Raw genomic sequence first — 121,896 nt, 5'->3', positions numbered from 1 at the left:
AGCCAGGCTTTTGGACAAGACTTAGTTTCTGTTCTGAATTAAATAATTTTTCAAATTGATGTGTTTGTATTATATCCAAGTTTACTTGTCAATGCTGAGGGTTCAGTTCAGTTCAGTCGCTCAGTCGTGTCTGACTCTTTGCGACCCCCTGAATCGCAGCAGGCCAGGCCTCCCTGTCCATCACCATCTCCCGGAATTCACTCAGACTCGCGTCCATCGAGTCAGTGATGCCATCCAGCCATCTCATCCTCGGTCGTCCTCTTCTTCTGCCCCCAATCCCTCCCAGCATCAGAGTCTTTTCCAATGAGTCAACTCTTCACATGAGGGTAGTGAAAGACAATTCCTGAAAGAAACTACTATTTGCAGAAGTACAAATCATCTTACTTTTATTCTGAGGATGTCTTGAGTCTCTTCATCCTTTAGGTCTCAGGTTAAATGTAACCAAGGGGACTTCCCATCATAACCACCTGAGTGCCTGTCAGTCTCTCTCAGTCCCCAGTTTGCTCGCCTTCCTAAGTACTTTACATATGTACATATTTATTTACTTGTTTCTGGTCTCTGAATCCTATCAGAGTTTAAGTTCCTTGAGAACAGGTACTTGGTCCATTTTGTTCACAGCTGTACCCCAGGTGCCTACAATAAAGGCTAGCACATAAAGAGAACCCAAATTTGCTAAATGAATGAAACTCATGACCTTTTTGTGAAAAGCATTTATTTGAAACTTATATTTTCTAATAAGGAAATTTTCCTTTTTTTCCCCTCCAGTTTATTTTATATATAAACCGAGGGATTGATTTTTGAGCCTCATTAATGTTGGGTGACATTTTTATATAAAATTTTCCTTCGTGTTACATGAAAGTCTAATTTTACTGTGTATTAATAAACCCTGAACCAACATATTACGGACCTTTGCCCATGTCCCTTCCACAATTTGGAAACTTTTGGCTTTTTCCCTCACACTGATTAACTTGGGCCTAATGTACAAGCAAGCCACTAAATACATAATTGCAAAAGAAAAGCGCGAGGGTGCCATATTTCAAAACCTAATTCCAAAGATGCAAGTCAGATGAAACTGACCCACATTTCCGTCAAGGGTTTATCCTAAGAGGCGAACTCTGGCCGCTGCAGCCAAGTTGGCCGACTGCCCCTGAAGTACAGGACATAGCCTTCGCTTCCCGATTTTGGGGCGCGCTTACTTTCTAATTGTTCGGCAGGGCTGTGTGCGCGCAAGAAACCGTGGACTCGGAGGTGCGCACTTCGAGGGCGTAGCCGAGCCATTCAAACCAGCGAATCGGCGCTTCCCTAGTCCGGCCACCCCTGCCCCGTCTCAGCAGATGCTCCACGGGTGCGCACGAAACTCCCGGGTCCTGACCTTCCTCCTCCCCTCTCCCGCTACCCGCACAGCTCCGGGCGGCCACTTCTACCCAGGAGGGGGTGAGGATGAAGTTGGCAAAACTGCTCGAGCTCTAGAGCGGAGCGCCGAAACGCCGCCGAGGGACACCCGGGCGCGCGGAGAGGGAGGCAAGTGGCCCCGCGCGAAGGGGGCGGGCCGGCTCCAGCGCTCGCATTTCCTGTGACAGGGGCTGCCCTAGCCGCTCCCTCTCCCGCGGGCGGCGGGACCATTTCCTGAATCGCTGAAGCGGAGGGAGGGCTGGGGCGCGGCCCTACCACGAGCGCAGAGGGCCGGGGGTGGCGGGGAAGGACAGGCGGAGGAACCGGAGGGTGACCGAGAACAGGGGCGTTCTGCCGGGGTCGCGGCTCCCAGGTACTACGCAGAAACCGGACTGATTCGGGCCAGAGCTCCTCCCGCAGGCGGGGCCGGCCGGCTGCCCGTCGGACGCCGGAGCATCCCCCCTCCCCGCGAGCCCGACGTGGTTCGGCCCGAGAGGCCGGCGTCTCTCCCCCAGTTTGCCGTTCACCCGGAGCGCTCGGGACTTGCCCGTAGTGGTGACGGCGGCAACATGTCCGTGGCGTTCGCGGCCCCGAGGCAGCGCGGCAAGGGGGAGATCACTCCCGCCGCGATTCAGAAGGTGAAGCGGCGCGGCGTCGGGGATGCCAGGCCCGGCCCGTGTTGAGGAGGAACCCGGGGGCTGGGCTCGGGCCGGGCTTGTCGGCCGCGCCGGGGGCGGAGGCGGGCCTGCTGGGCGGGCGGGCGGGTGTGGGAACCTGAGCCGCGGGGCTGCGCCCGAGTGGGTGGCGGAAGGGGCGAACTGCTCCCCTCGCGGAGTCCTGCGCGCCCCCTCGGGCTCCTTCCTCCCGGCACAAAAGCCCTAGTAACCGTCGCCCGATTTCTCTGGGGATGGGGCGGCGTTCGCGCGGCGGGGCGCGTGCGCCCGGCGGCGGCGGCCGCGCGGGGTAGGGCTGTTTTCCGAGGCCCGCGCCCCCCGCGGTCCGCGCGTCGCTCCGGAGTTACTTTGGCGTCGCCCCGCCCCGCGCGGTGCGGCGGCCGCTCCGGGTCGACCCCACCGCGGTCCCGGGAGTGGGCCTAGGAGAAGTAGGAACGCTGCGTGTTCTCGGTGCTCGGCTGCAAACTCCAGCCGAGTTGGGGAGCTCTCAGCAGAACTTGGGGGATGCTGCGGGAAACCTCGGCCGAGGCTCCGAGGCGGACGAGCGAGCACCCTCTAGACTTCGGGGTTCTCTCGGAGGCGCTTCTCCCCTCCGGATCCACCCCCGACCTATTTACAGCTGCAGCGCCAAGCGTAGGCGCCGAGGCTGCGGTGGTGAGCATGGTCCCTGCCTGCCTTCAGGGAGCTTAGGGTCGAGCGATGGAGACAGTCTGAGCCTCGTGATCAGTTTCCGAAGAGGTGATACACACGCGGGGAGCTGCGCTGTGGCCGCGGTTACTTGCTAGTTGGGGACACAAAGGTTTCTTTATTGTTGTCTGCCCCTTGTTGCCTTTGAGCACGGCAGCATTCTGAATTTTAGTGAACCAGAGTTTGAAAAGTTACTTGCTAAATTTTGCAGTTTACCCTAAATAGTTCGGTTTTGTTTTATGCACCGGAACAAAGATCAAAACGGAAAAAAAAAAAAAAAAAGTCAACTTTTAGGACCAGTCAAAACACCATCATATGCCTAGTAGTTTATGTTAAATAGGCTTCTGTTGACTCTCAGGCTCTTTACAGTATGGCGTTTGACATTTGCCCAACTGTTGCTTTATTTATGAAGAGACAGGCTTGGCATTGCCTGAAAATGCAAGTGCTTTTTGTATAGCGTGCTGGGTGAAGTCTGCGGCCTGGCAAACAGCTGCGAGTACACGTACACAAAACGTGTTTCTGGAAGGCTTCACTCTTTGGACTGTAGAAAAGTTCTGAGTTTGTATTTCCTATGAAGAATTTTTCTTACCTACATCTTAAGATAATTTATCGTGGGTGACTAACTAAAGAGATGCTGATCAGTTAAAGTGTTCATCCTTAGCTCAGGAGAGAAAAAGGATCCCACATTAAGTGCCTGATTGTATAGCGTGAGGGAATGACGTTAGATACAAGACAAACCCAGACGTTCTAATGGTGAAGATTGTTAAACCGTGGAATCTACTGAGAAGATAGGTTGTGAAATCGTTAGATTGGAGATTGTATTAAAACACATTCTAAAGACAGATTTTTTGGCATCTGATGAGTAGATATAAGAAGAAAACTGCATTTGTTTTTTTTGAAGGGCATGTTAATGTTTTTTTTCCCACCAAGTAAAGATTGATTCATATGCAGAAAAGAAGTCACACTTTTGAATGGATCTTCGTGTTTAATTAAAAGAATTACATTAACTAAATTAATAAGAAAGAGTGGTTATGGTATTAAAGCTTTGAAATCCTGGAAGGGTGGGGGTGGTTGGAAGAGGAACATCTACTCCTGTCCCTTGATAAATCTGAGCCTTTGACATCTTGAGTGGTTTGCTCAGGATAGCTTGACAGTAAAACTGGCCTTTTAATTGCTACATCAGTGCTTTTTCTCCAGCACCACTCTGCTTAGATGCATTATTTAATCCTTAAAGCCAGTTTTGATTTGAATTGTTTTCATAGTATGATAAATATATGCTTTTCAACTTTTGGGACAATTATAAGGTTGGCTCATAGGGTCTGTGGTTAATATTATAGTACTTACCTAGAAATTACTGGAATTAATTATTGCATATTTGGAAAGTCACAAAACTATGCTGCATAAAACTTGGAAAAGACCCTGATGCTGGGAAAGATTGAGGGCAGCAGGAGAAGGAGGCGACAGAGGAAGAGATGGTTGGATGGTATCACGGACTCAATGGGCACAAGTTTGAGCAAGCTCTGGGAGAGGGTGAAGGACAGGGAAGCTTGGTGTGCTGCAGTCCATGGGGTCTCAAAGAGTCAGACATGACTTAGTGACTGAACATCAACATAAAACTTGGAAGCTAGCCAGCTATCTCCTTAAGCCTCCTGTGCTGAAGTTTTCATCAGTTTACTTCGTTCTGGATTAGGACAGATTAGCTTCCACTGCAGAGGGCACAGGTTCAATCCCTGATTGGGAACTAAGATCCCACAAGCTGGGTGGCAGTGGTAAAAAAAAAAAAAAATTAGAATTGTTGATTAAACATAACATCCAAAAGATATAAAATAAGATCTTTTGGGCAGAGCTATATTGTAGGTATAAAAAAGAACTGTGTATTCAGTTCCTGTATAGATAAACTTTTCTAGAAATCTTAATTTTTTATTTTACTTGATGCATGAGATTTACAATAAACTTTTTTTATTTTTATTTCAGATGCTGGATGAAAATAACCATCTTATTCAGTGTATAATGGACTATCAGAATAAAGGAAAGACCTCAGAGTGTTCTCAGTAAGATTGATATGAAAGTTTTTTGGTATTTCTTTTTCTGTGTTGGTTAGTTTTTTTAACTTTCCTTTCTTTTTAAGAATAGCTTTATTGAGATATAACTCACATACCATATAATTCACCTGTTTTAAAGTGTACAATTCAGTGGTTTTTAGTATATTCATAGAGTTGTACTATTATTGCTTTGATCAATTTTAGAACATTTTCAACAGTCTGGAAAGAAACCCTATCATTAGCAGTCACTCCCCATTCTCACCTCCTAATGACACACCCCCTGATAACTACTAATTTGCTTTCTGTCTGTGTAGATTTGCTTATTGTGGACACTTCATACAAATGAATTCATTCAGTATGTGATCTTTTTTGACTGCTTTCTTTTAGCATCGTGTTTTCAGGATTCATCCATGTTGAAGCTTATATCAGTATTTCCTTTCTTTTTATTGCTAAATAATCTTCCATGGCTCTACCACATTTTATTTATCTATCAGTGATGAACATTTGGATTGTGTCCAGTTCTTGACTATAGTGAGTGATGCTGTGCACATTTGTGTGCAATTTTTTGTGTGACTTTTCTTGATTTTTGTGAAAGAAAAATTTGTTACTTGGGCTGGAGGATATATCAGTTTTTTCTGTACACTTCTTATCCTGTGTTATAAATGACTTCAAATTTCTATAGTCTGATTTTTGGAACAGTTAGATCTTCACATTCATAGTTACATGCATATTTTGTTGACTCTTGAACAGGATAGGTTTAAACTACACAAGTGTACTTACATGGATTTTTTTTTTTTTTCAGTGTAGATGTACTGCAGTGCTATATGATCTGCGGTTAGTTGAATACATGGATGTGAAACCATGAGATACTGAGGGCAAGCTGGGGGGTTATACTTGGATTTTCACCTGCAGGTGGCTCAGTGTCTTCATCTCTTTCGTACAAAGGTCAACTGTATGTGGTTGAGAATGTAAAGTTTATATCTAATAAATAGAGAATTGATTATCACTCATAAGAACTAAACTACTTATTTTAAAGTAATGATGTGTCTGAAATAAACAGTACCCTATATCTAGTAGGATCTGATAGAGTGGAACAAATTGAATATTTTATCAAAAAACTGTTCTAAAAACAGTACTGTCAGCAGAAATATATTGCAAGCCTCATAAGTCATTCTACATTTGCTTTTGTGTGTGTGTTAGTCACTCAGTTGTCACTCTTTGTGACCTCATGGAATGTACCCCACAGGCTCTTCTGTCCAAAGGATTCTCCAGGCAAAAATACGGGAGTAGATAGCTATTCCCTTCTCCAGGGGATCTTCCTGACCCAGGAATTAACCTGGGTCTCTTGCATTGCAGGCAGATTCTTTACCATCTCAGCCACCAGTAGGCACATTATACAAGTAAAAAGAAACAGGTGAAATTAATTTTAATAATATCTTAACTCATTTTTTCTAAAATATCACTTCAATATATAACCAGGATAAAAATACTAAACAGTTAATTTATGTTCTTTTGTTTCATGCCAAGTCTTTGAAATCTACTGTGCATCTGATTCTACTAACAACATTTTGTACTAGCCTCAAGTTCAGTGTGTCTAGTGGCTACCGTATTAGACAACTCAGTTCTAAATACTTTTCTCCCACTGTTGTTTTGGTATTCATCTATTTCCTGGAGATCTCACTGGTCTGCTCTCAGGAAGGTGTTTTTCAGCAATCCTGGCTCTGCGTGGCTTTCATGCTGTGCTGATTAACCCTTTTCCTAGGCTTCATGACTTCTCCATGACTCTTTCCCCTTTGCTTAAAATTATTTTTGAATTAAAATCATAAAGCATAAAAGTTTGTAGAGATGAAACTTTGTAAAAAATTTTATTTATTTTAATTGGAAGGTAATTACAGTATTGTGGTGTTTTTTGCCATACATCAATATTGAATCGGCCATAGGCATACACTTCTTAGTTCTCACTCTTTTATCTCTATTCTCCATAGAGGTAACTACTTAGAGTGGTTTAGTTCTGTCTTTCCAAACATTTTTCTGTGCATTTACAAATATGTGCTCATATTTATATAAACACATTCAGACATTTTGTTTTTAATAGGTTAGAGTTTTATAAAAGGAATGGCTGGGTCAAAAACTGTGCTGAATCTCCAAATTACTCAATTGTATTGTATTGGTTTGCCTTCCTCCAACTAGGTTTCAGAGACCTAGTTTTCAACCATGTCTGCCAGCAGTGGGTAGTGGCCATCTTAAAAAAATTTTTTCATAGATTGTTGAAGAGTGGTATCTCTTGCTAAATTTTTTTTTTAATTTTTATTTTTGCTTTATTTTACTTTACAATACTGTATTGGTTTTGCCATCTTCCTAAAATTTTTAAAAATAATTTCACTTTTACAAAAAATGTTTCAAAGATAGTAGAAGAAATTCCTGTGTGTCCTTCCCTGAAATTCCTCAAATGATAATGTATTAGTCACCTTGCTATGTCATTCATTTCTTCCCTACATAGTTTTTCTGAAACATTTGAGAAAAAGTTACAAGCATGATTCTCTCTTACTTTTATAATATCTGTGTGTATTTCATAACATATTTCATGAAAACAGGCACAACTTCTTAAGAGTCTAATTGTTCAAATCAAGATTCAATACTATTGTCTAGTTTCCAACTTTTTAGAAATTTTACCAGTTTTCCTGTTAGTGTATTTGCTCAGGTCCACAGTCTGGTACAGGATCAGATGATATGTTTAGGTTCGTCTCAGAATACTGTCATCCGGACCTGTCCTTCAGTTTATCTGTTCTCTCATGATGTTTACACTGTTGGAGTACAGGCCAGTTGTGTGGTATGTCCCTCATTGTGGAGTTGACTGCTGTTTCTCCTTGAGATCCGTGTTTACGTACTTCTGCTTTCTCGGTGCGTCCGCGGTAGCTGTGTGCCCTGGTTTGTCCCACGATTCATGATAACTTTGGCCACTTTGTTAAGGTGCTGTCATGTCTGCCAAGATTTTTACTAAGTTACTATTTTTCCTTTGTAATTCCTACCTGTGTTTTGGGGAGATACCTTGAGATGCATGTAACACTGTTTCTTAGCCTATTTCTACACGTTCATTGTAACATCCACCAGTGATTCTTGGGGCTTGCCTGATGACTCTGGTAAAGAACCCACCTGCCAGTGCAGGATGTGGGTTCAGTCTCTGGGCTGGGAAGATATCCTGGAGAAGGAAATGGCAACCCACTTCAGTAGTGTCTGAGAAATCCCTGCTTCAGTCCATGGGGTCGCAAAAGAGTCGAACACGACTTAGTGACTAAACAGCAATAGACTTAGTGACTAAACACCAGTAACAACAACGGTTCTTAACTCAAACAGTTACTGCTGTGTTGGTTGCCAAAAGGTGACAGAATCTATCTTTCCTTCCACATTGTAAGGAAGAAATTTCCAAACCCCCGCTCCCATTCGTTCATTGATTGATTTATATCTGAATGGACGTAAGGATTTTTTTTGTATCCTCTGGATTATAATTTGTTAGTCTATATATTTTCTTTTTCAAATTGTCCCAAATGCTGGCCACTGGCAGCCCTTCAAGCAGGCTTCTTGATACAGCTCTTATTATTTTTTGAGCATTTACAGAATTTTATTGCATGACAAAATGTTCCAGGCTTATCTTGTACTTTTTTTTCTGCCCCAGTCTGGAATCGTCCATTTCTCCAGGCCCTCGTTCTTTTTTTGGAAAATAATATTCAGAAATTAAGATCTGAATTCTAGGGTATCTTATTTTCTAATCATTTGTGCATTTTGCATTTTATGTCACCACTGCCATTTCTTTTACGTATATTTTCTTTGATGAATCTTGCCTGTTTATATGTGAAAAATGCTTCTAAGAAATACCAGCAAAGCTACTTCCTTAGCTTAACTGTGGCTGATCATCAGTTGTCAGGAGGTCACTACCTCCAGTCGGCTGTGGAACAGTAACGGCTGTGAGGCACTGATGAGAATAATCGTTTTCACTTGTGGCTTTTTCTTTTCTCTCCCTTCATCCAGCACCTCTGCCGGTCCACGTTCCCACCCTCCCCCAAGCCCCTGGTAACCACGAATCTAATCTCTTTTCTGTGAGTTTGTTTTCGAAGTGTAACTGACCTATAAAACTATGTTAGTTCCTGATGCACAGCATAGTGATTTGATCCTTCTGTATGTTACAAAGTGATCACCACACCTCTGACTTTTTAAAATGCCAGGCAGAGCCGACGGCATAGGGTTGGTTCAGCTTCCTATAGGCCTTGGCAGTAAGTGACGGGGATAAGACGTGTTCAGATCTAGAACCCTCTTTTCCACCTTGTTGGCAAAAGTTCATCCTGTCTTATTCTTTATATTCTCAGCATTTTCGTGTATTTCGTCATTTTCCTCTTTCTCTGCCTATTAGCATAGACCTCATTTGCTCACATAGATGAATCTGCTATAAATGAGGCCTAAATTGATTTAGGTAGAATCTTAAATTCTGCCCTTTCTTTTGTATTTAATTTCATTCTTAGAGTTTTCCAGGTACTCTTTATTTCTCAAGTTGTCAGAATTGGTTTGGGAGTGAAGAGAAAAAAAAAATCTCCTCTCAATGTTAATAAATGTTCTTGTTTCTCACAGGAGGAGAAGCGAAAGGAAAATAGATACGTCAATGACAACCATTTGGGAATTGACAATTCAGTTTTAATTAAACAGTTCCTTAAGATGTGATAACTGCCTCAAGCAGAGTTTTTTATAAATAAAAAATAACTTTATTTTTATGAACACAGTATATACATTATAGAAAATTTGGAAACATGGATATATCAAATTTAGAGAATGAGCACCATATTCTCATCACCTAAAGATTTTTTGCTGATTACATCAACTCCATGGATGGTAGCCCGCTAGGCTCTTCTTCTGCTCATGGAATTTTCCAGGCTGGAATACTGGAGTGAGTTTCCATTTCCTTCTTCAAGGGATCTTCCTGATCCAGGGATCAAACCTGTATCTACTGTGTCTCCTCTTTGGCAAGAGGATCCTTTACCACTAAAGCCACCTGGGAAGCTCTGTGTATATTACTCTTTCCTTGTCTACATACATACATTCATACACACAGTCATATAAGTCAGTGCATCACTGTTGAGCTTGTACATCCAGCTCCTCTTCGCTTTAAATTCTGACAATGTATATGTAAGAATATATTATTGCTCTCTTGTGGTGTTTGGTTTGAGTATTTTCTAAATGATTCCATATATTTGCTTAAATCAGCCCCCCCTTTTTTTTTTCAGGGAGATTGCATCTATTTCAGAATGTGTTATAAACAATTCTCAAGTGAAAAATTTGTGTTCATCATAATATAAATGAATTTTGTTTAACATTTCTAGTTATGAAGATAATTTTATTCTGTACATTGTATTCCTATTAACCTATAAATATATCTTCATAGCTTCTAGGTAAAGATTTCTTTTTCAAAATGAAATCTCATGATTTTTGATTCATTTTATAATTATATCAATAAATTCAGTAGTGGTTATTTAACTTTTTTCAAGGTAATTGATGTAGTGGCTCTTAGTGGAATCTTTGGGAAGTGAACTGCCTCACATTTAATAGGTTAATAATTAAGGGTATTTGGAAATACCTGCCACTATTTATTAGGCAGTTACTATCATCAAATGGGGCTTCCCTGATAGTTCAGAGGTTAAAGTGTCTGCCTGCAATATGGGAGACCCGGGTTCTATCCCTGGGTTGGGAAGATCCCCTGGAGAAGGAAATGGCAACCCACTCCAGTATTCTTGCCTGGAGAATCCCATGGATGGAGGAGCCTGGTGGGCTACAGTCCATGGGGTCGCAAAGAGTCGGACACAACTGAGCGACTTCACTCACTTCACATCATCAAATATAAGATGGTGAATATGTTTTATATCTGCCCTTTGTTTATGTACTGTTGTCTTATGTAAAATATACTGCTTTAGAAATTATAAGCATATACATTAAAAACTGCTTCAGTGATAAATTAGTGGTATTTATAGAATAAAAAAAGTTTCTCAGAAGAATATTTGTAGAAGAATTGAGAATAAGCTTATTTGGTGAGTGCTGTAAGAAGAATGCAGTTTTACCAGAAAGAAAACCTGATGAAGTTACTAACGAAAGACCCATTAAAATTTTGCATTTTTACCTATCCCCTTATATTAGATAAGAAGATTTGGCTGTTGGGACGGTTGTAGCAATTTGATTGTGTTCTGTGGATTTGATTAACATTGTATCAGCATTCATTTCCTCCTTATGATGGTTGTACTGTAGTTACGTAAGGGAATATCCTTGTTTTTGGGAAACTGACAATATAGTATTAAAAGTGATGAGTATCATGTCAGTAACTGACTCTCAGATGGCTTTGGAAAAAAGTGTGTAGTTGCATGCATGTGTCTGTTGATTTGTGTGTTTAGAGGTGGTATGAGACAAATGCAAAATGCTGACAGTTGGGGAGTGTGGGAGAAAGATATTTGGGAGTTCTTCATACTATTCTTGAACTTGGGATTATTTCAAGATTAAAAATTAAGATTTGAAAGTTAGGGAAATGTTTTAAAATATTTGCTAAAAGGTGCTGTATTTGAAGATATTTAGAACTACAAGCACTTTATAGATCCACTCTCACTGCCAGTATTTTATAAATGGGTCCTCAAGAGTATGGCAGATTAAATATTTTAATACTGATTTACTGAGTACCAGTAACCATGACTACAGTTTTTCTTAAAGGGTCATACATAAGTAAGCCGTAGTTCTTAGTAACATTGGCATTTTTATTTTTGATAGGGCAGTCAGCAAATCTCATATCTGAGTACCTGTTATTAGAGCCTTACCAGTACTCAGAAACAGAGGAAAACTTGAAGGAGTAGCCTTTGGAATGCATTATATGTTCTAATTAAAAATGGCTGGTTGGTTTTTTAAAAATGGCAACATTGTGGAACCCTGCACCTTAAATTCCATTTAAGATCCCTGTGGAATAATGAAGTAGTTCCAGCTGGTGGTGCCTGTCAGTGCTGTTTGAAGAATTTCAGTGGCATAATTATGAATTATGAATAACTGCAAAATATTATTTCTTGGTCCTTGTTTGTATAAGGGTCATTGTAACAATATCACGTGTGATTGAGCAGCATAGTGTATAATATATGTGAGGAGGAACGTAAAGAACCTGTAGACTTGTTTTTAAACAACAATAAAAAAAATAGTAACAAAGGGAAACAAGGAAACCTTGGGAAGTGTTAGGTATGTCTTACCTCCACGGTGGTGATATTTTCACAGGTGTTCATATATGTCCAAACATCAAATGGTACATATTAAATATGTGAAGTTCTTTATAAATATCAGTTATAACTCAATAAATCTAAAAAAAACAAGCAAACTACAAAAGCATAATCTTGTTAGTTAAGAAACTTCAAGTTCAGTGAGAAATAAGTTTTGTTCCCCACTAAATAAGAAAAAAGTAATGAAATCAGTTTTTCTAACAGGAAAAAGAGCTTACTAGTTTTTCTAACAGCAAAGAATTTGCTAGGATTCCTTTTATGGTGTCTGTTTTAGAAAATTACTGCATTTGGGATCAGCATTAGAAGGCTTTATTTAGCAGAATAAAGGTGTTTTTTACTTATTTCATAATTTTAATTTATTTACTGTTTATTAGTAAATGAAATTCTAAAAGAACGATATAATGCAGGTTTTAAGTTTGTATTTTGTGTGTTTACCAACACAAGTAATTGAATCACTGCTAATTTCAGTCTGGTTTCATTAGAATTAGTTTTTAAAATTATGAAGAGAAGCTTAGCAAAAATTATTCATAAGTAAATAAAATAGCAATAAACATGTTTGACCACTTCATGCCAATAATGAGAGTTTGCTTTATTTTTTAAAGTTAGTTTGTAATGGTGTTGGTGTCCTGTTCTTTACTCCATCTCAGTGCTTTAGCTTGTAACTTTTTTTTTGTAATTCAGTTCAGTTGCTCAGTCATGTCCGACTCTTTGTGACCCCATGAACCGCAGCACACCAGGCCTCCCTGTTGATCACCAGCTCCCAGAGTTTACCCAAACTCATGTCCGTTGAGTCGGTGATGCCATCCAGCCATCTCATCCTCTGTCGTCCCCTTCTTCTCCTGCCTTCAGTCTTTCCCAGCATCAAGGTCTTTTCAAATGAGTCAGTTCTTCGCATCAGGTGGCCAAAGTATTGGAGTTTCAGCTTCAATGTCAGTCCTTCCAAATGAATATTCAGGATGGATCTCCTTCAGAATGGACTGGTTGGATCTCCTTGCAGTCCAAGGGACTCTCAAGAGTCTTCTCCAACACCACATTTCAAAAGCATCAATTCTTCGGAGCTCAGCTTGCTTTGAAGTGTAACTCTCTACTACTGGAAAAACCATAGCCTTCATGAGACGGACCTTTGTTAGCAAAGTAATGTCTCTGCTTTTTAATTGGAGACACCTATTTATTGTCCTCTCGGAGAAGGCAATGGCACCCCACTCCAGTACTCTTGCCTGGAGAATCCCATGGACAGAGGAGCCTGGTGGGCTGCAGTCCATGGGGTTGCTAAGAGTCGGACATGACTGAGCAACTTCACTTTCACTTTTCACTTTCATGCATTGGAGAAGGAAATGGCAACCCACTCCAGTGTTCTTGCCTGGAGAATCCCAGGGACGGGGGAGCCTGGTGGGCTGCCGTCTATGGGGTTGCACAGAGTCAGACACGACTGAAGTGACTTAGCAGCAGTAGCATTTATTGTCCTCTGTATGCTAGGTCCTGATAGTTGGGCAGCACAGCTACAGCAGGCATAAATTATTGGTCACTGCTATGGGAATGAGGATAAAAAAATGTGTGGTTTCCACCTGCTTTCTGACATTTTAACAGAGTGTGTTGACTGTACTTGACTCTGAGGGTTTTGGCAACACAAAAATGGCAGAGGAAAGGGAATAAGCACATCAGTTTTGTTGACTCCTTCATCCTGGATCTCTTTGTAAGTGCATTGGGTTAGCTGAAAAGTTCGTTTGGATTTTCCCCTAAGGTGTTACATATGATATGAAAAACCCGAACGAACTTTTTGGCCAACCCAGTAGTTTGTGTGGAGCCCTTACCTGTCTTAGTATTCCATTTTCTATGCTGTACAATCTTATACAAGGTATTAACCTTTCTAAACCTCAATTTCTTCATCTGTAAAATGGAGAAAATAAGAATCTTTACCTCCTAGTGTTGGTTTGATACTTAAAGCATGTTTAAGTATCTAGCACATGGTGAGAGCCCTGTGTTTATTTTTGTCTTTGAATGTACTTATTTGCAGTTATTTTGCAGAACTAGGAAAAAATTGAAGTGCTGCTGATGTTCATGTAACAGAAATCTCTTACTAAAAACTTGGGAAATAGGAAGAAAATGATTTTTTAATATTGATGTTTGTTTTGTTTTAATAGGTATCAACAGATGCTGCATACCAACTTGGTCTACCTTGCTACAATAGCAGATTCTAATCAGAACATGCAGTCTCTCTTACCAGCAGTAAGTACCTTTAAAATAGTGGGAAGTGTAGATACTTTTTGTAGAGTTCTATACAGAAGGACCGATTTTTGTTGAGTGATTCTGAGATTTGTTTAGGAAATCCTGCCCTCCTCTGAGAACATGAAGATATTCGTTTACATGATCTATTAGCTTTAATCTTTTGCCTTCATATTTAATTTGAATTAATTCAGCTAGAATTGATTCGCTGCCCAAGGAAGTTACAGCTATCCATCTATTCATTCACCCATCCACCTACCTATTTATTCATTTATTTTGATGTGTAATCACACAAATTATTTAGGAACAGATCTGTAATATTTTAAAGCAGATCCCTATCCATCATGTATGTAATTTAATATGCATCTCTAGCAGATAAGGACTGGTATCCCATGTAACAAACTTAGCCAGAATCTCTTAATGTCTTATAATAATCAGGATGTTTTCAGTTTTCCCCAGTTATATAAAAATAATTTGAATGTTTTGCCGGTTGCTTGCCACAGAATCCAAACAAGGCCCACTCTTTGCTTTGGTTGATCTGTGTCTTAGATCTTGTTTAACCTGTTATCAGTTTTTTTCATTCTCTATTTACTTATTGAAGAAGGAGGGTCACTTATTTTGTAGAATTTCTCACCATCTGGATTTGGCTGTTTGTAGCCTCATGATCCTTTAACATGTTCCTCCATCTCGTTTCTGTTTCCTCTAAATTGGTAATTTATAGATGGGGAGGCTCGGCTGTAATTAGATTTGGTTTCATGTTGACTGTTTCATTGATTGTGCCATGTGAGTGTTGCTGTTGTATCTTGTTAGGAGGAACATATTTTATTGTCCCATTTTTAGTGATGTTAAGATTGATCAGTGCTCACAGTTGTTACCAGTTTCATCATTCCATTATAAAGTTCCTCATCTACCTTTCAGTTAATGGGCTTATCAGTCATTGGTGCTTGTTGGTTGGGTCCGTTGTTTCTTAGGATCTAAGAATGATAAATTTCTCATTTTACAGTTCCTCCTGCATTGTACTTCTTCTAAAAAGGAAAATTTCAGCAAATATTTGGTTATCTTGAAATAGAGTTCCTATAGGAAAGTCGTGATAAAGTCTTGATTCTATTCTTTATCAATTTTTTAATCAGTTTATCAGTTTTCAGAATAACAAGTTGGTCTGTGGCAACTTGAAAGGATGACCAAGGATTTTGTGTTTGTTTTTTATTATTATCTGAACTTACATATTTCTATATTTTTAATGTGGTTAAATCCATTGAGACACTGTGACGTTCAAGTTTTCTCACCTTTGGTCAGTGGGAATCCCTTCCTTTGGCTTCTATGTCCTGCTGGCACGATTCCAGTATTCTTGTAGAGCTTATTTGGCTTTAGAATTTGTGAGAGATCAGACTGACTATATTTCTGCCCCAGAACTATTCTGCCCCAGCTGTTTTTTCAGCTAGCCTTTTTTTCTGTGGGAGTTGATGTTTAGAGACCACAATTTGGATGTTTGGGGCATTTGTTATTACTGAGTTTGGTGGTTGTTCAGTTGCTAAGTTGTACCTGACTCTTTGTGACCCCCTGCAGCCCACCAGGCTTTCTTGTCCTTCACTGTGTCAGAGTTTGCTCAAACTCATGTCCATTGAGTTGGTGGTGCCATCCAATCATCTCATCCTCTGTCACCCCCTCAGTCTTTCCCAGCATCAGGGTCTTTTCCAATGAGTTGGCTCTTTGCATCAGGTGGCCAGAGTATTGGAGCTTCAGCATCAGTCCTTCCAATGAATGCTTGGAGCATTTTCAGTGGACAGAGGTAGTAAACTTTTTTTTTTTTAATGAAATATTAGTGATATTTTTCACCCCAGGGAAGGTTTTTTTTTTTAAAACGTAGCTTTAATTTTGTACATTAGTGTCTCTTCTTTTTCTAAAAATCTTGATATCTTAGCAACTTTATAGTCACTTGTTTACTTTGTACGACTATATATGTAACCTAATTTCAATATAGCAGTATCAGGGTTTCCACTAACAATAATAGGCTTGTCCTTAAGCTATATCTCACTAAGGGTATATAATGAATAAATTTTGTTTTGAATCTGAAATAATGTGATTTGTTTTTACCATAATCTTGATTACCAGCTAGTATGAGGAATAGGTTTGATTTCGTTTGTTTCCAGGTAGATAATTCTCTCGCAGCATTATCTGTTGGGAAAACAAAGCAAAATATCATTTCTCTATTTCTGTCATGACACCTATATCATATATCAAATGCCCATATGCCTGGGGGTCTGTGTCTTATCTCTTCTGTTCCATTGGCCGGTTTTGATGATTTCCTCTGTCCTGTCACACTTGTCATAGTCAAGACTTGTAATAAGTCTTGATGTATATTAGAGAAGTTCTTTACTTCTTCCTGTGTTCCTTTTTTTTTTTTTTAAGACTATCTTGGGTACTGGTCCTTCACATTTCCTTATACACTTGAACTTATCAGTGTGTTCACTATAATCCCACTGTGATTTTCACTGAGATGACTTTGACTGTCAGTCAGTTTGGGGAGAATTGATGTCTCTGCAATACTGAGTCTTTCAAATCATGATTATTGCATATGTTTTGATTTATTTAGTCCTTTACTCCTGTCAATGAAGTTTTGTGATTCTCCTGGAGAGGATTTACACACCTCTCTTTGGATCTATTGCTAAGTAGGTTGTCTTTTTAAGGCAATTTTTAAATGGAATCTTTGTGTTTTTTTGTTTTATTTTGTAATTGTGATTGCTGTTTACATAGAAATGCAATTGGTTTTGAATCCCATAGTCTTATTCAAGTCTTATCTGTAACAATCTTTCTGTGGATACTTTTGTTTTCTCTATTCACCGATGTATCATTTGTGAATAATGAGTTTTGTTCTTTTCTTGCCAGTCCTTAAACCTTTTATTTATTTCTCTTGCCTTATTTTTCTGGCTAGGACCTGAGTAGAAGTGATGACAGAGGACATCTTGATCTTGTTCCTGATCACAAAGGGAAAGCTTTCACTGTTTAACCATTCCCTATGATGTTCCCTGTAGTTTTTGGTAGATACCTTTAATCAGATTAAGGAAGTTCCCTTCTGTTTCTTCTGTGCCAAGAGTTTATATATTGAATGGATGTTAAGTTTTATTAAATACTTTTATTGCATCTAATGAGATGATCATAGTGTTCTGTTTAATCTGCTATTGTGGTGAATTGCATTGATTGACTTCTTATTGTTCAGTCTTGAATTTTTTAGTAATTAGCCTACTTTTTCATGACCTATTGGTCATGGTCTTTTTAAACAAATTTCAGTTTGTTGAATTTTTGATCAAGATTTTTATGTGTGTTCATGAATGTAATTGCCTCTTAGCTTTCCTTTCTTATAATGCCTTTGTCTCTCTTGTTTTGAGGTTATGCTGGCTTTATAAAATGAGCTGCAGAATTTTCCCACTTTTTCTTATCTGGAAGAATTTGCATAATATAGCTATTTCCTAGATGATTGGTATAATTCTTTAGAAAAGCCATCTGGATCTGGAGTTTTCTTTGTGAGAAGACTTTTATTTACCTGCTCAATTTCTTTATGGTTATAGAACAGTTTATGCATTTCTATATTTTATGATATACCTATTTCAGTAAATTGTGCTTTTTAGCATTTTATTTAAAATTTCAAATTTATTGATAATAAAGTTTGTAGAATAATCCTAACATCTGTTAGGGTTAGAATTTTCCTAACGTCTATAGGATCTGTAGTGATAGTTTCTTTTTTTTTAATCCTCATTGTAGTTTATTTGTGCCTTCTTCTTAAAAATCTTTTTTAATCACAGTTGCCAAGTATTTATTGTATTTTTTCTCTTAGTCTTTTTAAAGAATCAGCATTTGTCTTTGATCTTTCCCTGTTGCATCATTTCTCAAACTCTGTTCTCAGAACTCCATTATATGTAAACATTACAGAACACTCTGAGGAGTTTCATATGTTATATATACGATGTATTTATTTTACTTATTATACTACTATTCATTTAAAATGAACAATACTAAACTCATTGCATGTTAATATCATTAAGATTCTAAAAAAAACAACTATACCTTTGAGAACTAATTTAGGAAGTAAATGATACTGTTTATTAATTTTGCAAATTTCTTTTGAATGTCTGGCTTAATAGAAAACATCTATATTTTCATATTTACTTCTGAATTCGATCTAGCATAGTATGTTTTGGTTGAAGTAGAAGAAAACCGAGTCCCACACAAATAGGAAGTTTGTAAAGGGAAAAATATTTTTAGCCTTTTCAGATTGTTGTGAATAATTTGGTAGTATAGCACATCTCAGCAGGTGTTTTTTGTTTTTTTTTTTAAAGGTTAGTTGCAGTATGGAATCTGAAATTTTATCAGTACATTTATCTTATTCTGTCTGGTACCTTAAAGTTCATTGGTCTCTCTTGCACTTTTGGGTGGATCTTTTACTCATGCATGATTTCAGAACATCATGATTTACTCATTTGGAAAATAAGAAATTCACTTAGTTCTGCACATTTTCTAAATACTGATATGTTTCATTGCTGCTGCTGCTGCTGTTGCTAAGTCGCATCAGTCATGTCCGACTCTGGGACCCCATAGACGGCAGCCCACCAGGCTCCTCCGTCCCTGGGATTCTCCAGGCAAGAACACTGGAGTGGGTTGCCATTTCCTTCTCCAATGCACGAAAGTGAAAAGTGAAAGTGAAGTCGCTCAGTCGTGTCCAACTCTTTGCGACCCTATGGACTGTAGCCCACCAGGCTCCTCCGTCCATGAGATATTCTAGGCAAGAGTATGTTTCATTATGTGATACCAAAAACCACATTTGTTGAAATTATCGCCAGTCTTATCAGAAAAGTCTCATATATTGGGATGCTGTCAATTTCAAGGTAAAATATGTTTGCCAGATTCCCATTTCTTCCTTGAAAAGTCAAGGGTCATTGCCAATGTGATCTTTGGCAACAAGTACTGTAGTTGTTTTCCAGGCTCACTGTCTTCAGTTTTGAGGAAACGTCTGCTTGGATAAGTGTGATTTGTCTAGAAATTGTTCTTTGAAGTAAAGTTGGTGTTCCATGAAGGGAAGTGAAAGTGTTAGTCGCTCAGTCGTGTCTGACTCTTTGTGACCCCATGGACTGTAACTGGTCAGGCTCCTCTGTCCATGAATTCTCCAGTCAAGAATACTGGAGTGGGTTGCCATTCCCTTTCCCAGGGGATCTTCCCAACCCAGAAATTGAACCTGGATCTCCTGTGTTGCAGGCAGGTTCTTTACCACGTGAGCCACAGATGTTCCATGAAAAACGAGCCCCAGTATTCCATGAAAACATGCCTAAATCAGCAAGCAGCTCAGTCACAAAGTGTTTTCATTTTACTTTGATTTGTGGCAGATATGTTTATTATTTTCTCATTTTGTCATCACATGGAGTATTTAACTGACATGGGGAATTTAATAAATGAATAATTTTTACTGCTTTATCAAGGACATTCTTAAGTGAAAGTGACGTTCTTTTACTGCCAGTCTGTGATAGTCAATAGTGCAATGATTTACAGTAAGTTTGATGCCTTGATACAAGGCTGCAGCTGCTATCTCCACTTCTGCTGTTGCTCCATGATTTTATAAATACCAACATAGCCTAAAAGGCAAACATCATCTTAGTACTATTACGGAAATAGTCTTGACCTTTTGGATTCCCTAAAAGAATTCTTGAGAACCAGACTTCGTGACATTACTCTTTTGTCTGTTTTTGGCTGTGGCTCGTTTCTGATCTTACTTATTGTTGCATTTTATTTTCTTTCACTGTATCTGCTGTTCTTTTTCTGAGTTTTAAGATGGATGCTGGCTTCCTCAGTTTTAATCCTTCCATACTCATTTATGCATTTGAAGGCATAAATTTCTGTCCAATTAGTTCTTTGGTGTAGTATATTCATATTTATTCAGTTCCACATATTTTATAATTTCCATTGTTATTTCTTCTTTATACATGGGTTGGTAAATATATTTCTTAGTTTGCAAGCAGGGAGATTTTATTGTTTCTTTTTCTTAATGATTTCTGACTTCATTGCATTGTGGGTAGTAAACACTTCATATGATTTCAGTTCTTGGGAATTCTTTGAGATTTGTTTTATAGTCCAACATATCGTCAGTTTTTACACAAGTTCCATGTATTCGCTAGCCCCTGAGAGCAGAGTCCTGTATGTGTTGACTGTTTTAAGTGTGTTAACCTTGTTTGAATCTTCTCTTAATTACTGTTTTTTTTTAACTTCGTGATGTTTCATTTTTGTGTTTGTTCTATCAGCTACTGAGAGGTGTATATTTAAAATGTCCAAGTATAGTTATAGATAGACTGTTTTCCCTTGTAAAGTTTTAAGATTTTATCACACTGAGGCACTGTTAGTGGGTGCTTGTATGTTTAGAAATGTTACAACTTTCTGATTCTCTGTAACATGTGTCGTTATGAAGTATTCCTCCTTGTTGCTAATTATGCTTTTGGTTTTAATATCGACTTGTCTGGTTTTTGTGTAGCTCAGTCCGCTTTCTTTAGCATTTTCGTGTTGTATCTACCTTTCCATTTCTTTGTGCTAGAGATACCTGTTTTAATGAATAATATGTAAACTTAAAAAAAAAAATCCAATCTAACAGTCTTTTTTATTTACTTGAAACATTAAATCCATTTATAGTGAACGTAATTGCTCATATATCTGAGTTTAAACTTACCATCATATAAACCTACCATACAAACACTTTGTGTTTGTCTCATCTGTTTATATTCCTTTTTTCTGTTCTTTCTGTCTGGATAATTTTTTTATATTTCCTTTTTCTTTGTGCTTGTTTTTATATACTTATATGCTTACTATTCTTTTACTATATAGGTTACTATACAATTAATTCAAGAACCCTCAGATACTGTATTTCTATTCATTTTCTCAATGACTTATCTGTTGTTACACATTTTAAATCTGTGACTGTTTACTCACAAGTGATTATTGCTTTTTTTGAAGTTAGTATTTATTAGAATTATCATTGTTGCCATTTTTGATGCTTTTCATTCCTCCCTTCATTTTCAGCCTTTTCTCTCAGATCATTTCTTTTTTTCCTTCCAAAAGAACATATTTCAACATTTCCTTTTAGCACTGGTTTGGTGGTGGCAAATACCTTCAGGTCTTTTTTATTTGTATATGTGATCTGAAATTTTCTTTTTTTTTTAACTATCATTCTTATAAGATGCTTTTGCCAGGGACAGATTTTAGGTTGGCAGATGAGTACATTAAATTAATAATTCTGTTGTTTTCTGACCTTTATCTATTGACAGCTGTGTTGATGTAAACGTTATTATTTTGAAGGCAGTTTGACTATTTGTGTTGAAGAGTTTTGCTTTGTCTAGAGTTTTTTGCAGTTTTACTATGATCTCTCTAGGTGTTTTATTTATCTGTTTTCTTTTTATTTATCCTGCTTGGTGTTTTGTTGAGATTTCTGAAGTCTGTGGATTGAAATCTTTGATCAGTTTTGGGAAATTCTCAACCAGCTTTCTGTCCTGCCTATTGTGCCCACAGCAAATGTAGCCCCAGATTTGGGCCCATGTTTCTGCATTTTTTTTCTTCTGGAGCTTGGCCTATGCATTTTTAATTGCTTTGTCTGTTCTTCTATGTCATGAAAAATATTTTTAAAATATTTTCTACAGCTTTTTTGTTGTTTACTGGGGAGGATTTGAATGACCTCCTCTGCCATCACCCTATGTGATTCCTTTAAGTATTGGAATAAAATTCTGTTTTGCTATCCATAGTATATTAATTATTTTTATGGCTTCTCAGATATGCCTATTTCACTGGCGAGAGAACATATTTGCAGAAGGACTACTAAGTACTGGGTCCTTTGAGTACTGTATTTCATCCTCAGAATTCTTTAAAATATTGGTGTCTCAGGATGATTTGGGTGTCTTGGTAAGTGGTAGCATGACCCTTGAACCCACACCTTTCTGAAAGCAGTTCATGCATTATATCAATCAGTCATGTTACTACTAGGATAGAATGGAAATGAAAGTTTGACCCCTTTGCTCTTAAGTTTGTGTATCAGGGTAGGAGTTGGCTAGATTTTTCTAGAGCTTGAATCTAAATTTTACAACCTGCAGTGACTTGATTGTTCTGTTGTGTTGTTAGGTAAATGAATGCCTTAATCACTTTTGTTTCTATTTTGTCTAGCATTGTTCTTGTCCTTAGGTGTTAAATTTGTAAAGAACACGTTAAATGAATGAGTCTGCTTATAGTTTGGGGACTATACTGTGGATTTAAGATGTAGGCTAAGAATTCCGCTTATTGTCACCATGGTGGCCTATGGTGGTTTTTTTTTCCTCCTGTTCTAGTACACCTGAAAGATAGAACACTTTTCTGATCATGTTCTCATCAAAACAGTAACACATTACAGGATTCTCAAGTCAGGGCTTTGAATGGAGAGGGGACCTTCTCCCCCAGACAGTTAGCAGAATCCCGTGGGTGGCTGGGGAGTGAGCAGTGTGCACAGAGGGCTCAGGTGATCCTGTTACCCCTTCCATATCCCTTCGGCCCAACCAGTGGAGAGTCTCTGTAACTTATGATACTGTGCAGTTCTGAATTTTGTCAGTTTGTCTTGATTTGAAATATTGTCTTCATAGAATATGGAAATATCTTAAAGTCTTCAGTTCAGTTCAGTCGCTCAGTCATGTCCGACTCTTTGCGACCCCATGAACTGCAGCACTCCAGACCTCCCTGTCCATCACCAACTCCCAGAGTTCACTCAGACTCACGTCCATCAAGTCAGTAATGCCATCCAGCCATCTCATCCTCTGTCGTCCCCTTCTCCTGCCCTCAATCCTTACCAGCATCAAAGTCTTTTCCAGTGAGTCAACTCTTCACATGAAGTGGCCAAAGTACTGGAGTTTCAGCTTCAGCATCATTCCTTCCAACAAACACCCAGGACTGATCTCCTTTAGGAAGAACTGGTTGGATCTTCTTGCAGTCCAAGGGACTCTCAAGAGTCTTCTCCAATACCATAGTTCAAAAGCATTCAATTCTTCGGCTCAGCTTTCTTCACAGTCCAACTCTCACATCCATACATGACTACTGGAAAAACCATAGCCTTGACTAGACGGACCTTTGTTGGCAAAGTAATGTGTCTGCTTTTAAATATGCTTTCTAGGTTGGTCATAACTTTTCTTCCAAGGAGTAAGCGTCTTTTAATTTCATGGCTGCAGTCACCATCTACAGTGATTTTGGAGCCCCCCAAAATAAAGTCTGACATTGTTTCCACTGTTTCCTCATCTATTTCCCATGAAGTGATGGGACCAGATGCTATGATCTTGGTTTTCTGAATGTTGAGCTTTAAAGCCAACTTTTTCACTCTCCACTTTCACTTTCAAGGGGCTTTTTAGTTCCTATTCACTTTTTGCCATTACAGTGGTGTCATCTGTATATCTGAGGTTATTGATATTTCTCCCAGCAATCTTGATTCCAGCTTGTGCTTCTTCCAGCCCAGCGTTTCTCATGATGTACTCTGCATAGAAGTTAAGCAGGGTGACAATATACAGCCTTGACATACTCCTTTTCCTATTTGGAACCAGTCTGTTGTTCCATGTCCAGTTCTAACTGTTGCTTCCTAACCTACATATAGGTTTCTCAAGAGGCAGGTCAGGTGGTTTGTATTCCCATCTCTTTCAGAATTTTCCACAGTTTATTGTGATCCACACAAAGACTTTGGCATAGTCAATAAAGCAGAAATAGATGTTTTTCTGGAACTCTCTTGCTTTTCCCATGATCCAGCAGATGTTGGCAATTTGATCTCTGGTTCCTCTGCCTTTTCTAAAACCAGCTTGAACATCTGGTAGTTTACGGTTCACATACTGCTGAAACCTGGCTTGGAGAATTTTGAGCATTACTTTACTAGAGTGTGAGATGAGTGCAGTTGTGCGGTAGTTTGAGCACTCTTTGGCATTGCCTTTCTTTGGGATTAGAATGAAAACTAACCTTTTCCAGTCCTGTGGCCACTGCTGAGTTTTCCAAATTTGCTGGCATATTGAGTGCAGCACTTTCACAGCATCATCTTTCAGGATTTGAAATAGTTCAACTGGAATTCCATTGCCTCCACTAGCTTTATTCTTAGTGATGCTTTCTAAGGCCCACTTGACTTCACATTCCAGGATGTCTGGCTCTAGGTGAGTGATCACACCATTGTGATTATCTGGGTCGTGAAGCTCTTTTTTGTACAGTTCTTCTGTGTATTCTTGCCACCTCTTCTTAATCTCTTCTGCTCCTGTTAGGTCCAGACCATTTCTGTCCTTTATCGAGCCCAGCTTTGTAGAAATGTTCCCTTGGTATCTCTAATTTTCTTGAAGAGATCGCTAGTCTTTCCCATTCTGTTGTTCTCCTCTATTTCTTTGCATTGATCGCTGCGGAAGGATTTCTTATCTCTCCTTGCTATTCTTTGGAACTCTGCATTCAGATGCTTATATATTTCCTTTTCTCCTTTGCTTTTCGCCTCTCTTCTTTTCACAGCTATTTGTAAGGCCTCCTCCGACAGCCATTTTGCTTTTTTGCATTTCTTTTCCATGGGGATAGTCTTGATCCCTGTCTCCTGTACAGTATCACGAACCTCAGTCCATAGTTCATCAGGCACTCTTATCTATCAGATCTAGTCCCTTAAATTTCTCACTTCCACTGTATAATCATAAGGGATTTGACGTCCCTTATTCTCTCTAGCTTTTATGAACCCAATAGTGTTGGTTCATAGCACGCATCTTGAAATTTAGTTACTCATTTCTCTTGCCCATCCTCAGGAAAGTAATAATTATTGAGAAGCCAATGTGGTAAAATGTAGCTTACCATAGAAATTCATTAAGCTACTGCACAATTTTCTGATTCAGAATTTACTAGTCCATTCTCACCTGTTGCTCAGTTATACACTTTACTGAAAATTTTTGAAATTTTTTAAAATAGCATTTATATTTTTCCCTATAGATCAAATAGGACAGTAAAAATTATTATTGTTTGTATTCAAGGCAAATATTATTTTACCATCACCTAGTTAAGAACTATCACATGGGGGAGACACAGATTTCATAACAGAGCTACCATTATTTCAGATTCATATAATGCAGAGGCACCATTTTACATATTTTGCTAAAGAATATAGATACTGCCATTTGTGAACTTTGAAATAAAAATTTTCCCTCTTAATACTGGTCAAAGTTTTATTTGAAGTTTGTAACTAAATTTTCATTTTAAAAAATGAGTATTTTGAAGCTTAATTTGTTTGAAAAGCAACATTAGCAAAGGAGGAAGGGTTTTAGAGAAACTAGAAATAAATTGATCCTCATAGTAAGGGGAGCAACAGAGAGGTGGACCAATAAAGAAAAGCGGGGCTAGAGAGGGGAAAAATCAGCTGCAAGGGAAGCAGTTGGATTAGAAATGAAATAGGAAGAAAGGTGAATTTGGGAAAACTGAAATAGCAGAATACATATCACCAATTGGCAAAAAGGGATAGAATATACTAGTTATTAACTGTAGCGTGAGAAATTTTGACCCTGAAAAAAGACTGTATGTTTTAGGGTGATTTTACTCAAGTTTTCCAGAATGAAGTTTTTCACTTTTTTTAACTGGTTGTAGGAATTGGAAATGTACCCATACTTATATGTAAGCTCAACTCTCAGTTTTTAATATCACCCCCCCCCCCAATCATGCATTGGAGAAGGAAATGGCAACCCACTCCAGTGTTCTTGCCTGAAGAATCCCAGGGACGGGGGAGCTTGGTGGGCTGCCGTCTGTGGGGTCGCACAGAGTCGGACATGACTGAAGTGGCTTAGCAACAGCAAAGAGGAATTACGTGTTTATAGTAATATTTCATGTATCTGAAACTAGGCCAGATCTAGCAATCCTCTTCTGTTTGAATGAAAGTCAAGAATTAAAAGACCAGGAATAAATGGAAAAAGACCTAGAAGGAGAAAGACGACTTATAAAGCCAGTGTACTAACCATTAGGCATTTTACTTCTTAGTCTGGGTCCTGGGTATTCTTTTCTTGTTTCAAATGCATTGTAAGTTTCTAACAAACTATTCTTAATTTTATGTATGTTTTAAGTTTGATTTTTCAGTTTTAAGCCCATAACCAAAAAGCAGCAAATCACAAATCAGAACTCAGAGAATGTAGTCTGTGGACAGGCTTATTTAAAAGTAGTGTGCCTGACATCTGAGGTGACATTGAAAGAGGCCAAATATTTATACAAAGTTGGCATTGTTCAAAGTGCACACTATTCTGCCTCCATTTAGTGTGTGTATATAGGGTCCTGTCTCCCTTATGATGTTGGAGGCATCACTGGAATATTGGTTTTCAGAGTTGGTATTTACTTTCTACAACAACAGTGGGCTTCCCTGGTGTCTCAGATGGTAAAGACTGACTGCAGTGCAGGAGACCTGGGTTCAGTACCTCGGTCAGGAAGTTCCCCTGGAGGAGGGCATGGCAACACACTCCAGTATTCTTCCTTGGAGAATCCCATGGACAGAGGAGCCTGGTGGGCTATATCGTCCATGGGGTTGCAAACAGTTGGACATGGTTGAGCAACTTTCACTTTCAAGTACCATTGATTTAGGAAAGAATTATGAGAGAACAGTTTAAATTTTAAAAAGCTTTTATCTATTTAATTTTTCTTTGGGAAGAACTTGGGGGAGAAAATAGTCTTTTTTATTGTGGCAGTTCATTTTGAAGACATACAATCTGGAAATATTTCTACAGAATTAAAGTTTTAGAGCTAGAAGAAACTTGGATAATCATATAGTCTAGTGTTTCTTTACCTTGGCTGCACATTTTAAAAGCTTTTCAGTTGATTCTATTGTATAACTAGGAATTGAGGATTTTATATTGCTATGTATTTTGAATGGGATATCCAGTGACATTTGAGGATATGTAAAACTTTGGAAAAATGATTCCTTTTTCTGTAGTATCTACCTTCATTTGATGTATACTGTGACCACTTTACAATATGAGAATTTACAATTACTCTATGATTCTATTACATGGAGGACTAAATAAAACAATTTAGGGTGTCCAGTATGTAGGAGGTACTCAGTAAATATTGATGGTGATGAAAATGAAGGTAGTATGCAATTGGAACATACACATGGAAAGAGAATTCAGATTTGGGAGTGTTTGAAAGAAGATTGGCCGGATTCAGTTACTGAATACATATGCAGGATAAGGGAAGGAGTTTGGAGACTTAACTGATATTCATGCCATTCACTGAGTTTGAGTACAATTTTAAAAGAAGGCTGAAAGTGGATTGGAATTGCTTGTCTTGGCTTTTTACTTAATTCATTATGAGCATTAAGTTTTAAAAACAATCTCTAATTTAATCATGTAATGTTAGGTATTAAAGATAATTTTTGTTTAATCTATTTTCTGTACAAAAAAAGAAAAGTCTTAAATTATTACTAAAAATCAGCTTAGAGAAAGTAGCCTTACACTTTATATGTTGTTTTTTTATTTCCTAAATTGCATTTTTGGAGGATGCCACACTTGATAGTCTGAGTTAGTGCTGGGCACTCGATTAGCCTTTCCTTAGACAAGTGTCAGTAAAAACAATCATATATTTGTCTTCAGGTCAGTGACCATGTTGGCAGAGCACTCATTAGTTAAGATGTTTTGCTGACTAAAGTTTGATATTATAGGATTTGCTGTTTACAAAATTAGCTGTTTGTAGATATGATCCAAGTGAAATGAAGGAACACATGGTTAGAGCTGTGGAACATTTTAAAGATTAGCAAGGTCTGTTTCATTTATAAATTTTAGCTTAATTTTTAGTACAGGTAATAATACTTTGATGCTGTTAGAACATTAAGGACTGCAAAAAGCTATACAAAACCCATCTCCAACTTGTCTTCTTGCTGTGTTTTATGCAAATAAAAGCCAATGTACATACATACATTCCCCTTCTTTTCTATGCAAGTAGAACCTTGCTGTACACACTGCCCTATTTTATATTAGTTTTTTTTTTTTAATGAAAGCATTTAAAATTTTATTTAGATTTATGGTACGGACTTTTCTTCAATATTGGCGTCTTTTCAGAGTGTTTCAGAATGTTTTAAGTGTTTGATGAACATGATCATGTTTATTTGGTCAGTGTGATAATGCTGAAGCTTGTGTTCTTAAACTTCTGTGAGTTTTCTTTGTTTTACTTTTCTAGCTACTCAGCTGCCTATCTTTTACCTGCCCGTCAAATACTGATGATCTATCCTTGAACTTTTTTTTTTACTATACACACCCATTCTGGGAGATTTCACTCACATTCCTGGTTTTTTATATTCTTTACTTGAAGTTCTCCCTCCGTATTCTTGGGCTTCCCTTGTGGCTCAGCTGGTAAAGAATCCGCCTGCAATGTGGGAGACCTGGGTTGGATCCCTGGGTTAGGAAGATCCCCTGGAGAGGGGAAAGGCTACCCACTCCAGTATTCTGGCCTGGAGAATTCCTTGGACTATATAGTCCATGGTGTCAAAAAGAGTCAGACACAACTGAGCAACTTTCACTTTCTCCATATTCTTGGCTCCCAAATAGGTATCTTCTTGCCCAGGTGTGCACTGTGAATCTAGCTTCCATTTGGCATACCCAGTGTGAATATTCCTCACCACATGATGTGGGCAAAACTCATCTCTCTCAAGTTTCCTCTGTTCCCTGCTGTTAAAGGCGGGGGGTGGGGTGGGGGTGGGGGTGGGGGTGCACAGCCTGCGTTTTCGTATTTTCTGTCTCAAGTGAGTAGTATAAACACTGTTACTGAGAAACATAGTGATCATCTCAGACTACTCCCTTTTCTTTCACCCGCCACAGCTGTCTTCTTTCTCTTCTACCTTAATAAGTGCTGCAAAATAAAAGGTGTCTAATTAAGACATTTTGGTATTAAAAACAGCAAGACTGCAGGTGAAATGGTCCTTTGAAATGTCTGTCTGTATTTTATATGCCAGAGCATTCTATAAATGAAATTAAAGACAACAGTAATTCTGCAGTATAATTATATGCTATTTTAGAAGTATGTATATTTCAAGTATATTTGAAACATAATAGAAGTGATTAGTTCTTCTGTTGAGGATTAGAGAAGGTTTCATAAAGGAGGTAACTGCATTTCATAGAGAATTAATTTATGGGAACACATTTCTCTACCTTAGAACAGGGAGCATTTTGCCAACATTGTTGCCTGTCTTGTCTTTTCAGACTTCTAGGAAAAATCATGATAGCCATTTGCTGGATAGCATGAATGAGGAATCGAAGAGACCTTCCTAAACTGTTTCAGATGTGTGTAAAACTCATTTTGGGAGACTGGTTTTAGGACTAGGAAGTATGACAAATAATGATATGGATGGGGCTTTTGGATCCAGTCTTGGTTGATTCATCAAGACTCTTGTGTGTGTCTAAGGATCATCTCTATCAGATTTTGGAAGTATTTATATGTGTATATGTATCTATCTGTATATGTAAAATATATGTAGTCTGTTTTGAATAATTTCTTTTTAATCTGTTTCTGAATGTCACTTGATTGCCTTCTTTAGGGAACTATTTTAGTGACAGTTACACTAATGATATTTATACAGGTCAGAGATTATTAAACTAAAATTTGTATTTTTCAGTTTTTTAAAATATTCTAAAGAAATAGTGAAGATATTTTATACTCAGAATTATTTTTAGTTTTATAGTAAATTGTTTAAATTTGATTGCTTCTTCATTTTTTCCCCTAAGTATTAGATGCTTACTGTGTGTTAGGCAATAGTTAATTACTTTACCAAAACACAAATATTCCTGCTCTTTTGGATTTTATGTTGTACCAAGCAAGGCAGGCGTGATAAATAATTAAATCATGTTGCCTGTTAGGAGATAGAAAGAGCTAAGGAAAGGAAAACAAATAGAGGAAGAGGTGTATTGGAAATACTGGAAGCTGGGATGGAGTTTATAATATGAAATAGAGTGGTCAGGGTAGACCTCTTTGAGAAGGTGACGTCTGAGCTAAGACCTGAGAAGGTGTTTTAGGCAGCAGAAACAAGCAGTGAAAAGCTTCTGAAGTGAGATGGTGCCTGGCTTGTTCAAGGGACAATGGGAAGGTTGTTGTGGCTGGAACAGAATAAGGTGAGGAAGATGTGTGAACAGAGCCTATCTTGCAAGCTGTTGTAAGGACTCTGTTTTTCTCTCTGAAACCAGAACTCATGGAGGATTTTGAGCCAGAGAGTGGATTGATGTTTCTGATTACTTTGTGGAGAATTTACTATGGAGGAGCATGGGTCGAAGCAGGGAGTCCTCAAGGAGGCTCTTGCAGTAATCATGAGCATGAGTGGTGATGGTGGCTTGTACTAGGGTGGTAGCAGAGGAGTTGGTAGTAGAAGTCAAATTGTGGGTTTGTTTTGAAGGTAGAGCCCAAAGGATATGTTGAAAGTTGGGTGTAGGAGACAGTATGTAAGAATAGAGGTGTAAAGGATGCCCCTATTGATTTTCAGCAGAGCAACTGGAAGATGAAATTGTCATCAGCTGATAGTGTTGGATAAAGGGATTTGAGGCTGAGGCCGAGATGTTAGGGACTCAGTGTTGTAGATTTTAAGTTTGAGTGTCTAATAGACTTCCAAATGGAGGTGTGGAGTTGAGTAAGCAATTTTGACAATCAAAAATCATGATCCCACCAGGCTCCTCTTTCTCTGGGCATTCTCCAGGTAAGAACACTGGAGTGGATTGCCCTTCCCTCTCCCCCAGCGGGGATCTTCCCAACCCAGGGAGCAAACCCAATTCCCCTGCATTGCAGGTGGATTTTTTACCATCTGAGCCACCAGGGAAGCCCCAGTTTTTCGTAACAATTATTTATTGAGTACCTCTATTTGATAGTTCAGATGGTAAAGAATATGCCCACATTGCCAGAGGCTGAGGTTGGATCTCTGGGTCGGGAAGATCCCCTGGAGAAGGAAATGGCAACCCGCTCCAGTATTCTTGCCTGGAGAATCCCATGGAAAGAGGAGCCTGTCAGGCTACAGTCCATAGGGTTGCAAAGAATCGGACTCGACTGAGCAATTAACACTTCACTTCTATTTGATACTAGATGATTGGGGGCTACAGTGATAAGCAAATATAATTATGGGCTCAGTCCTTACAGAAATTAACATATAGTGTGGTAGACAGATGTTAATTAAGTAATGATGCAAACATTTTAAGCAACAGTTGCAAATGCTATGAAGGAAGGGCATCTAGGACCAAGCCGGCAGACAGTGGGGCCCGCTGACCCTGAGGGGGAGGGAAGGCTTTCTTGAGAAAATGACGGTTGAGCTATAATTTACATAGACTAAAATTCATTCATTTAAATTGTATAGGTGGATGAATTTCGACTAATCCTTGTGACCACTGCTGCAGTCAGGATATAGAATAATGCTACCATTCCAAAAACATTCTCTGATGCCTGTTTTTTGGCCCACTTTGAACTGGGTTGTCTTTTAAATTGATTTGTAGGGGTTCTTCCTATATCCTAGATACAAATCTTTTACTGACTATATATATTGCAAATACTTTCTTCCAGTTTGAAAATTACCTTTTTATTCTCTTTATGGTGTCTTTGGATGAACAGTTTCTAATTTAAATGAAATCCCAGTTTATCAGTCTTTTTCTTTTCTTTTCAGTGTCTTGTTTATAAAATACTTTCTTGTATAAGGGTCAGGAAGATATCCTTGCTTCTGAAAGTTCGTTTATCCATGATTCATTGCAGATTAAATTTGTTTATGATCTGAGCTAGGAGTCAGGGTTCATTTTTGTTCGTATGATGTTCAGTTTCTCCAGTACCATTTATTGGAAAGATCAGTTTTCACCCATTGAATATAAATAATTTTGTTGTAAAGTGGCTGTGAGTGTGGGGCTGTTCCTCAATTCTTTTATTCTGTTGGTCTATCAGTCCTTGCATCAGCCACATACCTGAACACTACATATCAGGTAATGTTGTTGTTCTAGAATCCTGGCTGTTCTAAGTCTTTTGTATTTCCATGTAAATTTTAGAGTTGGTTTGTTAATTTCTACAGAAAGCCTACTTGGATTTTGATTGAGATTACATAAAATCTCTAAGCCGACATTGGAGAAACTGATACATCTCCACAATATTTAGTCTTCCAGTCAATGAGGATGACATATCCCTCTGTTTAGTAACCCTTAATTTCTCTCAACAATGTCGCAGTGTAGAAGTATTGCACATCTCTTGCTAGATTTATCTCCTAGCTAGTCACCGTTTTTTGGATGCTGTTATACATGGTATCATTTTCAAAATTTTAGTTTTCTAGTTGTTTATTGGAAATTATAGAAATTATATATATACACACACATATATAGGGGTGTGTATATATATATACCTTGTCTCTAGTTACTTTAGTGATTCTAACAGTTCGTTAAAGATTCTCTTGCGTTTTCTATGCACTCAATCGTGTTATCTTTGAATAATAATTATATGTCATTACCAATCTTTTATTTCCCTCCCTACTTTATTCTTTTTTTATACTGTTGATTTGTTGGTTTATTTATTTTGTTGAATGTACTGTGTTAATGAATATACTTGTCTTGTTCCTGAATTTTTATTTTCTTCCTGAAAGTCCAGTATTTTCATCAATAAAAGATGATATTGAGTATACATTTTATTTTGTAAACTAGATTTACTAGGTTAAGGATGTTCTCATTCTCAATGTTTTAAAGTCTTCAGTGGATGTTGAATTTTAACAGACAGTTTTCCTTTATTGAGATGATTATATGAATTGTATTTTGGTAATTAGGTGAGTGTTACAGTGGTTAATTTCCAGAAGTTAAATTAGCCTGCTTTCCTGAAATAAACGCGGTTGTTGCTGTGATGCATTGTCTTTTTTATGCAGCCTGAATTTGACTTGCAAAAGTTCAGGGTTCAGGGTCTTTGTGTCTGTTCACGAGAAATATTGGCCTGTAAATTACTGACTTGTGATGTCATTGTCGGGTTTCGGTATCGGAGTTTTGGTGACCCCATTAAGACTTGGAAATTGTTCCCCATTTTTGTGTTCTCTAAAAGACTGTGTATGGTTCCTTGAGTTCTGTACTTGTCTTATTTTATTTCCTTCATTATACTGTTTGGGGTTTGATTGCTGTCTTTTCCTGGCTACTACAGATGGAAGCTTATATCATTAATTTTTCAACCTTTCTTAAAAATGCATTTTAAATATGCATTTTCAAGCTATAAATTTTCATGGTTTAGCTGTATCTCTTATTTTTTTTTTTTTCTGGCTGCTGCTGCTTTTTTTTTTTTTTTTTTAAATAATTATTTATTTGACTGTGCTGGGCCTAGTTGCAGCCTGGGGGATCTAGTTCTCTGACCAGGGATTGAACCTAGGCTGCCTGCTTTAGGAGCTCGGAGTCTTAGCCACTGGGCCACCAGGGAAGTCCTGTCTCACAAATTTTGATGTTGCATTTTCATTACCATTCATTCATTTCAGCATATTTTCTAATTTCCATTGTGATTTCCTCACTAACAGGTTATTAGTTTTCTGTCACTGATTTCGAGTTTAATTCACTGTGCTCAAAACATATAACATGTGATTTCAATCATTTGTTATTTGTTGACTTCCTCTGTGGCCCCGTGTATAGCCTAGTTTGGTCTACATTCCTTGAGTGTTTGAGAAGAATGTGTATTATGCAATTGTATATAGTAAGCTAAGCATGTTAATTACATTGAGTTGTTAATGGTGTTGTCAAATCTTATATTCTAAGGCTCTTTATTGCTATTAGATGTTTTTTTGTCCTGTCAGTTACTAGAAGTATATTAAAATCTCCAACCATTATTATGGATTATTTGCTTTTTCCTTTTGATTCTGTTAACTCTTAGGATATAGATTTTGAAGCTGTGTTATAAGATGTATGCAAATTTATGATTGTTACATTCCTGGTTAATTGGTCCTTTCATTATAGTAAACTGTCCCTTTAGTTTTTCTAGTAGTAATAGTTCTTGATTTGTCAACTGATATATAGTGACATCACCATACATTTAATTAATGTTTATATATTATTCGTTTTCTTTTAACATCTATATGTCCTTAAGTTTAAAGTAAATCTCTTGTAAACAGAATATAGTTGAGTGTTTTAAAAATTCAGTAATATTTGTTATTTTATTGAAATATTGAATATAAATATGAAATTGAATATGGATATGAAATCTGAGAGGTCCATAAATATTTAATGTAGAACATGATATAATAGGTTCTGAGTTTGTCAGCCTGATACTGGTTTTCTATTTGTCTTTTTTTGGTCCTTCTTTGAATTAATCAAGCAATATTTGTTCTTTATATGTGTATAGGCATGTTTAAGTAGTTACCCAATAGATTACATTGTGCAAGCTTGGTTTATTAGATTCCAGTCTAAATTTGTACTTCTAACACTTGCTGAAAAATACAAGAAATTTATAGCAATTTAACTATTTATTCTATTGTCCTTTATGTTAGTCTTGTCATATTTTATACTTCTACATATCTTTAAACTATACTAGTCATTGTTACTGTTATTTTAAATGTTAATGTTTTTATTTGTTTACATATTTACCTTTCCATTCCTTTCTGTTAATTCCTTTAGTTCTGTGCTTCCGTCTGGGGCCATTTTCTTTTAGCTGGATGAATCCTTTTCAGTTGAACAAGTTATCTCAGTTTTTCATCTGAAACTATTATTATTTCATCTTCGTATTTGGAGTATATTTTCTCTTAGTATAGAATTCTAGGTTGGTTGATTTATTATTTTCTTTTTCTGTCTTAGCACCTTAAAGATCTTGGTTTTTTGTATTCTATTTCCATTATTTATGGTACAGAATAGGTTTTTAGTCTGATTGCCATTCCCCTGAAGGTAATGTGACTTATTTTCCCTGGCTGCTTTTAAGGCTTTCACTTTGACTTCGGCTTTTAGGCCTTTGACTCTGATACGTCTAGCTATGTTTGGTTCATATCCTGCTGAGGTTTGTAGAGCTTCATACGTTTGCTAGAGACTCATGTCTTTTGTTAGGTTTGGAAAATTCTTGACCAGCGTTCTTACTGCTTATGTGTCATTTTCTCCACTTTTGTAACTCCAGTTAGATGTGTGTTAGGCCTTTTTAGCATGACATACATGTATTTAACACTTTTGAGTTGTATTTTCTCTCCATTTTTTCTATCTTGATGTGTGATTTTATTTTACACTTTTGTTGTTCCACTTTACTCTTTTAAGAATTGCTAGGCTTTGCTGAAATTCTCCATTTATCCTGTTTGCTTTTTGCCTGGAACATATCAGTCATTATTAAGGTCTCTCATATAACTCTAAAATGTGAATGACCTATGTGTCTTTTTTCCGTTTTCTGTTATTTCTGTTGGTCATCCATCTACTCTCTTCTTTTTTTTTTATGGAGATAAAATTAACATAGTGTGAAGTTCACCATTTTAACCTTCTAAAGTACAGTCACCCTCAGATATTGTGGGTTCCATTCTTGGAGAAGGAAAGGCAACCCACTCCAGTGCTCTTGCCTGGAAAATCCCATGGACGGAGGATCGCGGTAGGCTACGGTCCATGGGGTTGCAGAGAGTTGGACACGGCATTCTAGACCACCACAATGAAGTGAATACTGCAATAAAGCTAGTCACAGAAACTTTTCTGCTTCCCAGAGCATATAGAAGTTGTGTTACACTGCACTGTAGTCTGTGAAGGGCGCATTGGCGCTGTGTCTGAACATCAGTGTACACAGCTTAATTAAAAAATACTTGATTGCTAAAAAAATGCTCACCAGCATCAGAACCGTGAGTTGTAATCTTTTTGCAATAGTAACATTAAAGAGCACTGCTCACAGACCACCGTGACAAATATAATAGTCATGAAATACTGTGAAAATTACCAGAACGTGACATAGAAACTTGAAATGAGCAAATGCTGTTGGAAAAATGGCACCAATATACTTCCTTCACACAGGGTTGCCACACATGTCTAATTTATAAAACATACACACACAGTATCGTTGAAGCACAATAAAGTGTGGAATGCTTGTATACAACTCAGTGGTTTTCAGTGTATTCACAGGGTATACAGCCATTACCATTATCTAATTTCAGGACACTTCCATCACCCCAAGAAGAACAGTCATGACCATTAACCATCAACTCTAGTTGTCACCTCTGCCCATCCCCCTGGCAAAGACTGATCAGTCTACTTTCTGTCTCTCTGGCTTTGCCTCTTCTGGACAGCACATATAAATGGAATCATACTACGTATGGACTTTTGAGTCTGACTTCGTCACTTAGCGTAAGATGTGTCTGTCCTGTGTATCAGTACTTTACTCCATTTTGTGGCTGAAAAACATTCCATTGTGTAGATAATTTATCACATTTTGTTTATTCATTCATTGGTTAAAGAACTCTTAGTTTTTTTCCCTACTGTTTGGCCATTTTATGAATAGTGCTGCTGTGAACATTCATGTATAAATATGGTGTGAATGTATGTCTTTGGTTCTCTTGGATCTATACCTGGAGAGGAATTGCTGGGTCCTTTGATAGCTCTGTGTTTACCTCTTTGAGAATCTGCTCAAGTGTTCGGCACAACAGCTGCACCCTTTTACAGTCTCTTCAGCATGTATGAGAGTTATTTTCTCCACTTTCTTACCAACACTTGTTATTTTCTGTAGTTTAAAGAAAAAAATCATTGCAGCCATCCTGATAAGTGTTGGCTATTTCTTCTTATTTTTTGTAGAATGCCTTTTAATTTTAATTGAGGGTTTTTGGACTTGGTAGGGCTGATCTATTTAAATTGTGATCTTAATCCAAGTAGAGGCTCTTTTGAAATCTTAACAGAGGGATTGGCTTGTTTGAAGGCCCTTCTGATGTGCTGGGGCCTCTACTCCAGTCTTTGTCTCCCTTGAACAGGGCAGAGCTGAAATCTCAGCTCTTTTTTGTCGTAATGGCTGTTTTCTGCTAGTTTTCTTGAATCTCCCCCTTCTTTCTGGTTCTTTCTCTCTGGGACTTTGTTCTTTAGTTTCCGGCTCTCTGGTGGCCAAAAATCTCCGTCTTCTCTCAGTCTAGTGGGACTGCCACCTCTTGCGTGGGCTCCGTTTTCTGTTCCACAGTGAAGTCAGGAAAAGCCAGCGTGGCTGTGGGGTTGTGTTGTTTCCATTTTTCCCTTCTTTTAAGAGTTGTCTCCCCTCTTGTTCCTCTCTGTGTACATTACTCTTCAGTGCCTTCAAATGCTTTTTCCTTTTATCTAGATTTTATTTTTTTAGAGAAACAGTTTTATTTAATTTTATTTTTGCCATTTTCAAAAAGTACAACTAACCAGGTAAAGAAGCACAAATATAAAGTAATGAGTCTTGGAAAACATAGACAGAATACTCCTTGACGTAAACCACAGCAAGATCTTTCTCGATCCACCTCCTGGTTTCAGAACTTGATGAAGCTCAGGTTCTTGATGTCTCATGGCAGAAAGAATTCTGTGAGAACCAAGTGATAGGTAAGAAATGGATTTAGAGAAAAAGACACTCCACAGACAGAGTTTGGGCCATCTCGGAAGGAGAGAGTGGCCTATCTGGATTTTATAGCTTTTATTAGCAAGAGGGTTAGTTTGATACAAGCTACTTTATTTTGATGGGAACTGAGAACACTGATGTTTTATGAGTTGAATCACTTGAATCACAAGAAGATGAGAAACTGATACCTACTGAGAATGAGAGCATAAATTCTTGAACAGAAAATTTGGACAAGATAATAGGAGGAAGGAATTGGATTTTCGAACTAGAGGGTCAAGTCAGCCATATTGAAGGAAGATAAAGGGTGATTTAAAAGTGAGATATGTGACACCGAGTTGATGTTTGGTAATTTTCTTGAAAATGGAGCAAAGTATTTAAAAGAATACAAATTGGATAAAGAATTTAAGATAAGACTTGAAGAGGAGATATTTAATAAGCAGTTATTGGGTTCAGTAGTGGAAGAAACTAAGATTATGAATTTAAGATTTTAAATCTGTTTAATTTTGTAAATGTTAGTGATTATGAGGTGGTAGGAGATTTGAGTGTTTACACGTGATGTCTAAGGAACCATGTATGTCTGGTCAGTGTGCTAGGGAGGACTGTGTTTGCAAAATCTGGGTAGTATAGACACAGTAAACATGTCAGAGGAAGACTGAAGTTGTAGAAATGGACATTCTGTTTAGAACACAGACAAGTAGAGAAAGAAAGCAAAATAAATCTGTAAAGGTAAGATTTCCGTATCCTCTTACAGGCTTAAAAAACTGGGGTTTGGAAAGAAACTATTATGCTTTCTCTACCCAAAAATCCCCAAGAAGGGAGCCAGGTTTACAGACCACCTTATCTTATATCTGTGTTTTTCCTTTTGCCCTTTTGTGAACTCTCAAGGTTAGTCAGTGATTTTCTTCACACTTTCATTAGGAAATTTGCCAAAGGCATCCTTTTGAGGCAGCTGTCTGTGTACCCTTGGAGGCCGTCAGTAATGTTTCCAATCTATAGGAGTAGTCGGCACAAAAATGTTGGGCTGAGCTGCATCTTTGTGGTTTGAAACATTCCCCCTCCAAAGCCACCCCCTCTCCCAACAATATAAAATGTATCACATTTTGACGTTTCTGTACCTTAGTCTTTTGTTACTGTATCTTTTCAAGTGAAATAACCACTAAGAGTAAATATATCCAAATATATCAATAATGAAAGGAGACTTGATTTTTAAAGTATAATTGAAATAGCAATAGTGGGCACCTTAGAAATCTTTATAGATAAACAAGAATTCTTTTTGTATCGAATGTTATGATTTTTAAATTTTCACTGTAAAGTAAAATATACCTGAATTGTGGTTCTTCTTTTGGTCTAAGGTGGTCAGAGGATACATCCATGCTGATGATCCTATGAAGTTTTTGGAGCGTATTAAACACAATGTGAATAAGCCCATAATTAAAATGCAATAGAATAAGTTGAAACGCATGTGTGTTTTTGTTCCTGTTCACTTGAATAATATAGGCAACTGTTACACCATATGCATCTTTAATATATTAGTCTGACTGTTTGTCTTGTTTTACTAAACTGTCTTCTTTCAGCCACCCACACAGAATATGCCTATGGGTCCCGGAGGGATGAGTCCGAGCGGCCCTCCCCCACCTCCGCGCGCTCACAACATGCCTTCAGATGGAATGGTAGGTGGGGGTCCTCCGGCACCACACATGCAGAACCAGATGAACGGCCAGATGCCTGGTAAGTTTCTCTCCTCTAAGACATTAACACCAGAGTTGCTTAGCAACTGAAAAGACATGGGGGCTCAAGGGATACTTAGATTGTTGATGACAAAACTGCTTTGAATGCCCCCGAGTCCAAGCTCTCTTAGAGTTTGTTAGCTACAGAGCTACGTGACCTGTATTCAGTGTTTATCAGGCTGCCCTTGGGCTTTGATGTAGCTGACACACAGCATTCCTCTGATGAACAGAACTGGCTAAATTTAGTCTGTCTGAAACTATGCAATACAGCTGGCTTTAGAAGCTTTTGGTGGGGGGAAAAGGCATGGCATCATGGCTTAAGAATTAAAATGTTTATAAAAATGTATTGTAGCATTTCTCTGAGTTTTGTGTTTACTCGAAATTTTACTGGTCTCAGAAACGGTACTGTTGGAAAAATAACACATGGGGAGATAAAACGAAACACTCTCTAAAGTGCTAATGTATTTAGTATTTCCTCATTGGTCTATTGAAACTGAGCTTGGATTTTTATGAATATATATGTTTATAGCATAATGGAAATGTGGAAATTGAGCAAAATTAAAAGCTGAAAAGTGTCAGCTTTCTTATATAAAACATCATTTGTTGGTTATCCATTTTAAGTTTAAAGCTACTTAAAATATCTTTCAGACCATCAGGTGCTGATTTACACACCTTTTGCTGGGTTGAATTTTTAACCTGAAAAGTATCTTTAAATTATCTTGTTTTTGTAATAGTAGTCACACCCACACCCATAATTTTTGGTGGGGTGTTTTCTACATTTAATATGAGAATATTTTTACTTTCTAAAAAAGATTATTTTCATCAACATAAAGAAAGTATTATACAAATAGCAATAGTGAGAATAAATTAAAATCACAGAGAAGTTTATTTTTTTAATTAGTAGTATTAGCATCTTTAGGATAGTATCAACTGATTGTGTTGGTAGCATTGGTGTTCAGGGTCTTTGGATGCAGAAAGCACAGAGCAAAAGAGGCCAGGTCACCTGGCTTCCTGGAGAGCGATGTGTGATTGATGGGTCATGGAGGAGGCTGGGGTGTTTTGGCTGGGGTGTTTTGGTGGCAACTTTCTCTTTCTTGCCGGGGCTTCCACAGTCACGGCCCACATGGCCCTCACCCCACGTGGAGGCAGGATTAAAGACATAACAGCTTGTTGGTTGTAGTTAGAAGGAAGCTTCCTTCTGGTTGTAGTCAGAAGGAACTGGTTGTAGTCGAAGGAAGCTTCTTGCTCTGACCACACTTAGATCATCAGGACACGTTGTTTTTAAAACTGTCAGAGTAGTGCCAATGCAGGTTAGTAAGTCAGGGGAGTTTTGTGATTTTTTTTTTTTTTAATAGTGGTGCCTTTAATTAGGAATTCAATTCAACTTCTCCAGGTAACATTCACACCAAAGGCTGAGGAAGCAAGTGAGCAGCAGTGTAATTATTGTTAACATGACATTTGGTTTTTGTGTAAGGCCATCTGGAATAAGATATCTCTTTATGAGCCAGGGATTTTCAACAAGTTATGACCTAGGTTGTCTAGAATACTGGAGAACTTCTAAAACAACTCATAGTTAGAAAGTTTACAGTTAGGTGTAGGAGAAATTGGAAGTCCAGTTAGTTATATTGTTTTTATTTAATAGGTTTCTTATGGTAGTTAGCCAACCTTTTTATGCACACAAATTTGTATCTAGGCTTTTGATTTCTGATTTTGGTTGTGTTTTTAATATTTTGTCTTGTAAGTAGTAGTGCTTTTATATGCTGTTTGATCTTGATCACATATCTTCCTTTAAAATAAATTTAGCTGATTAAAAAAAAATTAGATAATATATGCCTGCTGCTGCTGCTGCTGCTGCTAAGTCGCTTCAGTTGTGTCCGACTCTGTGCAACCGCATAGACGGCAGCCCATGAGGCTCCCCCGTCCCTGGGATTCTCCAGGCAAGAACACTGGAGTGGGTTGCCATTTCCTTCCCCAATGCATGAAAGTCAAAGGTGAAAGTGAAGTTGCTCAGTCGTGTCTGACTCTTAGCGACCCCATGGACTGTGGCCCACCAGGCTCCTCCGTCCATGGGATTTTCCAGGCAAGAGTGTTGGAGTGGGGTGCCATTGCCTTCTCCTTCCCACTTCCTTACCTACTGGGAAATCATAAAGTACATTCTGTTGCCAATTTGAAATGTTTTTTAATTATTCACTCCATCCTTTCTCATTGGGTCGCATATCAGGAGTGAGGGGAAGGACTCAAATCAAACTCCTTAGGCTTGACTCTTAAAAACCACTACTTTGCCATTTTTGACAAAATTATAAACCTCTTTAAGCCTCATTTTTATCCTCTGTAAAATGGGGATAATACTAGTTCTGACTTCATAGGGATGTTGTGAATGGTACCAAAATCAAAAGGTGCGAAAAGACACACAGCCCCTCTCTACCCAGACTCGTGTTCCAGATAGTCACTGGTGTCTAGTTACCCCTTAAAACATGTGCTGGTGTACATTCTTTCTTCTTTTTAAAACACAAATGGTAGCATATGTTAGATAGTATTATATTTCATATTTTTACCTCTTAAAGATTTCCCTTAGATACCATAAGTATATAAAGATATATTTTGGAGACCACTCAGTATATAAAGAGCTGCCTCATTGTTTTTGATGACTGTATTACATTCTTTTTATGGATGCCTCGCATTTATTTGGACAGTTTCCTTCTGATAGAAATATAGGTTATTTCTAGTCTTTTGGTATTAAAAATTACACTCTTGTGAAAATGTGAAATATAAATAAGTAAACAAACTTAGAATTTTGTATCCATATACACTCACAAACTTGTATATTTATAGGATAAAGTCCTAGAACTGAAATTGCTAGGTTAAAGGTATATACATTTTATAATATGGTAGTTATTGCCATATTGGTCTACATAAAAATAGTACTTACTTATACATTTATAGTCTTCCAATGAATTATGAAAGTGCTTTTTTCTTCATAATATGTTTGGAACAAAACTTTTGATCTTTGCAAATCTAAAAGTTGAAAAATGGATCTCATGGTTTTAATTTGCTTTTTTACTATATTAAATGAAACAAGGAATTTTCTCATATTATGGCCCTTTTGTAGCTTTTGTGTGGACTGATGTTTCATGTACTTTGCCTGTTTATTGCTGGTGGACTTTTACTTACTTAGTTTATATGTTAAATAATTGGTTTGGTCTGTGATATTTCTTGTAAATAATTTTTCCCAGTTAATCTTTTTATTATTTAATTTTGCTTTGTTTCTCATGTGCAAATGTTTTATTTTTATGTACTCTAGTTTATAAATCTTTCATAGTTCTGAGTTTTCTTGCATACTTAAGAAAGCGCTTCCTTCCATTCTCAGTTTATCTTAGAAATTCTCCAGTTTGAAATACTCTTTTATGGTTTCCTTACTTTTTCTTTCTTCTTTTACATCTGGACTTAGTTTTGCTAGAAAAAACATGGTAGGGATCCAGCCTGTGTTTTTCCAGATGTCTACTCAGTTGTCACAACATCACTTATTGAATTATCTTTCTTTTGCTCACAGATACTTAATATCAGAACCATTGTCATTTACCAGATAGTCCTTTTGGGTCAGTTTTTAGATTGTGCTCTAGGTTCATTGATCTGTTAATTTGTTCATTTATGTGTTAGCACTACACACTTTTAATTCAGCTTTATATATTTTGGTCTCTTATAAAGCAAGTCCTCCTTCATAGTTTTTTTTTTTTTTTTTTTTAATTTTTCTAGAATGTTTCTGGTTTTTCAAAAGCATCAGTTTCTTAATCTGTAAAATGAGAATAGTAGTCCACCTCACAGTATTTGCTATCATTCAAGTAAAGCATTTACTTTTTTTGCTATTGATTAAATACTCAAGTTATCATTTGGTAGCTTTTTAAGGTACTTTTGTATAGATCATCTGTTTAACTTTCATATTTTGGTTCTGATCACTTTTCTTCAAGGGCCCAACCATATCCCTATGCAGGGACCTGGACCCAATCAACTTAATATGACAAACAGTTCCATGAACATGCCTTCAAGTAGCCACGGGTCCATGGGAGGTTACAACCATTCCGTGCCGTCATCCCAGAGCATGCCGGTACAGAACCAGATGACCATGAGTCAAGGGCAGCCCATGGGAAACTACGGCCCCAGACCAAATATGAGTATGCAACCAAACCAAGGTAAGTTAGCTTTCTTTATACCCTTCTCGACTAGAATGCTCCATTAGCTTTTGAAAATCAGTTTTTTCAAAATGTTAGCTGATTTTCAAAATCACAAGTTTGAAGTAAGTCATACTCAGAAAAGGAACATCAAGTTTGAAACCAGCTGAAAATAATTTTTTTCTTTTACATTTAGGAATTAAATTGCTCAGTTTAGCTCTTTAAGCTTATTTATTTTTATATTTTTGGGACAGTTTATTTGAGACAGTATTTTTTGATTTTGAAGCTAATTGGTGAATAACAGAACATTTGGTTAGACCTAGAGAATTGAGAAAATAGAATTTTATTAAGTACACTCCTTAAAAAGCATCTGCTCTGTGGTTCATTTTACTTGTGAAGAATATATTAATTTTCTTTGAATCTTGCTTGATTTAATGTTTTCTGATGCTGTGTTTCAGCATTAAAGGTAATTTTAAGATAATTTGTTGTTAGAATGTTCAGTGGAGGTGCTGCTGTATTCTTGTATTACTAGAGTGGTGTGAAGTCTATTAAAGTTTATTACCAATCTCAGAGAATGAAATTGTTATCATGTTTCTCTTTTAAGTATTCTTATGAATAATAACTAAAAACCAGTAAGTGGCGCTCTGTTCTGCTAATTGCCTGTTAAAACATCTGGCCTGTTGCCAGCTTAAAGCTATTTCAATTATGAAATGTGATGAGGTTAAGAGTCTCAGATAGAATTAAATGTATTTGCAATAAAATTGTCTAGATTTTGCTTATGAAAAACAAATCACCAAAATACACCCAGATAAAGGAAGTTAATGTTAATCTGTTGATTATTATTTTTGATGAAATAATATATTTTGATTTAAAAATCTACAGATATTTTCTATAATTTTGGTAAAATACACCAGAAACAAAGGCAGATAAATGGAACAAACTGTCAATGAACATAGCTTCACAGAACTGGCACTTATTCCATTCTTTTCCCCTGAAAGTTGTTGAGTGCCCATTATGGAATATTTCCTTTTTCAAGTTATATCAAATAAAGGTTCAAAACCACAGCAAGATCCAGTCAGTGCTAGATTAGGAGGGGTTCGGATGTTTCCTATACAGTTTGATTACCAGGAAAGAGAGCAAAAAAATAGCGATAGTGATTCTTTACAGCAACCACCGTAATGGTGGCACATTTCTTAGAAAATACGTGTGTGAAAATGGATGTTGCTGCAGTGGGGATTGATATGGCATCTTAAGATTTGAAGGGGCGTCCCAGGTGTCTCAGTGGTAAAGAATCCTCCTGCAGTGCAGGAGACCTGGGTTTGACCTGGGTCAGGAAGATCCCCTGGAGAAGGAAATGGCAACCCACTCCAGTATTCTTGCCTGGGAAATCCCACGGACGGAGGAGCCTGGCAGGTTACAGCCCATAGGTTCGCAAGAGTCAGACACAACTGAGCAACTGAGCATGCACTTAAGATCTGAAGAAGAAAAATAACATATGCAGCAATGTGTATGGAGAAAATAGTTTTACTGGTTTTGGAAAAAGGAGTTAAAGTTTTATAGGAGTTTCTGTTCAATATATAGCCACCAGCTATTACTGTTTTTTAAATTAAAATTATTTTTCTTTTATTGAGTTACAGTTAACATACAGTATTAGTTTCAGGTGTATAGCATAATGATTTAACAGTTTCCTGCATTATGAAATGATCACCGTAAGTCCAGTTACCATGTCATTGAACTAAATTGTTAAATCTTATTGACTGTATTCCCTATGTGTACATTATACCACCATGACTTACTTAAACCTGGAAGTTTGCACCTCTTAATCTGTTTCACCCATTTTGTGCATCACCCCCAACACCCCACAGTGTTCTTCTGAAAAATGTTATATTTGTATCAATGTATAGTTTTTTCTTTTTTTAGAAGTTATTTTACTTTTTCTTTGTTCTCATAATTTGTGAATTTAAGAATAGAAAATAGACTGTGTAAAACATGACTTTGAGGATCTGATTTAGAAATAAAAGCTGTATTTCAAACGAGAAAAGAGGATGTTAGGGAGGAAATTACCACTGTTTTAAAAAATCTCTTCAGGACAAATATAAAGCTTTTCAGTTAAATTTTGACAGTTCAGAATCAAGAACCACCAAAGAAAATTACAATTACCATGGAAAAAAGGAGGGAAAGTTATATGAGTTTTTAGCAATACTTGCTTTCTTAATCACAAATAAAAAACTTTTCAGTTAAATTTCTTATAAAAATATTTTGGAATTCCTTATAGAAATATTTTAATTACATGGTACCTGTTGGATTTTTAAAAACTTGTGTAGCATGATATAAATTTTATTTGAAGTTTTAATATTTATTTTATTATAAAACCTTTCCTTAGATAGTTTTATAAAAATAAGCTATATGTTTTACATTAAATTTTTTCTGTTTTGTGATAAATAGGTGAAAGAAATTAGAGGAGACTACATTTTAAAATATTTTAAAGAAAAGCTTAGAGGAATACCAATATTCTATAAAAGGAAATTTTCTACTTTAAAAATGTTTTGTTAATATTTGTTGAGATATTATTTGCTGTTCTTTGAGTTCATTCAGATTTCAAAACGTTGAGGCCTTTTAACTATCTGTTTATTTCTGTATACATATCTCTACATCAAGAGCTATTAGAAAAAAATGTTAAAACCACTTACTTTTTAATAATGAAATTTATTAAATATTTAATAATGAAATAGTGGGATTTCTTAGATTAAATATCTGTCCAATGACAAATGAAGGGGAGAAAAGCCAGTCCCAATAATTGTGTTTTAAAAACAAGTAACAATTATTTAACCTTTGTCACATTAATAATTATTAATTATTTAGGTGACATAGTTGGGTACTTTATCTGATGATGTCATAGTAGTTTTCTAAATAGAACATTGCAGGTCAAGACCTAGATGTGTTTTATTCTGGTAGTTTTGAAGTGGCTTTGTTTTTTACCCTCTCTCCTTTCCTTTCCTTCTTTTTTTTCTCCTCTAAGCAGCATAATAATTTATACTCATAGTTCCAATATAAAAGGGGACATTGTGTACTAGTGTTATAGTAAAAGTATCATTTCTGGCAATGAAATTATGGAATGTCTTTGGATGTCATTAATTCTCTAAAAGCTGTTTTCAGCTTTTAAATTTTTACTGAAAAGTTGAAAAATAAGAGTAAACCAAATTAATGCAAAGTCTAATATAGTGAAAACATGTAGACCTACCATACCAAACATGTCATTTCAAAAAACTGAATAAAAAATTGGCCCCATTAAATTTACTGATTACCATATTCATTGTCATTAAAAAATTATAAATTAAATGAACTTATATGACAGTGGCATTGCAGTTGATGCCTACTTTTAGTTGTAGTTTTATGCATATCTGTGAACTGAGAAAGCAGATGTTTTTAAATTTAGCATTTAGTGTATATTCTCTTATGAGGACTACTGTTTTTAGATGAGTGGTTTAACAAGTTTTTAATGTTAATTTCTTTCTTAAATTGCTGCACAATGTTGTAAATAGTTAATCTGACCTACTTCCTGTGTTATTTTAACTATTATCCAGATTAAGTTCAGTGATGTTCACTTTGAACTTTAGGAGTAAGGCTCATGTTCACAGTTGATCACCTTCTTACGTGTTGGATCTACTCACTTACGTAGAGAGCGTTGGCTCCACTGCAGTTCAGACAGCTCCATAGAGGCAGAGGTCTGCCTCTTTTGCTCTGGTATCTAGAACAAAACCTGGGGGTAGGCCTGCAGATCTGTCTTTTCAGTGAATGGGAACTGAAACCAAATGTTACATGATAACCCAGAAAGATATAGAGTTAGTGTCTTAAATACGTTTCTTTAAAAGTCTAATTAATTTGAGTAGAATAGTAGGCTTTCTGGAACAAAAGTTAACATTTGATAGAACCAGCATATTTTTCATTCCCAGGCATTAGTGATTATAGCTTTCCAGATTTTAACACCATTTTACTTACTTATTACATATTCAAACATAAGGATTTTCACAGATTGTTATGTTTGTGTTAAAGCATATATTTCACAAGTTCCAGGTATGGTATATAATTCTTCAGACTTGGATCCAAGTCTTGGCCTCGTAGATTACTGTGTATGGGCCTCTATCTAATTTTCTTAATTTCTTTAGGTAACATTAAGTGAGATGGTACATTCAAAAATCCTAATTCCATAATTTTTTGTATAATTTACATAAAATGAGAACAAGGGGTTTTGTAATAATGAAAACTTGAGATCTGTTTATTGGGGATTGTCTTCTTTAGCCATAAGACCTAATTTATTTCTGGCTTTAGTTTTGTTTGAACAGTATTAAGAAAGTCTTGATTCATTTAGCTAATAAGTTCCAAGTGATAATGATGTGCTCTAGAAGCTTGACATCAGAGTAGTGGGAAATTTTTCTTGAAGTACTTTTATCATATAAATATGAAGGGCAAAAAAATATTGTCATAGCCAGGCTTGTTACATTTACTCTTATTTTACAGTGGTTTATTATCAGTTATATATTCAGTTTTTTTAGAAACTGACAAAGTGATTACCAAAGTAGCTCTCCCATTTTATATCCCAGCAGCACAGGTCATGTGGGATCCGCTTTCTTCAGATATTTGCCAGCATTTGGTATTGTCAGTTTTTTTTTAATCTTAGCTGTTCTAAAAATGAGTAGTAGATCACATCTCATTGTGGCCTTAATTTGCATCTCCCCAATGGCTAGTGATGCTGAACATCTTTTCACGTGCTTATTTGCCATCTGTACATCCTCTTCAGTGAAATGTCTCTTAATGTCTTTTGCCCATTTTCTGGTTGAATTATTTTCTAACTGTTGAGTTTTGAGAAATCTTCATATATTCTTTTAGGATTAATTTAAAATTTTTTTCCCAGTTTTTTTTTTTTTTAGTGTAAAATTTCGAACATATAGAAAACTTGAAGGAATTGTACCTGTATAGTTGCCTCCTGCATTCTACTCATCCATTAATGGCATCTTTTTTTTAAATGCATTTCCGAGTGTTTTGCAGATATTATTACACTTTTGCACATTAATACTTTAGTCTGCTTAGCATTGGAGCACAACATTTAAAATTTTTTCTTTTAACAGTTTTCTTTTAAAATAAGATAACATTTACATACAATGAAATACAAAAATCTTAAGTGTCTCATTCACTGGGTTTTGATGTATTTGTAACACATGTACTCCTTGGCCTTCGTTTTATAACTAACATCCTAGGTCCCTTTATGGGATGCCGTTTTACTTCAGTTTAAATATTTTGTGTTAACCATAATCTAGCTTCTTTTATGGTAGAAGGGGATGATTGATTTACTTTTTCTGTTAGAAGTCTTTATCTTAAAGTGTGATCCTAAGACCACCGGCATCAGAATCATCAGGGGTACCTGTTAAAACAAGATTTGTCTGCTCTTCCATGCCCACTAAATGAGAATCTCTAGGGGTAAATTTTAGAAATTACTTTTTACAAATCTTCCAAGTCATACCTGTTTATACAGTCCATTCCATCTGAAGTTTTTCTGGACAGGATAATCTCTCCTGTACCTGATACTTCATAAGTTTCAGCTTTCATGCTAAGTTAACACAAAGCTGTATGTTCTCAGATAGCCTGTGTCCATGGCTTCCTGTTTGGGCAAAATGGGGACTTTACTTTCACAGCAGATTGTCACTTGCGTCCCATAAATCTACAGCTTTTGGAATTCCTTTCAGTCTACAGTAGATGCAGTCTACAGGGGCTTTGTTTTTGAATTAATATTATTATATAGTATAGTTGAAATTATTCAGGGGAATTGCCTGAGAAATTGCATAGCTTTTTGCTTTGCCAGATTTATGAAGCCACAACACATCCCTTTTCTAATTTTCAATCATCAGAAAGCTAAATATATAATCTAATCCTCAGACTAGTTTGTAGAGATGCCTATAATGTACAATTATGCCCTTGAGAATCTAGGACTTCTTAACTCAGCACTAATGACATGTTGAGTTACCTACATCTCTACTGTGCTGGCATACCCTGTGCACTGAGATATTTAGCCGTATTTCTGTCTTGTACCCACTAGGTGGCAGTAGCAACCCCCCCGGTACCTGTGGAGACAACCAAAAATGTCTCTGAACTTTACTGAATATCCTCTGGGGACAAAATCACTCTCGGTTGAAAATCACAGCCTTAAGAAATGGTTACTGGAAGGAACTGCATGTAAGGGTGGTCTGTGTTACTGAAGAAACTTAACAACAATAACAAAAGTTTTTGCTACTGTTATGTTTCAGTACTTTTTAAATACTTTCATGGGATTTCTCTAAAAATTGTTCTTTTTACTAGGTAAAGTCTGTCATGGTTCTATTTCTTCATTGATTGCTAGGAAATTCAGCTCAGTTTGCACTAGTTAACAGTGACTTTACTAAACTTCTGAGATTTTCTTGCTTAGCTCTTGTTCTTTTATCCTTGATGGTTTTTTCTAAATGTCTTATGAACCACTTAAAACTCTTGATGAAGGCAGGTGTAGATTTTAGGTAAGTAAAGAATCCTATTCACTTTAAATGGTATTTAAATAGGGAGTGAGTTAGCTAATTGAATTTACTGAAACACAGGGATTTTCTTCTTGCAAATAAAGCATTAGTAGTGCTTTCAAATGAGAGCTATAAATGGTTTAGTTTGAGATTGAATGGTTAAGGAACAAGTAGTAAAATGTGAGCAATAGGGAAGAAAGATGAACAAGAAAATGGTCTTGTAGTGGGTATTATCTACACAGTTTTGTATTCATTCTTACTATAACAGAGATAATAGATGAAGAGAAGGAACTTACTGTATTCTAGGATTTTATTATTATAGTGTTAATGTTATGTAGGACTGTTTTTCTCGGAGATATTACATTGGAGAAGTTTGATTTGACTTTGGAGGAGAGGTTCACATAATGGCTAAGAGCATGGCTTTAGATTTCTCACTGTTTCCTAGCCATGCAACTTTAGGTAAGAGTCTTAATGCTTGTATGCCTTAAGTTTTCTTACTTGTAAAGTAAAGTTGACAACAATACTACCTGTTTCATAGGGTTTGAGGAGGATAAATAAATAATAGACATAAAGCTCTTAGCTTAATGCCTGGGCCATAATAAGTGTTCATTAACTGTTAGCTGTCATTTTTAATCTTCATTTAAAATTATTCATAGATTAATGATATGACTTTAGAGTTTTATTATTTTGCATCTCAAGATATGATTAAAATATAGGACATTGTTTCTGTAGAGTATTTGATAGTAGGATCTTTGTACATATCATCCTTTATAGTACTTCTTAGTGTCAGAAAGGTTTATGTGAAAGATAAAAAATAGCCTTTAAGCATATAGTAATATGAAATGTCACACTTTGTAGAAAATGGTTATAATAGACTCATTTTGTAATCTTTACTCTGTAGCACAAATTTTTAGAACTTATTTTGGGGTAGTCTTTTGAGGTTTATTTAGCACTCTTACTTCCATTAGTATCTTAATAGATGATACATATTTATTTGCCATAGTGTGACATATTTCATTATCATAAGAAAAATAATATGCTTCCTAAACAATCAGAATTTAAATCATAATTTTTTTAATAGATAAGGCTTCAAGGAAAAAGACTGGAAGTGCCGTGGTTTAGCCATGCCCTCCTGCTCTGTTTTCTGCAGTTTTAGGCTTGATCTTGCGTGATGTCATGGATCCTTAGAGGGAGAGCAGTGACAGAAAATAAAAGAAGGGTGGTAATTGAGCTCTTTGGGATTGGAACTGCTGACAGTCCCAAAAGATGGAGCACAAGTGGCATGGTCTTCTCTATCTAGGGCTTAAGCTAGCATTACTTTTCTCCTTTATAGCAAACCTTAGAACTTTGTTATTACTGTGTCTTTTTGGATTTTCCCCCAACTGTTATGTTTTTGCTTTCTTTCTCCTTTAATTTTGGTTTCACTGCATATTATATGCTTTAATTTTATAGTGATCTTCTGTTAAAACAAGAGATCTTTAATCACTGTTGAATAAAAAGACAAGGCAAAACCTTCATTTATTGGAAATGAATTCTGTAAATGGTCAGTCATGCTGCCTATTCTATTATGAATGCTAGTGTTCAGTATACAAAATGTTTTGATAATTGTAACCTGAATTAAAGTAGTATTTTGAAACTTTTTCATTGCATAATTTGCTTCTGAACTACTAACTTGGCTATAGCTGGAGCAGAGGCAGTGACGAATAGTGGAATAAATGTGCTTTGAAATCTAACTGGAGTTGTGCCTGATTCCCAGTTGATGTCTATCAGCTTATATAATCTTGATCTTAGGATTTCTTGGCCGAACACTTGAAAATTAGGATCCTTACCTCTGGCAGGTGTTAGGGATTCACAGGAAGTAAGCGTGAGAGCGTGTCTGGTAGTAAGGGCGTTCTGCGTCAGGTTGTCTTTCCCCTTCCAGTCTCTACTGAACTATCTCATCCCTACGACTGAGTTTACTTCCTTGTTGAAAACAAAGTCCCAGAGTAACCTTTGAAAGACTTATATTTATGCCAAAATTAGAAGGAAAAAGAAATTTGAAAAGAAGCAGAATAGAAGAAGGCATATAGCAGAAAAAAGAATTGTTAGCTCTGATAGAGTACTTCTTTAGATAGCCAGTTCTTCATATTGGAAAAGAGTGAATTCTCTTTGCTCACATTGTTCCTGGTGTTTTAAGTCAGAAATATATTTAAAGAGGTGGGTGTGTTGCATTTTAGATTTTTATGTAAATTGTGATCTTTTGGCTCATCTGGACAATTTTGCCTGTACAACTTTTCTAATTCTTTCCCCAAGTCAGTGAAGGCGGGGTGGGGCCTGTAGCTATTTAAGCAGGAGATTGGGAGACAACTCATACATGCTTCTCAGGCAGTAATGGTTATAATGTTCGAATTGAGCTCCACGTACTGTAACTTAGCCCAGTGAACCTCTGAGCTACCTACTTTGTTGGATGGGCAACGCAGAACTTCATGGCCATTTTTGATTATATCATGTGATGCATTTTTACTGTTGCCAGCGTGATACTGTAGCAGTGGCTGTTCCACTATCTGGATATTGCTCACTCAGGAAACTATGCAGTTCTGATTTCCAAGTCTATGGCGTATTGTAATTCTCTGCCTAGGTATTTTTTTGACTGTGTTAGAGGTTATTAAGCATTTTATAGCCTTTGATTTTAGAAAGACCATTTTAGTTTATAAATCTTAGAGTTGAAAAAACTTCCTGGTGGCTCAACTAGTAAAAGAACCATCCTGCCAGTGCAGGAGACACACGAGATAAAAGAGTTCGATCCCTGGGTCGGGTAGGTCCCCTGGAGAAGGAAATGGCAACCTGCTCCAGTGTTTTTGCCTGGAAAATCCCGTAAACAGAGGAGCCTGGCAGACTGCAGTCCATGGGGTCACAAAGAGTCAGACATGACTGAACGCACATACTCACAAAGTTGAAAAATAGAAGACCCTTAGGTTTCTGTTTTAAAATTGTGTATGAAATTCCACTGATACAAGTAGTACATTTATAAATGTGTTTGTAGATTCTCTTATCTACTGTTACATAATGATTGGGCATTGAAAAAGGAAAAAGACATACCCAGGAATTAGATTTCTTTCCCTCTGTTTAAATACTCATTTGCTGTGTGATATTTGTGGTTTTCTTTGTTTAGAGATATTTTCTTATGTAGCATAAGATTCTGTCTTTTCTGGAAAGATTGTCTGGATAAATATTATATAGTACATAATGAAACATATATGCATTTGGGAAGTTCATGTATTGTAACCACTCTGTTTTTTAAGAAATTGCTACAATATTCCTCCAGTGGAATTTAAATCAGCTATGGTGGATCACTTGTTTTCCCTAGTTTGCAGATTATTTTAGGCACGTGAACTGTAGTTCACAGATTTGCTTATATTACTTGAAGTCAGTTTATCTTCCAATAAATTATCTAGTTTGGGGATTATATGACAGTAAAAGAAGTTTGTATTTCTCTTAAGATGTTTAAGTTATATGCCAGCAATTATGTGTGTGATGTTTTGTCTGTTTTCAGGTCCAGTGATGCACCAGCAGCCTCCTTCTCAACAGTACAACATGCCCCAGGGAGGTGGGCAGCATTACCAAGGCCAGCAGCCACCAATGGGAATGATGAGTCAAGTTAACCAAGGGAATCATATGCTGGGTCAGAGGCAGATCCCTCCCTATAGACCACCTCAACAGGGTACGGCTCCACGGGGAAAAATTCTCACAGTGCTCGAAAGGCTTTCCATTTTAACAAACTTTTCATATAGGCAAAGTTAGAGCCTTTTCTTTCTTGATTTTGAAAATTATTATTTTTCTTAAAAGGTAATAGGTATAGTAGGTACAGAGGGTCATGAAAAGTGGATATGAACTCCCTGGTTTATGGTTTTATTTATTCTTTTCTGGGAAAAGGTTATGTCATCAAATTATTATCATAAGCTCACTAATTTACAGCAGAAAATATTTTATTTTTGAGAAATTACTAAATGTATGATCAGAAACAAACCCTAATTTGTTTCAAACTGCTGTAATAACAGAAAGGAAATTAATTTTCTGCCAGTTTGAATCTGTTTTTAGAAAGGTTGTGTTTGTGCTTTTTGAGTTGCTGTTGTTTGATATTGCACGTGTGGTCTTAACATTGATTTCTGTGAAATGTAGTATGTGTTGTTGCTGTTTATGTATGTGTGTGTATAAGAAAAGTCAGAAGTGTCTGAGATGCCAAAGCATGGGAAGGGAATCTACGGCTGCGAAATAATCTGTCATAACATCAGATTAGACGGAATGCCTTTGATGACACAGAGAACAAACTATTTACATCTTGACTGGTTGTGGTTTTTCAGGCCCACCACAGCAGTACTCAGGCCAGGAAGACTATTATGGGGAACAATACAGTCATGGTGGACAAGGTCCTCCAGAAGGCATGAACCAGCAATATTACCCTGATGGTAATCTCTCCTAATGTTAACTTTCCCATTTTCTATCCCTGCCCAGTATTAATGTAGCTAGCTATTCAAAACGTTGTAATGAGAATGAAAAAACTAACACTGTGTTTCTTCCAAATTTAGAAACACATCAGTAATCTAAAGCATCAATCGTGGCGTTAATTTATAATCTATTTTAAAGTATATTTTGCTTGGTTATTCCATATTTGTATCATCAGGCAACATGTTCTATCATTGGAATCCTATCTTATGTAAAAGAAGATCCTTTTATATTTGGAATTGTTCATTTGAACCAAAGCAAGTGTTACTGATTTGCTTTTTTAGAAAACAGCTTTATTGAGGTAATTCATACACCATAAAGTTCAACTGTTGATTTACTTTTATTCATTGTATAAATACAAAGAGAATATAGTTCTTGAGTATTCTACCAAATTTTATCCTGTTAGTTAATATTACATATGTCTCAAAGAACTATGGTTTATATATGTTATCATTTGCATTTGAGAAAAATTTTGGAGGCTAAATTATATCCATAATATACTTGTTTATATAGAGTTAGTAGAATAGAAAGGCATTTGAAAATCAGATTTTAACTCTAGTTATTTAGTTTAATGGTAATTTTATTTTTTAACGAGAAGGTGGCTTGTGAAAAAATGGTCAGTAAAAGACGTACTGTGTTTAGTAGTTAGCCAAGCATACAAGTAGACTTTCATCATACAGTTCTTTGTTTACCTGTATGCTTGAAAATTTTATGAAATTTTAATGTTGAAGAAAAAATAATCCAGACATATAAAATTGATCAGATAGAGGTAGCTGTTCACATTACAAAATGATCTGTCTTGTCTGGAAGGATTTGCCAAAATCTTCATTGATATTAAGCTCCCTTGATATAATTAGGTAAAACTACTTAACAGAGAAACTTGGAGAAACTAAGAACTTGAAGCTGAAATGTTGAGACCATTTGACCAGAAGCTAATGTAAACTAGCAGGAGGATATGACTTGGTGTATTTAAAAAATCATATTATCTGCCACTTTCTGTCAGTGTATAAATCATAAGTGGTATATTCCTGCAGAGATTCTGCTTATATAGGCAGAACAAACACTCCTTAGAGAATTTTGCACACAAAATATGTGTTTCTTAGTGGTAGTGATACATAAGGATAATTTTGGTTAGAAAATATTTTTTAAAAAAATTTTACTTGCCCTCAGTTATTTAGAATGTTGGAGGTTTTTTGTTTTCCTTTCACATGTAGACATTGTTTTAACTTTTTTTTCTTGAAAAGCTTTAGTTACATTTATATACTATAGATATATTTATATTGTTATAAATACAAATATTCTATTCAAAATAGATACTTTTTTTGTAAATAGCAGAACTTTAAGGTTGCTATAAATAATTCTTTTATTGTACAATGGAATTTAAAAATTTAAGCCGTATATCATTTTTACATAAATGTGTATTAATATATTTGTCCAATATTTACATAGAGTATTTCATTTATAGCAACAGTTAATTTTCTTAAACAGCATTGGATGTTTTCTTACTACATTTAAATACTTAATGCGAGTAAATATGTAGATTAAGGACCAACAAACTTTTTTCTGTAAAGGGCCAGGGAGTAAATATTTTAGTCTTTGCAAATCCTGTGGTCTTGGTCTCAACTACTAAACTCTTGTAGTAGCATGAAAACAGCTATAGAAAATATGAATGGGTATGACTGTTCCAGTGAAACTTAATTTGCAAAAAGAAGCCACTGGCTGTATTTAGACTGCAGGCCATAGGTTGCCAATCTATGATGTAGATATTTAGGAGGTGATTTGGAAACATTGGAATACTAGAGCTATGAGTATTATATTTATTCATAACTATATTCCTCCTTCCTTAATTAGGTATTCTTCTAAAATTTAGTTCAGGTCTTAGCTAACTGAAAGGTTTTTTCCTGCAATTTCTTTGGGCAATTAAGTTAAAAGGACTAAGCCTAGTAAGAGTTTCTGTAAAAACTATGTGCACAAACAAATAAAAATGAAATTCTTACTTTGGAAAAAAAAAAAAGGACTAAGCCTAGTCATCTTGCAGGTGTAACTTATTGTGCCTTAAAATGAAAGATGTGCTCTGGCAGTTAACACAGTATTAATTTTTGAAGGTGTATGTTTATGATACTCTAGAAATATTTCCTAAAGTCTCCCAGAATAGCAGCATTAAGCAATATATTTTTGCATCTGAAAATACTTTGAGATACAAATACTTCAAGGAAGTTAATACAGAATGTGAAATATTTAAGTTTCTTTTAGGGGGAAAAAAACTTATGGAGCTCTTTTATATTTTGCGTTGTTGTAGCATATGCTGTGGAATTGGCGACCAGCAGAAGAGGTGTTTGACAAAATATGATAATTGCTTCCTTTGCTCATTTTAATTTAATTCAGGTTATTTACATGTGAAAGGCCTAAATGCTTTCCTTTTCTTTTTTTAAAAAAATGCAAGATAAAGTTTTTTTTCCCCTCCTTGATGAGGATTATCAGAGTTAAGACTAAGTGTAATGTTTCTAAAACTGTTTTTTGCTTTAAAAAGAAAATTGCACGTTATCTCAATATGAAAGCAATCACATTTGGTAAATATTTGGCTAATGCAATTGAAATTTTTTATGTATTTCCATTTCTTTTTCTTTTTTTTTCAGTTTTATCTGAAAGTATAAATATATTTAGGGTTTTCACTCAGTGGCCATTAACGTTTCTTCCTGTCTCTTGTCGAATTGATGTAGGTCATAATGATTACGGTTATCAGCAACCGTCGTATCCTGAACAAGGCTACGATAGGCCTTATGAGGATTCCTCACAACATTACTACGAAGGAGGTATCTATATACCTTCACACACATACACATATATATCCCCTTCTACAGGAACAAAAATTCTTGCATAAGACAACTTCTACCCACGCAAAGCTCTCGTAGAATACTAGTTGCTGGCTATCTTGAAAGTTCCAGGGAGCCTAGAACAATCAGAATAATTTTCTTACAAATATTTAAAATGTATAACCATGACTTGCCATTTCTAACAACCATAAAAAGACTAAAACATTTTAAAATAATTTTTTTCCTCAGTGGAAATTTTCTATTTGAACATAAATCCATCAATCCAATTTTTTTTTTCTTGTTGTGTGTTCACATATGTATAATTTTACATATAAGTTTAGTGCCTCTAGGAAACAGCTTGCTGATCTTGTGTAGCTAGTGTGTGCTCTTGTAGCTGTCTTTAATTTTTGTCTTTTTTATTTTATTTAGCATAGTCATGATCTTATGACTGTGATGTTCCAGTAAATGTAATGCTCGTATGGCAGAGACGCTGAAAATGCTGCAGTTCAACCTTGCAAAATTGGCTTTAACTGCAGTTTGTTTGGCCGAAATCCTTCTGTTTGGTTTGAGTTTTTTCTTTGTTTTGTTAACTTTAAAAAATCAATATAGCATTTCATTTTGTTCTTGTGTTGTTGGCTATGCATCTTAGAGGAATAAAGTTAATTAAGCAAACTCCTCAGTATTTTCTTTTTGTCCTCTTCTCCGATTATCATGTAGGAAATACGCAGTATGGCCAACAGCAAGATGCCTACCAAGGACCACCTCCCCAGCAGGGCTACCCACCCCAGCAGCAGTACCCAGGGCAGCAAGGCTACCCAGGACAGCAGCAGGGCTACGGTAATTGCTTCTGGCAGTTTTAACTTAGTTCCCCCTGCAAAATGTGGAAGTGGATATTTAATTTTCATTTGAAATTTCACAACTTTAGCTCAGTCTACTCGTGGAGTGTCTCTTTAAAATGTTCTTAAAACTAGTAGTCTGTTTAAGAAAAAGCATAAACTGGAGATGGCTCATTGACCACAGGTAAGGTATAGAAAGTCATTTGAAATGAATTCATTAATTAATGAATTCCTAAACCTGTTTGACATTCATGACCAGCCAGTAGCTTTGCATGTGCTTAGAAAACTGATGAGTTGGGTGATTTTACTAAGAGTATCTACATAATCTGCTTGGCAAATTCGTTTCCAAAACGAATGACTGTTACCATGAAAAGTAACATTGATGTTTTAGTATACAAATGAGGTCCATTTGGAATGCCTAGAGAAAATGTTTTTGTCATGCCCTATTAAAATAGCTGTGTACACTTCCATAGGGGTATGTTTATTGCAGGTATGTATCTTACAGAGTTTTGAGGAAGTATAGCCATCTTTTCTTATTGTATTCTCACTGTAGTCTTTGCTAGTTGGCTGTCTATTAGATAGGGAGTGGGGAATGATACGGACCCAATATCTCAGTCTTAAATATCAGTCTTAATTATCTATGGCTACTTGAGATATAGGAAAATATGGTTCCTATGATAGGAGATATAGCTGCTTAATTAGATACCATCTTTTGCTAACAGGGTCTCTTTTTTTACATCAATATGTCTAGATGACTGTGGTTCAGATCATGAGCTAGCTTCCTATTGCAAAATTCAGGCTTAAATTGAAGAAAGTAGGGGAAACCACCAGGCCATTCAGGTATGACGTCAATCAAATCCCTTATGATTATACAGTAGAGGTGACAAATAAATTCAAGGAATTAGATCTGGTAGACAGAGTATCTGAAGAGCTATGGACGGAGGTTTGTAATGTTGTACAAGAAGCAGTGACCAAAACCATCCCCAAGAAAAAGAAACGCAAGAAGGCAAAATAGTTATCTGAAGAGGCTTTACAAATAGCTGAGGAAGGAAGAGAAGTGAAAGGCAAGGCAGAAAGGGAAACATATACTCAACTGAAGGCAGAGTTCCAGAGAATAGCAAAGAGAGATTAGAAGCCCTTAAATGAACAAGCAGAGAGATAAAGGAAAATAATTGAAGGGGAAAGACTAGCGTTCTCTTCAAGAAAATTGGTGCTAACAGGGGACATTTATGCAGGGATGCACATGATAGAGGACAGAAGTGGTAAGGACCTAACAGAAGCAGAAGAGACTAAGGAGAGGTAGCAAGGACACACAGAAGAATTAAACAAAAAGGTCTTAGTTACCCAGATAACTACGAGGGTGTCGCTCACCTAGAGCCCTCCTGGAGTGTGAAGTCAGGTGAGCCTTATAAAGCATACTATGAACAAAGCTAGTGGAGGTGATGAAATTCCAGCTGAGCTATTTAAAATCTTAAAAGATGATGCTGTTAAAATGCTGCACTCAATATGTCAGCAACTTGGAAAAACTCAGCAGTAGCCACAGGACTAGAAAAGGTCAGTTTTCATTCCAATGCCAAAGAATGTCCAAACTATCATATAATTGTGCTCGTTTCACATTCTAGCAAGGATATGTGCAAAATCCTTCAAGCTAAGCTTCAGCAGTATGTGAACTGAGAACTTCCAGATGCACAAGATGGTTTTCAAAGAGGCAGAGGAAGCAGAGATCAAATTGTCACCCTTTGTTCAATCATGGAGAAAGCAAGAGAATTCCAGAAAATCATCTACTTCTGCTTCACTGACTATGCTGAAGCCTTTTGTGGATCGTAACACACTGTGGAAAATTCTTAAAAGAGATGAGAATGCCAGATCACCTTAGCTGTCTCCTGAGAAACCTATATATGTGGGTCAAGAAGCAACAGTTAGAACCGGACATAGAATGACCTGTTGAAAATTGGGAAAGGAGTACATCAAGACTGTATATTATCACTCTGCTTATTTAACTTATATGCAAAATGTAGGACTAGATAAATCATAAGCTGGAATCAAGATTGCCAGGAGAAATATCAATGACCTCAGATACGCTGATGATACCACTCTAAAGGCAGAAAGTGAAGAAGAACTAAAAACCTTCTTAATGAGGATGAAAGGAGAATGAGAAGTTGACTTGAAACTCAACATTTAAAAAAAACTAAGATCATGGCATCTGGTCCCATCACTTCATGGCAAATAGAAGGGGAAAAGTAGCAGTGATGGATTTTATTTTCCTGGGCTCCAAAATCACTGTGAACGGTGACTGCAACCGTGAAATTAAAATATACTTGCTCCTTAGAAGGAAAGCTATGACAAACCTGGACAATGTATTAAAAAAGCAGAGATATCACTTTGCCGACAAAGGTCCGTATAGTTGAAAATATCATTTTTCCAGTAGTTGTGTGCAGATGTGAGAGTTGGACCATAAAGAAGGCTGAGCACCGAAAAATCAATGCTTTCAAACTGTGGTGCTGGAGATGACTCTTGAGAGTCCCTTGGACTGCAAGATCAAACCAGACAATCCTAAAAAATCAACCCTGAATATTCATTGGAAGGACTGATGCTGAAGCTCCAATACTTTGGCCACCTGATGCTAAGAGCTGACTCATTAGACAAGACTCTGATGCTGGGAAAGATTGAAGGCAAACGGAGAAGGGGGCAACAGAAGATTAGATTGTTAGATACCATCACTGACTCAATGGACATGAATTTGAGCGAACTCTGGGAGATAGTAGACAGAGGAACCTGGCATGCTGCAGTTTATGGGGTCACAAAGAGTCAGACCTAACAGTGACTAAATAACAACAACATCTTACTCTTTTTATTCATTGATTTAAACTCTGCTGTTATTATGGGCACCTCTTTCCACCTGTAATAGCAAATCTGAGAACCAGAATCAGGCTAAAATTCTCTTGCACCTTCGCAAATAAGCACTGAAATTTCAGGCAAGTATTGGAAGTTAGGTATCGATCAGTTCTGGTTCCCTAATTCCAAATATGACTTTAGAAATATTCCATGTATTTCTTGTCTTTTTGAAGGGATATTCTTACTACTCTCAAATGGCATTTCCATTTCATGACCATTGAACATTTGTACATTGAATAAATAGAGTATTCTGGTTTTATTGTGTTCATATGAAAACAAATGTTACATAGATCAGTCAGGTAAGTTTATTGAGTTAAGAGAAATATTTTCAGTGGAAAGGTTAAATGCTTTTCTGTCTGACGCTGGGGAACCCACTTTGCTTATCTGTAGGTTTTAGTTGTCAAACTTCATTCTAATAGAAAATTTAGTTTTAATAATCAGGTGCATAATAATTAAATAGTCAAAAGAGTAAACTGATGGAATTTATTTAAGCTTGAAAATTTATTCTCTTTGACATTCCTCTATAATCAGTGTTTTCTATGACAGGTTTTGAATGGCTATGATTGAAAACATTTAAGCAGGAAAGCACTTCAGCTTATGCTTTATAAAGCATTCTTGACAATAGACAGTAGTAGAATTTACAAAATAGACATATTTGTTTGGCAAGCCAAATTAGTCCCTTGTCTCTCTGGACGTTGAAATCATTCACTTATATGTGTTAAGTATTAAAGGTGATGGGTACACAGAGGGTAACTTTTGAATCGTGTTTTTTCACATGCAATCTGTGGCTTTTCAAGTCTTTTTTAGATTCTGTTTGTCGGTGTTTGTCAGTGTAGAGCATAAAGCTTTCTTTTGGTGATTGCGAATGTAAATCTGAAATTTACATGTAAAATCATTCTTTGTGATTCTTCTAGTGATTGCAAGCGTAAATGTTGAGTTATACAGCTGCAACTGTCACTGATTTCCAAACTTTAATTAGAAATTTCTTCAGTATTTTAATTTGAATCTACTTCTTGCTTTTTTCTTTTACCCCTTGCTTATACTGGTTAACTTTCTAATAGAAATACAGATGAGTTTCCTTAACATCATGTGCTTTACAACTCCCAAGTCTCTCACTCATTTTGACATATGAAATTTTAATGGCTAACACATAGCTTAATAGTTATACTGAATCAAAGCATCTTGGTACATGGTAGTATCTTTACAGTATTTTTTTTATAATTTATTTTTAATTGAAGGATAATTGCTCTATAATATTGTGTTGGTTTCTGCCAAATGTCAGCATGAATCAGCCATAAGTATACCTATGTCCCCTCCCTCTTGAACCTAATAGTATTTCTACTTATAAATTTTGGAATTTATTTCAAAAAGCATTTGAGAAGAATCAAGATAGCAAACTATTCTTTTGAGTTTAAAGATGAGAACATAGTAACATCTAATTCTAAACCCTTTCTAGAATTCTAGGAACTTGCTATATTTTCTTCTGGAGTTTTATTTGTGTTAATTATTTTGCAGGTCCTTCACAGGGTGGCCCAGGTCCTCAGTATCCTAACTACCCACAGGGACAAGGTCAGCAATATGGGGGTTACAGACCGGCACAGCCTGGACCCCCACAGCCACCGCAGCAGAGGCCTTATGGGTACGACCAGGTAAGTTACTTGGCCAGCTGTGTGGCTGCCCCATTGTGTGCTCACTCTTGATGAGCTTAAATGTTTTTCATTTTTCCCTCATTTTGTTTATAACATGAGTTAACCAAAAAAAAGTATTTTCTCTTGAGTCTTTTTCATAGAATGCTAGCACAGTCAATGGCAACCCACTCCAGTACTGTTGTCTGGAAAATCCCATGGACAGAGGAGCCTGGTGGGCTGCAGTCCATGAGGTCACTAAGAGTCAGACACGACTGAGCGACTTCACTTTCACTTTTCACTTTCATGCATTGGAGAAGGAAATGGCAACCCACTCCAGTGTTCTTGCCTGGAGATTCCCAGGGATGGGGGAGCCTGGTGGGCTGCCGTCTATGGGGTCACACAGAGTTGGACACGACTGAAGCGACTTAGCAGCAGCAGCAGCAGCAGCATAGTTAATCATGGTTACTGTAGCATATAAAACATGGCATTCTCCAGGCACCAGCATTCATTCATTTTCATTCATTTATAGTCTCTCTCTAGTCTTTACCCGGCAGGCATGCTTCCCTTAGCCCTTCCAAACATTATTCTGTCTTCTAAACCCCTTGATTTCTCTCATTTTCCTCCTGTGTATTGTTCAAGACTACTCAAGACTTGACCTGTTGAAATGTGGAGTCCATCGGAGTCAGTGCTCTCCCAGGCTCTCAGCTTCATGTCAGCATATCCACCCCACTTCCTTAGCAGCCACGATGTCCTTTCTCTTTCAATCCATACTCATAACCTTCCTCTGCTGCCTCCTATACCCATATCCATTATGTCAGATATTAATAATCTTTCTTTCTCCCCTGTTATCTTTCCTTCTGCTTCCTTCAGATAAGTATAAGTGTATCTCATCCTATGATGTCTGTATTCTCTTAAACCTTCTTTTCATCAGTAAATTGCTCAGGCTTAATAATCCTCTGCCACGGTCATTGTTTTATGAATCTTCTCATACAAGCTCTAAATTATTAAGATGATTTATTACATTGGCAGGTTTTTTTTTTTTTTTTCTTTTATTGACTTCAGGTTTGTTTAATGTCTTTACAGTGAGGAGAATCTGATCTGTTCACCACTTAAGCTGCCTAAAATACATTACTTTTTAATGTTAGGGTTACAGGACCAGTGGGGACGATCTGGTTTGAGGAACAAGTCATATACAGTGCTGGTTAGATGCTGAGGCATAAGCAGCTCTTTCGTCAGTGCTCTCTCAAGTGGGCAACCCTCTTGTACTGACACTTCTTAGTTAGTTAGGAGGGAAAAATAAAAGGCTGTGGACAGATAAGTAGTATTAAAAAGAATGTACTAAGATTAAGTCAAAGGATTAGAGGAAGTTTTATTTAATTGTAAAATAAGTGTTGACTAGTGAGTATTTAAGGACAAGATCCCTGAGCAGATATAACTTAGGCTCATTCTAATCCATGGCTGTTGAAAAGTGGTCCTTTACTCCATAATTCAACTAATTTTTATTAATTTCCCGTGTGTGCTGGACACTGTTGTGTCCTAGATGAGTGAAACAGACCTAGTCCCTATGGCTCATGGAGCAACTGTCTCGATCTTCCTTGACCTTACTTTAGCGTTTGACTCGGGTTCCTATTTCCATTCTTAAGTGGTCTTTTTTAGCTTCTACATCACTACTGTTTTGTTCCTCTTAATTTCCAGTGATTCCTTTTCTACTTTCTGCTTGTTTCTCACCTTTCTTTTACCCCATCAGTTTCTTTTATCGGCCCTTGGCTTATTGTTTTTCTCAGTCTCTATTCCTCCTGTCTTACGTTTTCAGTATCCTTAGCCCACCCTTCTCAACCCAACTCCAGCTCCATTTTTTCAACTGTGTTCAGAACATCTCTCTGGGTGTCTTGCCATTTTCTTCAACTTCATTTTCTTCCTGACTCATCATGTTTCTGAATCTCCTAAACTTACATCATTCATTAAGTAAATGGTTCTTGAGCAACATTTATATGCCAAGATGGGAATATATTAGGAAAATTAGATCAATATGGACTCTGCATTTGTGAACTTAAGTCTAGGTGGGATACAGACAAGTAAGTAGATAATATGATGTAGTGTGAGAAGGTACTTGTATGAGGGAAGGCAAGATTTTTGTGAAAGGAAGCTCTTAATTCAGATACATATTCCTTGGGAAGTATAAGTGCAGGAGCCCAAGGCTGAGAAGATATTAGCCAGCTTGTTGTAGAGAACAGACGGGTATTTTCGTCAGAAAGTGCACTCATGAAGGACTAGTATTAAGATATGTGGCTCAGTAAAGCAGAAGTGTGGGGAGGAAGAGGCAAAAGAGTGGAGAGATAAATTAGGGCCAGGTTAGGAGGACTCTTATAAGCTGAGTTTGGTCTTTATCTTGGTAATGGTGTGGGTTAACCAGATTGCATTCTCACCAGCAGTGAATGGGAGTTCCTGTCACACGGCATCCTCATCAGCATTTGATGTTATCAGTGTTCGGAATTTTGGCCATTCTAGTAGGTGTGTGGCATATCTCGTTGTTTTATTTTGCATTTCTCCAATGACATATTATATAGACATCCTTTCACATGCTCATTTGCCATCCATATATCTTCTTTGGGGAGGTGTCTCTTCAGGTCTTTGGCCCATTTTTTAGTAGAGTTGTTTATTTTCTTATTGTTGAGTTGTAAGAGTTCTTTGTATGGTTTAGATAACAGTCTTTATCAGATATGTCTTTTTCAAGTACTGCTTTGTCTTCTTGACTTTTCTTATTTTTTTGACATTGTCTTTCTCAGAGTAGAAAGTTTTAATTTTAATGAAGTCCAGTTTATCAGTTATTTCTTTCATGGATCACACCTTTGATATTGTCTCTGTAAAGTCATCGCAGAACTCAAGGTCACCTATGTTTTTTCTTATGTTGTCTTCTAGGAGCTCTGTTAGTTTTTTATTTTACATTTAGGTCAAGTTCTTACTTAAATTAATTCTCTGAATTGAGAAAATCTTAGTTGTTAAGATGTGTATCTAGATTAACTTTTTTGTAAAATGCAGATGTCCAGTTAACTAGCACCATTTGTTGAACGAGACCACCCCTGCACTATTGTATTACCTTTGCTCCTTTGCCAAAGATCAGTTGACTGTATCTCAGTGGATCTATTTCTGGGCTCTCTATTCACTTCCCTCTATCTGTTTTTCTATTCTTTTACTAATTTCACATTGTCTTAATTGCTGATAGTAAGTCTTGAAGTTGAACATTGTCAGTCTTTGTTCGTCTCCTCTATTATTCTATGGTTATTCTGGGTCTTCTGCTGCTCTGTATAAATTTTATAATTTTCAGTATCCAAAAATAATTTGCTAAGATTTTGGTTGGAATTGGGTTGACTCTTTAGATCAAGTTAGGAAGAACTCCTATATCTCAACAGTACTGGGTTTGCTATACATGAACATGGAACATCTCTACATTTATTAAGTTCTTTGATTTCTTTTATTACTTTTTAAGTTTTCCTTATACAGTTCTATGTATATTTTATTAGATTTATACCTGCAGCCATGAAATTAAAAGACGCTTACTCCTTGGAAGAAAAGTTATGATTAACCTAGATAGCATATTCAAAAGCAAAGACATTACTTTGCTGACTAAGGTCCGTCTAGTCAAGGCTATGGTTTTTCCAGTGGTCATGTATGGATGTGAGAGTTGGACTGTGAAGAAGGCTGAGCGCCGAAGAATTGATGCTTTTGAACTGTGGTGTTGGAGAAGACTCTTGAGAGAGTCCCTTGGACTGCAAGGAGATCCGACCAGTCCATTCTGAAGGAGATCAGCCCTGGGATTTCTTTGGAAGGAATGATGCTAAAGCTGAAACTCCAGTACTTTGGCCACCTCATGCGAAGAGTTGACTCATTGGAAAAGACTTTGATGCTGGGAGGGATTGGGGGCAGGAGGAGAAGGGGACAACCCAGGATGAGATGGCTGGATGGCATCACGGACTTGATGGACGTGAGTCTGAGTGAACTCCAGGAGTTGGTGATGGACAGGGAGGCCTGGCGTGCTGCAATTCATGGGGTCGCAAAGAGTCGGACACGACTGAGTGACTGAATTGAATTGAACTAAGAGTTTAACTTGTGGGGGAGAATTCTTATGTAGATGGTATTGTTTTTAATTTCAAATTCCTCTTGCTTATTGCGATAGCTTAGGGTGAATGGTGTGAGATTCATGAACTCCGAAGATTTAGCTTTAGGACCAGAGACCAGACTTGATGACTCAAGAGCTTTTGTGTAGCAGAGCTTCATTAAAGTATAAAAAGGGACAGAGAAAGCTTCTGACACAGACATCAGAAGGGGGTGGAGAGTGGCCCTCTCACTAGAGTTAAGCAAGGGAGTTACATACTTTTCTAATTGGTCATTACAGTAAATCAAAAGGTCTCAAGTTGTAAAAATTTTACCAGACCCACTCCCACAGTTTACATTTTAAGATAACAGGATTAGAACTTAACAGCAGAAAGATTTTACCAGACCCACTCCCGTAATACACATTCTAAGATACCAGGAATAGTCAGAAGATTTTCAGGAAGGAGAAACGTTTTCTAGCAGGATATGTTGTTATATAATCCTTAGTACAGAGTTTAAACCAAGCTGTTTGTTATGTAATCATCAGTTCCAGGCTTAAAGGAAAAAATGACTTATGACTCAAACTAAGGAATATAGAGGGAAAAAAAGACGTTTGTCCTTCCCTTCTCCTTGAGAATTCCAGACCCCTCTCTCCTCCTCGGGGACCCTGGACTTCTTATCAACCTGCCCAGCAATTGACTCTCTCAGTTGCTAGTGTATAGGGGAATTTTCTGTGTTAACCTTGTATCCTGCAACCTTGCTTATTAGTTTCAGGAGGTTTTTTTATTGTTGATTCTTTGGGATTTTCTCCTGAGTCAGTCATGTCATCTGCAAACAAAGACAGTTTTATTTCTTCTTTTGCAATTAGTGTATCTTTATTTCTTTTTCTAATTGCATAAGCTAGGAATTTCAGTACATTGTTGAGAAAGAGTGGTGTGAGGGGATATCTCTGCTTTGTTCCTGATCTTAGCAGGAAAGTTTCATTAAATACTATGTTAGATGCTTTTATTTCTAGCATAGCATTTATCACCATGTGACACATTATGTTATTGTTATTATCATACTCTCTTCCCCTAGACTGTCAGTTCTTTAAAGACTTCACCATGTCTGTTTTTATCACTGTTGAGTCTCCACCATCTAGTGGAACACATTGCTGCTGTTACTGTTCAGTTGCTCAGATGTGTCCACCTGTTTGTGACCACATGGACTGCAGCATGCCAGGCTTCCCTGTCCTTCACTGTCTCCTGGAGCTTGCTCAAACTCATGTCCATTGAGTTTGTGATGCCATCCAGCCATCTTGTCCTCTTGTCATCCCCTTGTCCTCCTGCCCTCAATCTTGCCCAGCACTGGGGTCTTTTCCAATGAGTTGGCTCTTCATATCAGGTGGCCAGAGTATTAGAGCTTCAGCTACAGCATCAGTCCCTCCAATGAATATTCAGGATTAATTTCCTTTAGGATTGACTGGTTTGATCTCTTTGCAGTCCAAGGGATTCTCAAGAGTCTTCTCCAGTACCAGAATTCAGAAGCATTAGTTCTTTGGTGCTCAGCTTTCTTTATGGTCCAACTCTCAAATTCATACATGACTACTGGAAAAGCCATAGTTTTGACTTCATGGACCTTTGTTGGCAAAGTAGTGTCTCTGCTTTTTAATATGCTGTCTAGATTTGTCATAGCTTTTCTTCCAGGGAACATACTGAGTAGTCAGTAAATATGGTGAATGAACATATAAGGCCATCAGTTCCTACATCTGAATGGTGATCATAAGAATTAAGAAACCCCTAAAAAGTATTTTGACAGTAAATTTAAGACCTTGATAGGATTAGGTGAATGAAAAAATCAAATTTAAAGATGGTTGATATTACTCAGCTATTGTTCAGTCTAGGGACTCTTCACACCATACACTCTCTAGAAAATCTCATTTACTCACAGGGTTTCAATTTATCGTGCTATTGACTGTCAAATCTCTATTTCTAGTCTGACTTTCTCTTCTGAACATCAGGTGCCTAGAAGGCATCTGCAGTTAGAAATAGCATATCAGTTTCGTATAACCAAAGCATTCATAATCTCTGTGCCACACATTCCTCCTTTCTGTGTTGTCTGTCAGAGAGAGGCACTATTGCCAAGTCAGAAAGCCATGTGCCACATTTGGTACTTAGGTCTTTCCCCATCTCCCTCTCTCCATCTAGTAAATGACAAAATCTTGTTAGCCTGGTCTCCTTCAACATTCTTGTATCCATCCACTTGTAAAAGTGCCTTATCTTTGTTTAGACCATCAATATGTCCTAACTTCATCACAGGATGAAGGGTTCCCCCGTGCTATCTTCTTGCATCCCTTCCCATTCATTCTTTTCTCTAGTCAGAGGAATTTTGTAATTTAAAAAAGGAAAAGAAAAGTTGGAGAAGCAAAGCGAGAGATGCTATGCTGAGGCTTAGAGAGTAGAAGTGATTGACCCGAGATGACAGAGGTTAGCAGTGGTCGAGCTGGGTGCTAAGTTCTGAGTAACTAGAGACCCAGGGACTGGACCCTTCCCTGTACCAGGCTGCCTCCAGCCACACCAGCTATGTGCAGAGCGTCTTCATGCTCTTCTTCTTGAATAACTTTCTGAAGCAGAAATTATAATTACCCTCACTTGTCAGATGAGAAAATCAAGAAAGGGAAGGTAGGTAACTGGCCTCAAGGACAAGAAACTGTTAAGCAGGAGAGTTAAAACTAGAAATAGATTTCTGGCTCCAAAACCCTTACTTTTAACCCTAGAATTTGCTAATGGTTGCAAATATACAGTATTTGGGGGCACTTGTTATCCTAGTGAAGTGATTAAGTCTAGATCAAGTTACTTAAATTTTCAGGGCTTCAGGTTCTTCATCTATAAAGTGGAGATAATGTATACTGCATAGGTAACAGATGAACACAAGGCACTTATTATGGTGTTTGACATATGGTAAGACATAAGATGTTATTGAGATGTATTAACAGTTAGCTATTATTGATACTAGTCAGACTTCTTACATCTGTTACTTCAAGCTGTGTGTTACCAAATAATCAATAGCTTCTACTCATTATTATTGTACATTCTTTTTTATTTTCCAGTTCCCTAAGCGTTTTTTAACCATTTTTTCTCCACTTAACCATTTTTTCTCCACTTTTGCTTTAGCTGGGGCTTCCCTGGTGGCTCAGAGGTTAAAGCGTCTGCCTCCAATGCAGGAGACCTGGGTTCGATCCCTGGGTCAGGAAGATCCCCTGGAGAAGGAAATGGCAATCCACTCCAGTATTCTTGCCTGGAGAATCCCATGGACAGAGAAGCCTAGTAGGTTACAGTCCACAGGGTCGCAAAGAGTCGGACACGACTGAGCGACTTCACCTTACCTTACCTTTGCTTTAGCTGTGTCTGCTATTTGAATTGCCCCTTTTTTCTTTTCTCTGCTGTTCACATTTTACTATTTTCTTAAGGCACACAGTCTCTGTGAAATATTTTTAAAATTAGTTTAGTTGTGTTAACCTTTTCCTTAGGGTTACCTAACCTTAACCTTAGGGTTCTGAATGCTTATAGAACTTGTTCTGTAACTACACTTTATTTGTAAATTTTATTTTCCCCGTTTTTCAGATTTCTTACAGTGATGAGCATAGAATATTTGCTCAGTAAATGTTTGTAATTGCTTGAATATCATATTTGGCATACAGTATTGAAGAAGTCTTATGAGTCAGGCACTCATCAATACTTGGGGACTAAGAATGGATAAGACCTAGTCCCTATCATTAATTCATACTATAGTAGAGAGATGATAAGTTCCGTTTATATGGCACATCCGTTTTTACCTCTCTCCTGCATTCACATCATTCATAATATGTGCCGCTTGCTTTCATCATCACTATCTCATTATATACATTCACTAGGAGAGCGTTTTCTTCCAACATTAAGACTCGCTGATTTCTAATTTTTTTCTAATTTTTGAAAGCGCTTTCTCATGTCCTCTCTCATTTGAGTGTCCTAGCAAACAAATGAGGTAGAACTCATGTAACCTTAAACAAAAAATTGAGATCCAGAGATGAATATGTTACGGCCCCCACCTTATAGATGAAGAATCTGCATCTCAAAAAATTAACAATAGAGTTGGGACTTAAACTTAGTATTTAGATAATTTTATAGTTGAATAGCAAGTTCCTGTATGCTAAGCATTTCTTATTTTAAACGTTGTACTCTAGGCGTTTTTGTGCTTCCCTGGTGGCTCAGACAGTAAAGAATCCACCTGCAGTGCAGAAGACCTGGGTTTGACCCCTGGGTTGGGAAGATCCCCTGGAGGAGGGCATGCCAACCCACTCCAGTATTCTTGCCTGGAGAATCACCATGGACACGTGGGGTTGCAAAGAGTTGAACACAACTGAACGACTAAGCACAGCACATAGGAATTTTTAAACAAAAACAGCAGAGAAGAACCTCATGAATCCCTGTGTACCCACAAACCAACTTCAACAATTATCAACATTTTACCAATGTTGTTTTATATACTTCCCATCCTATTTTATTGAGTATTTTAAAGCAGATCCTACCTATAAATATTTCTTTTTATAATTTTATTTTTTTAAATGGCCTGTGTAGTTTTTGGCTGTGCTAAGGCTTCATTGCTGTGTGGGGCTTTCTCTAGTTGTGGCAAGTGCGGCTGCTCTTTGTGGTGCGTGGGCTTCTCATTGCAGGGGCCTCTCTTGTTGCAGAGCATGGGCTCAGTAGTTGTGGCACACGGGCTTAGTAGCTCCCTGGCATGTGGGATCTTCCCAGAGCAGGGATCAAACCCGTGTCCCCTGCATTGGCAGTTGGATTCTTAACCACTGGACCACCTGGGAAGCTCTACACATATTTTAAGATGAGCTCTGACTTTAAATCTTTCTGAATATAATTATGTAAAATACATCAATATTTTTAAAGCCTTAATTCTATTTATAGAATTATATTATATATATATATATATTCTATCTATATATCTGCTTAGATATAGTGGTATTCAGATTTTCAAGTATATCTACTTCTATGGAAGTGTAAACTTTTTGGGTACTACTTCTTACGGTATAGGAGGATTTCAACTCTAGAATACTTTCTTGATATAAAATAATTAATGTGACTTAGAGGGGGATATTTAGCCAGAGGAAACAGCTGATTATGTGCTTCCAGTGAATACTGTTTTTGGAAAATAAGTGCTTTTATGAGCATCTTTTTAAAACACATTTAAGATATTTTATTAAAGTAATTTTTTTTTCTGGTCTCTCTTTTCTTCTACCTTTCTTTTTTGGAGATAAAGATTTTCCTTCTCTTTTCTAAAAACCTGCTTTAACAGTTGTATACTGGACATTGTTTACCTCCGTTATAGAATGTTTCTATTTCATTCATTACCTCTTTTATATCTATACTTTATTTTCTTTCCCTTGCTATCAGCCTACAGGCCCTTCAAACCTACCTTATTAAAAGCAACAAAAGTAAAGCAGTCTTTCTTTGATTTTATGTACCAGCTGCCTACCTGAATATGTCTGCTGATACCTCACTGACCTCAGGGAAAGTCCCAGATTCTATAGACAGGCTATAAGGTTCTTTTACCCTTATCTCCCAGATATCTCTTCATCCTTGCTACTTACCCTAAGGTGTTACTAAGTTAATAACATAAGTTATTATAATAATCCAAACAGTTACAGACTTTGTATATTAGCACATAATTTATACACTGATACACACCATGCCAGAGTTTAGAGCCAGAACTTCTCACTCATTCCGGATCAGTTCATCAAAATTCGCCAGAAACTTAAATTCTCATTATGTGCTGTTCTAGGCTCAAAGACTTAGAAATCCATTTGCAGCTGAATGTGATGTCAGAAAAAAATCAGAGATACTGTATACCTAAATATAGAACAATTTCTGTATGTTTTGAAAGTAGCTGCTTTTGCTGCATGACAGTGTAAAGACTGACCTGTGATTTTCTGTGCAAACTATTATGGTCAAATGATCATCTAATTACATTTTAAAATTTATCTTTTAGGGGCAGTATGGAAACTACCAGCAGTGAAGAGTACTTCCATTCCAGTAGCCAGAATCTACTAGCAGTCATATTGTCGCCTCAGCACTGTGGACACCTTCCTGTGAAGAGACCCTTCCATTCCATCTAGTTTTTGGAAAAACCTTGTGGATAAGCGGCTGTTTCATCCGTAAGCAGCCTGTGTGGCTTAGTTATAAAAAGGCTTTAGTAGCTCAAAAATACTCTTGATTTCACATGTCTACTCTAGATGGCAACATTGGACAGAAAATACAATGACATACCCAATTTGCAATGATTTTGGAACTGCGTTTCAAACGGACTGTTACAGACTGAAAGGTGTGAACAGCTTTGTATGTTTATGAAGGTTAAGGGAATTTTAATACTTTTCCATAGATTCTTTTGTAAGGGGAAGAGGGAAATGTACACTTTTTACAGCAGCAATATTTTATATATTATGTTTATTTCATGTGGTGAATATGCAAGGCGGTACACTACGCGCTGGGCAGAATCAGAACTCCTCTGTCAGTGGGGATGGGAGCATGTTAGATACTTGATTGTGCTGGTCTCAACATGGTGTCCTGTGAAGCTGAAGGTGGGGGAAGACAATGCTCCCATGTGTCCCCTACTAGGGTCTTCAGAGGACATTCAGACCCCTTTTCTCTCTTAGCTAATCAGGGGCACTGTGGTACAGTTTTGAGTAAAAAGGCGTTTTTTAAAGAAGCTTTCCAGTTTTGTGGACAAAAACCTTTTTTATAAAAGATCATTTATAATTCTGTTTTAAAATGTGAGGCAATAAGAATTACTTCATGTGGGATCTGAAGAATCTTGGTTAACAGTTTCATGTAAGTCCTCTCCTAAAAGCAATAACTGAACCTGAAAGTTTTGATTTTACCTTGTTTGACTAATCACTAGCAAGTAATATCAGCACATTATATAAATGATATCAAAGAAGAGTCAACAATGATGCATTTTATTTTTTAACATGAGAAGGATAATTGGTTTCTATAATAAGAATAGTTCAGGAGACTTTATAAACCTTCCTTTCAACTTTTCTTGACTGGAAATAATGCCATTTATAAAGGAATACTTTTACGTTTTCCCCTTTTTTATGTTGGTTAATAGAACACAGAGATGTTTAGGAAAATGCTTGCTGATGAGGTTTATTCTGATGTATATTAAAAGCATAGAGGTTGCATTTCAGATCACTCTGTTTTATTAGCATGGTCTGTTTCATCATACGTGAGACTGTCCTGTGCCTGATTGTTTGAGCTGAGTTCAGGGATTTTGCACTGGGCAGGAAATCATGCATTGAGAAGTTTATAACCACGATTATTTAAGCGTGATCTGAAAATATCGAGCCCAAAGGTAAGTCGCTATTTTCATCACAGTTGCCTGTGCCCAGGGAATAAGGTATATTCTTTATAATTGGATTGTTTTTCCCCACTTACAACTGGAAACAAAACAGAAGGGGTGCCATAAATATGAAAAAGCAAAATGTACTGTTCTCAACATACTGTAACCAAAAGGAGAAATTTTAATGTGTCTCTGTGTGTATGAAAGAGAGTGTGCGCGTGTTTTAAGGTCTGAATAAGGCTTTTTCCAACATGGTCAGTAGAAAATGGACATCAAGTTTGAACAGATAAAGCATGGACAGCCTTATTGTGACTGAAAGGCTTTTAGGTTCTGTGCCAATTTTCCACCACTGTGTACTTTGTTGCTATTTAAAACTGTATCAACTCTAACAGAAGAATAAATTATTTGTGATTTTAATTTTCTCGTTTGTTTTTTTAAATTAGATCTCTTTGACTCTCTTGTTCTGTCTGGAGACTCTGCTGTGGGTTTTTTATATAAGTTAGTCTAGTATAAGCAGACTATATTTGTATTCTAGGACTATCGAAATTCTCTTGTCATGCCCAAGTTAATTAGAATTAACTGTTCAGTAATCAGCATGTTGTGTGGGCTGTTTGTTATGGAATTCTTTCTCTGAAAATGAAGTCCATGAGGCTATAATCAAGATGACTGAATTAGATAAATGAGTTGAGGAGACGAAATTGTGCTGAACCCAACCTGGTTGTAGATATGTTATCTCATTTGAAATAAGCTCAACTGACATTAAGAAATAATTTGTCTTGCCAACCCATCTTCTGTTGTCTTATTCTCCTTTTAATGGAAACTAAAATTGCAATTTTAATAAGCAGAATTTCCTCCAGGACTTTCTTCCTGGAGACTACCACATTTGCAAGGTTTAATTGTTTTATAACAGTCCTGTTTCGTAGAAGTTTTTAATTGGTGGTGACAAAAATTACCTTACTCCTTTGATACCTGGTAAGCTGAATAACTTTACCAGTAGCTTTCTACCAAGTTTGACATCACCATATAGACCATATATTCTAAAACTGGAAATTTCGTTTTAGCAAAATGGATTATTATGAAGAAATATCATACCATCCCATAAAATTCCAGAAGCAAAACATTACTAAGAAGAGCAGGGCAGTTATTGATCACGTTTAAAAATATTTAACTGTGCTAGTTTAGGCATTTGAAAACATGTTAGTATTCTGTACAGCTTTGATGGCAACTTGCTTTTGGTTTTGTTTTTAATTTTTTAATGTGTTTTCTGTGTATGTGGAGAAGGGTATGAGGATCTTCGTGTACCAGAAGTCTAAATGAGGCACTTAGCAATTCGTAGCTTGTGTTGTCTTTACACCCACCCACAAATTGAAGCAAACACTATGTCTTTTCATTCTTGCAATAAATATCTCTAAAAGATAAATACTTTTTAAAGTAACACCAGGATTCTTCCTGCTCTGGAAATTTTGTGTTTTCAGTGTCAACAATGAATGAAAAATCATCTCAGAATATGTATGGTTTAATTGCTGCCTTTTCATTTTAAAAAGTCATTTATATTAAATCATTAAGGTATTAGCAAAAGTATATTAAGTGTACAATCTTCCTAAATTCATCTCCTATATGTAACACTTGTTAAGAAGGTTTGATGCATTTCTTCCAATTTGATTTTATACACATAAGCTGAGATATTTTCTCTTCTTAAACAAAATTTGAATTGAACTAACCACACTTTTGCAGCCTCTTTTTTTATTTAGGTAAAAAATGTCTTGGATTTTTTGTTTGTTTTTTACAATTGCAAAAGCAAAGCTTTCATAAACTTATCTGGCAAGGTTTTTTTGCTTTTGTTTTTATATGATCGTTGGAATATTTCTAAACTGTAAATTGTAGTATGTTAGGTTTAAGGCCATGTACATTATCTTCCTAAAGGATATATCCTTGCTAACATGAGATTACTAGCCTTGTTAATTTTTGCAATTCTAATAGACTTAAAAAATGCTATCTCAGAATTTAATTTGAATTACATTTGATTTATTTGTAAGTTTGAGCATCTGAAATACTGAAAGGGGGATTATTATTTTTTGCTGTGAAATGGCTTTTAATGTTCTTTGTACATTTTCCTTTGGGCATATAAGAGAGACAGGAAATTGTATAAATACATATACACAAATTACAAAATTATATACAGTTCTCTAAATGCAAATGTTAATTCTCTTTCTATATTGCCCATCTCTTTAGTCTCTATTATTTAAACTGTAGATATAGTATTGATATCTTTTACTGTGTTAAAAGTTTTAAGACTTAACATATTCAATTTCATACTTCTTAGCACCTCCCTAACTTCCAAATTTATGAGAATATTCCCCATACTTATTTTACTTTTTCTAAAACTTATTGTACATGATATGATTTAGAGTTTAGTTTTTTTCCTATATGATAGCCAGTTGTTTCAATATCATTTACTGAATAAACCAACTTATTTGAGAAGTCACTTTATTTTGTTTATCTAAAAAATTAATTATAGCTAAGGCATGCTTGATTTATGCCATTTCAAAGACTAGTTAGATTTATTTAAATATGACTTCATTTAGTTGGCATAAAGTTATTAATTTTCCCCTCTCACAAGGGTTTTACTATTGGCTAAGAGTTAACTGCAATGGTATAAATAATGAGTGATATCTTAATAGAGAATTATTGAAATATACATTATACATAACACATTCATATATTTGTGTGTATTATATGTTTGTATATATATGGATAAATGTATGTATATATTAAAAACTTTTTTTCCTGATAGGGATCTATAGTTTAAGAACTTAGGTGTATGAGCAGTGCATTCATGTTCAGGCTATAATTTGTAACTATGGTGATATAATGAGAGGTTTTTTGTGAGAGGTACATTATAAATAATTATTTAATGTTAAAATAAGTGAATGGAAAATCCTGAATATTATGAGATTTTTCATCATTTTTGTTCTCTTCTTAGGAAATACTGATGTTAATCAGTAGTCTCCTCTCTTCTTTTAAAAATAACCCCCAAGTTTTGGGTGACACATGGCCGCCTACCTAGTGACTACATTTTACAGCTTCCTGTGGAAGAGGGGCTGGAGTGATGTGTGTAACTTCTAGATAACATTTTTTAAAGTATGCTCCATTTTCGCTCTTCCATTTCCCAAGGGCTTACATATCACATATTAGTGGGGAGGTCCAAACTTAACAGATTAGAAAATCACTTAGAGAATGACAGTGCAACTAAATTAAATGAAGAGTCTCCTGAATGGCCTCCTGGATTCCCCCACTGCCTGTCTGCCTGGATGGTGACATGAGAGAAGTAACGCTTCTGTCTCACGAGGCTCTTTGTTGTATCAGCAAACACCCTACTCTCATGTAGGGGAGGGCCAGTTCGTACTACCCTGTGACATATTCTGTGTGGAGTCATAGTTTTTAGAAGTGACACGTTTTTATTGTGCGTGTAGTGTACTTCATAGTTAGTTCATATTCTTAACTAGTGAAACAGGACAAAACCCATTATATTTCCTTTAAGATCATATTCAGCTTTCCACCACTTGAATTAGCTAAATACTGTATTTAGTAACAATGGATTTAGTTAAAGTACTGGTAAAACATGTACTTACTATTTATTATCATTTGGCGTCTTTATAAATTTAATAAATAGCATGTTTTCTAAATACTTACTTTGAGGATTATGGTTTAGATAGGACTTCATAAAATCCCTTATGTTTTTAATTTTATTACGGCTTCTTCTGCCCTAACTTGATCTTTGGACCTTTTTTCCTAATGTTTTCTTGCTGTTTCCTTAGTTTTCTGACTCTCACTATCTGAAGTGTATACATTGATTCTAGTTTACCTGCCAACTTTCCTTTGGAGGGGGGAGGGTGGTAAGATGTACTAAAAGCATTCTAATTTTATACCTGTAGTATCTTTTATCATTCAGCTTCAGGTCAAATATAAAGAATTTAATATCTATAGGAAGTATAACTATATTAGCTATGGAAGGATATCTTGGAATATTAATTACTTTTCATACTTTTATATACACATAAAGTTTTTTGAACTTTTAAGACTCCTGACATTATGGACCAAAATACTGTTTATAGCTATCAAGGATTTTATCTTCTATTGATGAGACTATACCGGGGGATTATTTCTGTTAATGCTTAGCTGAGTAATAACACGGAAGTGTGGCATTGGCTTTCTTTTCAGTACTGATATTAGTCTGTCCATAGAAATCCTATTCCTATTCATTAATTTCAGTATTCCATTCTTTCCCAAGATCTTGCTTCACAGCAAGCTTTCATACTTCAAACTCAACATGTTAGTGCTCAGTCGTCATTCCCACATAAACACAACCATTTTGAAAACATGAACTGATATTAATTACCCCCTTGGCACCAGAATTCAGGATTTCCTGATGCGGCACGCTAATGTAAAATGCATTAGTGCAAATGCTGGCTCCAAGGGGTAATACTCTCTAAATAAACACAGCAATGTTTTTCTTTATTCACGATTCTCAGGCTATTCTAAAAGTCATTCATCCTCCTTCAGCCCTCCCACCCCCAAAGCATTTTGAGTTTTAATAAGTTATAACTGGATTTTCATAAGAAGAAATTGAATTCCAAGTTGCAAATCAGTGGCACTTAACTCTTTGGTTCTTTGAAATAAAATATACCTCAATGTCCCATGATTAAAGGACTTTGGACCATAATTTACAATAGTCTTCTGGGAGGTAACAGTTTATGTTATTAATATCACTAAATAGATCATTTGATTTTAAAATTTATTTGGAAATGGAAAATGATTAAGATCAGTCACTCAAAGTCGGAAAGAATGTGTATAGATTTTTTTGTTTGTTTTGGGGTGTGTATGTATTTGAACGTTCCATGTAGACTTCCAATCAAGTAGGGATGGTTCATGTTTTGATGTATTATCTCCAAATGCATACTAATAACTAGTACTGCTGCTGTAAGATAGGACAAAAAAATGAACCAAAGCAGATACAGTCACGCTCAAAGAACCAAGTATCTCTGTGGAACAAAAACAGAATAAAAAATGTGAATTGGTGAGTGAGACTGAAACCACAGATCACCTGGGTTTTGAGTCTAGAAGCAGGTAGTGGTACTTAAGAAATTGGCTCCTGTGAAGTAATAAAAACTAAAAGTAATAACAAGATTGGACACTGGAGCCAAGTTTACTATTTAACATCAGAAAAGCTCAAATGTGTTCACACATCCAAAAGGAGTTTTTTTTGTTTTTTTTTTTAATCTGCTGATCACTGTCTAGGGTCTTCGTTCCAGGCAGCTAAGTATAATGATGCTGGATAATACATATTTAGCATCTTAATATGGAGCAGAACCAAGGTATTCTGAAACTTGGTAATTAGATCTAAAATATTCCTAAAATAATTATTATAGGGAAAGAAGTTTTTAGAGATTTGGTTCTGAATTTTCTGCAAGGGTCCAGGAGTACAGAAAGAATGCAGAAAGAAGGAAGAAGGGTAGGGAAGAGAGAAAAAAAGTACAAGTAAAGCCTTCTTTAAATAAATCCATTAACTAAAATTTCAAGATATATCAGAATCACTTGGAAGAACATGTATTCCAACTATATAAAATTAAAGATATAGAATGGTCTGACATTTTAAAATGTGAATGCTTAAGCAGCTCAAGGAAATTTATTCAGTCACATCCTTGAATGGATATGAAATTACAAAACAAAAACATGAAGAAATGAAACATATATAAAAACCACTGAGAAATCTTACAAGTAAAAATTAATATCACTGAAACAAGCTCAATTGGCATAAACTGTAGGCTGGGCACAACTGAAGAGGAAATTTGTGATTTAGATGACAGTGTGAGAAATTGTCTCATACAAGAACACCAAACATTAAAATATATATATGAATGAAGGAACATTGAGGAGATATGGAAGTGAAGGCAGAGTTTCAATAAGGTAGGTCCAGAAGAAGATAGAGGGATTAGTAGGAAAGCTATGCATAGATAAAAGCTGACAGTTTTCCACAATTCAGTCTATTAATACTTGAATTATCAATTTGCCCTAGGTCCAGTGAGGGCAGAGGAAGGTGAATCCGTATTCAGATAACATTATGATGGTATTCAAAACATCTAAAAATTACCTGAGAGAAAAGACACATTACCTGTGAAGAAATAAAATTTTGGCAAGAGAATTAATCTGCAACAATCTAAAAGACACAGAGAAGTCAGGTACTGAGGGAAAATAAGTCAGTCTAAATGTTATTCCTAGCTAAACTAGCCATCAATGAAGGCAAAATAGAAATGTTCAGACTTGCAAAGACCAAGAGAATTTATTATCCATGGAAGATGTACTTCAGCAAAGAAATAATAATAATGATCAGAAGAAGGTGTAGTATGATGAAAAGAGATTACATAGAATTTGTCAAATGTAATTATTCACAGGAAACAGATCACTTCTTTAGGGGATGGAAAAGAAAAAGTGTTAGTCACTCAGTCGTGTCTGACTGTTTGCAATTTGCAACCCTATGGACTGTAGCCCTCCAGGCTCCTCTGTCCATGGAATTTCTCAGGCCAGAATACTGGAATGGGTAGCCATTCCCTTCTCCAGGGGATCTTCCCAATGCAGGGATCAAACCTGGCTCTCCTGTATTGCTGGCAGATTATTTACCATCTGAGCCACTAGGAAAGCCCATGGAAAGGAAAGGTGAAACTGAAAAAACGTAAAGGTTAAAAAATCATAAATTTAAATGTGGTAGGTTGGTTGCATTCATGATCTCAGTTCTTCACCCTTCTCTGAGTTCATGCACTTTTGCTGTGTGACTTTGCACTTCCTCTCACTGAAGAGGCTGAGTTCATTTTCTGGGTTCTGGATTCTGACTTTGGCTATGTGACTTGGTTTTCATCCATGGGTTGTTAGCAGATGTAACTTGAATAGAGTGCTTGTAGAACGCTGGTGCAGTTCTGCTTCCACTCTGTACCTCTGCCTTTGCCATGGAAATCTGCCCAGGCTAACCAGCCCAGGAATGGGAGAGACATGAGAGGCGAAGCCAAATCAACACAGTGGATACCAGGCAAGATCAGCAAAGCCACACGGCCAGGCAGCTGACCACAGGTTAGATTCAAGTCTAGTCCAGATCAACTATACCCTGCAGGCTCTTAAGCTGTTTTTTTTGTTATATGTCACTGACTGTGTATATGTATTTCTTTGTTATGAAGCATTATTGCAGCCATAGATAGCTGATACAATAACAAGATACAAGATAGGAAGCGTATAGGTTTTCTTTCATGTTCAGGGGAATAGAAAGACTGAAAAACTTTAGACTTCGTTGGAAATTTTTAGGGTATAATTGTAAGAGTAATGTTAAAAGTGTCAGCATAAAGAATGAGTCATGTTAAAAAACAAATATAGTTAATAAATTTAAGAGCCAGGAAAGAGGGAGGAAGAGGAAAAAAGAAATAGAGAAAATGTGGTAACCCAGTGGAAGGAAGAAAAAGAGATGGGGTGGTAAAAACTCATGAAAGAATATCATAGAATTAGATCTAAATACATCAGTCACAGTAAGTATAAACAGATTAAGCTTATTATAGGATATTAAATTGGGAAACCCAACTATTCTTATTACTAAAACTATAACAAAAAGGTAGAAAAATAAACAGGTATATTAATATCAAAGTAGAATTTATAAGCAAAAGCAGTAATAGAATAAAGGATCTGAAGTAATTAAATAAAAACCACTTAAGGTATAATAACTTTGGAATATATAGAGCAAAAACTGAGAATTAGAAGCAAAAATGTAAAACTGCAAGACCATAGTGAGTGAAAGTCACTCAGTCGTGTCTGACTCTTTGCAACCCCATGAAATTCCCCAGGCCAGAATACTGGAGTGGGTAGCCTTTCCCTTCTCCAGGGAATCTTTCCAACCCAGGGATTGAACCCAGGTCTTCTGCATTGCAGGTGGATTCTTTACAAGCTGAGCCACAAGGAACGCCTGCATGACCATAGTGGAAGGATTTTAATCTCTTTCTAGCAGAAACTTGGCTCTGCTGTCCAGACAACAATAAGGATAGAGAAAGATTCTGTCTAATAGAAATGTAGTATCAGCTCCATAGGTAACTAAAATGTTTTCTAGTAGTACATTTAAAAGTATGGAAACAGAGAAACTTAATAATATATTTTGTGTAACCCAGAGTACCCCAAATGCTATTTCAAGAGAGAGAAAATTCATGAGCTGTTTCACATTCTTTTCAAAGTAAGTCTTAGAAATCTAGTTTGTATTTCATACTTACAGTGCATCACTTGTCGCATCTCAAGTGCTCAGCAGCCCCATCTTAGTGGCTACCATGCTGGATGGCCTTGATGCAGAAAATCTAATAGGTAAATATAAAGTCCTATACTTGACAGTATAAATTTTTTTTCAAGTGTATGTAATATTTACAAAAATTGACCTTATGCTAATGTGTAAAATCTGATCAAATTTTACAGAATCCATATTGGATAAGTCACTATCTGACAACAGTACATGTGCTAGGAACTTGAAAAATTTATTGATAAACATCTGTGGTTAATGCAGTGGAAATTTAAAAGATTTAGAACTGAGCTGAAATAAAAGTAAATATAAAAACTCGTGAAGTGTTGATGCAACAGGTCTTAGAAGTAAATTGATAGTCTTAAATGTCTTTATGTGAAAACAAAAAGGTGGAAAATAAATTCAACTCAGGAATATGGATGAGGAAGCCAAAACTAAACACAGACAAAACAATCTAAGGAAGATTTTTAAGGGGAATAATAAAGATTGTAAATTAATAAAATAAGACAGGATCATCAAATAAGAACCACATCTGTGTTTTGAAAATAACAGAGCTATAATTTGACCATGAAAAAATATTAAGGTACAAGTAAGTACCCCAGGGACGGAGGAGCCTGGTGGGGTGCCATCAGACAGAGTCGGACACGACTGAAGCGACTTAGCAGCAGCAGCAGCAAGTAGTTTGAGAAAGAGAAAGGAGTGTGATTACAAATGTACTGTGTATTCCAAATATTTGCTAGAACTATAAAAGATCTGCATAGCCAACCTGATCATAAACTTCATACATTTGGTATTAATATCTCGAAATAGACATAGGATGTGGTGTTTGGCTTCTTTAAGAGTCATGACTAGATTGAGGAATGAAACCGAATTCTTTCATCACTTTATAGCTCATTTATAAATCTTCCTGTTGCTCAAAGGGAGTCATTGTCAGCTCCCTGAAGGTAGGGACTTTGTCTATTGGTGGTCTCTCAGTGTGTGGAATAATGCCTGATATGTAAAGGAAATTCCCTAAGTATTAGTTGAAAATGTATCAGGAATGTTGGTTATGAATTAGGATGTAGAAATTTAGGAATCATAAATGAAGTAATGAAACAAATGGGTTAAAATAGAAGGTTTTTATTATCAATAACACGGGTCCACAATTCCGTTTTCAAAACTCCCCAGTCCTGACCTATCCTGAGGTCATCTGCCTGCAAAGCCTGGCCTGTCTTTATCTGACTCAGATTCCCGTTGAGGTGTGGATATAAGATACTGTATATGAAATACCTTGTCTTAGGAGTTTCAGATAAGGGATTGTGAACCTGTGTCAGTATCTGTGGTGGTTTAGTTGTTAAGTCATGCCCAACTCTTTTGTGACCCCATGGACAGCCCTCCAGGTTCCTTTGTCCGTGGGATTTCCCAGGCAAGGATGCTGGCGTGCATTGCCATTTTCTTCTCCAGGGGATCTTCCCAACCCAGGGGATCAAACCTGCGTCTCCTGCATTGCAGGTTTCTTTACCAACTGAGCCACCTAAGCTGTATAATAGAACAACACATTTCATTTTTAAGTAGGCAAGGAGTAGCCTGTTTATATTGGTGACTTATTAATGAATTATAGAATTGCAATAAGTTTATGGTTATAAAATGATAAGCAAAGCTAACTTTGTCTTATTTCCCCTTGTTAATAAAAAAAAAAAAGGAAATCTCAGGGATGTCTGTTTAGATGAGGAGAATGATGGCATTGATGACAACATTCCTGTCTTTGTTTTGGTCTCTGTTACTCTCTATTCTGTGCCCAGAGCTAAATGATTAGGATTCTACAACTTACTAGGAAAAAGTGCAGTTTTCCTCCTTTACCCCTGTAGCCCACTGTGTGATACACAGAATGATCCTGCCATCAGGAACTTCGTCCTCTCCACGTCTCTCTTCCCTTGGCTGCGCGCCCATCCTACCTTAACAATGCCCCTTCTGTTTCCTAGAGCTTCTCCCCCACCTCTCCATCACCCTCCACAAACATACCTTTACATTCCAAGTGGCTTTCCTTACCGCATAATATTCACTCAACCATGTTCAATCAAGTTGCCTGCTAAACCTGTTTCCTTTATTAACATTTTATGGCTTCTGAGCATTTCCAAGTTCCTCTGGTAGACAGCCCCCTTACATGAGGGGCTTCTGACGTGGCATTACTGTTACTAATAATTTGTCTTTTCCTACAAGAAATAGATAGCAAGAGCTCCTTGGAATACCTTGGTGAGCATGTGTGGGATCTGTACATTCATATTTGGACTGAGGCATCGAGAAGTTTGCCATGATGGAGAAAGGAAAGGGTATGAAAATTCAGGTGACAAAGATAAGCCATATTCTATCATTTCAGTTTGGAAACTCAGATAAAACACAAGTCTTAGGTGAAATATAGTATATTCAGGTCCAACTAGGAAGTAGTATTTCTTTCTGAAGATAATTTTACAGAGGAGTCTCAGTGATATAAGGAGGACTGAATGGCTTAGGACGTAGGCAGGTGTGGGAGTGGGTGGATAAGGAGGATTAGTGAAACAATCTGAGAAATCGAGAGGAAAACTGGGAGATATTATGCCATAGAAACTAAGGAAAGAAAATAAATACGGTAAAATGGGCAGCTGTGATCTCTGCAGCCAAATGTACACCTCCCGCCATTTTCCAGAGACTGCCGGGCCCTCTGGCAGAATGCCCTTAGGATTCAAAGGGGCTGAGGTCCTCCTTTGAGGTGGTACTTCTCAAACGTAGCCTCCTGCTCTGGCTGTAGAGGGCTTCCCAGGTGATGCCAGCGGTAAGGGAGGAGGGTTCCATCTCTGGGTCGGGAAGATCCCCTGGAGGAGGAAATGGCAACCCACTCTGGTATTCTTGCCTGGAAAATCTCATGGACAGAGAAGCCTGGGGAGCTACAGTCCATAGGGTCACAAAAAATTAGACACGACTGAGTGTCCGAGCACCCAGACTATAGACTACTTCAGCCTGCCTCTCAGGTGGACACTTTCTCCTGGAGTGAGTCACCATCAGGCTGCTGTGCTGTGCTTAGTTGCTCAGTCGTGTCCGACTCTGTGACCCCATGGACTGTAGCCCGCCAGGCTCCTCTGTCCATGGGAATTCTCCAGGTAAGAATACCGGAGTGGGTTGCCCTGCCCTCCTCTAGGGGATCTTCCCAACCCAAGGATCAAACCCGCATCTCTTACACCTCCTGCACAGTCAGGCATGTTCTTTACCACCTGGGAAGCCCAGGTGCAGACAAATACTCTCTGATTCCACTTACACAGAGATGGGCTTCCCAGGTGGTGCTAGTGGTAAAGAACCCACTTGCCAATGCAGGAGACATAACAGATGCAGGTTCCGTCCCTGGGTTGGGAAGATCCCCTGGAAGAGGGCATGGCACCCACTCCAGTATTCTTGCCTGGAGAAGCCCATGGACAGAGGAACCTGGTGAGTTACAGCCCACAGGGTGAGTTACAGCCACAGACACAACTGAAGCGACCTAGCGCACACACAGAAACTAGAAAAGTCAAATCCAGGGTCAGAAAGTACATCGGTAGATGCCAAGGGCCGGGGCGTGGCGGCATTGGGGAGTGGGAATGGGAAGTTGGTGTTTAATGAAAACAGTTTCAGTTTAGGAAGGTAAAAAATCAAGGAGATGCATGGTGGTGAGAATTGCACAATGTGAATGTACTTCGTGCCACTGAATTGTACAGTTAAATATGATTAAAAGTGTATGTTTTATATTATGTGACTTTTACCACAGTAAAAAAAATTTTTAATGAATTATTAGTCAGTGTTGAATGAGTAAACAAATGATCCCATGAATGAATGGATCACTTTCATTCCTTGTGATCACTTCCTGGCCTCGTTTCACACTGTTGACTGTACCCAGTTTCTTAAATGACTTTTCACCCTTGCCCTCCCCCCCACCCTCTGCTGCCTCATTTCTCTTTCTTTGGCTCTGTCTCATCTCCTCCTCACACTCACTTTTCTACTACCTGCCTTTAAATGTTGGTTTCCTCCTCACTACCTTGTCTTACCTTTTTATGAAAAATACTCACCCTGGGGGAATTCCATCCATATCCCTGATTGGGCTATTACTTATATACTTAATGTCTCAGCCCAAACCACTCAACTTCACTTTACGCTGATGGTGTGTTGCAGCCAGCCAGCTATTACATTTTCAGGAATTTTGTGAGCCAGCTGCCAAACCCAGCCTTTATTATAAATTTACAACAAAATAAATTATAGTTAAAAAAAAAAACACAAAGGTAATACTTAAAACTCATTACTTCCTAACAGTTTTTCTACATTTTAAAACTATTAATGCACTTGAGATTTTGTGTGTCTGTTGTATTTATATATTGAAAGGACTTGATGGTGGTGTATTACTGCACATCTCTTGTAGCTCGCATTCCGCAATGTCATCTTGGTAACTTGAAAACTGCCACAGTGGGAATATTTATGCATGGAAATTAGGAAATGCTTCAAATCAGAGTTTAATTTATTGTTTTGTTGATTGTCTAGACTTACGAAGGTGATAGAGAAAATGTTAATAATGTAAATTAAGCTTAAGTGACATGTCTATAGCTGTAACATAGTAATGCCAAAAAATTGAGGAAATAGTCTTCTCATATTCAAAAGGTATCATCCACTTCAGCAAAGAAATCGGTCCTTTCATTGATGAACAAGAGCAATCCTGACCTACAGCTTCATTGTTTCACTTTCTCTTTTTAAAAAATCTTATTTATTTATTTATTGCTGTGCTGGGACTTTGCTGTGGTTTGAAGGCTTCTCATTGAGGTGGCTTCTCTCATTGCAAAGCATAGGCTCTAGGCACATGAGCCTCAGTAACTGTGGCACATGGGCTTAGTTGCTCTGTGGCCTGGGGAATCTTCCTGGACCAGGGATCAAACCCGTGTCCCCGGCATCGGGAGGAGGATTCTTATCCACTGCACTACCAGGGAAGTACTTGTTTCGCTTTCTCTTAAACATAAATATTGACCATAACTGCACTCATTTGTCAGTTGCATTTATAAGTTTTCTGTGGATCCAAGCACTTGATAAAAGTCAACAAAAACATTTTATAAGAATTGGTTGGTGATACGGAGTTTACAGTAGAGTATTATATTTTATTATTATGTGTAAATTAGGCACCACACATCCTCCACATCAGGAAAATGTATAAATGCTTATGTATGCATGCATTCCCCTCCTCCACCAAGAGCCAGTTATGTATTTACCAACAGAAAACTTCCTGAAACCCTCAATATCAATTGCCTACTCAACATCTCAAGTTTAATATCACAGGCATTGAAGACTTAACATGTCAAAAGCAATTCATCTTTCATGTAAAATCTCTTCTGATACTACTCTGTATCTTCTCTATGGGGTAGGGAAGAAAGCTAAGCAGGAGTGTGATCTTGACTGGAAACTAATGTCACTCTAGTGGAAGGAGAGGCTGTACCACAAGGTTACCCACCTTGAGCCAGAGGACTGGGCTTTCCCTCTGCCAGTTACTCATTGGTTAAGGTCTGCCCACCAGGGGAATGGGTCATAGACTTCCATACTAGGTACATTCAGTTGATCTGAGGGCAATTCTCTGGGGAAGGCAGTAGCTGTGAATTTTAAACAACCAGCTCTCAGAACAGCTGAGGGACAAAAGCATGCATGCTCAGTCGTTCAGTTGTGTCTGACTCTTGAGATCCTATGGACTATAGCCTGCCAGTCTCCTCTGTCCATGGGATTTTCCAGGCAAGAATACTGGAATGGGTTGCCATTTCCTCCTCCAGTAGATCTTCCCAACCCCAGCATTGAACCCACGTCTCCTGCATTGACAAGCTGATTGTTTGAGCTGTGGTTCTGCAGAAGACTCTTGAGAGTCCCTTGAGATCCAACCAGTCCATCCTAAAGGAAATCAGTCCTGAATATTCATTGGAAGCCCTGATGCTGAAGCTGAAACTCCAATACTTTGGCCACCTGATGCGAAGAACTGACTCATTTGAAAAGACTTTGATGCTGGGAAAGATTGAAGGTGGGAGGAGGAGGGGATGACAGAGGATGAGATGGTTGGATGGCATCACCAACTCAATGGATATGAATTTGAGTAAACTGAGAGTTGGTGATGGATAGGGAGGCCTGGCATGCTGCAGTCCAGGGTCACAAAGAGTAGGACATGACTGAGTGACTGAACTGAACTGAGTCACATGGAAAGCCTGAGGGACAAAATTACCTTTCAGTAAAGAGGATCTGGGCACCCACAGCATCCACTGTTGCATGGATACATGCAGAATTGCAAGTCAGGAGAGGTAGAAGAGAAGAGTTTGAGACAGGTCCTGGTGAGTGCATTTTACTCTAAGAACAGTCCAAGTTAGCTGCTGAGGGTAGGCAGCATCCTCATGGGGTGTGGAGAACTTGACTACTGTGGGAAGCTTTGGAGCAGCTGCTACATGTAGGCAGTGAAAGAGAGGCTGCCCTGGGCAGTGTCAGGCCTCAGTTACTGTTGGAAACCATGGTGGGTGATGACAGCACTTTGCTGTGGTCTCAAACATTCTTCAGCCATCTCAGTGTAGCTTCCAGGTGATGCTAGAGGTAAAGAACCCACCTGCCAATGCAGGAGACGTAAGAGATGTGGGTTAGATCCCTGGGTTGAGAAGATCCCCTGGAGGAGGGCCTGGTAATCCACTCCAGTATTCTTGCCTGTAGAATCCCATGGACAGAGGAGCCTGGCAGGCTGTGGTCCATGGGGTCGAAAAGAATCGGACAGGACTGAAGCGACTACACATGGCCTTTATTTCCTACGGGGCTGTCTTAGTCCAATCACAGTCCAAGAGAAAATCCGCCCAGCTCTGTTCCTTCATACACTGGTAAATACAAAATATCAAGCTGAATTTTATCTTCCTTGAATCCCTATTTAAATATAAATAAACTTTGCCCGTCCTTTTTAAATCTTAGCCCAGGTCATGACAAGGAGAAGTGGATATAGAAGTTCTTAAAATGTCTCCTTTTTGCATTCAGTTTTCAGAATTCTCTTCATGTCATGCAGGTCTGAAAGGTTAAAAATAACTACACCTCCAGAGACGACTTCTTGGGCTGTGTTCTTCCTTGGGAATCTCTAAGCTTTTCCCACCCAAACCAGGTCATCATCTTTACCTAATTGAAAAATCTCCCAGATCCAGTGCTCTACAAAAATCAATGAGATCTTTCCCACCAGATGATCCCAGCAGCCACACGTGATAGTCTCTGGTCTGATTCTGCATGAGTTTGATTTTATATACTCTATTGTAATAATTTATTAACTTGATAAAATCTGCTGACTCCTCATGGAAAATATTCTGTTTATATTTTATACTTCCTGCAGCTTCCTTTCCATAGCCTCTATTATGGAGTATTTACATGAGAATAGGGCCTTTGTTTTTTTAAAAGTTCATCTGTGCCTGCTGCTGATTGCCTCCCCTGAAGTCAGAGCCCTCTGTTTGTGACATACATCGTGCTTTTCATATTGAAAGCACTTGGTGAACCCTGAATAATTCATCTTCTCTTCGTGTTTGTGGGGCTTCCCTGATGGCTCAGATGGTAAAGAATCTGCCTGCAATGCCGGAGACCTGGGTTTGATCCCTGGGTCGGGAAGATCCCCCGGAGAACGAAATGGCAGCCCACTTCAGTATTCTTGCCTGGAGAATCTCGTGGACAGAGGAGCCTGGTGGGTTCCAGTCCATGGGGTCACAAAGAGTCAGACACGACTGAGCAACTAACACTTTCACTTTCATGTCTGTGGGTTATCTAGGTGAGCTGAATTAGCCCCATTTTACTGGCAGGGCAATGCAGAGAGATGTAGAAGGCAGTCCCTTGAGGATGTTGGAATTCAAGTGTAGAGCCCTTGTGTCTCTTGTACTAGATGAAGCCCCTCTCCTTGGTTACAATTAGTTCTGCTGGGTTACAATCTTGTATCTTAAGTTATTCTTGCTTTTAGTCTGTGCGTTTGAGATGGAAAGATGTATTAGTGGGAAAGGATAGATGAACATCAGGCAATAAAACTTCACAAATAGTCCCAAGTATTTCTCAAGGGAGTTTTTGCTGTGTCATCTGTTGGTCAAGCTGAAGGTGTTAGTCGCTCAGTCGTGTCTGACTCTTTGTGACCCCATAGATTGTAGCCCTCCAGGCTCCTGTGTCTATGGGGTTCTTTAGGCAAGATATTGGAGTGGGTTGCCATGTCCTTCTCCTGGGGATCTTCCCGACCTAGGGATCGAACCTGAGTCTCCCGCATTGGCATGTGGATTCTTCACCTCTGAGCTACCAGAGCAGCCCACGTATATGTATATGTGTGTAGATATATGTATGTATATATTTCTTGCCTGGAGAGTCCCATGGACAGAGGAGCCTGGTGGCTATGGTCCACAGGGTTGCAAAGACTTGGTCACAACTAAAGCAACTTAGCATGCATGCTATATATATATATAAATATATATATATATATAAAATCTAGTTTCAGAGTGAATTCCATGAGGAAAACCAAACTTTAACACGTTGTTTGCTATAATAATTCTGTTATTAGGAGTTTATCTAAATCAAATCCAGGATCACCATTTTGATGAATTTCACAATTTTTATAGGAATTGTATAATAGAAACTCCAAAATTTTTGAATTCAGATTTTCAAAAGGGTCAGGTTTTCTTATAAAGAATTCGAGTACTGTGAACAAAGCTCTGCTGTGTGTCATCTGTAAGAAAAAACACAATGGTATTTAAGTAGGGGGAGAGCGTGTTCTCATGTGTACTCAAGAATTAATTCCACTGCTATTCACCCACCTTTAGGAATCTGGAAATAATATGCCTGTTGGCTATTTGTGTTAGAACAGATGTAAAATTAATCAGTCTAGCTAACAGTACCAAGTCTGCCTTGGCCAGTGAAAGATTTTAAAACAGTTTCCCCAAAATAGGAATCATAAAAAAGTCTTCCAAGTCACGTTATTAGTGGGCCCAAATGTTGTCATTGTGTTGTGTTTACTCGTACTTCCCATCATTTTTGCCTTCATCCAGGAAACGGGGTCATTTCTCCCCATAACTCACCTTTGGTTGAAGGCAGTCTTCTTGCCTCTTGCATCAGTGCTTTGTTGGCCAGCTTGATAAGAACGACACACCTGATGTTAGCAGCTAGCTCTTCAGCAGCTCTTTCAGAACTAGAGTAAGCAGCAAGTGATGGCCCTGTTGAATTCCAGAGAGTACAGTGTTCCCCCCATTAGCCATGGTATTTGAGGAAGCCATATACCCTCTAATTCTCTTCTTCCTTCTGTACTCTTTTGCAACTAGCATGAACTGTGGAGATGAATTACTTCAGTAAATATTCTTGATTCCTAGTCATCTTTCAAGAGTGAGCTATACAAGGAAGTTATTAATTAAGTTGTTAGATGAGAATGACATCTACAATCCATAAAATGGATTAAGGAAACCAAGAGCTTTATATCATTTAAAAAAAAAGTTAATGGTATTTGACTTTGAGGAAGAGGACCTCAAATTGAGTCCTAGCCCCAACATTTTCTGATCAATCCCACCAAACAGCCAGTAAATATAAATTTCAGAGATTATGTGAACATCTCCGTTGTTCTGTGGCAGTTATCCAGACTCCTCCTTGCTTGGTTTATGCTAATATGCTCCCAAGCATCCTCATTTTTTCTATCTTTTTCTCCTCTTAACTCTGAGCATTCTTCAGAACCCAGATTTAGACTCATTCATCATTGCCTTTTTGCTACATTATCTAGTTCTGGGATTCCTGGGTGGCTCAGTGATAAAGAACCTGCCTGCTGATGAAGGAGACACAGGTTTAATCCCTGAGCCGAGAAGATCCTCTGGAGAAGGAAATGGCAGCCTACCCCAGTATTCTTCCCTGGAGAACCCCATAGACATAGGAGTCTGGCAGGCTACACTTCATGGGGGTCTCAGAGTCGGACACAACTAAGTGACTGAACAACAACGTCTAGCTCTAGCACCAACCCTTGGTGACTTGGTTCCCACTCTGGCCCACCCAAGACCCGGTGAGGATGGGAGTTACACATAACTTCGCAGAGCCCCAAGTTTCCTCATGTAAAACGGAGCTTGTCATCTATCTCATTTGTTCATATGACTTTTAAAGTACCCTGATAGCTCAGTTTTATTAGCTTCTCCAGGCACTGGGTTCTACAGATGAATACATGATAGATCTCTGGTGAAGACAAACAAGAAGTCAAGGCTCAAGGAGAATAAAGAGGAAATTATGGGAGGAGGAGGGGGATTCTACAGAGATAAAAGCAGGTTAAAAGGCATATCAGGTATAGGCTTGGTCCTAATGAGTCTAAGGGAAAAGTGAATATCCTAGTGTGAACTGACACAGATAATATGGCCAAGAGTGTGTTTTTATGTACATTGTTTATGGACTTGTATACCTTCATGTATTCACAAGTATTTATAGAGTGTTTCTCCTGTGCAAGGCCTGATTCTAGGAACTGGGAATACAGGAGTGACCAAACAACCCCAAATCCGTTTTCTCATGGCACCGCCACCCTAGTGGTGTCTGTGTGTCTGTGTGCGTGTACAGTGGCTCTGGAGAAAAAGCAGAGAGAGAGGAGCCAGGTTTGGGCATGGATGGGTTGCAATGTAAAATAGGTGGTCAGGGAAGTCCTTCTTGAGAAAGTGGCAACCAAGTGGCCAGACAAGAGGTGAGGGAGTGAGCCACCGTGTCGTGCCATCTGCTCGAAGAGCATTTCAGGCAGATAGAACATAATCATAGGAATAGCTCACACATTATTTTTACATGAGCCGTTTCTTTTCTCCTTGAGTCACTCTGTAGAACCAGTGCACAGTGGTGACTCCGGAGCGCTCAGAAAAGAAATGGTTCTACTGAGAGGAACTTGTCTCTGGAGCCACCGAGGCACTGCTTCCTCTAGTCAGTACACAGGCCCTGTGGGGTTCTGGGCATAGGACCGACGGAAAGAGAAAGGCCTCGTCACCCTGAAGGAGTTAGGAAAGCAACTGGAGAGACTGGTGAAATTCAAAATATCAATTTTCCCCTTCAACTTTTATGTGTAAATTTACAATTATGTTCTTCTAAGTATAAATGAGTTCATTTTGCCTTTGCTTAGAACCAGTTTATGAGAGGAATGTTACAAATCATCCTTTTGTATTTGCTATATCTGGACCTAATTCCATTTTTCAAGAAATTGTGTTTGCAGAAATAAGGCCACATGGAAATGAACAAATAATGAAAAATGGAATATAACAAACCCCTAAAGTCCTAGAGAATTAAAGCTCTGCCAGAATTATTTATAAAATGTGCACCAGTATCCCAAAGTATTTACAATTTGCTCTGTGGCTTATGAAGTCTGGTGCCATCTAAACATTCTTGGTGGTTCCATGAGACCCAAACCTTGTTTCCAAAACCCGTGCCCAGATCCAGTGCAAAGCCAAGAGCCCCATATGGTGGGATCATCATCTTGACATGCAAAGGTCTTTGTAACTAGAGACCTTTAGGATCATTCCGAAAAGAAGTTGAATTCTGTATGCAACTCTGGGCTGCTCTTAGTGTAAATGTAGGTGATCATCCAGTTTCCTATGAGTCAGTGAGGTTGGGGCAAAAGGCAGAGAGAAGGGAATCCTGAGTCTGGGATTGGTGGGGGGGTGAAGGGGGTGAAGAGGGTTGCATTGCACAAAAATCAACATGGAGGAGAAGAATGAATACAGATCAGAAGGTCCTTTGAAATACAAATGGGTGTCTCAGCACTAAACAGTCCAGTGATTTATTAATGTTTGAGCGATGCAGAAGCAGATCAAGCTTTAAAAGTTTCCTAGTACATAGCAAAGTCGGGAGGGAACACAGAGGGATTTTGGTATACGTCCTCCACCACACATCCCTTACTCCCAGGGCCCATTCAGATGGTGGAAACACAATGCCGTCCATCTGTATCTCTTTGAAACAAGAATCTCACATTCGAGCATCCCTTTTAAATGGTGGCTACAAGAGCCAACTCTTGCTGCTAGCACAAGGTCTCACAAGGCTGTTAATCATCAAGTACTGATAGCTACTGTTCCACGTTGGATGAATACCAATTAGAGACATGGGGCGACCTGAGGACTGGAGAGGAGAGAGCAGTAGGGGACTGGCTTTGTTGTTTTGGGGAGGGGTTGCCAAAAAAATATTACCTGGGGCGCCAGTGCTCTTCTCGCCAACCCTGAGGGGCGACTGATGAGAATGGCAGGCTAATTTACAAAGTATAAAGTAGGGGATGTACCAGAAGCATCCTATTATTATAAATAAGGTTTATTTTCCTAGACAGTGATGGCTGAATCTTATTTGTTTTTAGTTATAGAATCAGGTAGCATTGGTCTAAACTTTATAATTCTCTGTGCCTTTTCTCTTATGGTATTTCCTGAAAGAGGTAGTATGAAGTTCCAGGAAGGCTTAGAAGGAAAAGCCTTGCAAACAAACAAAAAAAAACTTAGCACATGGAAAAGAGAAGAATTTACCAAGAATATTTAGGAAAATAGAACGAAGAGTTCTTCCAAGTTAAAGAACATCTTAATGGGAAAATAGTCCAAACTGGAGCAGGTAGCCAAAACCAGTAGGGTTTTCAACACAATGAGATTTTATTTGCTTTTGTACATCTCTCCACTCATACTCAGCCAGTGATGTACAAACCCAGCATCCGATGTGGAGACTGCCTCTCTTGAGTGCCCCTTCCTTGATCTTGTGAAATCCCCTGCCTGGTATCAGCAGTCTCTCTGCACCTTTGGATGCATCTTGAGGGCAGTGATTCTCAATATGATCACAAGGTTTTATGCCTGGCTACTATATCAGAAGCAAACTTGGTGAGAACCAACTGCATACTTGGGAATTGGGAAAGAAAAACATACTTCCCCCAGTTTATTTCAGCACTGTCTTGCATTGTCCCAGAGTGCTGAGAGCACAGCATGGAGCTGCTTAGAAAACCTGATTAGGTCCCACAGTGCTGAGCACATAGAGTTTCAAGAGGCTGGGAAATTGTTACCGTTGGAAGGAGTATGAAAAATGGTGCATGTGTGGGGGGAGGACAAAAATTAAACTGAGATGACTAAGAAACATATTAACTCAAATTATGTTTGATTTGCCATCAAGAGCTCTCTCTTCTGGATGCTTGGGAGAATGCCTCCATGGGGAGTTGAAAAGTGTTCAAGGCCTCTTCTGAATTGATAGTGCTCCCACGGTTAATGTGAGCCGTTTAGGAGTAGGGGAGCCACAGAGACCTTTCACTTAGTTAGGAGGCCCTTTCGATGGATTTGAGAAGCACAGGCTTAAAGAAATAAGGGGGAAAAAATCATTAGGCTGTAAGAGTTGTTCCTTTGTTCTTTTGTTCTTGTATCTAAGTATGCACTGAATAGATATTGATTGCATAAAGGAATGTTTATTCTAACATTTTAAAATAGTTTTCAATTTGAAATGAAGTTGTGGATCTGGCCAGATGTTGTTTCTCAGATTATTATCCCATGACAAGAAACACTTCACTCTGTGTGGAGAGAGTCAAAAGACGGCTTTGTAGAAATTTCCCTTGGATTTGTGCTTACTGGCCCATTATTTGCTCAAGTGATTCATGATGTTGAGTTTGTGGAAGTCATAGCAGAACTGAAATTGCCAAGTAGAAATAAAAGCAAACCCTATGTAGCAAAATCTTGGCTTGAACATGATTGTGGAAGCAACTGACAAGCAAGTCTATCCAGAGGAGGAGAAGAATCTTTATGGGCTGCCTGGAGGACAAAGCAGATCTTGGCCTTTTGGTTGATACACTAGTTGCCATAGCGATTGATGGGACTTGGCCATAAAATGATTTTGTATCTGTATTAACATGGTGCAATGGACCTCATGTAGCTAGGTTTGTATTTTTGTTTTTTCTTTTCCTTAAAGTTCATTAGAGGATATATGTCCTCAGGTATTGATGTCTTTTGCAGTCTTCCAACAAAATCACACAGAATGTGAATACTGTTGCACCTCTGTTGATCAGGTAGAGCGAAAAAGTGGGAGCCTGAGGAGGCCATGAAAGAAAGCGTTTGGAATCACCCTAGGGAGGACACATTCCTGACTGGCCCTATCTATAAAGGACAGATGTTACTTCTACCAATAGCTTCCTTTTGCATCAAGTCTATCAGATCAAAACTGGTTACTATACTGATCAGTATGCTCAGTCATGTCAGACTCTTTGCAACACTGTGGACTGTAGCCCGCCAGGCTCCTCTGTCCATGCGATTCTCCAGGTGAGAACACTGGAGTCGGTTGCCATTCTATTCTCCAGGGGATCTTCCTGACCCAGGGGTCAAACTGTCTCTCCTACATTGTGTCTCCTGTATTGTGGGCAGATTCTTTACTGCTGAGCCATGAGGGAGGCCTCAAAACTGATTAATCCCAGACAAATGAAGAAGAAAATCAGAGTACTATCTGTAGAAGAAAAACTGAAAGAATAGAAACCTTGATAAATTCAGGCTGCCAAGTTGCAGCAGATTGTTAGATCAGGGGAGGCATATGTCAAGTCTGGGGAGAAAAGCAAGCCATCCTAACAACAGTTCAGGTGCGGAAACATCAGTCTGAGAACTACTCTGAAAATGTATAGCATCAATATCTTGTCAACGTGTCTGTGAGGAGCTCTGTAAAAGTGGCTCTGCTGAAAAGAAGAGCTGGGATCCAATCCTCTACGCCAGTGGTATTTGTAAAGAATTCTTGGAAACTTGAAATGCAGTGTGACTTTAGGGAGATCAGCCACGTCATGAAAGTCAAGGAAATGACTGACAAGTGGGGAAGTAGAAAAAAGCTGCCCCTGTCCTGTGACTAAAGGCTTTGTGAATTTGGGCTGACCTGGGTCCTGAAAACAGGTAGAAAGCCAAGATCAGTGCTTCTCTCCTTAAAAATATGAATGAATCATCTGGGGATCTTGTGAAAATACAGATTCGGTCCTGGGTGGGGTCAAGATTCTGCATTTCCAACAAACTCCCAGCCTGTGCTCATAATAGTGCTTTCAAAGAGCATACCTGGAGTAGCAAGGGGCTGGGTGGTGTCAAAGGCCATTCATTTGAGCAGCTAGTAGCGAGGGACTAGACCTTTATGTTTTAGTTTAACCAACTTAAATTGCTGTTAAAGAGGAGTTTAGCTGGTGCTATGTTCAAGATTATCTAGTTTAATTTTATTAGGTAATTATTAACAAGTTTTTAGTTGTTAAGATTCTAAATGTATTAGCTTATGGGTTTTTCAAGCTGCCTTTTATGACAGCTATTGTATCAATGTTCTATTCCGATTACGGACAATTTGTATCTTGGATTGCTGAGATTTGATTGTGTCTTTCTAGATGGTATTATGTAGGGAAAACTCTGAGACATGACATTACCTTTATCTAATTCTAACTGCAACAGGATGTGCTGATTCCTTTCTCCCCCTTTCTTTCTCTTGATTTCTTTCTTTCCTTTTTTTTTTTTAAACCACAACTGAGTTCATGGATCTCGGCCAAATCCCTGGAAATAATCCAGACCTACACATTTCTCTTGCCCATTACAACTGAAACAGTAGTAGCAAAACAGAAATAGCTCTATTTAGGAAAACATTTCCCCCCTACAATTTAAGATTACAACCGGTATGCCAAATCAATATTAGGGACATGTTTTATACACTTATGTATTTTGGAGGTGGGGAATAGAAATAACACCTTTTATTTCAGAATCAATTTGAAGGGAGCTGACTTCAGATACTGAATAGAGATCTCAGCCCATAATCTTGGGTTCCTGAGCACACAGCACCAGTTTAGTTTCTAATTTACTCTCGAGTGACTTAATGGTATTGCTTAATTATAACAGTTGCAAATTCCATCCTCCAAAATATATCACAGGCAGCCAAACATCTGCAGGGTTTTGTAGTAGGGAGGATGCCAAAATGAAATGTTCATTTTTTGCCTTATTTTGCTTTTATTAGTTTTTAATACATATATGTAATAAACAAGATGAGCAAGACAATATTTAAATATGCACCGATGGTAATCAAATGTAAGATATTAAGTTGCAAAAATGCCCATTCTATGGAAAGGAATATGCTCCTCCGGAGAATCTAGGCTGTGACAGGGGACATTTTAAAATAACATTAAGTTTTCAGTGTTAGAAAAGAAGTAGGAAGACTCTTCAACATGGGAAGTGCAGATGAGAACTAGGAAAAAGACCCTGCAGAATGTACTGACTGAATACCAACAAGAAAATTTTCCTTTTCTGGGAGGAGGAGGGCTATTTGATAACTGAATGCAAAGTGGTGTCAACAAACTCAGAAAGTTAAAAATGAGATTAATTGCCTCAAATGTGCAGCTGACAAATGATACAAATGACTAAGATAATCTGTTTGTTTTTTTTTTCCAGTTAGAGAAAAGATGTTTTCAAGATAAGCACAAAGTACATGGCTATCATTTCTAGATGTTAAAATTATACCTTATTTGGCAAAGGAGTGAATGATGTAATTTCATGCCACAGTTTGAGAAATTATTTTAGAGCTAGTTTTTCTTTATTTTGTTATACAAAGATATTCCCAACCCTTAAAAGATACGTCTATATTTTTAAATTGTATAGGTCTAAGAAAGAGAAGATATGCTTTACCATAATGCCTTAAAAAATTCTGACAAATAAAACTTCAAACTTCACCAATGACTCATCTCCCTTGTGCAATAGTATTTCTTCAATTAAAAAAAAAAGAAGAAGAAAGAAAAGTACAAAATATATAAAAAAAAATAGCCAATAAAAAAAATTGCTTCTGTGTATGCTCAGTAGGGATCTGGTAAAAATTAAGCTGGGGCTAATGAAACTCCAAGCCCCTGCATCAAGCCACAGAGGGAGGAAGGCTGGATATTGCCTGCTACGTGGCAAACTGCTTAAGGAGCTTCGTGAAAGTCTCACTGAAACCAACTTAGCCAACACTCCTGTCCCCCAGCCTTTATGAAGATCATCTCCAATCAGATAATATTGCTGCCGCGGAGGAGCTAGGTGCGACTCCAGTGCGTGCTTACAGCTTAGTCACCTCAGCGAGGTGTTAGCTTGAAAGTCAAGGGAGCCTGGGAAGTGGGCCTTATTAAACAATCCAGGATGCCAGGCTTTCGTGGTTGCCCAGGTGGGTGCTAAGCATAGAGATGGCTCATTTTAACACTCACCCATTCCCTTGGCTGAACCCAGTTTTACTTTCTTTTTCACCCCAGGCAGCTTCCAGCCAAATGGTCTTCGATGCCCTGCCTTTTCTGTGCTTCGTGACCACACTGAGGTCCGTCTTGGAAAATGTTTAGAATCTCCCCCGCTAGAAACCCCCAAGACCTGGCCTTTGTGAATCTAGAACTCACGAGGAAGCTCTGCCTCTAGATTTACGCCTGTCTTCTGTTCCCTCCAAGTCTGTTTCTGGAGACTGTTTAATGTCAAAGCGTGGTCCTAGGGAGGCAGCATCAAGGAATCTGAGAGCTTGTTTGAAATGCGGACATTCAGGTCTCACTCCAGAAAGACCGAATCAGAAGTTACTTTGTAAGGAGAGCCCTAGATAAAAGCTGTGCACCATTTTTTGAATCACTGTTCTAATTCATTTTGATAATGACAATTGGTCTACCCAGGAGCATTTGCGTTAGAAAAAGGGATTTCTGGTGATGCAAAATTTTGTACAGAAAGAGCAGGAGTCTGGTAAACAAAAATCTCTATCAAAGGCTTGGAAATTGGGTTCTCTATGGTGTCGCCATAGCCACTCCTCTTCAAGTTGCACCACCAAGGGAACGCTTTGTCCCATCTCAACCCAAAGCTAAGTCTGGGGAAAAGCCATGACCAACCAAGACAATGGGGCTGAATATATTTTCCTGGAAGTGTGCATCTGTTTTTGCATGGAGCAGATTAGTGCAATTATTCAGCAAGTATTCATTGAATGTAGGACCATCACTATAAGTAGTGTGACAATGGCGGTCATAACCCTGGGCTGCGAATCTGGGGACCTCGGTTCCAGTCTCTGCTTAGCACTGATCAGCAGTGTTGTCTCGGGGTGGTGGGTGGTTTCGTCACTAAGTCGTGTCCGACTCTTGCAACCCCATGCCAGGCTCCTTTGTCCGTGGGATTCTCCAGGCAAGAATCCTGGAGTGGGTTGCCATTTCCTTCTCCAGTGTTGTCTTGGGCAAATGCCATGTATGGAGTTGTTACTGCAGAACATGATGGTGACGGCAATAAGAAAGGGAAGGCCATTTGGTGGCTCTTGTAAATAAGCGCTCTGCTTTTTAGCAGGGGTTTGTTTCCCAGTTGTTCACTGTTGTGCTCAGTCATCTGACTCTGCAACGCCATGGACTGTAGCCCGCCAGACTCCTCTCTCCATGGAATTTTCCAGGCAGGAATACTGGAGTGGGTTGCCTGTCCCTCCTCCAGGGGATCCTCCTGACCCAGGGATTGAGCCTGGGGTTTCCTGCATTGCAGGCAGATTCTCTACCATTTGAGCTACAGGGTAGTCCAGGCTCCTGCATGAGGACCCTTTAAAAAAAAAAGAAAAAGAAGCATTTTGGGGAAGTCTCATAATTAGACATTAAATTTAAGCTGTTCCATTTAAAGCTGCAGAGGAACGTTCCTAAGTCACCTGATCGGTTGTCCCTTTATTCCTGGTGGGGACCCTGAGGCATTCCTTTGGAATTTTGTGTTTCCAAAGTTCAAAAAGAATTGAACTTGATGATATTTATAGTCACCTTTGACACTACCAACTTTAACATTCCCCAGCTGTGTATGTGTCTTGCCACCAAAACCTAGTTCCCCTAAAACTGAGTTCCTCTGTGGAGGTGATAATTAACCTCTCCGCCCAAAACCTTATTCCTTTTCTTGTCCCATCTCTGTTTTCCCCAGGACTGAGAAGTATCAAAGCAAAGAGGGGGTGATTGAGCAGGACCCTGGGAGAACCTTCCTGAATATAAAAGCCCACTTAGGCTCCCCACTTCTTGTTTGTAAGAAAACGATCTTAGGCCCTTAGGCCTTTCCTGAGTTCCAAAGAGCAGGCAGGAGCAGTTGCAATTAGGAGAGTGAGGGAATGCAGAAACGAAGGAAAAGCAGTCGAGAACCTAGTTCAGTGATAAAACGGATTCTTAGTTCCTCTGGAAGGGCGGAACAACTTGACACACACATTTGAGCTGTTCTGCAGGAACGAAGACCCCCGCACCCAGGTGGAGGATGCTGTTTCGTGCTGAGTACAGGCACAAAGACCCCAGACTGGTTTGAATCTGAGCACTGATGATTAATGTCACCTAACCTTTTGAGCTGCTCGCCAACGAGGGCCCTCCTGTCCCGTGTTCTTTGAGGCAGCGGAGCGAGACAGAGTTGGGTTCAGAAGCAAAGGGTAAAAATGCCTTATTCTTTCATCGCAGCTTGGAGAGATGCAGGCTCCTGCTGGGAGCACAAGCTCTTGCGGACAGGTGTGGGTCGTGGTGCACGGACAGGCTGCTTTATAGGAAGCTCGAGGGGGGACGGGGTTCTCGTGAGGCAGGCGCAGGTGTGCAGTCCCGGGCTCCAGACGGCAGTGCCGGGCACAGCGCTTCTGCGCAGGGCCCGCCGCCCCCACCCTGGATTGCGGGTTGGTGGGCACGGTCTCTGCACACAGCCCGCCCAGGCGAGGTGTCGGGGCAGCCATTTTGCAAGAGGAGCTCTGATGTCAAGTGCCAGGTGTGAGGCCCCAGCACGCAGCACCCGGTGAACCGGTGAGAGAGACTAAGCACAAGGAAAAGAAAACGGTTAGACTTTATTTTATCACTCCCACTCGAGTCCCTGGAAACTGTTAATGGGCTTTGCCCTCCTCTGCCTTTTGTCCTGCTCCTCATTCTCAGGGGGTGCTGAGGGGCGCAGCTGCGTTTTCTGTTGTTCGTTGTTCAGTCACGTCCAACTCTTTGGGACCCCCATGGACTGCAGCACGCCAGGCTTCTCCGTCCATCACTATCTCCCTGAGTTTGCTCAAACTCACGTCCATCCAGTCAGTGATGCCATCCAACCATCTCATCCTCTGTTGCCGCCTTCTCCTCTTGCTCTCAATTTTCCCCAGCATTCTGAGTGTGGGTGTCATTATACCCGCTGGTGGAGGAGCAGACCTTCTCCTCAGCCACCTTCAGATGTGTTTAGTGGTCCTCAGGCCTCAGTCTCCCTGAGTGAACGCCATCTGTCTAACCTTTTGAAGACAAAGGACTCTAGACAATTTAGGATGCATGGCTCAAATATTAGCAAGGGAATAATGGTCACATGTCAAATTTTTCCTAAAAAAAAAAATGAAGGTATCTACATCTTTTGCCTGGAAATGAGTGTGCCCTGCTGTCGAGGCCTGAATATCCCTGGGATATTGTTGTTTAGTTTTGGAAGAAGAGCTTCATGTGAGTCTAATGCAGAACCAGCTCCTGGTGGACAGTAGAGCAACCAGCAGGGTGTAGGGACTGGGAACCACTCGTGTATATTGGGGCAGGGGGTGGCCGCTTCACTGACTGCACTGAGGTCCTGCACACCCTTCATTCCCGAGTGCATTTCTTTGTGGGGAGAATGGAGAGAGAACAGGCTGACTGGCCTGATATAACAAGACCCTGGTCAATTAGGCCTTGTATCAGGAGGCAGTGCCCAACAAGGCCTCTCTACAAAGAGGTGCTCATGTCTGGTGGGTGTGAATGTTCAGGTGTTTGATGGACTATCATGGGATTGGCTCCTTATTATAAAGCAAATGCAAATGTTACCTCATTATGTGGGTCTCCCCAGGTGCCGCTAGTAGTAGACAACCCTCCTGCCAACGCAGGAGACTTAAGAGATGTGGCTTCATGGTGGATTCATGTTGATGTATGGCAAACCCAATACAATACTGTAAAGTAATTAACCTCCAATTAAAATAAATAAATTTATATTAAAAAAAAAAGAGATGTGGCTTCCACCCCTGGGTCAGGAAGGTGCCTGGAGGAGGGCCTGGCAGCTCACTGCAGAATCCATACCTGGAGAATCCCTAGGGACAGAGGAGCCTGGTGGGCTACTGTCCTTAGGTCCCATAGCTGGACACGACTGAAGTGACTTGGCATGCACACACATACCTCTTTATGTAATATACCAAAATGAGCAATATTATAATCAATTATATTTCAATAAAAGAGACTCCACTGTAGAGAGAAACCATATAAAACTAATGTATGTGATCTTTAATATTTACTGGATTGAATTTTTATTTTACACTAAACCTATAGACATCAAGGGGCTAGTAACAGACTGTTACAAACACTCAACGTCTATAGACGTAGATCGCTCACTTGAAAACATATGTGAAATGGTAAAGGTAGAACCTATTACAAATCACCCATGTGAAACAGGTCATTTGAATAATTACTTGAAATTACAGAAAAAAAAGTTCCATGAAGTAACATTTGCAGCTCATCTCACCTACCTGTGAGCCCCAGCCTTGGAGTTTACTCTGGGCAGATGGATCTGCTCTGTCTATTATCATATTGTGCCCTTTGTTTAAGGGGGACGCCAATGTCCAGTCTGTACGTACAGGAAAGGATGGCATTCTAAAGGTTCTGTGGATGCCTCTTCTTAGACCTTCCCTGATACCCCCATAGGTTTACAACCATCATGACTGAGTTTGCTCAGTCTGGTGTTCAAAACTGAGTAGGTGGCTCTGGTGTTGACTAAGAATTCAACAGGCTTTCTCTGCGTCCAGTGTCAGCTGGGGCTCCTTGGGATCAGTAGGCCTGCCTCCAGCCCCATCCTGCTCAATCTTATTTGGACCATCTGCATTCAAGTGTAGTGGCTGGGATCTGCCATTTACATCCCTATGTGGGGACAGCGAGGGTGTTCTCTTTCCCAGTGTCCCTCTTGTCCACCTGGGGTGCACTGACTGGGTCCTAGTTTCCTTGGCTGGGTGTCCCTTGATGGGAGTCAGGGCTTGCTCACTGGCATCAAGAGTCTCTATGGGTGGTTTAGTCCAGATTTTCCTGCTGACCGACTGACCTTGGAGGGAAACAGCCAGTAGGTGGCCTTGCCTCTGGGCTTTTTATCCTCCTCTGTGTCTTGTTATTAAACACCTGGTAGGCAACCTTGACCAGGTGAGAGGTAGGAAGCTTATGCCTAGTGTTAGGGGCACTTTGGGAAATGAAATACGACAGGATTGCCTTCCCTTCCTATGACTCAGGGTCAGTGGTAGGCATTCCCTGAGGTACTCCAGGAGTGCCAATGGGTCTTCCACTGGCTTCTGATTGATTTCCTTTATCTTTAACAGTTTCTTTCCTGTTGCCTAGACTCCCTTTCAGGATCAAAATTTTTTATAGTCGGTCAGCCTCTGTCGCCTGCCTCTTCTCCATTGTCTCTATGATCCCAGTTGGGTTTGTTATCTGGGAACACTTGATTCCCTGGTCTGAAAATAGCATGAAGTTCTGAATTTATCTTTCCTCAACCGGATACTTAAAACAGTATATATTGAATGCTTACTACCACATTTTCCAGTCCTGGCTTTGTTGCATTCCAGGGTGTTTTAATCATCTTGGTAGGTGTTGCAAAACTGTTAAGAACAAGATGTTAAAAAATGTGATCAGTTCTGGCTCAGGGCCCAAAACAATGGGTGTGAACAGAGTTCCAGACTACTAAGGAAGCAGTTGTGAAGATGTTGTCTTGAGAAATGGTTTGGTAACCCTTAGCTGGTCACCTGTCTCCAACCTATGAGCATTGTTGAAGAGACTCAGAGAGGAATTGGACATAAGAAATTTGGGGGAAAGTTCCAAAGGGAGAGGAGGAAGGGGTTGACTCTCCTCTCATGCCTAGGGAATGATACTGCTTCAGGTCTGTCACTGGTTGCCTGCTTTGCCAGAATGGGGAATATTGGTTACTGGGTAGGGGACAGGCTATACACTCAGAATTTGTGTACCAACAAATGCCAGTGGTTTCTGTGAGCAGCAAAGGAGAGAGAACTGGTATAGATCATCTGAGATCTGCCCCAAGGTCCGTCTGGAGGGGTCCATCAAGAGTATCCTGGAGAAGCACAGACAGACGGCAGTTGAGGGAGGAGGTGTAAGCTGTCAGTCTCAGATGATACCTTTTCCAGCATGTTGGGATTACAAGTTAAGTCCTTTACTGCCCAAGAACCCACTGAAGAGCCCAAGAGAGGGAGTCAGCTATACAGGTCTTCAGAAGACAGCGTTACACCATATCTGAGCTCTTACCCTCCTCCTCCTCTGCTCCTCTCCAACCCCAAGAGATTCGAGGGCCCAGCTAGAGCTGAGTTGTGGATGGTGGAGAGGAAAGGGGTAGTGCTGGTAGAGAAAAAGTGAAAGCATCACGCTCATCTTTTGTCGCTGTCAATGTCCAGCCTCAATCAGGCCCAGCTTAAGAATAGCTGGAAATTTAACAAGTACCAGAAAGTGGGAGCCTGGTGGGCTGCCGTCTATGGGGTCACACAGAGTTGGCCATGACTGAAGTGACTTAGCAGTAGCAGCAGCAGAGAGTGAGGACTTCCCTGGTGTCTCTGTGGTAAAGAATACATCTGCCAATGTAGGAGACACAGGTTCAATCCCTGGGCCAGGAAGATCCTCTTGAGAAGGAAACGGCAGCCCCCTCCAGTATTCTTGCCTGGGAAATCCCATGGACAGAGGAACCTGGTGGGCTACAGTCCATGGGGTTGCAAAAGAGCTGGACATGACTTAGTGACTAAACAACAACAGCAATCAGAGAGTGAACATTTTATAAATGTACTGAGACTGGGGGACCAGAGTCATGAGAGGAATGTTTCTTACCTAAGCAAATCCAGAAAAACTCTTGAAACTGCCCTAATTTTTATCTAAGTAGGTAGGAGAAACTAGCTTCAGATAGGATTAAATTGAAGGACAGTGGGAGACATATATAGTTGCTTTATGCCTATCAGTCTTATTTGTTCAAATGAATAGTTTTACTTAAAACATTATTAATCCATTAATAAATTCCTTTTTTACTTCTAGATAAAGTATTGAAAATCAAGTAAAAATAATTAAATTCTTAAAGTTTGTGAGTTTAAAACTGTAAGTTTTAGAAATTCCCTGGTGGCCCAGTGGTTAGGATTCTGCAATTTCACAGTGGAGGCCCCAGGTTTGATCCCTGGTCAGGGAGCTAAGATCCCGTAAGTTGTATGTTGTGGCCAAAATAATAATAATAATAATAATAAATTATTGTATGTGTTACTATAGAACCTATAATCAAGGCAATATCAAACATGTTTGCCTCAAATATGCCATAATGGCATTGGTTATTATTATTATTATTTTACAAAATTTTAATTGGAGGATAATTTCTTCACAATGTTGTGTTGGTTTCTGCCATATAACATCGAGAATCAGCTATAACTATAATATATATAAAACTATATATACATATGATATATGTACCCTCCTTCTTGAGCCTCCCTCCCACCCCCATCCTGCCCCTGTAGGTCATCACAGAGCACCAGGCTGAGCTCCTTGTGCTATACAGCAGCTTCCTACTAGCTATTTGTTTTACACATGGGAGTTTGATTCCTGGTTCTGGAAGATCCCCCGGAGGAGGGTATGGCAACCCAATCCAGGATTCTTGCCTAGAGAATCCCATGGACTGAGCAGCCTGGCGGGTTATGGTCCATAGAGTCACACAGAGTTGGACACAACTGAGCGACTTAGCATGCAAGCACGCAGTGTGTATATGTCAGTGGTACTTTCTCAGTTCATCCCACCCTCCCCTTGCCCCGCCGTGTCCAAGGTCCATTCACTACATCTGTGTCTCCATTCCTTCCCTGGAAATATGTTCATCAATACCATTTTTCTAGATTCCATATGTATGCATTAATATCCTGTATTTGTTTTTCTCTTTCTGACTTACTTCACTCTGTATAACAGGCTTTAGGTTCATCTACCTCACTACAATGGACTCAAGTTTGTTTTGATGGCTGAGGAATATTCCATTGTATATATATGTACCACACATTGGTTATTTTTGAATTAAATCCACTCAAGTAACAGCCAATTCAAAAGGGACACTCTAACTCTCCTGTCTCCATGAAAGGAGGTTATATATCTCTCATGTGAAAAGTGCCCTTCACGCGTCTGGAGGTAGAAGGACACCCTTACTTCCAGAGACAGGGTGTTTATAAACAAACCTTGTGATTTCTTTAATTTACCACCCCAAGTCCAGGCTCCAGATTCTTCACTAACTGAGCACTCAGAGGCTAAGTTTCTTTGTCTTGGCAGTTCCTCACAAGCTTATTCTTTCTCTGTCTAAAAGGTATGAAAGCTGCCTGTGATAACCACTTCTTAAGTCCCGTGTCTATGAGATCTACATGTGGATGAATTAAAATTTGTTACTTTTTCTCCGTTAATCTGTCTTATATCAATTTTATTATTAGTCCAGCCTCAAGAACTCAAGAGGGGTAGAGAAGGAAATTTCCGCTCCCTGACACACACTATTGAAAAGTCATTTTTAGGTTATGGATTACATTCTCTTAGGTTAAAACTTTCCAAACCAACAGGTATGTGAGTCTTTTTAAAGCTTCCACTGGGTCACTTTAGCCATATTTGAGTCATGTGAGGGTGAAAAAACTTACTTTCTGCTCTAAGAAAAGTGCTCTGACCTTTTGAGGCTTATATAACTCAAAGAGCTGAAGCTATAAACTTCAAATTGAATGTGAGTAGCGTTCTCATTGAGCAAAGAAAATGAAGTCAAATTAGAAGAAAAATGGTTCATAGTTTTTAGATGGGAGTATTAAAAATTTAAGCCTGTGTCCAGACATTTAGACGATTCACAATAATTTTCATGATTTTAGAGATACTGAGGTCAGGCTAAAACAAGGCATTATTTGCATTAATCTTTAACTTTGCTCTTATTTTTGGCTCAGGACTTTTCATACTCATGAAATTAAACACACACACACATATATATATATAAAATGTTTAGATTGGAAAATGAAGCACTTTGGTTTGAAATTTTACTGACATTGAAAGAAAGAATTAGTAATAGAGCAATATTATTTGTATTTTATGATGAATTTCTCTTATTTTAACCTGCACTTTCTCTAAGAAGGTGAAGAGAGCAACCCACTCTTCTAGACATTGATCTGAAAACTAGGGACATTTGGAAAGGTCATTAAGTTTCTGACCAAATGACTAATATTAAATACATTAAACATAACACAGGAGGCAAATGCTTTTCTTGGTTTTGCCACTGGATTTTATAGACTGTCTAGGACCCCTATGAGACTTCTTGTTCCAGCTGCATTTCATCTGCACTGATACCTCTCTCTGTATCAGTTAAAATAAAAGGGAAAGTGAACCCCATCCTTCCTAAGGAAGGATCCACTGATTGGTGGAAAGGAGGTTGACAAACTCTTCCGTGTTTCTAGGAAAGTGAAAGTGAAAGTGAAGTCGTGTCCGACTCTTTGCAACCCGTGGACTATAGCCCACCGAGCTCCTCCATCCATGGGATTCTCCAGGCAAGAATACTGAAGTGGGTTGCCATTTCCATTTACTAAACCAATCACCTGGTGAACCCAAGCCTGGGACCCAGTTTAGGGCATTTTATGCAGGGACTTTTATCAATGATGGTTATTGCTACTTCCATTCCCATCAAATTCCTCTTCCTAAACTTCCAATGAGTGGAGCAGGTGGAATCTTCTTCTTTTAAAAAGTACTGATGTGGGGAAAGGATAATTCTTGCCTTTGATACTAATTCTTCCCTTTTCTACAATTAGTAAGGCTCAACTTTTAAAATACATTTATTGCTAATGCATAAGAAACCTGTCCACATTCTAAAGTGTCTTTCCAGATACCAGGCTGTGAATCTAATGATTTCTGCTTTTTTTTTTTTTCCCAAACTTGTTAGATACTTCCTTTTTAAAATAGTGCTCCTTCATATATATTTTTAGGGTAAAACACCCTAGTAGGAGTCTTGACCCCTTAATATGTTTCTCTTTTTAAGTAGGGGTAAGTGTGGTGTAAGACGGCATGTAGTAAAAATTTTAACCTTATATATTTTTATTAAAAAATATTTTGTATTTTTTCTTCATTTTGACATAGTTTCAGATTTCCAGAGGATTTAGAAGCATAGTACAAAGAATTTTTGTATGCCGTCAGTCTCCACATTGTTATACTACACTGCATTTGTTTATTTATGCTGCCCCTGTTCTGTGTGTATAATGTACATGTATATACATTTTATTAGGCTTTTCTGAACTGTATTTTGAACTCTACAAAGTTTTTTTTTTTTTTTAATATGAGTGATCTTTTACTTATTTTTTGCCATGTAGCACGTGGGATCTTAGATCCCCAACCAGGGTTGGAAATCTCACCCCTTGCATTAGAAGTGTGGAGTCTTAACCACTGGACCACCAGGGAAGTCCTTGCCCCTCTACTCTTAAATGCTTGCACATTTCTTAAAGTAAGGACATTCTGTTACACACTTAGCATTGATAAAATACTATTAACTAATCTCTAGCTCGTGCTCAGTCACTCAGTTGTGTGTGACTCTCTGCGACCCCCGGGCTATATAGCCCACCAGGCTCCTCGGTCCATGGGGTTTTCCAGGAAGAATACTGGAGTGGGTTGCCATTTCCTTCTCCAGGAGATCTTCTCAACCCAGGGATCAAACTTGCATCTCCTGTATCTCCTGCACTGGCCGGCAGATTCTTGACTACTGCCAGCTGGGAAGCCCCCATTATCTAATCTACCTTTTCCAAATTGCTGGTTTTCCCAACAGTTTTTTTTTTTATAACAAGCGAAAACCTCAGATGATGCATTGTATTCAACTGCAAGTCTCTTTCGTTTTCTTCAAACTGGAACAGTCTCCAGTCTGTCTTCATCATGACCTTGACATTATTGAACAGTACAAATTGTTTATTTAGTAGAATGTCTCTCAGTTTGGATTTGCTTATGTATTTTTAAAAGTGTAAAATATTCACTATGAAGGAGTTGGAAAATTCCTGTTGCTCTGGAAACTCATAGCCTTAAAATTTATTGACTTATGTGAGCTCAGATATGTGGAACAGTAAAGAGATTTAATCTCTGAATTTATACATATGGTTCCTGAACCATTTGCACATGTGTGTACATTCTTCAGAATTCTGTATATATTTTTTTTAAATAAAAGTGGCAAAGGCCAAAGTCATGACTTGGAAAATTTGTAATTCATGTTTTTTCTTCTTCTTTTTTTCTTGTGTAATTCATTTTTAAGGGAAAAACTCTTAAGTTCTTGATTTTAGTAGCCATTACTATAGATTTTCCCCCCTGTTTGGACTATTTATCTCACTTTCTCTTAAGTAAAGAGAGGAGTGAAAAGTTGCTAGCAAAAGGTTCCAAGGTTTAATAGATAATTGAACTGGTTTATTAAAAAGTCCAAAAAGATATGTAATCAACCGAAGGCCTTTTTTGGGGGACAACTAGCCCATTGCTATCTTTGTTGCTTATTCTTTTATTCTCTTATTCTTATTCTTTGTCACTTATTCCAAGACTTCTTTTCAGTCATGTCATTGTTTTGGTGACTGTAATATTCAGGCCTATTAGATGAACACGACTTTTCACATACAATATGGTAGGAATTTTTTTTCAATCATCAAATGAAATTTTGGAATCTTGAAACCCCTTGAAAGTGCAGCGAAAACTTGAGAGATCAGTGTTCTTTCTCCTTTAGTGCAGTAAATAAACTGAAGCATGATGACTATCTCAGGAATCCTATCTCTCCTTGAATAATAGATTTTTATCGGAGAGCTGAGAAGAAGACTGGTTGGGTAACACAAATGCTGTTATTGAAATGAAAACATAGGAACACACAGCTCTTTTCCACTGAGGGTGAAATTTATCTCCCAGGGTACAAAAAGTTGATCTTTTTCTTTCTAAATTTTAAAAAGTTTTAGAGAGATAAGAAGAAATGACGATAAATAACTTTTAGAAACACAAATAGCAAATGACATTCAAGCCCCAGATGGCTGTTGACTTTGATAGAACCATCAACTGGACGTTAGGAGCATTTTTGTTTTGGAACTTCAGCAGGTCTTGTCTCTCTACAACCATCAGTTCCCTCTCTCCAAAGATTTTGTCTATAACAGCGAACAGTTAGTGTAAGAATTATTGAATAGCTGTCATGGAAAAACAATTGTAATTCTCTTTGCCATTAAAAAATGTGACTGGACTCTTAAAATGCTGTACTTTTGATTAAAAAACAACAATAACCTATTGTATACACCTTTCCTTTGGATTTATTCTTCTTTACAAGTGAAGCAATTAATATTAGAATTCTTTTAATTGGGCTTAGATATCACCATGCTTCTTTCCAGAAAATCAATGGGAAAAAAAACCAAAAAAACCTTTTGTTCTCCTGTTAATTGCTACCACCTGCCTTTCATAGGCACTTGAACTGTTTTCTATATATACCTTATTTTGAGCAGCAATAGGTTAGTTTGACACTTACTTACTTCTCGCCACCTAATGTCTTCCCTTTTCTTGCTGAATCAACTTTTTGAGCTCTCAACTTCTTTTTCAATTGTCTTACCTCCGTGGCTGATCTGCCAGGCCTAGGGATTCAGCTTTGTTGCACCACCGCACACTTCAAAGCTATTTCAGAATTCTCACTTCAAAATTAAAATATACATTTTCTTTCCAGTGACTAAGCCATGAAACACAATCACATGGGGTAAGGAAAATGTGGTAGAGTAGAAAAGAAAAGAAAAAAAAAAGCTACAACACAGAAGCAAGTACTTCCTGGGGAATTCGCTTTCTCAAACATGTGTTTCCCAGAGCTCAGAAAACACTGATTTCTGTGTTGTTGTATTGTTTCTTTGTTCTACCCAGCCACTTCCTTATCCCACATGATTCCATTTCACGCCTCAGTCACCAAGTAAGAAAATGTATACTTTAGGTTAGATTTTAACTGTAAGCACATTTTTGAAGTGAGCCCCCAGTACTAAAAATGTTAGCACTTGGGGTATTAGCTAGAAGCTAAATGATAAGTTCTAAAAAGACTCTTCATAATCCCAAACACAGGAGTAACTACGTAGCCTGGAGATGTAGACAATGGCTCCCTCCTCAAGTCATACATCATTTAACTAGAGTCCTGCAGGGACCAAGGGAAACTCAGCACCTGAGTTGCCTGATGTCGATGTGGGATGATTCCAGATTTCAGAACATTGCACAGTTGTAAGGCCATTGTAATGGGGATAACGTGTCCCACCACTGTGGGTGCTGATGGGAGGCTGATTTCAAATGGTCCCATATGGTCCTTGCCTGTTGGGGGTCTTCCCTTCCTGCCATCACCCTGAAGGTGAAGATGTTCACCCTCCATTCTGAGAAGGGTTTACTAACATTTCAGGCCATCACAGGAGGAGGGTGGTGTGAGAAGGTAGGTGGAGAGAGGAGGGTAGGGAAACATCTGGTGTCTTTATGAGAGTCACTCCAACCCAGAGAATGCCTGGGTGATGGGTTGGCTGATGTCAGTTGGGGGTCCTCAAACACAGGAAGGAGAGGGTGGACTCTGTTCTTGGCTCTAGCAATTTTCTTTTCAAACTCCCAGCCTTACTGTGATCCCTTTCCCTTATTCTCTCCCATTTGAAGCTGAGGAGGAGATATTTTCTTATTTCCAAGAACAGAAAAACACACTTTGCAGGTATGCATTTGAATCTTGCGCCTTGGATTTAGGTTAGTAGATTTTCTTTTTCCCTGAAATAGTTAAGTGCCTTAAGCTTTTCCTGCTGGTTCTATTAAAGAAAATAAATTTTTTTCAAAGATGTTAAAGTAAAAGTGTGAAAGTTAGTCTCTCAGTTGTGTCTAACTCTTTGCAACCCCATAGACTGTCACCCGCTAGACTTCTCTGTCCATGGCATTTTCCAGGCAGGAATACTGGAGTGGGTTGCCATTTCCTACTCCTCTTCCTGGCCCAGGGGTTGAACCCAAGTCTCTTGTGTCTCCTGCATTGGGAAGTGGATTCATTACCACTAACACCACCTGGGAAGTGGTAAAACTCTTGCTCAGACAGTTAACAAACCCTAATTAAGTTCCTAGAAAACTACAAGCTCTCTGCTAGTATTGAGAATTACAAAGAGGGGTGAAAATCTATGCCTTCATGGAGTTTAGAGTTGAACATGAGAAATAAACACATGAAATGATACAGGCAACAGTAAAGTCTATACAAATAAAGAAATAGTACAGAGCTGGGAGTGATTTATTCTCATGGAGAGAGGGAGTCATCAGGGAAATATTTATGGAAGTGGTAAGGCCTGACCTGGGTTTTGAAGGCTACATAGGATTTTGATGGAAGAACAAGAGACAGGCAGTTCCATCCAAGTGCAAGGAACATGTGCAAAAGCACAAGGGCTTCTCCCAACCTTCTACCCTGCCCTCCTCGGCTGGCTGCACTTGGGATCTTTGAGATCCAGAATGATTTAGGAAAGAAGCTTAAAGCCTGCTGGAGCTTTGAGCATCTGCCTTGTGGATCTAGAGAAGTCTAAAGATTTCAGAGTAAAAAGTGACTTCTGGATACTCCAACAAGCTCTTGGGTAACCAAGTTTGGAAAGCAGTTGTTGGAATTCCACCTAACTCTGGAAGTCTACTTTTGGTCTCCAAAGTCTCTGTTCTTTGAATTGTGATGGGTGCTGAGCACTGCTGCTCCATTCTTAGGGATGAGAGGCTAGGCAGCCCTTGGGCAGATGTCTGGTGATCAGGGTTGAACAAAGCTTGAGATGTCGAAGGGACAAACCAGCATTCGTCCAGCGGACAAGAGGAATCCACGCTTTTGAATTTTAGGAATGAAAACGAAGAAGCAACAGCAGCCCTACTAGGTTGCTCGGCATTGTGGAAATATGCCTGGTCCATTTGGGAAGCTTATCCAGTGCTGCCAATGGCTTTCAGTGAAGTTCAGGGCACTCAGAGTTCAGCATGAACACACTGCTGTTTCAGAGAATTCTTTGTGATCCTGTATGCTAGGACTTGGTGGACTGGACTAGCTTACCTTGGCCAGGTGATCAGTAAGTGTTGACTGACAAGTCAGAGAACCCCTTATGGTCCTGTTGCAAAGTTCCAAGTCACACAGAAGTATATCTGCAAAGGGACAGCTCAGCAAGGTGGGCAACTGAGCCGAGGATGTTCAGTTTTACCAAAGAGCCTCTAGGACAGGATTTTTATTCCTTCTAAAGATAGCGTTCTATAGTCCAGTCCAGTTCAGTTGCTAAGTCATGTCCGACTCTTTGTGACCCCACGAATCGCAGCACGCCAGGCCTCCCTGTCCATCACCAACTCCCGGAGTTCACTCAGACTCACATCCATCGAGTCAGTGATGCCATCCAGCCATCTCATCCTCTGTCGTCCTCTTTTCCTCCTGCCCCCAATCCTTCCCAGCATCAGAGTCTTTTCCAGCGAGTTGACTCTTCACATCAGGTGGCCAGAGTACTGGAGTTTCAGCTTCGGCATCATTCCCTCCAAAGAAATCCCAGGGTTGATCTCCTTCAGAATGGACTGGTTGGATCTCCCTGCAGTCCAAGGGACTCTCAAGAGTCTTGTCCAACACCACAGTTCAAAAGCATCAATTCTTTGGCGCTCAGCCTTCTTCACAGTCCAACTCTCACATCCATACATGACCACAGGAAAAACCATAGCCTTGACTTGACGGACTTTTGTTGGCAAAGTAATCTTTCTGCTTCTGAATATACTATCTAGGTTGGTCATAACTTTCCTTCCAAGGAGTAAGCGTCTTTTAATTTCATGGCTGCAGTCACCATCTGCAGTGATTTTGGAGCCCCCCAAAATAAAGTCTGACACTGTTTTCACTGTTTCCCTATCTATTTGCCATGAAGTGATGGGACCAGATGCCATGATCTTTGTTTTCTGAATGTTGAGTTTTAAGCCAACTTTTTCACTCTCACTTTTATCAAGAGGCTTTTTAGTTCCTCTTCACTTTCTGCCATAAGGGTGGTGTCATCCGCATATCTGAGGTTATTGATATTTCTCCCGGCAATCTTGATTCTAGCTTGTGCTTCTTCCAGCCCAGAGTTTCTTATGATGTACTCTGCATAGAAGTTAAATAAGCAGGGTGACAGTATACAGCCTTGACGTACTCCTTTTCCTATTTGGAACCAGTCTGTTGTTCCATGTCCAGTTCTAACTGTTGCTTCCTGACCTGCATATAGGTTTCTGAAAAGGCAGGTCAGGTGGTTTGTATTCCCATCTCTTTCAAATTTTCCACAGTTTATTGTGATCCACACAGTCAAAGGCTTTGGCATACTCAATAAAGCAGAAATAGATGTTTTTCTGGAACTCTCTTGCTTTTTCCATGATCCAGTGGATGTTGGCAATTTGACCTCTGGGTCCTCTGCCTTTTCTAAAACCAGCTTGAACATCAGGGAGTTCACGTATTGCTGAAGCCTGGCTTGGAGAATTTTGAGCATTACTTTACTAGCATGTGAGATGAGTGCAATTGTGCGGTAGTTTGAGCATTCTTTGGCATTGCCTTTCTTTGGGATTGGAATGAAAACTGACCTTTTCCAGTTCTGTGGTCACTGCTGAGTTTTCCAAATATGCTGGCATATTGAGTGCAGCACTTTCACAGCAGCATCTTTCAGGATTTGAAAGAGCTCAACTGGAATTCCATCACCTCCACTAGCTTTGTTCGTAGTGATGCTTTCTAAGGCCCACTTGACTTCACATTCCAGGATGTCTGGCTGTAGGTGAGTGATCACACCATCATGATTATCTTGGTTGTGAAGATCTTTTTTGTATAGTTCTTCTGTGTATTCCTGCCACCTCTTCTTAATATCTTAGTAGCAACATTATGTTAGGTATTCCTAACAGACTATAATCTGACTCTGTGCTTCAGGGTTTTTTTTTTAGCATTGATTTAAAGTATTTTAAAACTTGTTCTTGAATATATTCTTTGAAAATTGTTCAATGTCCCTTTCATAAAAATCTATACAACAAATTCTCAAAAGTGGTCAGTTAATGAGAATGACATAACACAAGATGTAACACATCTCACCTTAGCTATCCGGAAACTCAGAGGTCAATATTCTGATCAATTCCATCATTCTAGTTTTCTAGGTTTCTTGCTCTCTTATCTGTTACAAAATCCCCTATTGTATAGGTTTGTTTTTCTTTATTAATGGTTTCTAATCCAATTTTACAAACAGTAGGAAGATAAAAAAGAAATGTGCAATGAAACCATAACATTTTGTTAAATAGTTTTGCCTCATTTCTAAAACATATATGTGGAAACTCTTGTATTAAGCACAGGTGAGGGTTCTGATTGTGGCTGCTATTCACTTGGAAGTATTATTGACAGGAAAGCACTCTCATTCATACTGGAACGCCTATGTGGGTAGTTCCTCTGTTAAACCCTCCTAGATTAACTTGCTCATCTCAAGATACTCGTATCACTCTAAGCACTCATGTATATGTGTCTGGGTAACCATAACTGTCATTAGTTATGTATTTCATAGAACATAGAAATTTAGAGCTGGAAGGAATGTAATCACCCAAATCCCACTTAGCTGAAACGATAGATGGGCATTTTGCAACCACTAAGAGATTACAACAGAAGTTATCATGCTGTAGGTTATTGCATGGGCTCTATGGGACCCTCTTCCAAATGTGTAGACTGGGCCTAAGAGACTCTGGGTGATGTTTGCATTGTTCTTCCTTGAATGGCAAACAGAAACTTGGCTTTGGGACTTTCTTCTGGAAAATAAATTTTCATCTAGTTATTTGTTTCTGGTTTCTATTTGCACAGAACTACCTTCTCCTCTGGAAGCTGTGATCCTTGAGGGCAGGGGCTGTGTCTCAGTCATCCTTTTATTCCCCCTCTGGCGCTAGCTCAAGTCCTTGCACAAAGCAAACACATAATAAGGGTTGACTGACTGAGGGAATGAATGGCAGACTCTTTGGTAGCACTGTACATTCGTTGGAGGAAGATCTTGCCCTTACATTTCTTTTCTGCTTAAAAGATGCACTGCCCACGGAGAACACAATGGACAGTGACTGACAAAAACAGAGGATACAGCTGAGTCAGTGAGCAAAGCATCCTCTCATGAGGCTAGCAAGGAGCCTTAGTTGCTGCTGTCACTATCACTGCCCATCAGATAGCTGTTCAGGCAGATCCAGGCTAGGAGGGAAGAGCCAAAGCGTGCAGTGATGAACGAATCAGAAAGACGTGCTGAAGGATTTGCTGTCTGATGACAGAAATAAGGGAGCTGAAGATGATGCCAGAGTTGTGAGTAGTTCTGTGTCTGGGAGGGCAGTAAAGCTGTACCTGGAGACTGTGGAAGCTGACAGGAAGTAAATTTGGGGAGGAAAGTAAAATCATCTCTGGGTGGTTGTGCAGAGTTGTCAGAAGCCTGGTTTCCTTCCACTTGCCTAGGGTGTGACCCCTGTCTTTGTGGTCCCAGTGGCTGCCAGTGCTCTGGATCAGAACAAAGGAAGGGCAAGAAGGAGGAAGACAAAGACCGGGGGTGAAGGCTAGATGTTGAAGAGGTTTCCTGGAAGGCACACACTTGTGCTCTTAATCTCATTGGCCAGAACTTTCTTACATAACTGCATCTACTGCCAAGGAAGTGTGGGAAATGCAGTGTTTTAGTAAAATACAAACATGTGTACATATGCTCAGTCGCTTCAGGCATGTCCGATTCTTTGCCAACCCGTGGACTGTAACTCATTAGGCTCCTCTGTCCATGGAATTTTCCCAGCAAGAATACTGGAGCGGGTTGCCATGCCCTCCTCCAGGGGATGTTCCTGACCCAGGGATTGAGCCCATGTCGCCTGTGTCCCCTGTATTGCAGGTGGACTCTTTACCTGGTGAGCCTTGGGGAAGCCCTAGTAAAGTACATGCCCTAAATAAAATTGGGAGGACTTTTGCTATTGAAAAATGTGAGGCTGAATATTGAGGGAGCACCAACAGTCTGTGTCACAAAAAGGTAGACATAGAGCTTGGACTCTGAATTCCTAATCCAATGCTCTTTCAACTCTGCTAAACGACTGATGATGTGACCTCTATATTGTGGAGGCAGAGAGGAAGACTGAGAAATGCCAAGGGCTTGGTGGCACCGCTGGCTCTGTCATTTGTGTCTCTTGTTTTACTTTAGACATAACATAGTTTCCTTTGAATCCCTGCAGAACGGTTTGTTGATAAAATGATTTCTAACAGCTAAAATATCTTATGGTTTTAAAAAATATGGTAGTTAAAATCTAGTGAACAATTGGACACATCAAAGGACTCTATGTAGTAATTTCATGGATGGTCACTTGGGTTTGAGATTCATAATGGAGCCTCATGATTAGGCTGGATTACAAATACACCTCTTCTCAGAGAGACGATTTGCCCAAAAAAAGGTGAAAGTGGTTGCCTACTCAACAACTATTTTCCCACTTTTTCCTTGTCTACCGAATCTCAGTATTATTTGAATGTTGGTCAGAAATCCTGTGGCTTGACTCCAGAGATGGCTGGCATGAATTCTTCCCTTCCTGTACATGAATGCCACTCTTGCCTTGAGAAGTGGACTCTCTAGAATCTGAGCTGGGCTAGTTTGATCCATAGAATTTGGCAAAACAGTGTGACATAACAGAGTATGGATAGTTCCAGACTTAGCATTATAAAGGACTTGCAATTTCTGCCTTCTGCCTTCTATGTCTGTCCTGTAAGAAGTTTAGGCTGCTCTGCTAGAAAGAGAAGCATGTGGAAGCATCTTGAAGGACCAGATGTGTGAGCAGAGAAGCCATCTTGGAGAAGGCACCCCGTGGTGCCTTCAGGAGACTCCAGCCTGACTGCAGCCACACGAGAACCGCCCCCACACCCAGATGAGTCCAGTCATCTCACAAAACCATGAATGATATAATAGTAAATTGCTTTAAAACAGCCATTTCTCAGTCCCAGGAAGTGAATCCTGTGTTGTTTAAGCCAATTTTGGTAATTCAGCTCTTTGCCAAAGTATTTTAGGGGAATACATTTGACTAGTTCCAGTCAATGAGATGTTGGGTGACATTTCTTTACAGATAAAAAGAGACTTATGGAGGAAATGTATGCACTTTTCAGTCTGACGTTGTTGAGCATGTATTTGACTTCTGGAACCATGGCAGCTATATTCTGACCATAAGGAGACAGCTCTAAGGATCAAGCCAGTAAGCTGATGATGACAAAGCAAAAAAGATGGAAGGGTTTTTGTTCCTGAAATCAGTCCTAAACCTCCCAAACCTTAGACTTCTTGTTGTTGTTGAATTGCTAGGTCGTGTCTCACTCTTTGTGACCCTATGAACTACAGTATGCCAGGCTTCCCTGTCCTTCACTATCTCCAAAGTTTGCTCAAACTCGTGTCCATTGAGTCAGTGATGCCATCTAACCATCTAATCCTCTGCCTCCCCCTTCTCCTTCTTCCTTCAATCTTTCCCAGCATCAAGGTATTTTCCAATGAATCGGCTCTTCACGTTAAGTGGCCAAAGTATTGGAGCTTCAGCTTCAGTGTCAGTCCTTCCAAAGAAAATTCAGGGTTGATTTCCTTTAGGATTGACTGGTTTGGTCTCCTTGCTGCCCAAGAAACTCTCAAGAGTCTTCTCCAGCACCACAGTAAACCTTTTTGCTTTAAATCAGTTTGAGCTGGGTCTTCTATTACTTATAGCTGAAATCATCCTAAGTGATACAGTGGAAAAGGAAATCTCTCTAGTACTGCCTTCCACTGATGCAGAAAGAAAAAACTAAAATGACCAAGTCTCTTCTCTTTCTTTTATACGACTGTGGGTCCCAGAGAAGACAGTCCTTCCAGACTCTTGGATGTGAAAAGGTAGTAGCCGGGGTGTGGGTGAGACCTTAAATTGTTTTGTATAATGAAATGAGAGGATTTGTGTTTTGAGAGAAAGGAGTAGAGTACAGAGAACCTGGGAGAGAGGTTGAAAGGCTTGAGCCCAGATGTGAGCATGCATCTGTCTGTGCGTGTGAATGGGGGGATGAGAGATAGGAGGGGGAGCTGGATTTTAAGGAGAAAGATGTGAAAATCTGGTACTAGGAAGCCTTCACTGAGTGTGAGGATGGGCTCCAGGCTGTAGGGTGGAGCAGAGGAGATGAAGTGCAAATAAAAAAGGCAGTTAGAGGAAGAGAAGTCAGAGCTAGAGGTGGCTTGGAGGAATTGTGAGCACTGAAAGAATGTCAGGCGTGGGGGTTGGGAAGCTGACATGTCAGGTTTTTTTTTTTTCCAAAAAAATCTTTAATTCTGAAAGTACAAAATGACCTCTTCTGACATATTGATTTGCAGACTAGCTTCCTAGACAACAATTATATGCTAAAAACACATTTCCCCCCCAAGTTTCAAGTATTCAAATTGAACGCAGTTTCTTCAGGTCCTCGTTGCTGTTTAGCTCTTAGGCCGTATCCCAGGATAGCCTGCAATGACAATAAAGGATCTGAGCGACTGGGAAGCGGCATTTGTCAACAGATGAGAGCAGAGCTTTACCCGGAGGCCTGGTTACTTCTCACAGACTTCCTGAGTGACCTGAGGAAGGTGCTCAGTGATTCCAAAACTCAGCTTTCTCATCCATAAACTAAATAGCTGACCTAGATCAGTTCCTTTTTTAAACATCAAAAATGTCATTTTAAAATGACACACACAAAAAAGGCCAAAATGATACATTATTGTTGTTAGAAAAAAATTCAAGTAATGTGCTGGCGGACTTGCCTCTAACATTTGCAGGTCCTGAAGCAAAAAAACAAAAAAAAAAACCCAAAAAACCAGCCCACGTAGTCTAAATAGCTAAAGTTTATAAATTAAGGGTAAATACAATTTAAAATTGGAATTGCTGCCCAATTTCCACTTCTAAACATTTCTCACCTTCTTGATAATATCTGCATTTTCTTTGCCGTTTCAACCTACATTTTCCTAATTACCAGAGAAGTTCATCATCTTTACGTATCTTTATGGGCCAATAGTATACCTTCTATTGGAGAAGGAAATGGCAACCCACTCCAGTGTTCTTGCCTGGAGAATCCCAGGGACGAGGGAGCCTGGTAGGCTGCTGTCTATGGGGTCGCACAGAGTCGGACACGACTGAAGCAACTTAGCAGCAGCAGTATACCTTCTTCACTGCATTTCCTTTTCATAATCTTTGCACCCTTTTTTCTATCAGTTAGCATTTGTCATTTTTCTTACTGATTTCCAGGTGCTATTAATATATTGATACTAATCTAGTTCTGTTGTTTTCAAATTGCTGTCTATGAAGCTCCAACATTTTATGGAGCCCCAAGTTTCTGCAGAGCTGTGTGAGGCACGTAGAGGTGTATCTTCTTGAAAATGAGAGG

The 121,896-nt window shown here is 38.5% G+C and overlaps 1 protein-coding gene across 4 annotated transcripts; it reads left to right on the top strand.

Annotated features, from left to right (window-relative positions):
• The first annotated feature begins 1,564 nt into the window (after nt 1–1,564).
• SS18 (SS18 subunit of BAF chromatin remodeling complex) lies at nt 1,565–74,180 on the top strand. Of its 4 annotated transcripts, none has more exons than XM_040264764.1 (11): nt 1,565–1,765; nt 4,728–4,804; nt 14,220–14,304; nt 39,357–39,510; nt 43,475–43,696; nt 53,747–53,914; nt 54,555–54,659; nt 57,417–57,509; nt 58,227–58,346; nt 62,756–62,889; nt 72,979–74,180. In XM_040264764.1, exons 2-11 carry the CDS (start codon nt 4,728–4,730, stop codon nt 73,003–73,005), a joined length of 1,185 nt encoding a protein of 394 aa, XP_040120698.1. In that variant the 5' UTR covers nt 1,565–1,765; the 3' UTR covers nt 73,006–74,180. The 4 variants fall into 4 exon arrangements, with proteins under 4 accessions (XP_040120698.1, XP_040120699.1, XP_040120697.1 ...); XM_040264763.1 differs by lacking the exon at nt 1,565–1,765 and adding an exon at nt 1,878–2,030; XM_040264765.1 differs by lacking the exon at nt 57,417–57,509 and having other exon boundaries at nt 1,704–1,765.
• The last annotated feature ends 47,716 nt before the right edge of the window (nt 74,181–121,896 follow it).

The sequence above is a fragment of the Oryx dammah genome, unplaced genomic scaffold (assembly GCF_014754425.2).
Source record: "Oryx dammah isolate SB20612 unplaced genomic scaffold, SCBI_Odam_1.1 HiC_scaffold_22, whole genome shotgun sequence".
NCBI lineage: Eukaryota > Metazoa > Chordata > Mammalia > Artiodactyla > Bovidae > Oryx > Oryx dammah.
Note: the sequence above shows the minus strand (reverse complement) of the source record. Positions and strands in the feature narration are given on the sequence as shown.

What these genes read in the sequence shown, in the direction of transcription:
- SS18 (XM_040264763.1), top strand. Translation starts at nt 1,962, where the DNA reads ATGTCCGTGGCGTTCGCGGCCCCGAGGCAGCGCGGCAAGGGGGAGATC. An exon ending in AAGACCTCAGAGTGTTCTCA is followed by an intron (nt 4,805 to 14,219) that starts GTAAGATTGATA and finishes TTGTTTTAATAG; the next exon opens with GTATCAACAGATGCTGCATA. An exon ending in TGCAGTCTCTCTTACCAGCA is followed by an intron (nt 14,305 to 39,356) that starts GTAAGTACCTTT and finishes GTCTTCTTTCAG; the next exon opens with CCACCCACACAGAATATGCC.